Below are 144179 nucleotides of genomic sequence, written 5' to 3' on the forward strand. Positions count from 1 at the left end.
ACAAAATGTGCAGCTCTGACCGCCCTCCCTCGTGAGGCAAGGATTCACCGGGGGAGAAAAACCATTGACGTTTCGAGATGAGAAATGTTTGCAGCCGGGTGTTGGCTGGGGTCGAACATGTGGAGGCTGAGTTGTTGGGACGATTCAGAGCAGGCGTTGATTTGGAAGCGCACCAAAAGGTGCCAAAAGTGAGTTATGGGGGAAAGTACATTCGTGAAATGAATTGGGGAAACAGACTGGAGGGGCTGAGTGGCCGAATTTGGCGACCCTGTCTTGTGGTCTTGGCTGCTGCTGTCTGGAGTTTTTCCCTCTCCTATTTTATTTGATTCTATTTTAACCCTTTCAAATAAAGAAGCAAGAAATCTCATTTGAGCTGCTTGATAACAATTTTTAAATTTGGAAGCTGTAGTCCTCTCAATGCAGAATTTGCATTGGGTCATTTTACATGGAATTCAATGGGAAATGGCTTCACATGACATAAAACCATGATGCAGACTGTTTTCTAAGAATGGAATACAAGAGGAGGGTTGTCTAGGTCTCCAGCTGGATATAGATCACAAGATATAGGAGCAGAAGTTGGCCCGTCGAGTCTGTTCCACCATTCTTCCACTCACCCCCACTCCCCAGCTTTCTCCCCATAACCCTTGATTCCTTGCCTAATCAAGTACCTGTCAATCTCTGCCTTAAATACACCCAATGACCTCACGTGGGTTTCACGACGAACTGGCAAAATCAATTTTTCCACATTTGTTTTAAATTGACACCCTTTTATCCTGAAATTATGCTCTCCTGTCCTAGAATCCCCTACCATGGGAAACATCTTTGCCATATGTACTCTGTCCAAGCCTTCCAGCATTTGAAATGCCTCTGAGGTCCCCCTTATCCTTCTGTACTCCAACTAGTAGAGTCGAAGAGTCAACAATTATTCCTCATACCTTTCATTCCTGATATCATTCCAGTAAATCATCTCTGACCTTCTCCAACACCAACACATCTTTTCTCAAATACGGCACCCAAAACTCTAAACCTGATTGAATGGAAAGGGAATTGTCCAATGACACATACACAACAGTGAAATGATATGTCTTGTTGATATTTACAAAAATTATTGAAGAATCAATTAATAACTTTCAAAAGATGCCGGGACCCATTAATGGACTATTATCATAACCTAAAGAATGAGGGTTGTTCTGAAGCTTGGTGCTGTGTTACGAGACCAGAAGATCCCAAAGCACAGCAGCAATAGATAATCACCAAGACAAATGGTGACTTAAAGAAAGCTGATTTTAATTATCTTTCAACATGAACACAGATTTACACTTTAACTTTTCACTATTTTACTACTTTAACTTACTTTACCAAACTTACCCCCCCTTCTAATTCTAAGTATACGTGTGTGTGTACTGTTTGTGTAAGTTCAGAAAAGTTCTTTGGTTCACAGTCCAATCTCACTTCTCATTCCTTCAAGTTCACTGGTTGCAGGCCATTCTTATACTGTGCACAGAATTGAACATATATAAAGTTCACCAGGTTTGGTGCTAGAAAGGTAAATAATTACTATTCAGGAATGTTCTTATTTATTTTCAGAGAGAGGTGTGTTGTTCAGGGAAGCATTCGTGTTCTTTTGACTCAACGTACCAGCATCTGAAGTCTGTTATCTCTTCAGAAAAGCTCTGATAGCTTTAGCTTGGAGCAGAGCTGAACCAGGACTTTGCAGGTATTTAAGGGAGTGTGTCGGCAGGGTTTGTTCTGGACCAACAATCTCACCAAATGACTCTGCTTGAAATTAAGATTCAAACCATTTTGAGGAATACAACAGGAAATGTTCAACAAGAGCCTGGTGTTCCCAGAGGAGTTTTCTTTCAATAGAGGAAATGAATATTTTTTAAAGTCCATTCATCTTCCTGATACAGATCTTTGTATTTAACTTTCAGGTTGCTATCTGTTTTTAACTTGGAGGCCTTTAATGGGGTGACTGGGTAGAATCTTTGCTTTAACCAAGCAGTTCGCTTGCAATTTTCCAGCTGTAGGATGTGTTGCAGTTGCTTGCAAGTTTAGCAAGTGGGATTATGATGTGAAACTGCAAGTCACAGTGTGATTTTTGTGTTTGAAAATGCCAAGGTGAAAATTTTAACTTGTGTCTCCTTCATTTGTTTAAGTTTGCAGAGGAGACGTTGGGTCAAGCTGAGAGGACAGAGTTGGATGTCCAATTGGTGAATCGGCTGGGCAAAGCAGAAAGCACAAAATGAGGGTCTGAAAAAATAATGAAGCAGACTGAAGTGCCGTTGAACCAAACCCAGGTAAAGAAATTAATTTTGTGCTGTGTACTTAAAAGATCAAACAATTTGGGCTTTTAGTGGTGACCTATTTAAATGAACAAAATCTGATTAGAATTGAAGTTTATGGAATGTTTGAAAGTTTCCACAAAGAAATGGAGCATATAAATTAGATGTTGTAATTAATATAAATGAACAATACAATGAGCCTGGTGTCACAGTATCTGCCTCCCTCTACTGTACATCACTGTTAAACCTTCTCCCCAAAATGAACCTGATGTCAAAGTATCTGACACAGTTAACCGTACGTCATTGTTAAACCTTCTCATAAAATGTGAATCCTGTCTCATAGTTTCTGCCTTAGTCTATAGTACATTAATGTTAAACTTTCTCCCCCCCTGTGAACCTGGTGTAACAGTATCTGCCACAGTTTATTGTACATCACTGTTAAACCTTCTCACAAATGTGAATTCGGTGTTCCAGTATCTTCCACAGTTTAGTGTACACCACTGATAAACTTTCTCCCCATTGTGAATCCAGTGTCACAGTATCCTCCTCAGTCTTCTGTACATCACTGTTAAATATTCTCCCCACTGTGACCCTGGTGTCACAATATGTGTCACAATATCATACTTATCCTTCTCAGTGCTGTGCACCCAGTGTCACAGTATCTGTCTCAGTCTACCGTACTTCACCGTTAACCTTATCCCCACTGTGAACCTGGTGTCACAGTATCTTCCACAGTTTATTGTACATTACTGATAAACCTTCTCCCCATTGTGAACACGGTGTCACAGTATTTGCCTCAATCATCCATACATCACCATTAAACATCTCCCCAATGTGAACATGTTGTCACTTTATCTGCCACAGTTTATTTTACATCACCTTTAATCCTTATTCCCATTGTGAACCTGGTGCCACAGTATCTATCTCAATCTACCATCCATCACCATTAACCTTCTCCGCACTGTGAACCCGGTATCCGCCGCAGTTTATTGTACATCACTGTTATACCTTCTCCATACTCTGAAATCGGTGTCACACTATCTGCCTTAATCTACCGTACATCACTGTGTAACATTCTTCTCATTGTGAACTTGGTGTCACAGTATCTATCATAGTTTATCGTACATTACTATTAAAACTTCTCACTGTTGTGAAGCCATAATCTTAGTATCTGTCTCAGTCTCCCATACATAATTGTTAAACCTTCTCCCCCTGTTAACCTGGTGTCACTTTATCTACCACAGTTCATTTCACATCATCATTAAACCTTCTTCCTACCGTGGTGAACATGGTGTCACAGTATCTGACAAAGTCTAACGTACATTACTGTTAAACATTCTCACTGCTGTGAACTCAGTGTCACAGTATATGTCTCAGTATACCATACATCATCGTTAAAACTTCTTCCCCTGTGAACCTAGTGTCACAATATTTGTATCAGTCTACTGTACACCACCATTAAAACTTATCCCCACTGTGAACCTGGTGTCACAGTATCTGCCAAAGTTTACTGTACATCACCATAAAACCTTTTCCCCACTGTGAACTTGGTGAGAGAGAAGAGAAAGAGAGAGAGAGAGAGAGAGAGAGAGAAAGAGAGAGAGAGAGAGAGAGAGAGAGAGCACGGTCAGGACCTCGGCTTTATACCATGGGCCCTCTGGGCCCACCTGGTGGTCGGATGACATTAGGCCGGGTGCCTTGTATCTAGGCCACCTAATTGCTTTGTATCTAGGCCACCTAATTGCCAGCATATCATCTCACAGGTCACCACACTGTTCCTTTTGTGTTTCCCTTATTTGAAGTGAAACATTATCCAGCCAGACATCTCCTCTTGTGTGGACAACAAGGGCTTTGACCAGTCTGAAGTCAGGACTCCCAACCTATCTTCCAAATGGGGTTTTCCACAAGCTGCCACCTTGTCCTGTTCCAGTCCCAGCTGCTGCAGAACTGGAGAACTCATCTCTCTCTCTCTCTCTCTCTCTCTCTCTCTCACAATAACAGAGAAAACCACATGACCCTCTGGGAACAGCCAACTGCACTCAGACTGCGGCACCAGAGCTAATCCTCTGAGTTTGTCCATCTGCTGCTTTCCAAAACAATAATCCATCACTCCACAGCAGTTCGAATTAACCCGTACTTGTGAAATCCTTATAGCCATTCTTCAAAGCTTTTGCAAAGGCACCCAGAGCCTGGACTGTCTGCCTTGAGCAGAGCTCTGTCATTTTAAATGAGATCTGTTTTGAAGTGTTTGTATGTGACCTACACTAAAAAACCTGCCACAATTTATCTCATTTTAAAACATATCTATAACCAATATAAAATATAGCATAATCTCTCACAGTATAAACTTTTTGCAGACAGCACGTGATTTGAGCCCTGGGCCCAATCGCTGGCACTCAAAAGAGTTGTGATAACTGCTAAGCCAACCATGGCACCCAAAGAATATCTAGATCCATCGCCCTCTGGGTTGTGGGCCCAGCACGCTTCTGCTGCACTGTTCTGCTTACATCGACACAGAATTCTGAGCGATGTAGATGGAACATATGCAAGCAGGCTTTTTATCCACTGAGTTAAGGTGAGATTAGAACCAGAGGGCATGGGTCAAGAATGAAAGGTGAAATGTTGAAAGGGAACATTTGGGGGGAACTTCTTCACACAGAGAGTGGTGGGAGAATGGAACCAACTGCCAGGTGAAGTGGTGAATGCCGGCTTGATTTTAATAGTTAATAAAACTTTGGGCTTGTACCTTGATGAGAGGGCTATGTTCCAGGTGCAGGTCAGTTTGATCTGTATAAAATAATAGTTCAGCACAGACTAAAAGGGCCAAAAGGCCTGTTCTTCTGCTGGAGTTTTCTATGGAAGAGATTGTGCAGTCACTGATATCAGAGACTCATGGAATTGTAATCCACAGAGACCGACCCTTCAGACCAGCTCGACCCTGATACCCAAGTTGTCCTCTTCAACTGGTCCCATTCACCTGCATTTAGCCCGTATCCCTGTGAATCTGTACCTGGGTAAATGTCCTTAAAACATTACAATAGTCCCCGGCTTTACCACTTCCTCTGGCAGCTTGTTCCACTCGCCCCGCCGCCCTCTGGGTGAAAATGATGTCCCTCAGGTCCTTTTTAAATCTTTCCCCTCTCAACTTAAATCTATGTCCTCTGATTTTACCTGTTGGGAAAAAAGGCAAATTACCGTAAGATTTCAAGATCTCTGAGGTCCCCCTCAGCTTCCTACACTCGAAGGAGAACAGTCCCAGTCTATCCAACCTCTCCTTTAATTCAAAGCCCCCAGTCTCAGGAACATTCAGATTTCAGAATTATTGTCCAATTACATACATGACATCACATAAAATCCTCAGATCATTTTTGTTGTGGGTCAGGCAGAATTACCACTTATTGGTCATGCAAACACAACTGGACTCAATGTTCTCATGTAAAGAACTAAAGGTTGTAAAGAAAGCTTTGGCATCTTGGCCTTCATAAATCAAAGTATTGATCGAGGAGTTGGGAAGTTATGATAAGGTTGAATAAGATGTTGATGAGGCCAAATCTGGAGTATTGTGTGCAGTTCTGGGTCGTCTAACTACAGGAAGGATATCAGTAAGATTGAAAAAGGGCAGAGAAAATTTTCTAGGACGTTGCCAGGTCTTCAGGAGTTGAGTTATAGGGAAAGATTAAACAGGTTAGGACTTTATTCCTTGTAGCGTCGAAGAATGAGGAGAGATTTGATCGAGGTTTACAAAATTCTGGGGAATAGACAGTAAATGAGAGTCGGCTCTTTCCACAGATTAGGAGAAGACATGGCTTTAGGGTGAAAGGAGAAAGGAATTGTATTCTCAGGAAATTATTTAGCAAAACAGTTTCCTTGTTCTGTATTTGCAAAGGTTCTCGGCGCCTGCATGACTAACTCTCAACAAAGCTCTTGCATTTTAAATAATAACTGTTTTGTGAAGTGTTTGTGTTTGTTTGTGACCTACACGACTCCGATAATCCATCTCTTTCAAAATTATATCAATATACAATGTAAAATATATAATCTGTCACAGGACAGATGAAGCAGAGGAGTTGTGATAAAATCAATAGTGTCCTTGCAAACAAAAAGTGGGAAGAGGTATAATCCAGTTAGCTCTGGTGAGTGTAGTTTGTAATAGTTTGAAACTTGAACCTCTATCTCTATTTCAGGAGACAATTTACTGTCATGTAATTAAAAAGTGTAACATCACACAAAATTGCTTTTTTCCTACTGTAAGGCAGACAGATTCGCCATTGAAAGAAATTGCCTGAAATGCCTCTTGCGGTCAGAGAAAGACTGAGTGCTCCCCCACCCCTTTCACCCCGAACCCTGGGCCAAGTCACTGAGGGTCTGTGGATTCTCTTTCAGTGCTCACAGACCAATCAAAGTCATTGGCAATGCGAGCTCTAGTTTTTGAACTCTGACATGATAAGGAGCCATTCAGCACCCACTCGTATCCCAGATCTGATACCTGACACCCCGTTAGCCAGTTTTGAACCAGTCTCTAGCAGTCCACGGCCTGGTGTTAGTTTATTGACTGCTTTGTACAGAGGCCCACAGCCTGCGTGGGTTCCTCTCCTCAAGTAACCAACAGCCTGCCACCTATGTGGGTCCTTCAGCTGCAGAACCCCTCACTGGTCTGCTTCCTTGGTCACTGACCTGTGGATTGAATTCTCTGCTTCTCAGATGTTGGTGGGGTGTGGTCTTTCTGTTTTCTGCTGCCCCGCACTAGTCCTCCACTTTCCCAGCATTCGCGGTGGTGAAGAAATCTAACAAATCTAAATTACAAATTTTCAATGTAGAGGAGAATCTCACATGTCTAGAGGGATGGAAAGGGCATTATTACAAATTAAAGCTTAATATTTGAATATTCATGTGCCAAATTTTCAAAAGCATAGAGTATATATTTCTCAAGCTATATGCAATTTTTTCCAAAGGAACACAACTTTGAATTTTTGCATGTCATCTTGGCATCCCTAAAAATATATCTGATTTCCAAGTAAGTTCAAAACATTTCCTCATCACAGCTAATGTTAATTTAACAAATTTCAATTGATATAGTTTTAATTTGGGCCTTGTTCCTTCAATATTTCCTAATACAAATAAGGTCGGATTTTCCAGAAAAACATCCCCTGTAACATGTTCCAAAAGATTTGTAATTCTCCACAAAGAGATATCACATCTAAGATCTAAGATCTAAGATCTCAAGCTAAGTCGAATGCAAGAAAGGTGTGACATCTTCACCACACCGAAAACATTAATCTGATAATTCTGATTTTATTCTATTCAATTTCACTGGTGTAAGAAGTAACTGTAGAAGAAAAACCAGTTGTGAATTCCTTCCTCACTGCTGCAGTGTGGAACTCTGGTCAATAATTCCAGACTGCTGAGTTGAAGTGAATTTTTACAACTCCCCTGGATCACGTGATCTCTATTGGAAATCAACTTCCTGAGGAGCTTTTCAAATCCAACTGCCTGAGTCACCTGACTCCAGATGCAGCTCTCAGATAAAATCCTTCCTGAGATCTGCTACATGACTGATGTAAAAACAATTATACTGAACTAATTTATATCTTACATTGAGGTCCTTATAGAGATCTGCCAATATTTGCCAATCAATTACAATATTCAGAACCATTTCCCACATTTGTCCAGACATATGAACTCTTCATTTAAAAGTTCCTACTTGTAATCAAGAGGACATCATCGAAGTACATTTTTTAACAATTCCTCCTTATAAGGAATTTCTATTTCAGTACAACATGGTTGGTCCCAACTTATCCTTCAAATATGCTCTTAGTTGGAAGTAGCAAAAAAGATTGCTATGAATTATACGATATTTATTTCTCAGTTGCTCAAATTACATTAATTGACCCCTTTCATGACAATCTTCAACATTTATAATCCCCTTACGAAACCAGTAATCCAGAAATTGATGATCCTTTGAAAAATATTCGAGAATTTTGAATCAAAGCCATTCTGGGTAATGTACATCCACCTACACCAATTTCATCATTTATTTTATTTCATATATTAATCAAATGTTTCAACAATTGTGTATCTTTATCACCAACCATTAATTTCGATTCCCATAGATATAAATTATTCTGTTTTTCCCTCTCCTATTTTATTTGATTCTATTTTAACCCTTTCAAAAAAAGAAGCAAGATATCTAATTTGAGCTGCTCGATAACAATTTTTAAAATTTGGAAGCTGCAGTCCTCTCAATGCAGAATTTGCATTGGGTCACTTAACATGGAATTCAATCGGAAATGGGTTCACATGGCATAAACTCATGATGCAGACTGTTTTCTGAGAATGGAATACAAGAGGAGGGTTGACTAGGTCTCCAGCAGGATATAGATCACAAGATATAGGAGCATAAGTTGGCCCGTCGAGTCTGTTCCACCATTCTTCCACTCACCCCCACTCCCCAACTTTATCCCCATTACCCTTCATTCCTTGACGAATCAAATATCTGTCAATCTCTACCTTAAATACTCCCAATGACCTCAATTCCACAGTTCAATGACCCACTGACAAAATCAACATTTTCACATTTGTTTTAAATTGACACTCCTTTATCCTGAAATTATGCTCTCCTGTCTTAGAATCCCCTACCATGGGAAACATCTTTGCCATCTGTACTCTGACCAGGCCTTCCAGCATTTGAAATGCCTCTGAGGTCCCCCTTATCCTTCTGTACTCCAACTAGTACAGTCAAAGAGTCGACAATTGTTCCTCATACACTAACCCTTTCATTCCTGATATCATTCCAGTAAATCATCGCTGACCTTCTCCAACACCAGCACATCTTTTCTCAAATACGGCACCCAAAACTCTAATTCTGATTGAAAGGAAAGGGAATTCTCCAACGACACAGAGACAACAGAGAAATTATATTATGTCTTGTTGATATTTACAAAAATTATTGAAGAGTCAATTAATAATTTTGAAAAGATGCTGGGACCCTTTAATGGACTATTATCATAATCTAAAGAAGGAGGGTTGTTCTGAAGCTTGGTGCTGTGTTACAAGACCAGAGGATCCCAAAACACAGCAGCAATAGATATTCACCAAGACAAACGGTGACTTAAACAAAAGCTGATTTTAATTATCTTTCAACATGAACACGGATTTACACTTTAACTTATCACAATTTAACTACTTTAACTTACTTTACCAAACTTACCCCCCTTCTAATTCTAAGTGCACCTGTGTGTAATGTGTGTGTAAGTTCAGAAAAGTTCTTTGGTTCACAGTCCAATCTCATTTCTCATTCCTCCAAGTTCACTGGATGCAGATCATTCTTATACTGTGCATAGAATTGAACATATATAAAGTTCACCAGGTTTGGTGCTAGAAAGGTAAATAATTACTGTTGAGGAATGTTCTTGTTCATTTTCAGAGAGAGGTGCGTTGTTCAGGGAAGCATTTGTGTTTTTTTTACTCAATGTACAAGCATCTGAAGTCTGTTAACTCTTCAGAAAACCTCTGATAGCTTTAACATGGAGCAGAGCTGAATCTGGACTTTGCAGGTATTTAAGGGAATGTGTGGGCAGGGTTTATTCTGGACCAACAATCTCACCAAATGACTCTGCTTGAAATCAAGATTCAAACCATTTTGAGGAATACAACAGGAAATGTTGAACAAGAGCCTAGTGTTCCCAGAGGAGTTTTCTTTTAATAGTGGAAGTGATTTTTTTAAAAAGCCCATTAATCTTCCTGATACAGATCTTTGTATTTAACTTTCAGGTTGCTATCTGTTGTGAACTTTAATGGGGTGACTGGGTGGAATCTTTGCTTTAACCAAGCAGTTCGCTTGCAATTTTCCAGCTGTCGGATGTGTTGCAGTTGCTTGCAAGTTTAGCAAGTGGGATTATGATATGAAACTGCAAGTCACAGTGTAATTTTTGTGTTTGAAAATGCCAATGTGAAAATTTTAACTTATGTCTCCTTGGTTTGCTTAAGTTTACAGAGGAGACGTTGGGTCAAGCTGAGAAGACAGAGTTGGATATCCATTTGGCAAAACAGCTGGGCAAAGCAGAAAGCACAAAACGAGGGGGCTGAAAAAATAATGAGGCAGACTGAAGTGCCGTTGAACCAAACCCAGGTAAAAAATTTAATTTTGTGCTGCGTACTTAAGAGATCAAACAATTTGGGCTTTTAGTGGTGAACTATTTAAATGAACAAAATCTGATTAGAATTGAAGTTTATGGAATGTTTGGAAGTTACCACAAAAAAATGGAGCATATAAATTAGATTTAAGATAAATGAACAACACAATGAGCCTGGTGTCACAGTATTAGCCTCCCTCTACTATACATCACCATTAAACCTTCTCCCCAAAATGAACCTGATGTCAAAGTATCTGACACAGTTAATCGTACATCATTGTTAAACCTTCTCATAAAATGTGAATCCTGTCTCATAGTTTCTGCCTCAGTCTATAGTACATCAATGTTAAACTTTCTCCCCCCCTGTGAACCTGGTGTAATAGTATCTGCCACAGTTTATTGTACATCACTGTTAAACCTTTACACAAATGTAAATTCGGTGTCACAGTATCTTCCACAGTTTAGCATACACCACTGATAAACTTTCTCCCCATTGTGAATCCAGTGTCACAGTATCCTCCTCAGTCTTCCGTACATCACTGTTAAATATTCTCCCCACTGTGACCCTGGTGTCACAATATGTGTCACAATATCATACTTATCCTTCTCAGTGCTGTGCACCCAGTGTCACAGTATCTGTCTCAGTCTACCGTACTTCACCGTTAAACTTATCCCCACTGTGAACACGGTGTCACAGTATCTGCCTCAATCATCCATATATCTCAATTAAACATCTCCTCACTGTGAACATGTTGTCACTTTATCTGCCACAGTTTATTTTACATCACCTTTAATCCTTACTTCCATTGTGAACCCAGTGCCACAGTATCTATCTCAATCTACCATCCATCACTATTAACCTTCTCCCCACTGTGAACCCGGTATCTGCCGCAGTTTATTGTACATCACTGTTATACCTTCTCCATACTCTGAAATCGGTGTCACACTATCTGCCTTAATCTACCGTACATCACTGTTTAACATTCTTCTCATTGTGAACTTGGTGTCACACGATCTATCATAGTTTATCGTACATTACTGTTAAAACCTCTCACTGTTATGAAGCCATAATCTTAGTATCTGTCTCAGTCTCCCATACATAATTGTTAAACATTCTCCCCCTGTTAACCTGGTGTCACTTTATCTACCACAGTTAATTTCACATCATCGTTAAACCTTCTTCCTACCATGGTGAACATGGTGTCACAGTATCTGACAAAGTCTAACGTACATTACTGTTAAACATTCTCACTGCTGTGAACTCAGTGTCACAGTATATGTCTCAGTGTACCATATATCATCGTTAAACCTTCTCCCCCTGTGAACCTGGTGTCACAATATTTGTCTCAGTCTTCTGTACATCACCTGCCAGCTGATGTGTTGAATGCCGGCTTGATTTTGAGAGTTAATAAAACTTTGGACAGGTACCTGGATGAGAGGGCTAGGTCAGTGGAACTGGATAAAATAATAGGTCGGCACAGACTAAAAGGGCCGAAAGACCTGTTCTTCTGCTGGAGTTTTCTATGGAAGAGATTGTGCAGTCACTGATATCAGAGACTCATGGAATTGTAATCCACAGAGACCGACCCTTCAGACCAGCTCGACCCTGATACCCAAGTTGTCCTCTTCAACTGGTCCCATTCACCTGCATTTAGCCCGTATCCCTGTGAATCTGTACCTGGGTAAATGTCCTTAAAACATTACAATAGTCCCCAGCTTTACCACTTCCTCTGGCAGCTTGTTCCACTCGCCCAGCCTCCTTCTGGGTGAAAATGATGCCCCTCAGGTCCTTTTCAAATCTTTCCCCTCTCAACTTAAATCTATGTCCTCTGATTTTACATGTTGGGGAAAAAGGTGAATTACCTTAAGATTTCAAGATCTCTGAGGTCCCCCTCAACCTCCTACACTCGAAGGAGAACAGTCCCAGTCTATCCAACCTCTCCTTTAATTCAAAACCCCCAGTCTCAGGAACATTCAGATTTCAGAATTATTGACCGAGTCCATACATGACAATACAATCCTCAGATCATTTTTGTTGTGGGTCAGGCAGAATTACCACTTATTGGTCGTGCAAACACAACTGGACTCAATGTTCTCATGTAAAGAACTAAAGGTTGAAAAGAAAGTTTTGGCATCTTGGCCTTCATAAATCAAAGTATTGATCGAGGAGTTGGGAAGTTATGATGAGGTTGTATAATATGTTGGTGAAGCCAAATTTGGAGTACTGTGTGCAGTTCTGGGTCGTCTAACTACAGGAAGGATATCAGTAAGATTGAAAGAGGGCAGAGAAGATTTACTAGGACGCTGCCAGGTCTTCAGGAGTTGAGTTACAGGGAAAGATTAAACAGGTTAGGATCTTATTCCTTGGAGCATCAAAGAATGAGAAGGGATTTGATCGAGGTTTACAAAATTCTGGGGAATAGACAGTAAATGAGAGTCGGCTCTTTCCACAGATTAGGAGAAGACATGGCTTTAGGGTGAAAGGAGAAAGGATTTGGGGGAACATTAGGGGGATCTCAGAGAGTGGTGGGAGTGTGGAACGAACTGCCAACTGACATGGTGAATGCCTGCTCACTCTTGAATAAATTGAATAGATTCACAGATGGGAGAGGTCTGGAGGGTTATGGACTGGGTGCAGGTCAATGGGAGTAGCAGAATAATATTTTGGAACAGACTAGTAAACAAATAATAAATGTAAACAAACTGCAATACAGAGTGAATAAAATAAAAACTCAATAAAGTGCACAATTGAGAGACCTTAAATGCATCCCTGATTGAGTTTGTGGTTGAAGAGTCTGATGGTGGAGGGGGAGCGGCTGTTCCCTAACCTGGTGGTGCAGGGCTTGTGGCACCAATACCTCTTTCCTGATGGTAGCAGAGAGAACAGAGTGTGTGCTGGGTAGTGTGGATCCTTGATGATTGCTGCTGCTCTGTGACTTAGGACAGATTAAAGCAAATCTCGTGCCATATTACAAGAAAGGAATCTTGAATCTGAAATGGGGCAGGAGAACTGTTTAATGAGCAGGGGGATTGAGTGAGAGCAGCCACAAGTGTAAATGAAAGGACAGAGTGAAGAGTGACGTGGGCAGAGTTTGTGTTGTGACCCCATGTTGGGGTGTGAAGGGTTTGTACTTTCCCCCCATGACCTGTGTGGCTTTTTGCCGGGTTCTCCGGTTTCCTCCCACCCTCCGAAACATACAACGTTGGCAGGTTAATTGGGTGTGATTGGAGTAATTGAGTGGTTCGTGGGACACCACACTGTAACATTCATATTAATACATTACATTTATCTATGCTTGGCACATGGCTTTTCTCTTTTCTAAGCCTCTCTCAAGTCACCCCTCAGCCTCTGTCATTCCAGGGTGATCAGTTCCCGTCGACGCTGCCTCTCTGATGACACAGCCCCAGTCCAGTCTAGAAATGATTTCTATTGACTGAAATGCAGCAGGAACTTCACAGCCTCAAGGGTCACAAAATCTCTCTGAAAATCCAAACAGAACTCCAGAAGCTGGTAACTGCAGGCATTAAATCTTTTGGTCGAACCCTATCAAGGATATTCCCCAACTTCTACCCATCTCACTCCCATTTCCTTGCTGAAAATGACGCACTTACCTGCTGACATCCACAGACACAAGACATGGCAAGGGACCAAGTCCATAACAGGCCACAAGTCAACCTTGCAAGTTACAAATAATGATGCCTCCCTTCCAGACAGAATGAACATCTATGCAGGGTTGGATGAGAAGAACAGGATTGTCATTGAAGAAAGCTCTGTGTCCCCCTGATGAATAGGCCCCTTTCATAGCTGCAGGTGAGGTCAAATCAAATTTACTGTCATCTGATTGTACAAGTGCAACCCAACAAAATAGTGTAGTCTGGTCCTCAGTGTAAAACACACAGACACAGAACTGGACACTACACACATACCAACAAAACTGTGGTGAACCACTGCATTACATTCACTGTACTGGTTGACCCACCCCTGATATTGTAACTCCTCCCCCTTCAGGATTCTTAATAAAGACAGTATCGCCCAATCTACTCCCTCAGTTCTGCCTTGTAATTGGGACAACAGCATGCAAGATATGCCTGTAATTTTATAGTGATTAAAGCCTATTAATCTTGACTTTGGTTTGTCGTGTCTAATTGATAGCGCTACAATTTAATCACTCTGTCTGCATGCCCTGGACAAGGCTATTTCAACAGAGAAGCTGGACACTGACCTCAATTATCCAGAGGCCTCCATAAAATTTGGTCAGTGGCTGCCTGACCACCTTTCTGAGGTGACATGACATTTGGAAAAAGGTCGATAGGAGAGACCTGCTGTTTGCACAGGTCGGCCACCGCATCTTCCAGATGATTAGAGACTGAGATTTACTCAGCTGCTATGGGACTCCTGAAAATTCAGTCCTTAGCCTCAAAGAATGTAATCAACACCAGATCCCTCCTGGGCAGCCGCCGTCATGCACCTGATGAGTCCGTTGATGAATACAATCGAGCTTTGCGGGAGCTAAGGAGAGCTTGTGGCTCACCGATGTTATGGCAACTGTCTACCAGGAGGACTGATCAGCGACGCCTGTGTGGCCGGCCTCGAGTCTGATAGTATCAGACAAAGGCTTTTGGTGAATGTCCTGCAGGACATGGTCAATCTTGCCAAGACACTAACATGGCCCAACTGAATGCAGAAGCTTATTCCACTGACAGGGCAGCAGACACATGGGGAGTTCAGGCAACACCACCTTGGGACATAGAAACATAGAAGACAGGAGCAGGAGTAGGTCATTCGACCCTTCGAGGCTGCTCCGCCATTCAACGAGATCATGGCTTAAAGATCTTAAAGTTCAGTACCCCGTCCCCGCCTTCTCTCCGTAACCTTTAATATCCTTATACTGAAGAAATATATCTAATTCCCTCTGAAATATATTTAATGAACCTGCCTCTCCTGCCCTCTGTGGCAATGAATTTCACAGATTCACCACCCTCTGGGTAAAGAAATTCCTCCTCATCTCGGTCCTAAATGGTTTGCCTATTATCCTCAAACCATGGCCCCGGGTTCTGGATTTTCCCATCATTGGAAACATCCCATCTGCATCCATTCTGTCCAGTCCTGCCAGAATTTTATATGTCTCTATGAGATCCCCTCTCAATCTTCTCAACTCCAGCGAGTACAATCCCAATTTGCGCAATCTTTCCTCATAAGCCATTCCTGCCATTCCAGGTATCAGCCTGGTGAATCGCCTCTGCACTCCCTCCATTGCAAGAACATCCTTCCTTAGATAAGCTGACCAAAACTGCACACAATACTCCAGGTGTGGTCTCACCAAGGCTCTGTACAGCTGCAGTAAGGTATCCTTTTTCCTATACTCAAACCCTCTTGATATGAAGGCCAACATACCATTTGCATTTTTAACCGCCTGCTATACCTGCATGCTCGCCTTCAGAGACTGGTGTACAAGTACCCCTAGGTCTCTCTGCACTTCCCCATCTCTTAAACTATTGCCATTCAAATAGTAATCTGCCCTCCGGTTTGTATTACCAAAGTGGATAACCTCACATTTATCCACATTGTAGTGCATTTGCCATGTATGTGCCCAGTCCCTCAATTTATCCAAATCACACTGGAGCTTCCTGACCCCCTCTTCTGGGAGAAAGGGACCCCACGCAAGGGATAGACATTTTGGAAGTTGCCGACACACACATAGAATAGCAACTGAGACAGAGAACAAACTTACACTGGCATCCATCATTCTAGATCAGAGTAGCATACACCAATAAGAAAAGTCCACTATGAACATTGAGGTAAACGGCTGCATTTGCTAACTGCTTGTTCAACACAGGGAGCCCTGAATGTTGTGCCGACCCATATATTCTTTTTTTTCAAAAAAACCTAAACTCTTCCTATCCAATAACCCTCTATTTTTCTTCCATCCCTGTTCCTGTCTCAGAGCCTCTTAAAGCCCCTAATGTTTGACCCTCCACCACTATCCCTGGCAAAGCATTCCAGGCACCCACAACTCTCTGTGTAAAAATAACCTACCCCTGATGCTTCCCATAAACTTCCTTCTCTTCACTTTGTACACATGTCCTCTGGTCCTTGCTATTCCTGCCTTTGGAAACAGGTGCTGGCTCTCCACCTTATCTATGCCTCTCATAATCTTGTGGTCTGCTATTAAGTCTCCACTCATCTTTCTATGCCAAATCTTTCCTCCTCTCACCTTATTTAGAAGTCCTCTGGTATTCTCGCCCCAGGATAAATGTGCTGGCTGTCCACCCTATCTGTGCCTCTCATCATCTCATGGACCTCTATGAAGTCACCTCTCATCCTCCTTTGGTGTCCAGAGAAAAGCCCTACCACTGCTCACCTTGCCTTATAAGACTTATTTTCCAATTCAGGCCACATCCTGGTGAATCTCCTCTGCACCCTCCCCATAGCTTCCACCTCATTCCTAGAATGAGGTGACCAGGTGAAATATCCTCAGGAAAGGATATCCACTGCCCTTCAATATGAATTCACAACACTCAGCGAAGAAAATTAGTTTATTTATCATCCGATTGCACAAGTACAACCTGATGAAACAGTGTCCTCTGGTTCTTGATGCAAAAACATGCAAACACACATCAGACACAAGACACATACAGAACAACGACACATCGACACAGAACCTACTTAGCAAAATGCTGGAAAACAATTCTGTGAGACGTCTCTTTTTCTACATTCGATGTAAACCTGTTACACCTCAATGCATGTCTGAAATACATTTATTAAAAATAAATATTCTTCACAAATCATCGAGTCATGGGGAGTTGTTTCAGCAATTAATCCGTTGTTCAGCAGCTCTTCTCACTGCCTGTGGGAAGAAGCAGCTCCTCAGCCGGTGGGATCTGGCTGAAATCCTTCTGTATCTCTTCCCTGACAGGAGGAGCTTCATCACTTATCACTTAGTAATCATCTATATACTGCAAATCTCAAAAATAAATCTTCCTAAATGAGTCCAAAGTGAATGATTTCACCCCACCACCCCTCACATTAACAATAGGTCAGGAGACATAAATGGAGTATATATGAGACTTTTTTTTGGAACAATGCAGAATCTGGATCTGAATTTATTGTCATGAACATTTCACGGAATGTATTGTTCCGCAGCAGTATCACAGGTGGAAATATTGCTATAAATTACATTTTCAAAAGAAGAGAATATGAGATCGTGTCTATGGTTCGTTGAACATTCGGAAATCTGATAACAAGGTAAACGGACAGAAGCAGGTCACTAGGCCCATCGAGTCTGTTCCATGACTCTACACTCAGCTGAACCTTGTTCCAATTTCCAGCCTTTTCCCCAGGTCTCTTGATACCCTTACTAATGAGATACTTATCCATTTCCTATTTAAATTCTCCTCGTGATCTGACCTCCACTGCCTTGTGCGGCTGTGGGTTCCACAGATCCGCGACCCTCTGACTAAAGAAGTTCTTCCTCCTCTCTGATTGAATAATTTCTAATTTTAAGATTATGACCCTTGTCCTCGATTCACCTATCAAGGGAAATATCTAATCCGCATTCACTCTGTCAAAATCTTTCAACATTCAAAATATCTCTATGATATTCTCTTACACTCCAACGAATACAACCCATCAGGCACCAAATGTTCCCCATACGCCACCCCCTGCATTCCAGGAATAATCCTAGACAATCTTTGCACCCTCTCCAACAACATTACATCATTTCTGAGATAGTCTCATTAACATCTCTCTGTCTTCTGGTATTTGCTCCTCTCACCCCAGGAAAATCTACCCTACCAATGCCCTCATAATCTTGTAGACCTCTATTGTCACCTCCTTTCCTTCTTCACTCCAAAGAGAAAAGCCCTAGCTCTGTTAAGCTTGCCTCATTTTTCAGTTCAGGCAACCTCCTCATAAATCTTTTCTGCACCCTAATAGCCTGAATACTCCTGAGATTGTCTGATCTTGGAAGTGAAGCAGGCTCAGGACTTGGAGGGGAGACCGCCTAGGGCCACCCGGTGCTGCAGATTTCTGAGGGGCGCTGGAGAATGTGGCGACACTCTGTCCGCCTTCCGGTAGAAAAAAGTTAAAGAATTTAATGTTTGTTATATTCTCAATGTAGTATTTCATGTTGATAGTGGAACATTTACATTTACCCTCTCCAAAACTTCCAGTAATGAGGAAACCAGAACTGAGCACAATATTCTAATTGTGGTTTAACCAGAGTTTTCTCAAGCTGTAACTTGTCCTTTCATCTCTTGAGCTCAATCCCCAATTAATGAAGGCCAGAATACCATAAGCCTGAACGACCCTATCAACCTGCAAGGGCAACCTCGAGGGATCGGGAATTGATGGAACCACTCAGAAGTGGATGAAGTTGCATCCTGTAAAAATGTGTATCAGGAGTCGGCAAGACAGCCTGCAGGAACCAGAGGCTTTGAAATGATGCAGGCTTGCAATACTATCGCCTTCTTCATAGATGTTATCAGTTTATTGCCTTGTAACACAGAATAAAACACTTTGAATATGCCAGCCACTGAGGTGACAACTGACGAACCTCTTCAACAGTCAACTCTCCCTCATGCAGCATCTCTGTTTTGAGTAGAAGGCTGTTCTCACAAAAATAGCCATCACAGTCGGCACTTTGTTGCCCTTAGAATGCCTGGCACTGCTCCCAGCATGCACGGTGCTGCTCCCAGCATGCTCCAACCATGGCCGACCCCACGCCTGACAGCACTGGCAGAGCGAGGGTCACAAGGCCATGCCTCAAGGTTGCAGGTGGTCGTAGTTCACAAACCTTCTGCCTGACACCCCCTCCCCCCACCCCAAGCTTCAAGAACAGTGTTCATGAAACAGCTATTGGGCTCTTGTGGGCAGAGGGGAAGACACTGTCCTTGTGCTGTTGGGTGTTCATCAGGCTTCTGTACCTCCATCCCAATGGTAGCAGTGAGAAGATGGCATGGCCCAAGTGGTGGGTGTCCTTGAGGATAGTGGCTGGTTTCTTGAGACACCGCCTCTTGTAGATGTCCTCGATGGACAGGGGACTAATGCCCATGATGGCGCTGGTTTAGTTCACAACTCTATGTCGCCTTTTCCTGAACAGTGAACGGTTTCACATGTCTCTCCAACGAAGTGACCCGGGTGACCACCCTCCTGGAGATGTTGGCTAACGAGATGGCAGTGTCCCTGCACCATACACAGGACACCCTGACCTGGACAGCTGTGGAGTTGAAGGAGAGACGTATGGTGGAAATGCCAAATCGGATGGCCCTGGACTACCTGCTGGCAGCTGTGCAGTCAATGCCAGGAGTGCTGCACCTACATTCCCAAGGAATCCTCTAACATCACCCACCTGGCTGACCACATTAGGGACTCAATGGCCAAAATTCAAAAATCATGGGTCCAGATCCACCAGCATCATCACCTCATGGGGACCCTGGGGGCCATTTGGCTCCACGAGCGACATTTGGGTGACTATCATTCACTGGGGGATTGCATTTATTTTTGTTATCATTGCTATACTTATTCCATGATGTGATTGTCAATTTATATGCACCTTTGCATTGCCCCGTTAGACCTTCTTATTACCTGTCGCACTTTATTGGGAATGAATGTGTCTTCCGAAGGGGTGGATTGTCATGGAGAGGCAGTGTCCACCACCTGGTGGTGCTGCTGCGCTCCTGTTCGGTGGACACACTACCTGCCAATCAAGGTAAAAGACTCACTCCAAGCCATCAAGGTGACCCTTGTGATTGGCCCACCTAAATCCCCAGGAGCTGCGATCCAGGCAGCCCGCCCAGACTCAGCCCTGACATTCACCCAATTGACCCACCTAAATCCCCAGGAGCTGCAGTCCAGGCAGCCCGGCCAGACTCAGCCCTGACCTTCACCCAATTGGCCCAGGTGAATCACCTTGACTGACCCCTGCTGAACCCCTGCACTTAGCTTTGAGCATTGGCCACAACAGTCAACAGGGCCCAGCCTGCCCCAAGAGATTGGCTCTTCCAGCACTGCCCCCAGAACTATAAAGGATCATGTTCCCCTTTCTTCTGCCTCTTTCGACTCCTCATGGCAAGTAAGTAGCATCTTCCACACTGGGTTGGGGTGAGTCGCGAGGTAAGGCAGCAAGAGCCATGTCCATACCGGTCAAAGGGTGGGGACTCAGTATAACTTTGATCCTGAATTTTGAATGTGTAGGTTCATGTAATTTCCACCAGTCTCTGTCGGTTTCACCCTCCTCATTAGAAGTGTATATTTATTCCCTGCGTACTCTGTGTGTAGACGTTTGCCTAACATATCGACCCTGTTGTCCTGATTCCATCCCCGAAATAAATGTGTGCTTTGTACCTCCGCTTTGGTCTGGTTCTTAATCTGTGGGCCCCACACGAATGTGATAACAATGGAGGAGGGGACGCAAAGTATGTCAAAATGTGTTATTGCCTATGAACAGAGGCAATAGAATATTAAATTTATGTTATGACAGAGTATAAGATATTTTGAAGATGCTACATGGAAGAAATTCTTCAAACAATTAAACACAAATACGGAGAGGCAAGTGGGACCTTCTTCTGTTTTCTCCCGCTTAGATCGTTCTTAAGAGAAAGGTAGGGACCAACAGTGACTGCACCTAAAATTAGTGAAATGGAACAAAGAGTTGGATGGGAAATACACCCAAAGTTATCAATGAAATGTACGATGCTCTCCAGAGAGAAAATCCAAAACCAGGATAGCAGAGGTCAGGAGAAAGATGGAAGTCGGGCTTGGATGTGACGATTTCAGAAAGAAGCTGTTCAGAGTGGTGTGAAGATTGAAATATACAAATTCAAGAAGAAATAGGGTCAAGATTGTGTTAAGAGTGTTACAAATATGATTAATGCCAGATATAAAATACAATTCCCCACATCAATTCTGCTATACTCCATATAAATTAAATTGACTTATCTCCAATTATTCCGAGAAATGTTTTCAATGTAATCAGGTGATTGGGACTTTTTTTTCCATTCGGTTTGGACCTGTGTAAAAGTGGAACAATTTCAGTATATTATTAGTACAAATTATGAAGATAAAAATACAAAAGGATGTGAGAATATTTGTGCTTGGTTATATATATGAAGCAGATACAAAACTGAAGTTGGATAAATATCAAACAAACTTTCTGAGTTCAGCCAAAGCAGCAGTGAAGAAATGTGCAGCACGAACAAGGATAGCAGAGAGTTTTGTAACGAGAGATGGGACATTGAAATGAAAAACTGTGTCACCATGTAACCATATAACCATTTACAGAGCGGAAACAGGCCATGTTTGCCTCCACTAGCTCAATCCTCCTGATCTCCACCAATATCCCTCCAACCCTCTCACCTCCATGTACACATCCAACCTTCTCTTAAATGACAGAAGGGACCCTGCCGCAACTATCTCATTTGGAAGATCATTCCGTTCGGCCTCCACTCTCTGAGTGAAGAAGCCTCTAAAATTTCTCCAGAAGTTTTGCCTTCTTACCATTAACTCATGGCCTCTTGTTCCAACCTTCCCTTCCGTCACGGGAAAGTGTCTGTCTATGTCTCGTCTATCTATTCCTTTCATAATTTTATTCCCAATGAATAAACTCTCAGACTCCTTAATCTCTCCCTGTAATCCAGATGCTGTAAGACAGGCAACATTCTTGTCAATCTTCTCTGCACCTTCTCCACCTTATCTATATCTTTCCTATAATTGGAGACTAGAACTGAACACAATTCTCCAAACCTGGTCTCACCAATGCCTTAAACAGCTACACTCTAGTCTATGCTATGATTTATGAAGCCCAGCATGCCATATGCCTTCTTAAGTACATGGGAATCCACCTTCAGTGAACTCTGTACCATAACTCCAAGAATCCTCTGTTCCTCTTCATTCCTCGACCCCCTCCCCTCAACTGCATATGTTCTATTTATATTATTTTTTACGGAATGCAGCACCTCACACTTGTCAACATTAAATTCCATCTGCCATCTTTTCCAAACAAAGCAAATCCTGTAATCTAAGAAAATCTACCTCACTATCCACCACACCCCCTATTTTTGTATCATCTGCATATTTGTTTACCCAGTTCACCACACCCTCCTCTAAATCATTAATATTAAGGGACCCAGCATCGATCCCTGAGGCACTCCACTTGTCACAGGCTTCCAACATGACATACAGTTGTCCACCATGACTCTCTGCTGTCTATCTCCCAGCCACCTCTGAACCCATCTCAATATCTATTAATCCCTAGTGACTGAACCTTCCTAAATAACCTGACATGCAGAACCTTATCAAAAGCCTTACTAAAATTCAAATAGATCTCTTTTCTTGTCAACTCTTCAAAAAAATCAACAAGTATCGTCAAACATGACTTTCCCTTCACTAACCCATGCTGGGTGCCCCCGATCAATCCCTGCCTATCCAGATATTTGTACATAGTATCTTGAAGTATACCATCCATAAACTACTCCACTCGGAAGTCAAACATACTGGCCGATAATTACTTGGCCTACACCTACTGCCTTTTTTGACCAACAGAACTATATTTGCAACCCTCCAATCCCACGGCACCACACCCTCCTCCAGTGATCTTTGAAAAATCGCTGTCAGTGCCCCCGCTATTTGTTCCCTGACCTCCCTTAAAGTCCTGGGAAAAATCCCATCAGGACCAGGAGACTTATCCACTTGAATTGACCCAAGAAGCTCCAAACCTCTCACTTTACTAATCCTTATCCTTTCCATAACTAACCCCTTTGCCTCTCTTATCTTGTATAGCCCAATGTCTGTTTCCCTCGTGAATACAGACGAGAAAAAAATGTTCAATATTTCTCCCATCTCATACGGTTCCTGACATAGTTCACTGGTCCCATCATCCAGTCGACCTATTCTATGTTTAACCCTCCTTTTACTGTTCCCATACCTGAACAAACCCTGAGGATTCACCTTCGCCTTATTATCTATGGACACCTCATCCCTTCTTTTTGTCTTTCTAATTTCCCTCTTCAAGTTCTTAAGAGTATGTCAAAATGATCACTGGATCCGAAGTTCTCCCTAACGCTCACCTCTGTCACCTGCCCCACTGCATTCCCAAACAACAGATCGAACACTGCTCCCACTCTAGTTGACGTCTCAACATATTGCTGCAAAAAGCAATCCTGAACACAATGCATAAATACTAAGCCATCCTGCCCTTTTACTGACTGCGTTTCCCAATCGATGTTTGGAAAATTGAAATCCCCAACCAACACCAACCTATTTCACCTGCATATCCCACCTATTTCCTTGCACATTTGCTCTCCTCGTTCCCTTTCCCCATTTGGAGGCCTATAATATACCCCATAATAGTAACCTCACCCTTCTTATTTTTCAGCTCTACCCACACTGACTCTCTTGACGAGCCCTCCAGTCTATCTTGCCTCAGCATTGCTGTAATATCCTCCCTGACATTTAATGCCACACCTCCCCCTCTTAATCCACCAACTCTGTCACATCTAAAGCAGCGAAATCCTGGAACATTCAACTGCCAGTCACAACCTTTTTTCAACCATGTCTCGCTAATGGCCACACATCATAATGCCACATGTCAATCCACACCTTTAGCTCATCCAGCTTTCTTACTACGCTCCTTGCGTTAAAATAAATACAACTCAGGGATCTCCTACATCCTACCTTCTGCATATCCTCCTCTCTTCCATTCTCACAATTTTCACTGCAACATCTGTTTACTACTTCCTGCTTTTCCTCCCTCAAATTATTTAAACTTGTCTCTTTCCTTATCCTACTAACCCTCACCCTACTGTCCTGGCTGACCTGAAACTCTGTCCCCAACCATATCAGTTTAAATCCCTCCTGACAGCCCTAGCAAATGCCCCCACCAGGAGACTGGTCCCTCTGGGATTAAAATTTCACCCATCATTATGGTATAGGTCCCAGCTTTCCCAAAAAAGGTCCCAGTAGTCCAAGAACTTTCTCTCGAAATAAGTGGAACAGGAAGGAAAACTGTGCTAGCCTAAAAGGAAGAGGTTATTATCTGGAGAACCCTGATGGGCCAAGTTTTATCAGCGAAACATTGAGGTGACTAATGGTTGTAGCTCAGTTGTGGAAATTCTGGAACAACAAATCTCTCTCTGAAAAACCAACGGAACTTTCCTGAGTGGCAAAGCCTGATGAACTTTATACATGTTCAATTCTGTGCACAGTGTCAGAATTGCCTACAACCAGTGAATTTAGAAGAATGAGAAGTGAGATTGAACTGTGAACCAAATAACTTTTCTTAAATTTACAAACACATCATACACGTGCGCTTAGACTTAGAAGGGGATTAAGGTTAGTTAATAGAGATAAGTTAAAGTTTGATTTTCTTTTCATGTTTAAAGATAATTAAAAACAACTTATCTTTATATAACTACTTGTCCTGGTGAATGTCTATTGCTGCTGGGTTTTGGGATCCTTTGGGCTCATAACACCATAGTCTGGCAACGTACATGGACCTCCTTCCCACTCCATTCATTTTGGACCCCCACATGAAGAGGGAAACTTCTCTGGTAACTGCCAGGGCAGAGGTGTGTGGGATGGGCCACACCTGCATCTCATGCAGCAGTACCGAGAGCACCTTGCACCTGATGACCTTGTTCTTTCCCATTACGGAGAGGGAGTGTCATTCCCACAGACCCAATTTCTGGTGGACATTTACAATTGTCTCTGACCAATTCTTGTAGCATGCCTCAGCCCCTCCAAGCCAGTTTCCCGACACCTTCAGGTAGTCAGATCTGACTGTGAAGAGGACAGCGGATTGATTTACCAAAGTGCATTGCCTCGCTTTTGTTCCAGTTTACCCTGGAACATAGCATTGTATTCTTCCAGGCCCAGCCACTTCCAGACGTGTAAAACTCAGCCGTTCTCCCAAAGCTGGGGGTTTCTGTGCTGGTCCCTGTCTCCTGGAGTTGGAATTCTCTACACTGCTCCCTGTCTCCTGATATTGGTGCTTTGTTCTCCACCAGTCCCACAGCACAACACTGATCCCTGGATGGAATGTAGAGGTACAGAGGGATCAGTGAAAATATGGGTAATTTTGCCAGGGTCGGGTCCATCCAGGAGCCTGATAACAGCAGTGAACCTGTGGAAGGGAGTGATAGAGGACATTCGATGGTGCACCAGCAGGACACTGCTTAAGGTGCGGATTCCCTCGGGCTCTCGAGGGGAGAAGGCGCTGGTTATTCCAATATTTTAGGTGAGGCAGGGTCCAAATTAGAGCTGGCGCAGGTCATCAACGGTCGATATAACAGGTGCCTGGAACTGTCATGAAGATACTAAGGGCTGGTTGAGGTTGGTAAGGAGGGGGTAGTTGTGTTCCAATGAGGGATTGATGAGTGAGGGGCCACATGGATGGGACTTTGAGACAAGGAGCCACTGATTGTCCAGGGATAGGGCCTATAAATAGACCTGCAGATATCCAGCAGACAGCATCTTTGACCCACTACCATCAGGAAGGAGATATGGAGGAACAAAATCAAGCTGCGAGGCAGGGAAATAACTTCTTCCCACAGGCCCACAGATTGACAATGTAATGTGAGTTGAATGCGTCCGTGGAATGAAAAGGTTGAGAGGGATATGGACTGTTTGCAAGCAGCTTGGCCAGCAGAAAAGAAGGGCCGAAAGGACTGCTTCAGAGTTGTCTATCTAGACCAGTCATTTGAGTTGAATCTTTAAAAAATTCATGATAGGCTGGACTATCATTTTAGATGGAGATTTTACATTGACACATGCAGCCCGGGAACAGGCCCTTTTCAGCCTATGAGCCACAACCACTCAATTACACCAATGATCTACAAACCCCGGTACATTTTAAATGGTGGAAGGACCAAGAGCAACTGATGGAAAACCACGCAGACACGGGAAGAATGAACAACTTCCCACAGACTGTGTCAAATTTGAACCCGGCTCGCTGGCCCCTTAACAGCGTTGTTCTAACCGCGACGCTAATCTCGCCACTCTCAATGATTCCCAGGGTTCTTCCTCTGACTTTCCATGAACTGTGATTGCTTCCAATTCCAGTGTCCTTGTTTCCCTGAGGCTCTGACACCTGCCCAGTGACTCTGTCCCCAATGCCTCTCCCTGGCCGGATGATCATCGCTCTCTTTCTCGGCTCTCACCCAAACTTTCTTACCCCATTTCCACCACCTACAACCCCCCTGTCATGTCCCACCCACTCACCCACAGGGCCAAGGGTAATGAGGTGGGGGCAGGTCCAGGCTGTACTCACACAGCTTGTCGAAGGACAAGTGAGAGCAGGAGTCCTGGAGCAAGAGGTGAAGGGCAGAGTTTACTGTAGCAACCAGCTGAACTGGGCTACATTCTCCAGGGTGGGGGAAGAGAGAGGACTGGCTCAGATGGGACAGATATCCCTGTGCCAAGGGTCGGGAGATTTTCCAGCTTGGTGAAGGTATGGGACGCTGCCACTGGCAAGGAGACTGGACCACTGCCCTCCCCACATCTCCACCATCTGGGGGTTCCTGGAGCAGCAGGTTCCAAGGCCTGTCGGTGGGGGAAGGGGGAGGTTCAGTAACTGGGGTGGGGCAGTTCCAATGCATGATCGATTGGAGATGAGCCTAGTGAGAGGATCGGTCCAGTGGGAGGACAGACATGATGGGGAATGGGCCTTTGAGGCAGGCCCATTGGAGGGCTGGGGCTTCAAGATGGGTCTAGTGGGGAGGCAGGGGCTTTGGGCACCAGCCAGTGGGAGACAATGGCTTTGGGAATGGACTTGGTGGGTGTCAGGGGCTTTGGGGTGGGACCTGTGGGGAATTGCGTTTGTGGGAGGACCTATCGGGCAAAATAATTAGTGACAGGCCGAGTTGGGAACTGTATTGGGGACAGAATCGGTAGGAGTTGGGAGGACCCAGTGGGGATGCGATTGGGATTGGATCCAGTGGGGGATGGTATTGGGGTGTGATCTGGCGGGGGACGGTATTGGGGTTGGATGCAGTGGGGGAATGGATTGGGGATGGACGCAGCGGGGGATGGGATTGGGACAGATTCGTCTGGAGACGGGATTTTGGATGAAATCGGCAGGGACAGGATTGGGGACGGACCCGGCGGGGGGTGGGATTGGGGACGGACTCGTCGGGAGACAGGATTTTGGATGGAGCCGGTGGGAACAGGATTGGCGATGGACCCGGCGGGGTATGGTATTTGGGTTGGACCCAGTGGGGACGTGATTGGAGATGGACCCGGCGAGGGATAATATTGAGGATGGACCTGGCAGAGGAAAGTTTTGGAGATGGACCCAGTGGGGGATGGACCCAGCAGGGGACTGCCCACTGACTCTATCTTCAATGCCTCACACCATCTTTGCCGGATGATCACAGCCGGATGATCACCGCTCTCTTTCCCAGGACTCACCCGAACTTTCCTACCCCAATTCAACCACCTACTACCTCATCGTCATGTCCCACCCACTCACCCACAGGGTCATGAGGAGGGGGAAGCTCCTGGCTGTGGTCACATAGCTCATTGAAGGACAAGTGGGAGCAGGATTCCTGGGGCAAGAGGTGAAGGGCAGTGTCTACTGTAGCAGCCAGCTGAACTGGGCCACATTCTCCAGGGTGGGGGGAGAGAGAGGACTGGCTCAGATGGGACAGATATCCCTGTGCAAAGGGTCAAGGGATTCCCCAGCTTGGTGAAGGTATGGGATGCTGCCACCAGGAAGGAGATGGACCTCTCTGCCCTCCCCACATCTCCATTGTCTGGGGGTCCCAGGAACAGCTCAGATTCCAAGGCCTGTGGGTGGCAGAAGGGGGAGAACTGGGGTGGGGTAGTTGTGATGGGTGATCGATTGGAGAGGGTCCCAGTGAGGGAGGACAGTCCTGATGGGGGATGGGCCTTTGGGTACAGGCAAATAAGGGAGTGGGGTGGGGATGCGGACTTTGGGCTGGGCATGTTGGGGGACAGGGGCTGGGTGAAGGCCCTGGTGGAAGTCAGGAGCTCTGGGAACAGTCCAAGCAATGGGTGGAGCATTGGGGACGGGCCCATTGGGGGTCAGAGGCTTTGGAGATGGGACCGGTGGGGGATAGGTGCTTTGTTGACAGGCCCGGTGGTGAACAGGGTTTTAGGGATGATCTCAGCAGGGGGGAGGGGTATGGGGACGGGCCTGGTGGGAGATGGGGGCTTTGGGGATGGGTCTGGTGGGTGACAGGGGACAGTATTGGGGATGGACCCAGAGGACGGAGACAACCCCTGGAGCTCCGGTTCACCATAGGGTCACTCACCTTGGCCCACGGTCATGCATTGATCTGCGGGAATGTGAATTCAGAGCAGTTTCGGTTCATCTCCCGGATCTGCTCCCTGGTTGAGGTCCCCAACACCTGTTGGGACAGAAACCACCTTCACCACTGCCTCAGGGTGGGGCAGCAGGAGGGTGACAAGGGGAGGGGATGCAGTGTATGTGTACCAGGTCAGGGACATGGGACGAGCCCTAGAACTGGGGTGGTGGTGAAGGCTGAAACGTTAGGGGCCTTTAAGAGGCTCTGAGTCACGTGGATGAAAGAAAAATGGAGGGTTATGAGGGAGGAAGGGGTTAGTTATTTTTATTTTGGTAGGAATACATCGGTCGGCACAATATCGAGGGCCGAAGTGCTTGTACTGTGCTCTCGTGTTGTACGTTAAACCTGTCGGTCTTTCAGCAAGTGGAGATGTCAGGGCGGCAACACTGCCGACTGGCACATTCCATGCTGCAGGAGTACATGCTGAGGGATGGATGGAGGCTTGGCACAGCCAAAACGAAGGCACTATGGGGATGGATCATAACCCTCTCATTACCGGGCATTGAGAGGCTGAGACCAAAGGGAACTCCTCCAACAGCAGAGGGGGGCAGTAACCACAGGGTATCAAAGTGGTGGCAATGAAGGTAACCAGAGACGTATGCAGCAATGTGCAGTGAAGGGAATATCTGGATACAACAGGAGGAGGAGAAAAGACTTGGAACAGTCTTCCTCTTTGGAAATAATTTGTAAATAAAGTCAATTTTGCGGGGTTGGGGGGAGGGGAAGAGAAAAGCCCTACTCAGTCAACTTTGCTTCATGAGATACATTCTCCGATCCAGGAAATCTCTTCTGCACCCGCTCCAAAGTACAAGGACAAATTTATTACCATTGGATAGCACAAGTACGACCTGATAAAACAGCGTTCTTGGGGTAAACATATGTAAACACACAACCAAGCCCTCACACAACAGACAAATGATACATGTGGAGCACGTCCAGAAAAATAACTCCATATTGTTGAATAAATAGCAGAGTCGAGGAGTATTTGTATGAGCAGCTCATCAATCATTCCACGTTCTCTGTGCCTGGAGGAAGAGGCTGTTCCTGGGCCTGGTGGTACTGGCTCTGAAATTCCTGGATCTCTTTCCCGACGGGAATAGCTGGATGATGCTGTTGGCCGGGTGAAGGGGTCCTCGATAATTTAGTCAATGATCTTAGTGGATCACATTGATATATGGGGTGGTGGGGGGCAGGATGGTGTCCCCAGTGTTGCTCTTGGCCTCTTTAGGTCCCGTGGATTGATCTCTGATCATTTTAAAAATATATTAATTATAAATTAAATGCACAAAAATTAACACAATTAATAATAATACAAATGAAATACAAATATACGTGGCATTTATAAAAGAAAGAATAAAGAAATCCCCCCATAAACCACCTCATCCCCCCTCTATCTGGACATGAGCAAACTGGCCTCCACTCAGCCCCCACGACACAGATATAGGTGACCGAAAGCAGCGAACAGCACTCCAATCACTGGTTCTGGGGAGGTGGGGATCATGCTAACTCAGAATCTACCCTATGCACAAGATGGCTGACGAACGTGGTGACCATGCAGAGTCCATGGGGACCAACAACTTTCATCCCAGGGGACAACCCGTAAGGAAGGAATCAACAAGGACAGGAATACTGACCAATCGGAGGCCGGCACGGATATGACATCACTCCTGTCGACAGCAGCAGGGAGAGAATAGAAGTAGAGCTGTCAGTGCAATGAAGCATCTTTGACTTTGATTTCTTGGGCGTGTGTCCTTCTTTCCACCCTTCACAGCAGCGTGCACGCTCCAATTTCACATCGGGAGTCATGTGTCCATTTTCCTGATATGAAGAATGAGAAGTGCACACATATTGTCAAATTTGTTTCTGGGATGTTTTAACCGGGTGATAGAAGGAAAGTTTGAATATGGATCTCTTTGTCATTGGAAAAAAGGGAGATGACCTTACAACATTATGAGAGGACACAGCAGCAGGGATCGAGAGAGGATAATGCAAAGGAGCCGAACACCAAGTGTCACAATTTCCCAATAACCGATCGGCTGCTTAGACTTTAAGAAATGTCTTCAATGAAAATTAAATATCCTTGGAATTCTCTCCCGTATTGAAGGTTAATTTGAAATTAGGATCCATGGACTTATGATGAATTTATTGCTGTACACATTTCTAGTGGGATCATATGCATTTAACTTAGATGCAGATACTTTGAAAAAAGTAACAGACATTAAATTGGAAGCAGTAATAAATTTGAAGGAAAGATTGAGAATAAATAGTCTCCCTTGCAGTTGGGGTACTATGTATTTCTTGAGATCAGAGGAATCCTGGAGCCAGGACAAAGTGATCCTATGAAATCTAAGGATTTGATTGAGTTGTTGGGGTAGCTGGAAATGGAAGGGCTGAGGGTTCTCCTGTTCCTTCGACTGCCTGTCTTCTGTCTTGCGATGCTGATTGGGTGCGACTTTGTGTTCGCACGCTTGCTGATTGGTTGCTTCAGTTGTACGAGCCAATGGGCGGATTCGGTGAGGCCGCTATTGGATTGGACGCTGAAGTCGGGTTGGATTGATAGGCGGATTCGCGGGCTGATTGGCTCGTGCTGTGAGGAGGCGGGACGTTGGCGGGGGCCTCGCCTGCTCGGAGTCCGTCGCGTCGCCGCAAGCTCAAAATGGAAGAAGTTAGTGGCAGCGCTGTGACCTTCCTCAGCCGCACGGTCCGCGGGGTAACTCGCAGCTGGAGGGGGCGGGGGCAGGAGATTGGCAAGTCTGGTTGGCGCATGCGTGGTGAGTTCGCGCATATGTTGTAGATACGCATGTGCCGATTGTGGGCTACGAAGTGAAACATTTGCGCAAGTGCCAACTGACGACAGGCGCATGCGCACAGAAATTAAGATGGCTACCCCCAGCCAATGGACCCTTGGTCTTTTGTGCATTGTGTCTGTGTTCTCGTTTATCAAATCATTTGATTTTAAAAATAGGCTCTAAGACTTCAGGGCTCCTCGCACGAGGGCAAAACTCCGACTTGCGTCCATTATGGGATTTGACTCCATTACGGTCGCAAGTTGGGGAGGACCTGTCGGGGTCATTGGGTCGCTTAGGAAGGGAGGGAAAACCAATCCATTTTTCTTTGCTTCCCAATGCTCATAGAATGTGTCTGATTCCATCCGTTGTTCCTGTTGTAGCATCACATTCTTCATAAAGTTAGATGTTATTTTTTTAAAGTTGTGTCACTTGAACAATAATGCTCCAACCCTTCTGATCCTGACGTACCATGTGTCTAAAATGTAATGTTTCTCAGTTACTTGTCCAAATGCCTTGGGAAAAAAAGAGGGACTTTGGTGTTAACAATAGAGAGTAAAGATTTCACCAATCCTTTTGAATTTATGATCTCTGGGATTTCCGGTCATGTTTTCTATTTAGGTTGGTGTTTCTTGCAGACCTGTTTGGTTGCAGCAAGTAAGAAGTTATCGATTTGTAGCATCCACTGCAGCAGTGCTACCAAATAAAGAGACGTCCCCACAAGGTGAGTGTAAACAAAGACTGGCTTTACTGGTTTAAATTCCCCACGTGTGCTCACTGGCCCACCCACTTCTGGTGACGTGCCCCTGACTTCCAGCAGTGACGTCATTGCATTGTGGCATCACTCTCCAGCTGGCTGGTCGCTACGCGGAAGTGAAGGGCATCTCAGCCCGCACATGGTGCTAGGCCCAGGCTCCTTCTCAGTGGTAAAGGGGTCTCTGTGCCATCTTGGACTGTCCAAGTGTTGCAGTCATTTAGCCTTTTTTGCTTGCCTGGTCACTTGGTGCACTACAATCTCAGCGTTGATAAGGGGGAAATTCTTTCAATGCTTTATTCACTTTTATTACAGAATTCTTCCTTGATTATCTGTGTAACATTGAAAATTATGGGTTTTCATGAACAGGGATCATGATTTTACTCATAATTTGGTGAGCAAATGGATGGGACATTTTTGCTAATGTCCCATGGGAAGCAAAATAAAAATGAAGTGACAAAATTAGGAAGGTTTGTTGACCCTTCCTTTTAAGCAGGATGTCAGGATAACCTTCATGTTACTTGTTGAATTAAAATGTGATTTGACAGTTCTTAATGGCAGCTGCCATATTGGCATTGCAAGGAGAGATGGGAAATGGATCAGGTCCTTGGTGGTCCCAGTAATGCAACGTAGAAAGATGTCGCAGGGCTGAATGTGGTTTAGGGAGGGAGAGGGTATTAATTTTTAGGAAACGTATGTGGCCAGACACCTATCAATATTTTTTTGTCAAATAGAAACTCCTGCTGGTAGAAGCCATTTCCTACTTTGAACAGGCCCAATGTCATTATCCAAACAGATATTGTTAAGAGCCCAAAAGATCCCAAAACCCAGCAGCAAGAGACATTCACCAAGACAAGTGGTTTTTAAAACAGAAGTTATTTTTAATCAAATTTAATCATGAAAATAGAATTAAACTTTCACTTAACTCTATACTTAACAAACCCAAATTAACCCCCTTTCAATTCTAAGTGCACATGTTTGTAATGTGTTTAAATTTAAGAAAAGTTATTTGGTTCACAGATCAATCTTACTATTCCTTCTTCCAAGTTCTCTGGATGCAGGCAATTCTGCTGTGCACAGAATGGAATGTGTATAAATTTCACCAGGATTTGGTGCTCGAAAGGTAAATGTTTACCGCTCAGGATAGTTCTTGTAGGGTTTTTAGAGAGAGATTTGTTGTTCCAGGATTTCCACATCTGAGGTACCACCATTAGTCACCTCAATGTCTCACTGATGAACCTTGCCCCGTTAGGGTTTTCCAGATGGTAATTATTTCTGCAAGCTACTACAGAGTTCCATTCCTCTTATTCCAAACAACAGGAGTTCTTTCTTCTGCTCAAGCTGTTGTTAGATAAACAAAACCCAGGTGTGACTTTCCTCTAAGCACCCTGCAGAAAAGTACTTGTAGCCATCCTGGCTCCATTTCCAAACAATGGTCATTCATTTTATGACATCTCTTTGATTAACATCAACTTGTGAATGTGAATAACATTCTCCAGAGATCTTCAATATTTCTTCAGTCTTTCAAATAAGATATTTTATAATGTATGTGTGTGTATGTATGTACCCTACTCTAAATCTTACCAAAATCCCAAATATTACCAAATTCTCCAAATATATTTATCCATTACAATATCACGTAAGGAGCATTTAAGAGACTCTTAGACTGGCATACATGGGTGAAAGAAAAACAGGGTTGTAGCGGATGCACAGCGCGGTATTACAAACCACAATCATCAGTTCACAGACTTACCTGACACGTCGCGGGCTAACAGTGCTGGGTACCAAAGTACAGTGATTGGATCAGATGAAGCCCCTGCCTAAAGGCATGGGGCACTCATGGCTCGTAGCTTTAACCAGCTGGTCCTGTGGACCAGAAGGTGTTCACTAATATTCTCATTGACAGGCAGGGAATAAAAGGTCTGTGTATGTCTGCAATAAACCAGTCTTGAGATGACTACCTTTGTATGTGTTTGCCTTTATTGAGTAGCATCTACTGCAGTAGCTGCTACAGGGTATTTTTTTTTTTGTTAGAAATATCTAGAACAGCACAACATCGTGGGCCAAAGGGCTTGTACCGTGCTGTAATATTCTGTTATTTCTGTTATTGCTTGATTTTGAATATCTGTTGTAAGTACTGTGAGACTTCAATAATGTAGCAAATGTGCTCAGCAACATTGCAGTCGGGAGTTTGAATCTCCTGGTTGACTTGAGCTTTTCTCTTTTTTACACAATGCTTTATAGTTCTGGTCAGTAAGAAAAGAAATATTGTGCATGTTGAATATGTCATTATGTCTGAAAGTAACACTGGAAAAGAGTCAGTAACACCAAGGTAAATAGCACCCTGAAGTGGCTGGTGCAGTTTCCTGATGGGCACAAGTTATCCCTCAGTGGCGACAGTGATGTGAAAATGTGGGTAAATTATTTTGTATATGATTTATACATGGAAAAATTAGTTGTTGTTTCTTCCAATTTCAGGTCGGTGTGGTTGCAAAGTGGGTAAGGGTAGAAAATACTTGGGAATCAACAACTGGGGCTTGCATTTGATGGTGTGAAAGTTAAAATGGAAACTCACAATAGGCTCATCTGATTAAGCAAGCCACTGGCTCTCATACTTCCACCAGAAGTGAATCTAGAATTGAATTTTGAGTCATTTATGGTAGGTAACTTCAAAGTCTGTTGATTGTAAGTCTAAATTAAGAGCCCTTTTGCCCCTGGCTGTGCTGAAAGATTGTTTTGTTCATTAACTAAATCTTTCTGAGAGGGAGAATAGAGTGAAGCTGCTTTCCTACTCGTTGGTGATGAATCTTGCAGTAAGATCTTTCAAATAATTACATATTCCTAATTCCTCCCAGTCCTCGGGCATTTTCCCCTGCAATCTACATCAGTTACCACCATCCAGGAATTCTCATGCAGGGTAAAGTTTCAAATTCACTTCCTCCAACCATGTCCGTGCCCTTTGTGGCAGGAAACCCAATCAAGAGTAAATGACAGATTGACTGAGGACCTCCACTTGGATCACAATGGCCATCTTGGCTCATGGTCACAAGCTGTTTTAAGTTCCATTCCATTCCCACACTGATCTTTGTATTTCACCTCACCCAGACAATGGAGGAGGCAGAAGACAGAGGAACCATCTCTTATTGAATTTGTGAATTGATGGTATGAATATGGAATTTTCCAAGTTCATGTAACCTACGCACACCAAGTTTTTCTCTCTGTCCTGTTGATCCACCCAGTTCCCCTCATATTTTCCCTTCCAAACCAGATGACTTATAAATGTGGGCAGAGAAATGGCGGATGGAGTTTAATCTGGACAAGTGTCTTGCACTTGGAGAGGACTTGTAGTAGTATTGCAAGGAGGGATCTTGGGGTGCAAGCGCGAGCTCCTTGAAAGTGGCAACAAAAGTGTAGGGTGTTAAAGAAAGTATTCTTCATTGAGCAGGGCATTAAGTATAAATGTGGTTATACCACATTTTGAGTGTTTTCTGCAATTCTAGTTGCTGCATGACAAAAAGAGTTCATCAGGGGGTTGCTTGGGGTAGAGCATTGGCTCTGAGGAGAGGGTGGACAAATTTGGATAGTTTTCTCTGGAACATTGGAAGCTGAGTGATGACCTGGTTGAAATTTATCCAATTATTGTGGTCCTGGAGAAGGTAGATTTCTTCTTCCCCCGCCGCCGTGGGAGATGTAAAAATACTACGATGCCTATATTGAACATGAGAGGGGAAAAGGAGAGAAGTGAGGCAGGTTTTTGCACAGTGTGGTGGGGGTCTGGTTCACGCTGCCAGGATAGTGGTGAAATCACCACGATTTAAGAGGCATTTGGTTGGGCACATGAACAAGAGGGAATGGGTGATGTGTATGGACCATGTGCTGATAGATGGGATTAATTTAAATGAGCATCATGGTCACCACAGACATTGTTCACCAAATGGCCTATTCCTGGGCTGCTCTGCTGGGTGATGATTCATCTCTTTTCAAGGATTGTTGCCGATGGGCAGTAAAATTTTCACAGAGGTCTATCTCCAATGAATGTATTTAGAACATTTCCATGAGTTAATTCCCTGTAGAAACAGCAGTTTATCATTCAAGCTGTGTAGCCACAGCAATAATGCAAAGTTTGAAGGCCATCATTACTGAATCAATTTTAATCAGCCTTCTCCTTGTACAATGTTCAGTTGAGTCAACAAAATCAAAATGCAAATTTTATCCTCTAGGAAAGATGAGTAATCCTCTGTACCACAGAATTATTGCTGAAAAAATATATGGAAAATTTTGTGAATTCAACTTCCAAAGAGGTGATGAAGAGGAACCACAACGGGATTTAAAACAAAATTAAATCCAGAATATTTATTAGAAGATGTTTATCACAATAAACATATTCAGGTTCAGTAATGATCGATTCTGGAATGGCATGTGGCAGTAATAATAGGAATGCAGGATAGATATATCCCAAGGAAAAAGAAATTAAAGATTTGGATTGTGGTTTAAATGGTTTTGTGGCCAAATTTGCGGAGGTCACCAAGATAGGGGACAGAGTAGGAAGTGTAGAAAGCATAAAGTTGCAGAAGGATATAAACAGATTAGGAAACTGGGCAAAATGATGGCAGATGAGGTTTAAAACTGAGAAATGTACAGTTGTACAATTTGGCAGTGGAAATAAACAGGAAGCATACTATTTGGATGGGATGAAAATTCAGACCTTGGATGTGCAAAGGGACCTGGGTGTCCTTGTTCAAGGAAACCTAAAAGTTAATGACCAGGTGAAATTGGTAATGAAGAAAGCAAATGCTATGTTGGCATTCATATCAAGAGAAATAGTGTACAAGAGTAAAGAGGTGTTAATGAAGCTCTATGGGGCACTGGTGAGACCTCATTTCGAGCACTGGGTGCAGTTTTTGGCCCCCTATCTGAGAAAGGATGTGATGTTGTTGGAGAGGGTGCAGAGGAGAATGACGAGGATACCCAGAATGCAAAATATAATGTACGAGGAGTGTTTGACAGCTCTTGGGTTGTATTCATTGGGGTATCGGAAATTAAAGAAGAAAGCTCATGGAGACATTTTGTATTTTGAAAGGTTTAGATAGGGTGGATGCGGGTAAGATGGTTCCCTTGGTGGGTGAATCGAGGACAAAAAAATTAGAGGTTATCCATCCAAAACAGAGATTGGGAAGAACTTCTTTCACCAGAGAGTCATGGAGCTGTGGAACTTACTGCCTCATACAGCAGTGGAAGGCAGATCACTGGGAGTATTTAAAACAGAAATAGACAAGTATCTCATTAGTGAAGGCATGAAGGGATATGGGGAAAAGGCTGGAAATTGGAAGGAGTGTAGAGTAGCTCAGTGTGTATTTACGGAGCAGACTCAATGGGCCTGGTGGCCTGGTTCTGTTCTTTTGTCTTGGGATCTTGTTCTCATTTGAGAGAGATTATCGAAGGCAACTGAGAAAAATGGAAACAATTCGAGGCAATTGTTGGAGTAGGTTATTTGTTTGCCATCTCTATGTAAAACTCCAAAATTATCTGTCACTTTGGATCGGTGCTGGTCCCTCAAATCCCTGAGGAACATAGTCTTTCTAATATGTCATGTGTTCCTTCAGCTACAAATGATTCTCTTTTTCAAACATGGCCACAGGTTACTCGTGCTTCATTTCTGTCTTGCAATCTTTTTGGGTGGTTTTTCAGTTGTAAATGTGGCAAATTCCATTTTGGGAGTGGATTTCTTGTCACATTTTTCCGTGATGTATTTGAAAAAACGTTGTTGTGTGGACTGCAGCTCTTGAATGCAAGTGAGCTGCATTTGTTGTCCTTCCAATGCCATCTGCTGCCTGACAAGCCTTCAACCTGATTCCTGCCCTTTCCAAGCCTTGCTCGTGTTTTCCTCGCCTCGTGACCTCATCATAACGGTGTACAGACATGCAATAAGCCACCATATAAAGGCAGGGTCTGAGACGCAGACTCGTAATACCCCTGGATTATCTTAAAATCGCAAGATTGGATTGGCAAGAGTTGGGCGTAGTCCACAGATCTGACAGCTGCTGGGCTTCACGGTTGCATATGGTTCTGAAAAAAAACAAGTGATTGGCGGCCTTGCAGAGATGATAGTCCCCTGAACAATTCCACCGTGCCTGACTGATACAATATTCCAAATTTACAAGCCTTCTCAGCAAACCTACATGGCAAATATGCATTTGCTAAAATAGATCTAGAACGTGCTCACTATTAGATTCCATTTGAGTCTCTGGATGTCACGAAGACAGCTGTGCTGCTCCCGTTCGGCATGTTTGAGTTTCTGAGAATACCATTCGGTCTATGGAATGCAGCTCAGACATTCCAGTGGTTCATGGACCACAAACTCACTGGCCTTGGGTTTTTTTGGTGCTTGTGTTGATCGAGGAGATTCTGGTTGTAAGTGTGGATGAAGAGGAGCACAAGAGCCACCTTATCTCATTGTTTCCGAGGCTTGAGGAATGTGGCATCGTGATCAATCCCAGGAAAGTGTTTCGGGAGCTGCTGATCTTGTATTTTTGGGACGTAGAGTTATGCAACATGGTATTTTGCCAGATGAATGGGAAGTTCGTGAATTTTGAGAATTTCCTCCCCCCTTTAAGGTTGGCCAGTTGTGATGGTTTTTAGGTATGAGGAATTTTTATTGCTGTTCCCTGGTGAATGCCACAGCATCTCTATTACCTCTTACTGAATGACTCAAAGGATCTGATGTCTGTTTCAAAAAGACCTTAATTTTGAAAGACGATGCCGTGTGTGCTTTCCATGATGTGAACACTGTTCTTACAAATGCCACTAAAGTTGTACATCAAATGCCCAAGGCCTTGCTCTCTTACCACAGATGCATCGGTCAGTGCTGTGGGACCAGTGTTCGAACAACGAGTCTGTGGGCAATTGGAAACTTTGGCATTTTTTGTTCCAGCCAAGTGGTCACCAGCTCAGGACATTTGGCAATAACTCTTATCTATCTATCTCGCAGTGAAACATTTCAGTTTAAAAAAATATATTTATAGCTTTATATACAGTTCAATATAATAATAGAATCATATCCAAATGATACTTACAATGATCAAAATAGAATAAAAAAATAAATGTTGTACTGTACATAAAAGTGAGAAGAGAAAAAAGTATAAAAGATAACAAATGCAGATCTAGGTGCAAAGCTACTGTGATAACTATTCCCTCCCAAAAGGAAAGGCAGGATATTAATAAAATAGTAGAATTAAACCAACATGATAAGGTTCAACCATTAAGATTAAAGAAAAGTGGTGGTGGGGTGGAGAAGTGAATACATTAGATATCCCAACCCATATCTAAATCTGGTTTCCATATTTTGAAGTATGTATCATACCCAGTTCTAATATTATAAGTCACATTTGCGAAGGGAATACAATTTTGCATTTCCCCACAATCAATTTTAAGCTGGGATTCAGATCTAAAACATGAATTTGAAAAATTAGGAATAAATTAATTGATGTGGCATTAAATATAATTGATGAATAAGTTATAATTAACTAATCCATCAAAAACATTAATTACTGTGCCAATAAATGTCAGACCAGCAAAAAGGGTCAATTTCAGTTCCCAAATCCAATTCCCATCTTTCTTTTAATTTATTCAAGTCTGGGTTTGGAGATAACTGTTGAAGTAGAAGATATAATTTGGAAATGTTTCTTTGTAATTCCCTCATGAATCCCAATTTCCAATCCAATATTTCAGCTTTTTATTGGAAGGTCATCCTTTGACCATTTGTACAGACCACCAGCCTCTTATGCATACTGTATCTCTACTTGCCAAGGGAGATTTGGCACTTGCACTTCATCCTTCAATTTTCATCGGACACACATGACATCTGAGAGAAAGCGAATGCTGTGATTGGTGCCCAATCCAGGTGCGACATTACATACAACTACTGACATCAATTTCAATGCCATGGCTCATGCACGGTGCACTGATCTCGATTTCATCCGGTGTAACCAAATCTGGTCTCCATCTTCAAGATGTGACCCTGGATGAATCAGCAGAAAAGTTGGTCTGATTTTTTTTTTCCCCAACAGGAAGGACTAGGCTGTTTGTGTGGGCGGCTATGAGGCAGGAGATTTTCTCTTCACAATCTATCTCTTCCTGGTGGAAGAGCATCAATCAAACTGGTGAAGGAACATCTTACCTGGCTTCATGTTAAACAGAATGTTGGATTATGGGCAAGGACTTGCATGCTGGGTCAACGCCCTAAAGTCTCCAGGCACATGAAATTCAAGCTGGGGCATTTTGTTGTTTTGGATTCCTATTTCCAGCACGTGCACCTTGTGGCTTGGAAGGTCCACTTCCGCCATCTCGGCAATGTACTTCTCTGCTCACGGGTGAGGACAGGACTACCAGGTGGAAGGATGAAATTCCTATCATCGGCATCTCTGCAGAGGCAATTGCTAGGGCTTTTGTGGATCATTGGATTCCACCTTTTGGTGTTCTGGGCACTATTACAACAGATCGAGGGTCTCAGTTCGAGTCAGCATTGGTCCGAGCTCTCATTGATCCTCTGGGCACTACCTGAATTATGGCTAAGCATTTCAGGGCCAACAGCGTCTTTGAGCATTTTCATTGACAATCGAAAGCACCATTGACAGCAGGTGGCAAATCATCGACATGGAGCGAACGTTTGCCCATGGTTCTCCTTTGCGTGACTACAGCTCTTAGGGCAGATCATGGATGTTTAGTGGCTCTATGCTGACCTTGCCAGGTGAGTTTGTGAATCTGAGTCCAGACACAGTGCTCCATGAACAGGTCAGTTATCTTGACCGTCTTCGAGAAAATGATAAAACTCTGACGTTCTCCTATGTGGCAGCATCATCTCCAGTGGATGTGCCAAATGATTGACAACAGTGTTCTCGTGTGTTTCTTTGACATGATGTTGTTCGTAAACCACTTTAGCCCATTAACAATGGTTCTTTCCAGGTCTTATGGCACCATCCATAGTGTTTTGTTATTGACAGGAATGGAAAAGGTAACACTGTTTCCATCAACAGGTTGAAGCCAGTGTATTTCGAATGTCCACATTCTGCATCAGGGCCAGAGCGAAAGGACCAGTCATACCCCTGCATCGCCTGTCTTGCAGTATCATACGAGATCAGGCTGAACTGTCAACCTTCCAGACCGCTACACTGGGGACAGTTCCATTCAGTCGCCTCCTTGCATGGCTCGGAGGCTGGAGGTGGGGGTGGGGGTAGGGGGCTGTCACGGTGATGCATCTGCCTGCTTTGGGAATGGTGCCAGTTGCCGCTGATGATGTAATTGAAGCATCACGCTGGAGGATTAGCCCATGTGCGCAGGTGTGTTAAACATCAGTATATGGGTGATGGATCTCGGATGCAGGAGGAGTAGAGAGAGAGTGTCAGGATCACCATGTGGCACTGATCCAATGAGAGGTTTGGCTGGGTGGTGTTTGGGGAGTTGAAGAATGCAATGTTGTGTCTGAGGAGGATTGCCATCTGGAAGAAACGAGTGAGTGTATTCTTTAATTGTTTGTAAATGGTGGTGTATCAGTGCCGTTACAAATCTAACCCTTCCCTACCTCACACTCATTACCCTCTATTATTTTTCCATCCATGTATCTTAGAGTGTTTTGAATGTCCTTATTGTACCAGCCCCGATCTCCACCCCAGCAATGCATCCCAGACCCTCACTGCTCTGTAATTTTTTTTAAGCTTGTTTAGACGATCAAATCAAAAGATGAATGAAGTTCTACTGCAACATCTTGTGATCTCATCATCATTTCTTTGCAGATTATGGGCAAATTGAGAGAAAAAATGTTTGTCTTAAATAGACACTATGCAGGAGAGGGAGAAGGGTGGATCCCTTATTATATCTGCTGTGCAAATACTGCGAGCTGCATTGTTACACCTCTTAACAACACATGTAACACCTCATCATCAGATGTTGAAGAATACTGGGGAATATTAATGATCTAAAATGCCCAAAGTGGAGAAGCAGGTCGAGATGAATGCGTTGTATTCCCAAATCGGAATGCACTTTGGAAGGCATCATTGGGTTTTAGTGACTTGCTCGTGAACCGGAATTTCTCTCACATGGATTCGTGCTCCTGAGACCATTCTCTTGCTTCCATTTCAATAAAGTGGCTACTTTCCCTTCCTGGCTCCCATGCAAGCTCGCTGTGGCTTCTTTTGTATTGACTGTTATTATGTTGTTGCAAAGTACAGTCCATCCATATTTTCTAAAAATCTGGACTAATCCGTACCAATTCACAAAATATTGATGCTCTCCATTTATTGACTTTCTTGATTTGAGTTTCTTCCCATCCAACGTGGTTCGACAGTGGATGGCACAATCGCAACTCTGTTGTGCTGCCATTGATAGGGATGGGGTTCAAATCCTGCTCTCTCTGTGAGGAGTTTCTATGTTCTCCCTGTGTGTGCTTAGGTTTTCCCCGGGGTGGGGGAGGGGGGTCCAGATTTTTCCCAATGTTCATAATGTATGGGGGTGGTTGAAGGTGAATTGGGAGACACAGGTTTGTGGGCCTAAAGGGTCTGTTACTGTGCTGTAACTAATCTTAAAGTATCGCATTGACTCTGATATGTCACTAATGTAAATCTTGGTAGTAATGGTGTGTATGATTCTGCTTTGTCTTGATCTCTGCGGCTATTGGCCTCGTCTCTCAGGTGGAACCCTATAACTTGGGTGTTTTGGAATTACCTCGTTGTGAGGAGTATATCTGAATGAATAGCTTCACTAATTACTCACCATGTTCATGTTTAAAGTCCATCTATCCTTGTCTGCCAAGTCTGGACTGGAAAATTGTAAATGTTACTCCACTCTTTAAGAAGGAAGAGAGGCAAAAGACTGTAAATTTTAGACCACGTCTTCACATAAAAAATTATTATGAAAATTATGTTATCTTTTCCAAACAAATACAAGCTTTCATTTTGCCAACAATTCATATTTAAATCCACATCATTTTTCCACGTAATAACAATACATTCCCCAACCAATGCTAATGCGAACTGAATAAACTCAATTAGAGATTTATCCATTCTTAAACCCATTGTTAAAGTTGGAATATACCCCATTTAAAAAAAGCAGTAGATCTAACATTAAAGTAGTCTCTAATAAATCCACCTTAAACTGTTTCATTTTTATCCAAAAAGATTTACTTTATCACACAACCAGACAGAATTGAAAAAAAAAAGTACCAATTTGAGTCCCACAATGAATACATAAATCTGAATGACTAAATCCATATCTTTTTAACTTTTCTGGTGTTTAATTCAACTGATGTAGAAAATTGTAGTTCACCAAATTTAGTCACACTATCTTCACACATAGTAGTCCATCCTTCTTGGGACAATTCTAAGGATAAATCTTTCTCCCCTTTAAGCTTTGATTTATATCAATCCAGTTTAGCCATTTTCTCTTGCAACAAAGAATACATTTCTGAAATAAATCCCTTTTAAATTTAGTTAACTTAGGCATGTTCGATTCCCGCCCAAAACTCTTCACTACTGGAGCATGTACTTGAAAATATGCAAGCAAAGAATTTAACAGTACCTCAATTTTTTCCTGAAGCCTAACATAAGAAAAAAATATCCCATCTTCAAAACAATCTGCTAACACTTGAATTCATTTCATCTGGCAAATATTTAAATACTGAGATTATTCATCGAGAAGGAGATGTATTTATCCTGATATCATGCAATTTGTAATGAAACCTTATCTCCAGTTCCTATTGACAGATTTATTTTATACCAAGTATCACATAAATGTCATAATACTGGCACATTATAATAAAGCAAAAGACGAGGAGTCCATCTAAATATACATTGATGTATAATAGAATGAGAAATCTGTGCTAATAACATTTTAGCCCAGTGTGGAGGTTAATTAACATTGAACATCCTATTAATAAATTTTAACTGATAATAAACTAATAATTTAATGAATAATTCTGAAAATGAGGCCATTGTCGTCCCTAATGCATATAGCCATGTCGTCCCTAATGCATATTTCCATGTTAATGTTTTCAACAATACTCTAGCCAATGAACCTTTCTATAAAAATATTCTGATTGCTGCATAACTCTTTAAAAACTATGTTTGGAAGCGAACATGGAATTGATTGAAAAAGCTATTAAATATAAGGAAAATTATTCTTTTTAATACAATTCACATGTGCCATTCATGTCAAAGGAAGGTTTTTCCATTTAATTCAATCAGCTTTAATTTTATCAATAGAGAAACATAGTTAAACTTACACAAATGTTGATAATCCACATCAACCATTACCTCTAAATATTTAATTTTCATTTTTCATCTAAGCTGTGTAATCTGTTTACAAGCAGGATAATCTTCCTCTGTCATTGGTAATATGTTCCTCTTATCCCAATTAACCTTACAACCAGACATTTCTCCATATTGTACCAAACAGGTTTGCAGATGTCATAACGATTACTGAGGATTTGTTAAATATATTGGTACAAAGGAACCTTTTATTCTCTTCATTTGTTTTAATCCCACTAATTTTATCATTTTGTCTTATAGCTTGGGCTAGCGGTTCTATCACCAATGGTGACAAAGGACAACCTTGCCTAGTGGAGCGTGTTAAATTAAAGGTATCTGAAATTTGTCCATTCGTCACCATCCTTGCCAAAGGATTTTTATACAAGGCTTTAACTCAACCAGTTAAAAAAGGTCCACACTTAAATCTTCAAATACTTTAAATAAAAAGTACCTTTCAACTCGATCAAAGGCTTTTTCTGCATCTAATGCCACTATCATCGATTGATTCAAACAATGTCTTGACACATGAATCAACATCAACAGTCTAACAATATTTTCAGAAGAAAATCTATTCTTAATGAAACCTGCTTGATCAACATGTATTAAACATGGTAAATACTTCACAAGTCTATTAGCTACTAACTTATAATCTACATTTAATAAAGATATTGGTCGATATGAGGTAACATTCAATGGGGCTCTTCCTTTTTTGCAATAACTAATTCTAGCTCTAGAAAAGGATTCTGGAAATGCTTTTGCTCTTCTGTAGCTTGTTTAAGAACATCCATCAAAACAGGAGACAAGACTTCATAAAATTCTTTATAAAACCCTCCTGAAAACCCATCTTCTCCAGGTGATATTCAATATCGCTTCTTCAATTTCTAAATCACTTAAAGGAACTTCCAATTCTGTCCTATCTTTATCGTCCAAAACCGATAACTCTAAACTACCTAAAAAAGACTCAACACGTTCCTCATCCTGACTTACATCAAAAGGATATAAATTCTGGTAAAATGAGTGAAATTCATCATTCATTTCCTGAGGTTTAAAAGTAACTCCTGAATTATTTCTTATCGCATTTATTGTCCTTGATGCCTGTTCAGTCTTTAATTGCCGAGCGAAAACCTTATACACTCTTTCTCCTTACTCATAGTAACACAATTTGGATCATTGTATTAATTTTTCATATTAATATGTTTGCATTATATTATAACAGTTTCAACTGAATCAAAAAAGTCTTTTTATCCACAATCGAATTTCGTTGGAATTCCTTTTCTATCATTGTTATTTCCTTCTCCAAATTTTGCCTCTCTGCCAAATGCTGCGTCTTAATTCTTGTAGAATAATTGATTATCAGACATCTTAAATAAGTTTTTGAAGCATCCCACAAAACAAATTTACTTTGTACTGAATATGTATTAATTGGCAAATAAGACTGAATATGGTCTTTGATATAACTTAGAAATTTTGGTTGCTTCAATAACATCCCATTAAATCTTCAGCGATAAGGGGTGTCTACATTATGCAAACCAGAACATGTGCTGGTGCACAATCCTTTATCCAGAACCCTTGGCGGGGGGGGGGAGGGTGGTCACTGTGTTCTGAATTTCAGATTTTTGTGGATTTCGGAAAGCCAGATTTAAGCCCACCCGAATCATGCTGCTGTATCCACCCTCACTCCCTTCCAGTCACGCTGCCATTTTTCCCCCACCACTCTCCCGCCTTCCTCGCGCTGCCGTCTCTCTCCCCACTTTGGAACTTTCTGGATTTTGGATGTCCGGATAAAGGATTGTGTACTTCTACTTAACAATGAGGAATGATCAGACAATTCCTACTCTTATACACTGCATGTATAAATCTACCCTGTAATTGTACTAACATTAAGCAAAGTCAATTCTCAAAAAAGAATCATGTCTGGGTGAATAAAAAGAAAAGTCTTTTTCTGTCAGTATTAACTTCCTCTAGATTTCCAACAAATTCAAATCTTTCATTGAGTCTAACATCCATTTTGCCATTTTGGTTCTTTGTAAAGTTTTTGGAAATTTATCCAACACACAATTAAAATCCCCACCAACCAAAATATTTTCATTAGCTTGACCCAGATTCCAAAAAGTTTCAGAAATAGCGTCTTCATCATTTTCATTGGGTGGATAAACGTTCATCAAAGTCCACGCTTCAGCAACAAATTTACAATTCACCAACAGCTCTCGACCCAATGTGGCAGAGAATGATTCCAACTGAAACGGTATCTTCTTTTGAACCAAAGTAGCAACACCTCGAGCTTTCGAATTAAATGGAGATGAAAAACATGTCCGACCCAATCTCTTTTCAATTTCGTATGTTCTTTCTCAGACAAATGAGTTTCTTGCAAAAAAGCAACATCAACTGTCATTTTCTTTATATATGCCAATATTCCATTCCTTTTCATTGAATTATTAAGTCCTTTAACATTAAAGGTCACAAAATTTAAATGAGCCATAACTTAATTTCCTCCTGAGATTGACACTTCACACAGCAATTACAATAAGATATAATTTTTTTAAAAAACCCAAACCCCCCTTTCAAACAATAAGAAACCTCTGTAAAAAATGTAAAAACCTAAGAGCCTAGGACCCCCCTCTGTGGACCAGGTGCAGTCAATACCGCAAGTGGCAGATGGCTTTAGAAGTAGTAGAGTCAACCACCACGCCCCAACCGAACATTAAGACCCATCAGTCATCCCAGTGATAACACCCACATTGAGCTTGAGCTTCATCTTCAATATCACTCACCAATTCTGATTCCAACTTCTTTTTCCCGTTCCCTTCCCAATCTCATCCTCGGACATTTTCCCCATCGATTCCTTCAAATCTTGGAAGGAATTTGCAAAAGATAATGCACCGTAAGGACTCTCAAAACATTGAGACTGATCTCGCCCATAAATCACCTTAAATATCGTCGGATACCGAAAAGTAAACTTATACCCTTTCTTCCACAGAACTGCTTTGACCAGATTAAACTCTTTCCATCACTTAATAATCTCCTGACTTAAATTAGCATAAAATAAAACCCTATTGCCTTGATACATCGTAGGGCTTTGATCAAGGCGAGCTTTCTGATCCGCAATCCGCAATATAATTTCTCTATCCTGATATCACAAACATCTTAAAAGAACCGCTCTTGACATTTGACACAGAAAAGGTTTTCTTCTTCACGCCCTATGAGCCCTATCTAAAAAGACTCGACTCCCAACAACTCTGGAATCCATTTACAAAAATAATTTTACAGGATCTGAACCATCAATATCTTCCGGCAGAACAACTATCTTAATATTATTAGACAACTTTGATTTTCTCATGAATCAATGTTTTTTAACAAATCTCTCTTCTGTAAACAAATCCTCAATATAATCCATTCTCTCTGCATAATGTTCCACAAGGTCCTTACAGTCAATAAAAATGTCTTCTATCTTCTGCAATTGATCTTGTCCAGTATCCATTGCAGTTAAACTCTTATTAATATCAACTTGAATAAATGTAATTTCTTCACACATACCAGCCATTATTTCCTTTATACCAGCAAATTGATCATTTAAAGTTTCAAAATTTTAGGTCATAAAAGACATAATCTTTTCATTTGGTTGGATCAGTTCTGTAGACATGAAGTTGACTTCCATCCCTGTTGCAGGGGCCTTGAAGACTGGGGAAGGTGTCTGTGGTGAATCAACAGCTTTCATTGGAGAAGGAGATGTTCTTAAAGTCTTAGGCCACCCTTCAATGAGTCCAACTGCAGCAAGTAGTCATTCTTGTTCTTCTTCGCCTCGAACTTCTGAGTTGTTCTCCTTCACCTCATACCTGGCAGCCCTACTGTGGATCTGATCCAGAATTTCCTGCATGTGAGAACATCCATCCATACTGAGAAGCTCAGTAGCACGCAGGGGAGTATCTCCAGATGGGCCGCTGCATACTGTCAGTCACCTTCCTGCTAACTTGTGCTCGCATTTGGGCACCCACCCCCCACTCTCCTTAGTCAAGCCAGGCTCGGGTCAGATACCACGCTCGCACTCCTCCTGGCCTGCCGCCAGGCCAAAGATCTTGGCGACATCTTGCGTCTCTGGAGGCGCAGAGGATGCGGACGTTTCTTCCAGCTTCTCCCGAGTTCTAAGTTGAGGATTCGGATCTATATATAACTGTTGCTGAGGTTCCTTCTGGAAGGTCAGCCTTGCTTCTTCTGCACTTTTCACAGGTTGAAAACCTAGGTTTTTTCAAAGTTGCTTGTAATGAAATGTTGTATGTACTGACCAGTACAGGCACGGGCTGCACCCCCTCCCCCACCCCCGCCGCACCTGATGTCATCCTCTCCTGGACTCCTCCCCTGTGACCCAGGGCATAAAGATCGAGCCACCTCTTCCTTCCCTTCACTTCCCTCACTTGGACGCGGGCCTGCAGTCTTGTGTGTAATAAAGCCTATCGTTCCCCTCAGTCTTTGTCTCTGTGATTATTGGGGCAACTGGTCGTGCCCAACACTATTTTTTTCCCTTCTTCATTTCCAGAATCCTACAGTAGAAAATTATTGTTCAAAACATTGATAAAGTCAAAAAAGTCACTACAGTTCGAGTATTGAACAGTTCAGTCAGGGTGAGGTGTCTTCTCACGTCTTTTATTGATGCCATCTTTCCACGACACCCCCCCCCCCCACCTCCCCTCAGTTGACTCCTTGAACACCATCCAATCCATGGACTCGAGGCAGCCCTGCAGCTGTCTTCCCTCCTGTGACCACCTTCTGGTTGTCCTGATCTCATAAGTGTTATGAGCAATTTTAGGCCCCATTTCTAAGAGAGGATGTGATGGACCAGAGGTGGTTTACAAGAATGATCCTGGGGAAGAGCGGAATAATGCTTGAGGAAGATTTGATGGTTCTGGGCCTGTACTCGCCTGAGCTTAGAAGGATGAGGCAGGACCTCATTGAAATCTGATGAATAGTGAAAGGGCTGGATAGAGAGGATTTTGCCAGTACTGGGAGAGTTTAGGACCAGTGGGAACAACCTCAGAATAAAAGGATGTCTGCTTAACACGGAGATGGAGAAACCTTTTCATCAAGAACAATGATTTTCAAACTCCTCCTCTACACCCCCACCCCCACCCCCCGGATCATATTCCACTTAATCCCTTTGCCAGAAGTGCTCTGTTAATAAGGGATTACTTAAGGAGGAATGTAATTGAAAAGAAAAATTTCAAAAACCACTTTTTTAATCGTACCTCATTGACTTGTTCTGTGCGTGGTTTCATAACTCCCGAGGAAATGGGCCAATGACAATTTTTCTCAAGCAAAATTTTCCTTCACAATTGGGTCCACTGCAGTCTTTCTCAGACTTTCTTCCCATTCATATGCCACTTTAAGCAATCTCCTGCTCATTTTTCGACACTCCAAGGAATAAAGTCCCAACCTGTTCAACCTTTCCCTGTAGCTCAACTCCTGAAGACCTGGTAGCTTCTTAGTAAATCTTCTCTGCACTCTTTCAATCTTACTAATACCCTTCCTGTAGCTAGGTGACCAGAACTCCACACAATACTCCAAATTCAGCCTCACCATCATCTTATCCAACCTCACCATAACTTCCCAACTCCTATTTTCAATATGTTAATTAATGAAGACCAAGATGACAAAAGCTGTCTTTAGAACCCGGTCGTCCTGTGACACCACTTTCATGGAATGATGTAATTGTGTTTTATCTCTTGCTGCCGATTTGTATAACTTGGCTGTTCAATTTCATAATGTTGGCTTCTGGACTATTTTATTGTGTCCCTTGATCTAGAGAGTTCTGGCAGAGCAAAGCAAATTTGTTTTCTTTTGTCAGCTCAAATTTTGTCACATTGATCCAAAAACAAGTATTTTCACCATTCCTTCATTTCAGATTCTCTGCAGCTGTCGTATTGTACCTCACTATGACAGCATCATGTTTGTCTTGTTTATCCTTTACCCCTCCATCCAGACAGAGGTGCTGATCAACGAGTCGACTCCACTCATCCAGCACCACTGCCATTTCTGCTGCTCGGGCTTTTCATCCCATGTATTCAGTTTGTTATTTCCCCTCTTTTTCACAGCAAATAGAATCAGGTTTATTTGATCATCTTTCTGAATCCCAGTGAAAGGTTATTGACCTGATGGTTTTAACTCCGATTATTTTTCCAGTAGATGGTCTGCTGAGTATTTCCAGCATTGAGATTTTATTTTATTGCCTTGGTGTATTACTGAGTGCTTGAATGGGAGAAGAAATGTGGGTTGGGTTAAGTGGAGATGTTTCGATCATGGAGTGGATTTAGAAAAATAGACGTAAAAGGGGAGGGTGCATGGAAATAGTTAATTCATCATTTCAAATTGTTTTTTGAGCTATGATTGTTTTCTCCTCTTGCAATTTTGGTAGTTGAATTTTAGCGAGAAACTCATCTATTTTGTCTTCTTTCCCTTCAATCTCAGTTCGGTATAATTGGTCCTAGAATTCCTTAAAGTTTTCATTGATCTCTGTTGGGTTTTATGTAATTTGTTTGTCTTTTTTCCTTGATGCCAAAACCGTTCTTTTAGCTTGTTTTGTTTTAAGCTGCCCAGCTCGTATTTTGTGCGTTTTTTTTCTCCTCACTCGTAATACTTCTGCTTTATTTTCATTATGTTCTTCTCCACCTTATACATTTGTAGTGTTTCATATTTTTTTTTGTCTGCCAATTCTCTTCTTTTTGTTGTATCTTCCCTTGACGCTAGATCTTTTTCTGTACTTACTATTTCCCTTTCCAGCTGTTCTATTTCCCAATTGTAGTCCTTTTTCATCTTAGTTACATAACTTATTATCTGCCCTCTGATGAAGGCTTTCATTGCATCCCATAATATAAATTTGTCTTTCACTGATTCCATATTTATTTCAAAGTACATTTTAATTTGGCGCTCAATAAATTCTCTAAACCCCTGTCTTTTAAGTAGCATGGAGTTTAATCTCCATCTATATGTTGTTGTTGGGATGTCCTCCTCTTCTATTGCTAATAACAGGGGTGAGCGTTCAGATAACTATCTAGCTTTATGTTCCATTATCCTAAATCTCCCTTGAATATGGGCTGACAACAGGAACAGGTCAATCCTTGAGTATGTTTTATGTCTACTCGAATAATGTGAGTATTCCTTCTCCTTTGGGTGTTGCTTCCTCCATAGATCCAAAAGTTGCATTTCCTGCATTGATTTAACCATAAATTTGGCTACTTTGTACTTTCTGCTAGTCTTTTGTCCAGTTTTATCCATCTTTGAATCCAAATTAAGGTTAAAGTCCCCTCCTATCAATATATTCCCCTGTGTTTTTATAATCTTCAAAAAAATATTTTGCATAAACTTTTGATCCTCTTCATTAGGTGCATATATATTGACCAAATTCCAGAGTTCTGAATATATCTGACACTTTATCATTACACATCTCCCTGCTGGATCTATTATTTTGATTGGTACATTTTTATTGATTAATATAGCTACACCTCTGGCTTTTGAATTAATATGATGGTGCTGTTACCTGCCCTACCCACTCTCTCCTTAATCTCTTCTGTTCCACTTCAGTTAGATGTGTTTCCTGCACGAATGCTATATCTATTTTTTCAGTAAATTTAATATCCTCTTCCTTTTGATTTGGTTATGTATTCCATTAATATTTATTGTCATATAGTTCAACATAGCCATCTCATACTTTGTTTAAATCTCATTTCCGATTCCTCACCACCACCTTTCCCCTTTTCCCCATTTCCATTTCTCAGTTTTCTTTTTTTGAACGCACTGTATGACAACACTTCTAAAACATAAAATATTTCCACCATTCCCACATCTATAATCCCCTTAACCCCAACTGTCCCCCATCTCTGAGTCACCCCTTGTCCCTTGCTGGGCAACCACAACTTCCCTCTCCATTCAGACTGCGAACCCGTTCGCAAGTGTCAACTGATTTCGCAGTAACTGTTATTCTCTCCCACCCAACCCCCTCCAGAAAAGACTTTTATCTTCACATTATAACAAAGCTCCTACTCGTTTCTTCTCTTTTTCTTTTTATGTTTTATTTATTTATTTGTTAACTCCTCCTCTTTTCTTTCCCCCTACTCCCTGACTTCCCTTTTCTTCCCTCCTTTAGTTCTTATTTATAGATTATTTTTACATCTTCATATATAGTTTATCGTCATTCTTTGTTCTTGTTACATCTCTTCATCTCTCTGTCTGTCTTGCAGGTGTTCTGCAAATTCTCGTGCATTCTCCGGATCCGAGAACAGTCCATTTTGCTGCGCCGGGTAACTATTTTAAGCACCACTGGATATCTTAACATAAATTTAAATCCTTTCTACCATAGGATCGATTTTGCTGCATTAAACTCCTTCCTCTTCTTTAGGAGCTCCAAACTTAAGTCGGGGTAGAAAAAAAATTGACCTTTGTATTCCAGTGGTTTTTTCTCTTCTCTAATTTTATTCATTGCCTTCTCCAATATATTTTCTCTTGTCATGTGCTTCAGGAATTTTACTAAAACGGATCTTGTTTGTGGTTGTGACTGTGGTTTCGGGGCTAATGTTCTGTGTGTGCTTTCTATTTCCATTCTTTCCTGCTTTTCTGGCATTCCCAGGACCTTTGGGATCCATTCTTTTATAAATTCTTTCATATCTTTGCCTTCTTCATCTTCCTTAAGGCCCACTATCTTTATATTGTTTCACCTACTATAGTTTTCCATTATATCCAACTTCTGCGCTAACAACTCCTGTGTTTCTTTAATTTTTTTGTCACTTTCTTCCAATTTTCTTTTTAGGTTGTTCACTTCCATTTTTAACGCCATTACACATTCTTCCACATTTTCTGATCCTTTCCCTACATCTGTTATGACCAGCTCTATTTTACTCACTTTTTCTTCTGTACTTTTCATTTCACTAAATTCTAGTGTCAGCCATTCTTTTAATGCTTTCATTTGTTCTTGAAAGATAATTTTTCTTTATGTACTCTCCATTCATTTTACCTCCTATTCCTCTGTGCAGAGCTTGGTGTTCTCCTTCTTCTTCTTCTGTGTCTGCTCTTCGGTTTGTGTCTTCTATTTCTCTTCCTTGTATCTGTATCTCTTCGGACTTTCTGGTTGAGCTGCTTGTCTCAGTTTGTTGGGTTTTTTTTCCATGGTTTCTTGATGTTGGTCCTCTTCTTCTGGGCTGTTTATCTGTTGTGTCTCTTGCTTCCTTTTTTCTTTCTCATCCCTCCCTTTCCAGTTGCTTTCTTTATCTTCCAGCTGGGAGCCCTGCTGTCGGGCATCTCACAGCTGTTGGTGCTGTGGATTTTAACTCCACAGCTGGTCCCCCTCCCGTCAGTATTCTCCTTGTCATGCACATCGCGCATGCACGATTCTTCGCGCATCCGCAGTGGTGCACCCCTGTTTGGCTCCGTGAGCCATTTTTGCTGTCCCACAGTTGGTGGGTCGCGACCCTGCGGTGTCTCCACTCACCTCGGGGAGCGGGCTCCTCTTTCCACGGCGGGTCCCTGCTTTTTCGTGCAGGTAAGGCCTTCACTTTCTCTTCTGGTGTCTTTATTCTTTTCTTCCTGTTGTTTTGGCTTTTCTTTCTGAGGAGCCATTTCCTCCACACCTTTATTTTTTATTTGTTATGATTTGTGTGTCTGGGGCTGTAATGGAGGATTAAAACCATGTGCACAGATGCTTTTTGCTTATGTGGAACTGACGACATTGGGTCCACACGCAGGTCACCTTACTTTCAGAACTAGCAGATGTAATTAAACTCAGCCATGGGGATTTATCTGAAGATAGACTTTGAAATGGAATTCCACTGTGAGGCCCAGGGAAAGCAGTTGTCAAATGCAACACTCTGAAATTGACGAATTGGTCACAACCTGTCTTGCTCGAGAAGTTTTAATAAGTCTTTGTATCTACGAGATAAACCAGGAAATCATAACATCCTGGTTCCATAATAATTAATCTTCTAAATTGTAGAATATAATGTTCAGTTTTGATTTTGACTGACAAATGTTAGAAGGAGGAGGCGCATGATTAATTGTTTTTGGGGTATATAAGCCTGTGGTCCTGCTGCTTAAGTTTAGACTCTCCGAGGGGTGGGAACACCCCTTGTCAAGAAGGAAGAACAGCCAGAGTCCGAGCAACGTCCCGGTCGGGGGAGGTGGAGAAGCTGCTACCGGCGCCCTGACAACCTACTACAAGTGTGCAGTCGTTGCCTCGCTTCGGCAGTTGGGACCAGTCCAAGCGTTGATAAATATAGTTGGGAAGGGCTTGCATATTGTAGTGTGAAATCAGCTTTTGAATTTGTAATAAATATTTTATAAACTGAACTGCTCTCTGTGTGTGTGTGTCTATTTTCTTTCGGTAGCTCAAACACTGTGACCAATCTAAAATGAACAAAATGAGAGGTATAAGTTTACCCAAGACAGGGGCTTTGCTTTTTCTTCACTTATTTCCTTTTTTTCTGGAGAGGGCTGGTATTCTCCTACCGGCCACTACTCCATTACATGACTCTTCCAGTTTATCTTTCTTATTGAGGCGGATTCCACAATGTAACTTTGTTATTTGAATGAGTTCATCAGAATGAACATGTGATGTGATTTTTACCCGCCGTCTAACCTTGTAAGTGAGTGAGTCCCACTTTTTGACCTTGTTTTCTAATTGGAGTTCGACATTGAAAATGTTTTGTTAGTGAGTTCCACAGTGTAACCTTGTGATGTGAGTGAGTTCCAAAGAATAATCATGTTTTCTTTGTGAATCCCATATTGTAAACGTTATGTTAGTGAGTTCCACAGTGTAAACTTGGTATGTGGGAGATTTGCACAGTATAATCTTGTTTACTTTGTGAATCCCACATTGTAAATGTTATGTGAGTGAGTCCCACAGTGTAAACTTGGTATGTGGGAGATTTGCACAGTATAATCTTGTTTACTTAGTGAATCCCACATTGTAGATGTTATGTGAGTGAGTTCCACAGTGTAAACTTGGTATGTGAGAGATTTGCACAGTATAATCTTGTTTACTTTGTGAATCCCACATTGTAAATGTTATGTGAGTGAGTCCCACAGTGTAAACTTGTTATGTGAGAGATTTGCACGGTATAATCTTGTTTACTTAGTGAATCCCACATTGTAAATGTTATGTGAGTGAGTCCCACAGTGTAAACTTGTTATGTGAGAGATTTGCACAGTATTATCTTGTTTACTTAGTGAATCCCACATTGTACATGTTATGTGAGTGAGTCCCACAGAGTAAACTTGGGATGTGAGAGATTTGCACAGTATAATCTTGTTTACTTAGTGAATCCCACATTGTAGATGTTATGTGAGTGAGTCCCACAGAGTAAACTTGGGATGTGAGAGATTTGCACGGTATAATCTTGTTTACTTAGTGAATCCCACATTGTAAATGTTATGTGAGTGAGTCCCACAGTGTAAACTTGGTATGTGAGAGATTTGCACAGTATAATCTTGTTTACTTTGTGAATCCCACATTGAAAATGTTATGTGAGTGAGTCCCACAGTGTAAACTTGGTATGTGAATAATTTTCACAGTGTGACCTGGTGATGTGAGTGAGTTTCAAAGTGTGACATTTTTATGGAAGTGAACTCCACAGTATCAACCTGTAAAGTTCTTGAGTCTCAGAGTATAAAATTGGGATGTTAAAATGGAAAGGAACTACAAACACTAAAATAAATGGCATTTTGGGAAATGTTTAATCTTTGTTTTCACAAGCTATGAACTGTGTTGTGTATAAATTAACAGCAAATGTAAAACGATTTTTCTTCAAGAAAACAAAATGTACATCAGGAAATTCACATCTACATTTCAATTTTAAATATGTGCTAAAATGTAACTACAAACACTAAAATAAATGCTATTTTGGGAAAAGTTTTATCTTTGTTTTCACAAACTATGAACTGTGTTGTATATAAATTAATTTCAAATGTGAAACGTTCTCAGAGGTTGGAAAAAAATACTTTTCTACAAGAAACAAAATGTAGATCAGGAAATTCACATCCTCATTTCTATTTTAAAAAAACATAATACAAATGCTAAAATGAAACTACAAACATTAAAATAACTGCTTTTTTGGGAAATGATTAAACATTGTTTTGACATCTATGAACTGTAATGTTTAAATATTAATAGCACTTGTAAAACAGTTAAAGAAGTTGAAATATGTACTTTTCAACCAGAAACCAGAATGTAGTTAGGGAAATTTGCATTTAAGTTTCAATTTCATCAAGGATTCCACAGTGTCAATCTGTCAGGTTAGTGTGTCTCCGGCGGCTGGCGTCCCTGCGGAGACTATCGACGACTCAACGAGGCAACCATTCCTGACCGTTACCCCATCCCTCACATCCAGAACTTTACGGCCAACCTGCACGGTGCGAGGGCTTTCTCCAAGGTTGACCTGGTGTGCGGATATCACCAGATCCCGGTGCACCCTGAGGACAGACCCAAGATGGCCACATCACCCCCTTTGTCAATATATGCATCTGTATGAGTTAACCCTTGGATTACCAAATTAATCATCCTTTGGAATGTAGCAGGGGCATTTTTCATGCCAAAAGGTAACATGTTATACTCATATAAACCGGATGGAGTTACAAAAGCCGAAATATTCTTTCCTCTCCCAGTTAAAGACAGACACCAGTAACCTTTCAACAAATCCAACTTAGTAAGAAATTTAGCTTTGCCAATTTTATCAATACAGTCATCTGTTCTCGGAATAGGATAAGCATCTGTTTTAGTTACTGAATTAACCTTCCTGTAATCTGAACTGAACCTAATAATTCCATCTGGTTTCGGTACCAGAATACAAGAAAAAAAATCTTTCTGAGTTTGAAGGTCTAATAATGTCATTTCTCAACGTAAATTCCATCTCCTGATCCATGATTTTACTCCTTAATGTATATACTATATGGGTGTTTATTCATGGGACTTGCTTCTCCCACGTCTACATCATGATAAATCACTGATATGTTTATTTTGGCACATCAGGAACAAATCTGTAAATTTCAAAATTACTTCCTTCAATTGCATCTGTTTCTTGTGATTTAAGATGACCCAACTTTTCCTCCAAATTTTCCAAAATTGCTGAGTTCGACAGGCGCTCAGGAACCATGGTTTCTTTAAGGTTACCCTCACAAGATTTTGTTGCCATAATCTTATGATCGATAACTTCTTCAACCCTCTCAACAGCAAACACCTCTGAAACAGATGGTTCTCCACTCCCCTTATCCTCATCATAAGGTTTGGGGGTGGTGCACATCTCTGTGAATGAACCGGCCCTGTTTGTACCGCTGCGCTGGCGGGGCAGCTGAAGAAGATGGCGCTGTCAGGGCTTGCTTATTGCCTCGTGGCCTCAGTTTGTGTCCCGGGCCACTTCATGACGTCACCACTGCGTGGGGCAGAACAAACGTTGGCCTTAAATTGGGGCGCTCCAAATTCAATTAAACAATTGTCCTGGAAATTCCATCAAGTCCTGTGGTGTTTTCTGTGTGTAGCGACCATGACATTGGTGACCCTGCAGAGCCCAGATGACATCTGGTCTCAAATCATGGATTCCTCGGCGATCAGCACTCTCTCTGTGAAGCTCCCCCATTCTGGACCCACCGGCCCCGCACATGGATCAGGCAGGTGGAGGCGGAGCTTCAACTCCGGCAGATCACCATGTGTGTTCTACCACATGGTGAGTGTCCTCAACAAGGAAACAGCAGCCAGAGTTGATGATCTGATCCATGATCCCTCTGAGGAGGACAAGTACATCGCCCTCAAAACCCTCCTCCTCAGCATCTTTAGACTCTCCTTGGTCACCATTATCCCTATCCATGATAGGCCGAATTAAGATGATGATCTTACCTAAATTTTTATATATATTCCAAGCTATACCTATTTTTGTTCCTAAATCTTTTTTTGATAAGGTCGATTCTAAATTGTCCTCGTATATCTGGCAAAACAAGAATCCTAGATTGGGGAAAAAATATTTACAGAAATCCAAACTAGAGGGAGGGTTGGCATTACCCAACTTTAGAATTTATTACTGGGCAATTAATATTAGTTACTTAAGGTATTGGTTGAATTATTCAGAATTATCTCTAAATCCCCATTGGGTAAATTTAGAAATTAAACCGATACAAAATTTCTCAATTAGCTCTATTTTGGGAGCTGCTCTCCCTTTTCCTCTTACTAAATTATATAAACAAATTGATAATCCAATGGCTAAACATACACTACGTATATGGTTTCAATTCCGGAGATTTTTTGGCCTAAGTCATTTTATCTTGGAAACTCCTATTGTACTAAATTTCCTTTTTCATCCCTCTCTAATTGATCAAGCTTATTTACTCTGGAAAGTTAAAGGTATAACATGCTTTTCGGATTTATTCTTGGATAACTCTTTCATATCATTTGAACAATTATCCATGAAATATGATTTACCTCGATCTCATTTCTTTCGATATTTGCAGATTAGGAGTTTCTTAGTTTCGACTTTACCCTCTTTTCCCAATCGGGAGACTACGACTGTTTTAGAGGATATACTATATTCAAAATTCCCTCCAAAAGGTGTGATATCTAAATTATAATTACAAAAATAAATTCTGGGACTTTTGAAAAGTTTAAAAATGATTGGGAAAGAGAACTCAACCTTCATATTTCTAATGAAAATTGGAATAAAATTCTGCGACTGGTAAACTCTTCTTCTCTATGTGCAAAACATTCACTAATACAGTTTAAAGTTGTTCATAGAGCTCATATGTCTAAAGATAAACTCCATCGCTTTTATTCTCATATCGATCCTATATGTGATAAATGTCAATTGGAAATAGTTTCCCTTACACATATGTTTTGGTCCTGTCCCTCTTTACAGAATTATTGGAAGGAAATTTTTTCCATTATATCTACTGTTTTGAATATTGATTTACAACCACATCCCATTACTGCAATTTTTGGATTACCTATGATAGATTTGACTTATTTATCTCTTCCTGCGGATCGTATGATTGCTTTTCTTACACTAATGGCTAGAAGATCTATACTATTAAATTGGAAAGAGGTAAATCCTCCCACTGTTTTCCAATGGTTTACCCAAACCATACTATGTTTAAATTTAGAGAAAATTAGAAACTCTGTCTATGAATCCCCTTCTAAGTTTGAGTTAACCTGGCGACCATTTATTCAATATTTTCATTTGTGGTGAGTTGATCTGGCTCTGTTTTCTTTTTATGATTATGTATGATAATTGGGCTGTAAGATGAGATCGGAGTGATCGGCGTGGTTTAGCTATATCTGTAGGTTTTTTTTTAAAGTTTTTTTTTTAATTCAGATTTGTTTTTTCTTCTTTTTTGGGTTTTTTTTTCTCTTTTTTCATATATTGTTATTAATTATATCTTTTTTTTTAGAGATAGTTCACACCCTAAACTGATCAAATTTTTTTATGATATATTTTTATTCTGTAATATTATTGTTTAATATCTCTGTATTAATTCATTACTTACTATGTATTTTTTTTATATCTCTTTGAACTGTATGTGTTTATAAATTATAATAATAATAAAAAGATTGAAAAAGAAAAGAAAGACTCTCCTGTCGGCAGCACGCAGCCAGGCTGATGCACCTCAATGGCCTGGGGGTCAGACCTATATAGTATATACATTAAGGAGTAAAATCATGGATCAGGAGGTGGAATATATGTTGAGAAATTACATTATTAGACCTTCAAACTCAGAAGGTTTTTTTTCTTGTATTCTGGTACCGAAACCAGATGGAATTATTAGATTCTGTACAGATTACAGGAAGGTTAATTCAGTAACTAAAACAGATGGTTATATTATTCCTAGAACAGATGACTGTATTGATAAAATTGGCCTTGATGGACGAGATGCTTGCACTGATAGAAGGTCACAGACCCTGCCTGATGCTTGAGCAAGCCTACCTCGAACAAATGCCAGAGGACATCCCGTTCCTGCAAGCAGACGAGGACTTCTCAAATCCCAGGACAGTCGCAGCCCATGCCGATGTGTTTGGCGGACAATGAGAGAACGAGGCCACCATAAACCAGGTCACAAGCCCTGTGCCTGAATGACCACAGCCCAGACAGAAGACGGAGGAGCACCAGTCGACCTTGTGCTTCTACAGGGGCACAGTTCCTACTTCTTCAAAGCCGCCACCATCGTCCCTGGGCCGAAGAAGTCATCAGTTCTTGCCTCAGTGACGGCTGCCCTGCCCCACTTACATCTACCATCATGAAGTGCTTTGAGAGTCTCATCATGGGGCACGTAAACCTCCTGTTGCTCCCCTCACTGGACCCCCTGCCATTCGTATAATGATCAAACTGCTCTATGGATTATGCCATCACCACCTCCCTCCATTTAGCCTCACCCATCTGGAAGCAAACACAGGTCTGTTGGAATGTTGTTCATTGACTTCACTTCAGCCTTCAACCCAATCAGACCTCAGTACCTGATGGAGACGTTGAACCTGCTGGGCCTAAACACTTCCCTCTGCAGTTAGATTCTTGACATCCTGTGGGGGAGATCTCAAGCATTCTGGGTCACAATCAGGACTTCCCAGATCATCACCCCTCCCCACCTCACCCGGGCTGTGGGCTTGTCCATTGGTGTCTACTCTGCTGACCCATGGCTGTGGAACTAGACTCAGCTCAAACCATATCCTCAAGTCCATTGATGATGCGACCGTGGTGGGCCTTATCAGCAAGAATGATGAGTCAGTGTTGAGGTGCAGTTGCTAACAGACTAGTGCAGAGCCAACAGTCTATATCTGAATGTTAATAAAACCAAAGAGATGGTTGTCCACTTCAGGGAGGCCCGAAGGATCACTGTTCACTGACCACTGACGGCTCCACCATTGAGGTTGTGAAAAGGACCAGGTTTCTTGGTGTGCATTTGGTGGAGAATCTCCCCTGGTCCTCAACACCAGCTCCGTTATCGAGAAAGCCCAGTAGCATCTCTTCATCCTCTGAAGGCAGTGGAAAGTTCATCTCCCACCCTCCATCCACACGACATCCTACAGAGGATGTATTGAGAGGATTCGGAGCCATTGCATCACACTCTGGTTTGGAAACTGTACCACCTCAGACCTTAAAACCCTCCAGAGGATAGTGGAATCAGCAGAGAATATTATTGAGGTCTCTCTTCCTGCCATGATGGACATCTACAAGGCAAGATCCACGTGGAAGGCAAATAATATGGTGAAAGACTTCATACACCCTTCTTGGAAATGGTCTCCATTCTTCCATCTGGAAGGAGCGTTCGGGCCCACTCATCCAGATTGTGTAACAGCTTTTATCCGCAAGCCATCAGGCTCCTCTATTCCGAGAACATATGTGTACTCGTATATCATGGGTTTGTTTTCGTGGGTTTTTAAAAAAATTGTCTTATGACTTAATAGTTCATTCCGATTTATGTCAATATGCTCCTTGTTCCTGGAGAAACCCTCTCTCATCTTTCCTGTGATATTAATGGCAATGGTTTGAATGATAAATAAAGGTGACTTGACCACTTGGATTTCCTTCCCTTCAGACCCCAAAGAGTACGGATTGGTAAACTCATCTCCTCCACAATCAGGAGCGGAGAGTCACAGGGTGGCCAATTCCATCTCCTGCTCTATTCTCTTTGGACCTATGACTGATTCAGAAATTACATTTTCCAATCACTTATTAGCAAATGATACCACAGCAGTGCACTGTATAAAAAGGGTCAATGGGTCAGCACACAGGACGGAGACAGAAATCTTGGCTGAAGCAATATAACACCCACTGTCTGCGTCAAAGAGCTGATTGTGGACTTCAGCAATGTGTGACAGAGTATATAGATATGTTTTTGGGAGATCAATTGGGAAAGGTTTGTTAGAGCACTGTTCAGGTGTCCCAGCTATATTCATCCTTTATGAGTGACGAGCCACCTGCTGGTGAGGGGTAACAGGAAGTCCTCCCTATGGCGCTCCATTCCATCCAGTCGCTACTATGTACCATGACCAACACTACTCGTCACAAGCTCTTACTCAATTTGGAAAGTAGGTCGACATCGAGAACAACACTCCCAACCTGGATCACCACTCCGGGTCCAGTCCTTCTCAGGAAGCACGTGAGGAGAAGCAAGAACCGACCCCCTGGTGGAAAGGGCGAACCTGCTCCACACCAATCCCACGTATGCCTTTGTGGATACCCGGATGGGAGGGAGAACACGGTCTACATCAGGACCTGGCAACCACCAGATCAAAGGGTCTGTTGCCTCAGGTGCCCTGCAAGTCACGGAGCTCATTCTCACAGCCCCCAGTCAGGGCCTCGGGGGATCCAGTTCAGGAGGAAAGTGCATCCCCCTCCACCATTGAGCCAGAGGACCAGCCCAACTCTCCTCCCTCACAAGGGGACCAGGAGACCCAAGGAGCCTAAGGCCCCCCCCCCCCCAGTGCTAAGGTGCTCCACCAGGATCTCCAGGTCCCCGCATCGCTTAATTCTGTAAATTTGTAAATGTATATTTTTCAACTTTTCTTCTGAACCCATGATCTCTGTCTTCATTCACAGACCCTAAATTCTACAAGAAGGGGTGAATGCAGTGAATTGGGATTCACTGGTAGTGGGTCGGGAAATGTTTGTATTGGAATATATGGGTCAGCACAACATCAAGGGCCGAAGGGCCTGTGCTGTGTTTTGCAGGAAAGTGCACAGTGATTTTTTTTTCCAAAAGATAAGGTTGTATTTGACAAAATGTGTGGTGTTTTGGGGTCAAAAACCACAACTTTGCAGGGCCAAAATCTGGGCAGTTTTCATTTAAAAAGCCCAAACTGTGATTTACAAATTGTGTGTTTTAGTTTAAAAATCATGTCTGTACTTTGCAAAAGATGAGACAATGAGACCTAGGAGCAGGTCGGCCATTCAGCCCATCGAGTCCGCTCCACCATTTCATCATGAACTGATCCATTCTCCCACCGCCCCACTCCCCTGCTTCTCCACACAGCCTTGGTACCCTGACTGTTCAGAGAGCTGGGACTGGGAGAACATGGCAGCACTGGCAGAACTGCAGACCCATGGAGAGCGGAAACCCAGGGCTCCGTTGTGGGCTCCTACCATCCAGTCTGAATGCTGTTGGATCCGGACAGGCTTTAAAAACCTGTACATTGACCTGACGCTGGTTTTATTTGAAAAATACTGCAGCCGTGGGGGCCGCCTCCAGGATAGCAGGGCCTATGATTGGCAGCAGCCAGGAGAGGTGAGAGACTTCGGGGAAGCAGAGGACTGGCTCAGGGCACCAGGAAATGGGGAGCCCACCCCGGTTTAAGAAGGAGATGCAGAGGAGGTGACCCCTGGGACAGGATCACAGCGGCAGCCCAGAGAGGGGTTCTGTGGTTGAACCCACGGGCAGGGGGGCGGGGGCGATTCGAGGGAAGGAAACTCCTCAGGCTGTGAGCTGCTGACAAGTGCAGTTGAGGGATTCACGGGACTGCGGGAGACTGGCTCAAGACTGGCCGAAGGGGATCCAGGGATCTGAAGCAGGATGAGAGAGGGGGCCGAGGTCCCTGAAGGGTTCCTCATTGTGATTGGGGGCTCAGATCTGGAGCTCAAGCTGCTGATGGTTTGGACTAGATTCTGTGTGGTGACAGGGGCTATGGGAGGGTTGGAGGCAAATTGACGGACGCTCAGTGACTCTGGGAAGGTCTCATTTGCTTCTCTTTCTCTGACTGTAAAGAGGTGCTTCAAGCAATTTCTGCCAATGTCAAATCTGTCTGCCCTACAGCAGATGAAAAACAAATTTTGTGTAATGTTGCAATGTCTTTATTACATGGCAATAAATTGAATCTTAACTCTTGGAAATGTGAGAGAGATCTGACTCTTTCATTTGTCCACACAGAGAGTGGTGCTGCCTGCAATGTATTGGCGAGGGTGGTGATCGAGGCTGGGACAACCGGGACATTGAAGACTCTTTGACAGGCAGATGGATGTAAGGATAATAAAGGGTGACGGGTGTAAGGTAGGTTAGATTGTTATGGAGTAGGTTTACGTCGGTCAGCACAACATTGTGGACTGAACGGCCGGTCTGTGCTGGAATGTTCTGTGTTCAATGCTGTTGAGCAAATAAGGAGGGTTCCAACAGTCCCAGTCAGGATGGTGATAAAGATGGGGACAGATGTGGCTTTGGTGAGGGCCCCTGCTTCAGCTCCAACTCTTCCCAACAAAGCCTGTGCACCGTGTACATGGCTCAATGTCCGTGGGACCTTCTCTCGTGGTCTTGTATTTCCTTGTGACAGGAAAGGAGGGGACTTGAGCTCTGCTTCCCTGTTCTCTCCCAACAACTGATCCTAATTCTCCTCATATTTTTGCTGAATCATTACAATTAAACACAGTTTGAATTTCCAGACTTTACTGTGGCATTCCCTGAAAAAAATTATTTCCCGCCACTCAGATCTTTTCACAGAGTCATAAAGTTTCCCAGCTTAGAAACAGGCCCTTTGGGCCAACTACAGATTGACTGTCAGAGTTCAGTGCATGACGTCACATTCAACCCTGAGATTCTTGTTCCTGTAGGCGAGGCAGAGTTACCACTTCTTGGTCATGCCAAAATGAACCAACTCAACCTATGCAGGGAAACAAATAAAGAACAACTGGGAACAAATGGTGCCATATTGTTTCCGATTTATTGTCAAGTACACATAAAAACTCAGAGATTCATTTTTCCTCTGGACAGACACAAATACCACTTATTGGAGGTCTAAAAAACTGTACACAACATACACATGTAAACACATGAAGAACTGCAAACAAAGTGTACAATACATTTGAAAAAAATCGTTAAAGTCTAAACATAAGAATCCTTAAATGAGTCCCGTAAGCCAACTACCCAGAGCCGACGTAACCCCACTACCCACAGCTGCCTTAACCCCACTACCCAGAGCCGCCATAACACCGCCACCCAGAGCCGCCATAACCCTACCACCGAGAGGTGCCGTAACCCCACTACCCAGAGCCACCGTAACCCCACGACCCAGAGCCAACGTAACCCCACTACTCACAGCTGCCTTAACCCCATGACCCAGACCGCCATAACACCGCCACCCAGAGGTACCGTAACCCCACCACGCCATAACCCCACCATCCAGAGCCGCCGCAACCCCACCACCCTGAGCCACCATAACCCCACTACCCAGAGCTACCATAACCCCACTACACAGACCCACCATATCCAAACTACCCAGAATCACCTTAACCCCACTACCCAGAGCCAGCGTAACCCGACTACCCAGGCCACCATAACCCCACTAAACAGAGCCACCATAACCCCACTATCCAGAGCCATCGTAACCCCACTAACCAAAGCCACAGTAATCCCCACTACCCAGCGCCAACGTAACCCCACTACCCAGAGCCACCGTAACCCGACTACCCTAGCCACCGTAACACCACTACCCAGACCCACCATAACCCCACCACCCAGAGCAACCGTAAACCCACTCTCCAGAGCCACCGTAACCCCACTACCCGGAGCCACAATAACCCGACTGCCCAGAGTCATCGTGACCTGACTACCCAGATCCACCGTAACCAAACTACCCAGAGCCACCGTACCAACACTACCCAGAGCCACCGTAATCCAACTACCCAGAGCCACCGTAACTCCACGACCCAGAGCCGCCGTAACTCCACAATCCAGAGCCGCCGTAACCCCACTACCCAGAGCCACCGTAACCCCACGATCCAGAGCCACTGTAACCCCATGACCCAGAGCCACCGTAACCCCACTATCCAGAGGCACCGTAACCCCCACTACCAGAGCCACCGTAACCCCACTACCCAGGGTCACCGTAGCCCGACTACCCAGAGCCACCGTAACCCCACTACCCAGAGCCACCTTAATCCCCCTAACCAGAGCCACTGTAACCCTACAACCCAAAACCACAAAAATCCCACGACCCGGAGCCACCGTAACCCCCACGACACAGAGCCGCCGTAAACCCACTAACCAGAGCCGCCATAACCCTACCACCGAGAGGTGTCGTAACCCCACCACTCATAGCCGCCATAACCCCACAACCCAGAGACACTGTAACCCGACAACCCAGAGCCACCGTAAGCCCATGACCCAGAGCCACCGTAACCCCACTAACCAGAGCCACCGTAACCCTCACTACCCAGAGCAACCGTAACCCCACTACCCAGAGCCACCTTAATCACACTACACAGAGCCACCGAAACACCACGACCCAGAGCCACCGTAATCCCAGATCCCAGAGCCACCGGAACCCCCATGGCCCAGAGCCACCGTAACCCCACTACTGAGTGCCACTGTAACCCCACGACTCTGAGACACCATAACCCCACTACCCAGAGCAACCGTAACCCCACTCCCCAGAGCCGCCATAACCCCACTAACCTGAGCTGCCGTAACCCCACCACCCTGAGGCGCCGTAACTCCACCACCCAGTGGCGCCATCACCCCACGACCCAGAGCTGCCTTAACCCAATGACCCAGAGCCGCCGTAGCCCCATGACCCAGAGACGCCATAGCCCCACTACCCAGAGCTGCCGTAACCCATTACACAGAGCCGCCGTAACCCCACTACCCAGAAACGCCGTAACCCCATTACCCAGAGCCACCGTAACCCCAATACCCAGAGCCGCCGTAACCCCACAACCCAGAGCCGCCCTTACCCAACTACCCAGAGCCGCCGTAACCCCACTTCCCAGAGTCGCCGTAACCCCTCTACCCAGAGCCACTGTAACCCCACAACCCTGAGCTGCCATAACCCCATGACCCAGAGCCGCCGTAACCCCACGAGCCAGAGCCACCGTAACCCCACGACTGAGAACCGCCATAACCTCATGACCCAGAGCCACTGTGACCCCATGATCCAGAGCCGCCGTAACCCCACTACCCAGAGCCGCCGTAACCCCACGACCTAGAGCCGCCGTAACCCCACGACCTAGAGCCGCCGTAACCCCAATACCCAGAGCCGCCGTAACCCCACAACCCAGAGCCGCCCTTACCCAACTAACCAGAGCCTCCGTAACCCCACTACCCAGAGTCGCCGTAACCCCTCTACCCAGAAGCGCCGTAACCTCACAACCCTGAGCCGCCATAATCCCACGACCCTGAGCCGCCGTAACCCCATGACCCAGAGCCACCGTAACCCCATGACTGAGAGCCGCCATAACCTCATGACCCAGAGCCACAGTGACCCCACGATCCAGAGCCACCGTAACCCCACGACCCAGAGCCGCCGTAACCCCACGACCCAGAGCCGCCGTAACCCCACTAGCCAGAGCCGCCGTAACCCCACTAGCCAGAGCCGCCGTAACCCCACATCCCAGAGCCGCCGTAACCCCACGACCCAGAGCCGCCGTAACCCCACGACCCAGAGCCGCTGTAACCCCACGACCCAGAGCCGCCGTAACCCCACTAGCCAGAGCCGCCGTAACCCTACTACCCTGAGCCGCCGTAACCCCACTACCCAGAGCCGCCGTAACCCCACAACCCTGAGCCGCCATAATCCCACGACCCAGAGCCGCCGTAACCCCATGACCCAGAGCCACCGTAACCCCACGACTGAGAGCCGCCATAACCTCATGACCCAGAGCCACAGTGACCCCACGATCCAGAACCGCCGTAACCCCACGACCCAGAGCCGCCGTAACCCCACGACCCAGAGCCGCCGTAACCCCACTAGCCAGAGCCGCCGTAATCCCACTAGCCAGAGCCGCCTCAACCCGACTACCCAGAGCCGCCGTAACCCCACTACCCAGAGCCGCCGTAACCCCACTACCCAGAGCCGCCATATCCCCACTACAAAGAGCCGCCGTAACCCCACTACCCAGAGCCGCCGTAACCCCACTACCCAGAGCCGCCGTAACCCCACTACCCAGAGCCGCCGTAACCCCACTACCCAGAGCCGTCGTAACCCTACTACCCTGAGCCGCAGTAACCCCACTACCCAGAGCCACCGTAACCCCCACTACCCAGAGCCACTGTAACCCCACTACCCAGGGCCACTGTAACCCCACCCTGTGCAGTGGCATTTCTAGTTGGGACGTGCCTTTGTTTTTGATCATTTGAAAACAGCTTAAATGTACTTATAAATACCACTGATATTATTATTTTACATTCTAAAAAATTCCAAATTCTGAAAGTGTCTGGTCCACAGGATGTTGGATAAATGATTGAGCACCTGGAAACTGAAAGAAGAAAGAGTTAGAGAAGAGAAATCAAACTATTATATAAACACAATATCATAACAGTCAAATGACAACATGGTTGGAAATTACTTCAACAATTATAACATGGCGAATTGTAAAAAGTCACAAAATTATATAATACGACAAATTCTATCCTCTCACCTTCTGAACTTCTCGGGTAAGTACAAATCATTTCACTACCATTAAAGTAAAACACAAAATAATAAAGCAAGTTTCTAGTGATCTCATAAATTAGGAAAATATTGAATAAAATGAGCCCATAAGCAGAGATAGATTAAATGTGATCAAGGTAGAAGAACATCGGAGATTCCCCAAAGTATCTTTTCCTTTAGCAGGCCCTTTCCACATCCAGAAGGACTATTACACAGCTGACATCCGCCAGGAGGCGCAGTCCAAATCCGGCACCTGTCAGACAGACCATCCCACAACAGGCACCTGACCAATCCTCATCTGGCATCTGGGAGATGGACTATCCACACCTGGCACCTGGCAGGTGGACCATTCCACATCTAGCAGGCAGACCATTCCATATCTCGCAGGCAGACCATCCCACATCTGGCACCTGGCAGGCGGACCATTCCACATCTGGCAACTGGTAGGCGGACAATTCCACATCTGGCATCTGGCAGGAGGACCATCCCACATCTGGCATATGGCAGCAAAGCTATTCCACATCTGGCATCTAGCAGCAGGAACATTCCACGTTCGGCACCTGAAAGGTGGACTATTCCACATCTGGCAGGCCGACCATTCCACATTCGGCATCTTGCAGCAGAAACATTCCACATCCGGCATCTGGGATTTGGAGGATTCCACATCAAGCAGGAGGAAGAGACTACTGGGGAAATGACCAACTCACACATACCAGAAGCAACACCAAATAAAAAAAGAAGGCTGCAGATTTTCATGAATGTCAAATTCCTAAGCATTAAAATTCTGAGGATCCGTCATGGAGTCTCCATGGTGATGCATTCAAAAAAAGGGCTATTGGTTATACTGTGTGATATGCCTGAGGAGATTCATTATCGCAATGAAGACACACCTTAACCTCCACAGGTGTACTATGCAGATCATTCTGGTAGGTTGCATCACTGCCTGGTCTGGAGGTGCCATCTCTCAGGAAAATGATAATTTCGAGAGGGTATTTAACTCTCCCTGTAACATCACAGGCACCAGAATTCACTCCAGTCAGAATCTATACATGACATGCTGTCTTAAAATAAAAGTCTCTATCGTGGAAAACCTCCACCACCCAGACCATAACTTCCTCACTCTACTATCATTGGATAAGGTACTGGAGCCTGAGGAATAGAGGTCAATGCCACAATGTCAGTTTCTTCCCTGATGCCACCAGATCCTGTATAATCAATGAGCCAAAGACACAGCCTTGCTTATTTGTGCACTGTTAACTTTATTTTTAAGAGTAGTTCTGAACGATGGTTATAAGATGAATGTTTGCTCCATCCTGCTGCCCCAAATCACCAAATATTAGAACATGCTCTTGACAAAAAATCCTGATTCTGAACCTGACAAGATATGAAAGGTATCTTCACAAAAAGTGGAAATAGGTGCATGAGACCAAAAAATATGTAAACAATTACCTTCCCAGCAGGAGGCACACTGCACACCCGGCATCCAGATTGAGGCTCTTTCCACATCCGGCAGGAGGACTATTCCACATCCAGCATCCGGCAGGAGTCCCATTCCACATCCGGCAGGAGGCCCATTTCACATCCGGCATCCGGATGGAGGCCCATTCCACATCCGGCAGGAGGACTATACCACATCCGGCATCTGGCAGGAGGCCCATTCCACATCCGGCTGGTGGCCCCTTTCATATCCGGTACCCGGCAAGAGGCCCATTGCTTCAAAGGCATGAGGCTCTCTTTTAAAATATTTTCAGTGGCCTTTAAGAAACAAGAAACAAACAGAAGCCATTAATCAATGGTAATACATAAAAAGGAAGATTCAGATAAAATACAAATTATAAAAATAATTTATCATGTCTAACCATTATATCATAACAAACAGAAATAAAGTGATAAACATTTAAACAATTATAACATATGACTAATAGAACATGATTTAAAGAGTATACGATGCTCCAATTTCATTCCCCTTCCCTTCTGAAGTTCTTTAGTGAGTACATAATATTTCAATATCATTAATGAAACACAAACATATAAAGCAAGGTCCCAGTGATTAAATGTAAAAAAATGTTGAATTAAAGGTGCCCATGGACACAGAATGTTTAAATGTGAATCTGTGGAAGAACATCTGATTAATTCTAAGTAAGGCCTGCCACCATATTACAGCGTAATTGAGTGTTTTTAGGGGCAACAGCATCTTTCCAACTCATCAATATTGAACGTCGATCAACAAGGGAGGCAAAAGAGATGACATGTGGTTAATTCATAGTTCAATTCATTTAGGTTGTCTCTGTTGATCCAAAAGGAGCAATATTAGATTAGTTATCCACTTCAGGACATCCTTCAATACCATTGTTCCCTCAGTGCTGGTCAAAAAGCAACTAACTCTATCCCTCTGTACCTCATTCTGCAATTGGATCTTTGACATTCTCATTGGAAGACTACAGTCAGGACGAATTGGAAACAAGGTCTCTTCCCTTCTGATCATCAACACAGGCGCAGTCCAAGGATGTGTGCTTAGCCCCCTGCTCTACTCTCTGTAAACCCATGACTGTGTGTGGTGAGCCATAATTCCATTGCTATCAACATGTTGGCGGATGACACCACAATTGTCAGCAAACAATAAATGGCAATGATGAAGCGAAGAAGGAAGGACATAGATGAGCTGATTGAATGCTAACAAATCAAACTTTTCACTCAATGTCAACAAAACAATGGATAAGATTTTGGATTCTGCAGGAAGTCAAAAGAACACGACCCAGTCTTCATGGAGGTCTCAGGAGTGCAGATGTTCGCGAATGTCAAATTCCTAAGCATGAAAACTCTGAGGATCTGTCATGGAACCTCCATCGTGATGCTTTCACAAAAAAACCTCACCATTGGCTATACTGTGTGATGTGACTGAGGAGATTCATTATCGCAATGAAGACACTCCTTAACCTCCACAGGTGTACTATGCAGATCATTCTGGTAGGTGCATCACTACCTGGTCTGGAGCTGCCATATCTCAGGAAAATCATAATTTCGAGAGGGTTTTTATCTCTCCCTGTAACATCACAAGCACTAGAATTCACTCCAGTCAGAATCTATACATGACATGCTGTCTTAAAATAAAAGTCTCTATCATGGAAAACCTCCACCATCCAGACCATAACTTCCTCACTCTACTATCATTGGATAAGGTACTGGAGCCTGAGGAATAGAGGTCAATGCCACAATGTCAGTTTCTTCCCTGATGCCACCAGATCCTGTATAATCAATGAGCCGAAGACACAGCCTTGCTTTTTTGTGCACTGTTAACTTTATTTTTAAGAGTAGTTCTGAACGATGGTTATAAGATGAATGTTTGCTCCATCCTGCTGCCCCAAATCACCAAATATTAGGACATCTTCTTGACAATAAATCCTGATTCTGAACCTGATTAGATATGAAAGGTATCTTCACAAAAAGTGGAAATAGGTGCATGAGACCAAAAAATATGTAAACAATTACCTTCCCAGCAGGAGGCACACTGCACATCCGGCATCCGGATTGAGGCTCTTTCCACATCCGGCAGGAGGACTATTCCACATCCAGCATCCGGCAGGAGTCCCATTCCACATCCGGCAGGAGGCCCATTTCACATCCGGCATCCGGATGGAGGCCCATTCAACATCCGGCAGGAGGACTATACCACATCCGGCATCTGGCAGGAGGCCCATTCCACATCCGGCTGGTGGCCCCTTTCATATCCGGTACCCGGCAGGAGGCCCATTGCTTCAAAGGCATGAGGCTCTCTTTTAAAATATTTTCAGTGGCCTTTAAGAAACAGGAAACAAACAGAAGCCATTAATCAATGGTAATACATAAAAAGGAAGATTCAGATAAAATACAAATTATAAAAATAATTGATCATGTCTAACCATTATATCATAACAAACAGAAATAAAGTGATAAACATTTAAACAATTATAACATATGTCTAATAGAACATGATTTAAAGAGTATACGATACTCCAAATTCCTTCACCTTCCCTTCTGAAGTTCTTTTGTGAGTACATAAAATTTCACTACCATTAAAGAAATCAAACATATAAAGCAAGGTCCCAGTGATTAAATGTAAAAAAATGTTGAATTAAAGGTGCCCATGGACACAGAATGTTTAAATGTGAATCTGTGGAAGAACATCTGATTAATTCTAAGTAAGGCCTGCCACCATATTACAGCGTAATTGAGTGTTTTTAGGGGCAACAGCATCTTTCCAACTCATCAATATTGAACGTCGATCAACAAGGGAGGCAAAAGAGATGACATGTGGTTAATTCATAGTTCAATTCATTTAGGTTGTCTCTGTTGATCCAAAAGGAGCAATATTAGATTAGTTATCCACTTCAGGACATCCTTCAATACCATTGTTCCCTCAGTGCTGGTCAAAAAGCAACTAACTCTATCCCTCTGTACCTCATTCTGCAATTGGATCTTTGACATTCTCATTGGAAGACTACAGTCAGGACGAATTGGAAACAAGGTCTCTTCCCTTCTGATCATCAACACAGGCGCAGTCCAAGGATGTGTGCTTAGCCCCCTGCTCTACTCTCTGTAAACCCATGACTGTGTATGGTGAGCCATAATTCCATTGCTATCAACATGTTGGCGGATGACACCACAATTGTCAGCAAACAATAAATGGCAATGATGAAGCGAAGAAGGAAGGACATAGATGAGCTGATTGAATGCTAACAAATCAAACTTTTCACTCAATGTCAACAAAACAATGGATAAGATTTTGGATTCTGCAGGAAGTCAAAAGAACACGACCCAGTCTTCATGGAGGTCTCAGGAGTGCAGATGTTCGCGAATGTCAAATTCCTAAGCATGAAAACTCTGAGGATCTGTCATGGAACCTCCATCGTGATGCTTTCACAAAAAAACCTCACCATTGGCTATACTGTGTGATGTGCCTGAGGAGATTCATTATCGCAATGAAGACACTCCTTAACCTCCACAGGTGTACTATGCAGATCATTCTGGTAGGTGCATCACTACCTGGTCTGGAGCTGCCATATCTCAGGAAAATCATAATTTCGAGAGGGTTTTTATCTCTCCCTGTAACATCACAAGCACTAGAATTCACTCCAGTCAGAATCTATACATGACATGCTGTCTTAAAATAAAAGTCTCTATCATGGAAAACCTCCACCATCCAGACCATAACTTCCTCACTCTACTATCATTGGATAAGGTACTGGAGCCTGAGGAATAGAGGTCAATGCCACAATGTCAGTTTCTTCCCTGATGCCACCAGATCCTGTATAATCAATGAGCCGAAGACACAGCCTTGCTTTTTTGTGCACTGTTAACTTTATTTTTAAGAGTAGTTCTGAACGATGGTTATAAGATGAATGTTTTCTCCATCCTGCTGCCCCAAATCACCAAATATTAGGACATCTTCTTGACAATAAATCCTGATTCTGAACCTGATTAGATATGAAAGGTATCTTCACAAAAAGTGGAAATAGGTGCATGAGACCAAAAAATATGTAAACAATTACCTTCCCAGCAGGAGGCACACTGCACATCCGGCATCCGGATTGAGGCTCTTTCCACATCCGGCAGGAGGACTATTCCACATCCAGCATCCGGCAGGAGTCCCATTCCACATCCGGCAGGAGGCCCATTTCACATCCGGCATCCGGATGGAGGCCCATTCCACATCCGGCAGGAGGACTATACCACATCCGGCATCTGGCAGGAGGCCCATTCCACATCCGGCTGGTGGCCCCTTTCATATCCGGTACCCGGCAGGAGGCCCATTGCTTCAAAGGCATGAGGCTCTCTTTTAAAATATTTTCAGTGGCCTTTAAGAAACAGGAAACAAACAGAAGCCATTAATCAATGGTAATACATAAAAAGGAAGATTCAGATAAAATACAAATTATAAAAATAATTGATCATGTCTAACCATTATATCATAACAAACAGAAATAAAGTGATAAACATTTAAACAATTATAACATATGTCTAATAGAACATGATTTAAAGAGTATACGATACTCCAAATTCCTTCACCTTCCCTTCTGAAGTTCTTTTGTGAGTACATAAAATTTCACTACCATTAAAGAAATCAAACATATAAAGCAAGGTCCCAGTGATTAAATGTTACAAAAATGTTGAATTAAAGGTGCCCATGGACACAGAATGTTTAAATGTGAATCTGTGGAAGAACATCTGATTAATTCAAAGTTAGGCGTGCCACCATATCACAGAGGAATTGAGTGTTTTTAGGGGCAACAGCATCTTTCCAACTCATCAATATTGAACGTCGATCAACAAGGGAGGCAATAGAGTTGACATGTGGTTAATTCATAGTTCAATTCATTTAGGTTGTCTCTGTTGATCCAAAAGGAGCAATATTAGATTAGTTATCCACTTCAGGACATCCTTCAATACCATTGTTTCCTCAGTTCTGGTCAAAAATCAACTAACTCTATCCCTCTGTACCTTACTCTGCAATTGGATCTTTGACATTCTCATTGGAAGACCACAGTCAGGACGAATTGGAAACAAGGTCTCTTCCCCACTGATCATCAACACAGGCGCAGTCCAAGGATGTGTGCTTAGCCCCCTGCTCTACTCTCTGTAAACCCATGACTGTGTGTGGTGAGCCATAATTCCATTGCTATCGACATGTTGGCGGATGACACTACAATTGTCAGCAAACAATAAATGGCAATGATGAAGCGAAGAAGGAAGGACATAGATCAGCTGGTTGAATGCTAACAAATCAAACCATTCACTCAATGTCAACAAAACAAAGGACAAGATTTTGGATTCTGCAGGAAGTCAAAAGAACACGACCCAGTCTTCATGGAGGTCTCAGGAGTGCAGATGTTAACGAACGTCAAATTCCTAAGCATTAAAACTCTGAGGAACTGTCATGGAGCGTCCATGGTGATGCTTTCACAAAAAAGCCTCACAATTGGCTCTATTGTGTGATGTGCCTGAGGAGATTCATTATCGCAATGAAGACACACCTTAACCTCCACAGGTGTACTATGCAGATCATTCTGGTAGGTTGCATCACTGCCTGGCTTGGAGGTGCCATATCTCAGGAAAATCATAATTTCGAGAGGGTTTTTATCTCTCCCTGTAACATCACAGGCACTAGAATTCACTCCAGTCAGAATCTGTACATGACATGCTGTCTTAAAATAAAAGCCTCTATCATGGAAAACCTCCACCATCCAGACCATAACTTCCTCACTCTACTATGATTGGATAAGGTACAGGAGCCTGAGGAATAGAGGTCAATGCCACAATGTCAGTTTCTTCCCTGATGCCACCAGATTCTGTATAATCAATGAGCCAAAGACACAGCCTTGCTTTTTTGTGCACTGTTAACTTTATTTTTAAGAGTAGTTCTGAACGATGGTTATAAGATGAATGTTTGCTCCATCCTGCTGCCCCAAATCACCAAATATTAGGACATGTTCTTGACAATAAATCCTGATTCTGAACCTGACAAGATATGAAAGGTATCTTCACAAAAAGTGGAAATAGGTGCATGAGACCAAAAAATATGTAAACAATTACCTTCCCAGCAGGAGGCACACTGCACATCCGGCATCCGGATTGAGGTTCTTTCCACATCCGGCAGGAGGACTATTCCACATCCGGCATCCGGCAGGAGTCCCATTCCACATCCGGCAGGAGGCCCATTTCACATCCGGCATCCGGATGGAGGCCCATTCCACATCCGGCAGGAGGACTATACCACATCCGGCATCTGGCAGGAGGCCCATTCCACATCCGGCTGGTGGCCCCTTTCATATCCGGTACCCGGCAGGAGGCCCATTGCTTCAAAGGCATGAGGCTCTCTTTTAAAATATTTTCAGTGGCCTTTAAGAAACAGGAAACAAACAGAAGCCATTAATCAATGGTAATACATAAAAAGTAAGATTCAGATAAAATACAAATTATAAAAATAATTGATCATTTCTAACCATTATATCATAACAAACAGAAATAAAGTGATAAACATTTAAACAATTATAACATATGTCTAATAGAACATGATTTAAAGAGTATACGATACTCCAAATTCCTTCACCTTCCCTTCTGAAGTTCTTTTGTGAGGACATAAAATTTCACTACCATTAAAGAAAACAAACATATAAAGCAAGGTCCCAGTGATTAAATGTTACAAAAATGTTGAATTAAAGGTGCCCATGGACACAGAATGTTTAAATGTGAATCTGTGGAAGAACATCTGATTAATTCTAAGTAAGGCCTGGCACCATATTACAGCGTAATTGAGTGTTTTTAGGGGCAACAGCATCTTTCCAACTCTTCAATATTGAACGTCGATCAACAAGGGAGGCAAAAGAGATGACATGTGGTTAATTCATAGTTCAATTCATTTAGGTTGTCTCTGTTGATCCAAAAGGAGCAATATTAGATTAGTTATCCACTTCAGGACATCCTTCAATACCATTGTTCCCTCAGTGCTGGTCAAAAAGCAACTAACTCTATCCCTCTGTACCTCACTCTGCAATTGGATCTTTGACATTCTCATTGGAAGACTACAGTCAGGACGAATTGGAAACAAGGTCTCTTCCCCACTGATCATCAACACAGGCGCAGTCCAAGGATGTGTGCTTAGCCCCCTGCTCTACTCTCTTAAACCCATGACTGTGTGTGGTGAGCCATAATTCCATTGCTATCAACATGTTGGCGGATGACACGACAATTGTCAGCAAACAATAAATGGCAATGATGAAGCGAAGAAGGAAGGACATAGATGAGCTGATTGAATGCTAACAAATCAAACTTTTCACTCAATGTCAACAAAACAATGGATAAGATTTTGGATTCTGCATGAAGTCAAAAGAACACGACCCAGTCTTCATGGAGGTCTCAGGAGTGCAGATGTTCGCGAATGTCAAATTCCTAAGCATTAAAACTCTGAGGATCTGTCATGGAACCTCCATCGTGATGCTTTCACAAAAAAACCTCACCATTGGCTATACTGTGTGATGTTCCTGAGGAGATTCATTATCGCAATGAAGACACTCCTTAACTTCCACAGGTGTACTATGCAGATCATTCTGGTAGGTTGCATCACTGCCTGGTCTGGAGGTGCCATATCTCAGGAAAATCATAATTTCGAGAGGGTTTTTATCTCTCCCTGTAACATCACAGGCACTAGAATTCACTCCAGTCAGAATCTATACATGACATGCTGTCTTAAAATAAAAGTCTCTATCATGGAAAACCTCCACCATCCAGACCATAACTTCCTCACTCTACTATCATTGGATAAGGTACTGGAGCCTGAGGAATAGAGGTCAATGCCACAATGTCAGTTTCTTCCCTGATGCCACCAAATCCTGTATAATCAATGAGCCAAAGACACAGCCTTGCTTTTTTGTGCACTGTTAACTTTATTTTTAAGAGTAGTTCTGAACGATGGTTATAAGATGAATGTTTGCTCCATCCTGCTGCCCCAAATCACCAAATATTAGGACATGTTCTTGACAATAAATCCTGATTCTGAACCTGACAAGATATGAAAGGTATCTTCACAAAAAGTGGAAATAGGTGCATGAGACCAAAAAATATGTAAACAATTACCTTCCCAGCAGGAGGCACACTGCACATCCGGCATCCGGATTGAGGCTCTTTCCACATCCGGCAGGAGGACTATTCCACATCCAGCATCCGGCAGGAGTCCCATTCCACATCCGGCAGGAGGACTATACCACATCCGGCATCTGGCAGGAGGCCCATTCCACATCCGGCTGGTGGCCCCTTTCATATCCGGTACCCGGCAGGAGGCCCATTGCTTCAAAGGCATGAGGCTCTCTTTTAAAATATTTTCAGTGGCCTTTAAGAAACAGGAAACAAACAGAAGCCATTAATCAATGGTAATACATAAAAAGGAAGATTCAGATAAAATACAAATTATAAAAATAATTGATCATGTCTAACCATTATATCATAACAAACAGAAATAAAGTGATAAACATTTAAACAATTATAACATATGTCTAATAGAACATGATTTAAAGAGTATACGATACTCCAAATTCCTTCACCTTCCCTTCTGAAGTTCTTTTGTGAGGACATAAAATTTCACTACCATTAAAGAAAACAAACATATAAAGCAAGGTCCCAGTGATTAAATGTTACAAAAATGTTGAATTAAAGGTGCCCATGGACACAGAATGTTTAAATGTGAATCTGTGGAAGAACATCTGATTAATTCTAAGTAAGGCCTGCCACCATATTACAGCGTAATTGAGTGTTTTTAGGGGCAACAGCATCTTTCCAACTCTTCAATATTGAACGTCGATCAACAAGGGAGGCAAAAGAGATGACATGTGGTTAATTCATAGTTCAATTCATTTAGGTTGTCTCTGTTGATCCAAAAGGAGCAATATTAGATTAGTTATCCACTTCAGGACATCCTTCAATACCATTGTTCCCTCAGTGCTGGTCAAAAAGCAACTAACTCTATCCCTCTGTACCTCACTCTGCAATTGGATCTTTGACATTCTCATTGGAAGACTACAGTCAGGACGAATTGGAAACAAGGTCTCTTCCCCACTGATCATCAACACAGGCGCAGTCCAAGGATGTGTGCTTAGCCCCCTGCTCTACTCTCTTAAACCCATGACTGTGTGTGGTGAGCCATAATTCCATTGCTATCAACATGTTGGCGGATGACACTACAATTGTCAGCAAACAATAAATGGCAATGATGAAGCGAGGAAGGAAGGACATAGATCAGCTGGTTGAATGCTAACAAATCAAACTTTTCACTCAATGTCAAAAAAACAAAGGACAAGATTTTGGATTCTGCAGGAAGTCAAAAGAACACGACCCAGTCTTCATGGAGGTCTCAGGAGTGCAGATGTTCACGAATGTCAAATTCCTAAGCATTAAAACTCTGAGGATCTGTCATGGAACCTCCATCGTGATGCTTTCACAAAAAAGCCTCACCATTGGCTCTATTGTGTGAGGTGCCTGAGGAGATTCATTATCGCAATGAAGACACTCCTTTACCTCCACAGGTGTACTATGCAGATCTTTCTGGTAGCTTGCATCACTGCCTGGCTTGGAGGTGCCATATCTCAGGAAAATCATAATTTCGAGAGGGTTTTTATCTCTCCCTGTAACATCACAGGCACTAGAATTCACTCCAGTCAGAATCTATACATGACATGCTGTCTTAAAATAAAAGTCTCTATCATGGAAAACCTCCACCATACAGACCATAACTTCCTCACTCTACTATCATTGGATAAGGTACTGGAGCCTGAGGAATAGAGGTCAATGCCACAATGTCAGTTTCTTCCCTGATGCCACCAGATCCTGTATAATCAATGAGCCGAAGACACAGCCTTACTTTTTTGGGCACTGTTAACTTTATTTTTAAGAGTAGTTCTGAACGATGGTTATAAGATGAATGTTTGCTCCATCCTGCTGCCCCAAATCACCAAATATTAGGACATCTTCTTGACAATAAATCCTGATTCTGAACCTGACAAGATATGAAAGGTATCTTCACAAAAAGTGGAAATAGGTGCATGAGACTAAAAAATATGTAAACAATTACCTTCCCAGCAGGAGGAACACTGCACATCCGGCATCCAGATTGAGGCTCTTTCCACATCCGGCAGGAGGACTATTCCACATCCAGCATCCGGCAGGAGTCCCATTCCACATCCGGCAGGAGGCCCATTTCACATCCGGCATCCGGATGGAGGCCCATTCCACATCCGGCAGGAGGACTATACCACATCCGGCATCTGGCAGGAGGCCCATTCCACATCCGGCTGGTGGCCCCTTTCATATCCGGTACCCGGCAGGAGGCCCATTGCTTCAAAGGCATGAGGCTCTCTTTTAAAATATTTTCAGTGGCCTTTAAGAAACAGGAAACAAACAGAAGCCATTAATCAATGGTAATACATAAAAAGGAAGATTCAGATAAAATACAAATTATAAAAATAATTGATCATGTCTAACCATTATATCATAACAAACAGAAATAAAGTGATAAACATTTAAACAATTATAACATATGTCTAATAGAACATGATTTAAAGAGTATACGATACTCCAAATTCCTTCACCTTCCCTTCTGAAGTTCTTTTGTGAGTACATAAAATTTCTCTACCATTAAAGAAAACAAACATATAAAGCAAGGTCCCAGTGATTAAATGTTACAAAAATGTTGAATTAAAGGTGCCCATGGACACAGAATGTTTAAATGTGAATCTGTGGAAGAACATCTGATTAATTCAAAGTTAGGCGTGCCACCATATCACAGAGGAATTGAGTGTTTTTAGGGGCAACAGCATCTTTCCAACTCATCAATATTGAACGTCGAGCAACAAGGGAGGCAAAAGAGACGACATGTGGTTAATTCATAGTTCAATTCATTTAGGTTGTCTCTGTTGATCCAAAAGGAGCAATTTTGGATGAGTTATCAACAGCAGGACGTCCTTCAATACCATTGTTTCCTCAGTTCTGGTCAAAAATCAACTAACTCTATCCCTCTGTACTTTACTCTGCAATTGGATCTTTGACATTCTCATTGGAAGACCACAGTCAGGACGAATTGGAAACAAGGTCTCTTCCCCACTGATCATCAACACAGGTGCAGTCCAAGGATGTGTGCTTAGTCCCTGCTCTACTCTCTGTAAACCCATGACTGTGTGTGGTGAGCCATAATTCCATTGCTATCAACATGTTGGCGGATGACACCACAATTGTCAGCAAACTAAAATGGCAATGATGAAGCGAAGAAGGAAGGACATAGATCAGCTGGTTGAATGCTAACAAATCAAACTTTTCACTCAATGTCAACAAAACAAAGGACAAGATTTTGGATTCTGCAGGAAGTCAAAAAAACACGACCCAGTCTTCATGGAGGTCTCAGGAGTGCAGATGTTCACGAACGTCAAATTCCTAAGCATTAAAACTCTGAGGATCTGTCATGGAGCGTCCATGGTGATGCTTTCACAAAAAAGCCTCACAATTGGCTCTATTGTGTGATGTGCCTGAGGAGATTCATTATCGCAATGAAGACACACCTTAACCTCCACAGGTGTACTATGCAGATCAGTCTGGTAGGTTGCATCACTGCCTGGCTTGGAGGTGCCATATCTCAGGAAAATCATAATTTCGAGAGGGTTTTTAGCTCTCCCTGTAACATCACAGGCACTAGAATTCACTCCAGTCAGAATCTATACATGACATGCTGTCTTAAAATAAAAGTCTCTATCATGGAAAACCTCCACTATCCAGACCATAACTTCCTCACTCTACTATCATTGGATAAGGTACTGGAGCCTGAGGAATAGAGGTCAATGCCACAATGTCAGTTTCTTCCCTGATGCCACCAGATCCTGTAAAATCAATGAGCCAAAGACACAGCCTTGCTTTTTTGTGCACTGTTAACTTTATTTTTAAGAGTAGTTCTGAACGATGGTTATAAGATGAATGTTTGCTCCATCCTGCTGCCCCAAATCACCAAATATTAGGACATGTTCTTGACAATAAATCCTGATTCTGAACCTGACAAGATATGAAAGGTATCTTCACAAAAAGTGGAAATAGGTGCATGAGACCAAAAAATATGTAAACAATTACCTACCCAGCAGGAGGCACACTGCACATCCGGCATCCGGATTGAGGCTCTTTCCACATCCGGCAGGAGGACTATTCCACATCCAGCATCCGGCAGGAGTCCCATTCCACATCCGGCAGGAGGCCCATTTCACATCCGGCATCCGGATGGAGGCCCATTCCACATCCGGCAGGAGGACTAAGCCACATCCGGCATCTGGCAGGAGGCCCTTTCCACATCCGGCTGGTGGCCCATTTCATATCCGGTACCCGGCAGGAGGCCCATTGCTTCAAAGGCATGAGGCTCTCTTTTAAAATATTTCCAGTGGCCTTTAAGAAACAGGAAACAAACAGAAGCCATTAATCAATGGTAATACATAAAAAGGAAGATTCAGATAAAATACAAATTATAAAAATAATTGATCATTTCTAACCATTATATCATAACAAACAGAAATAAAGTGATAAACATTTAAACAATTATAACATATGTCTAATAGAACATGATTTAAAGAGTATACGATACTCCAAATTCCTTCACCTTCCCTTCTGAAGTTCTTTTGTGAGTACATAAAATTTCACTACCATTAAAGAAAACAAACATATAAAGCAAGGCCCAAGTGATTAATTGTTACCAAAATGTTGAATTAAAGGTGCCCATGGACATAGAATGTTTAAATGTGAATCTGTGGAAGAACATCTGATTAATTCAAAGTTAGGCCTGCCACCATATCACGGAGTAATTGAGTCTTTTTAGGGGCAACAGCATCTTTCCAATTCATTAATATTGAACGTCGAGCAACAAGGGAGGCAAAAGAGACGACATGTGGTTAATTCATAATTCAATTCATTTAGGTCGTCTTTGTTGATCCAAAAAGGGAAATCATAGGGCAAAGGAGTTAAGGGTTATGGGGATAAGGCTGGAAAGGGGTATTGATGGTAGTGATCAGCCAGGATTTGTAAAATGGTGGTGCTGGCTCGACGGGCCGAAGGGCCCACTCCAGCTCCTATTGTCTATTGTAAATATCAGATTGACCCTGAGAACTAAAGTGTGCTCTTCATTGACTACAGCTTGTCCTTCAAAACTGCTATCAACTCAGTGCTGGTCAAGAAGTAAAATCTCTCACCCCCCTGTACCTCCCTCTGCAATTGGATACTTAACTCTCTCAACCAAAGACAACAGCCAGTATGAATCGGAAACTATGTCTCCTCCCCACAGTTTCTCAGCACAGGCCCACTCTAAGAATTTGTGCTTTGCCCACATCGCTCTCATTATTGTTAACACGTGACCATGTGGCGAGGCACATTTCCATTGCTTTCTGCGTGTTTCCCGATGACAGGACAAATCTCGGCCAAATAACAAATGGAATGACAAAGTGTACAGGAGGGACATAGATCAGCTCGGCTACTGTGTAACAACGACATCCTTTCCCTCAATGACACCAAAACAGAGGAGATAATTATGGATATCAGGGTGAAGTCTGCAGACCACGATTCGATCTTCATGGAGGATTCAGCAGTGGAGATGATCAAGAATCTATTCAGAAAGAAGGCTCGCCAGTGGCTATACATTCTGAGGTGCATTAGGTGCTTTGGTATTTCATCCAAGACACCAGTTAACCTCCACAGGTGAACTTTGGAGAGCATTCTGGCTGGTTTCATCACTGCCTGGTATAGAGGCGCCAACTCTCAGGAAGTTCACCCTGCCACATCATCGGCGGCAGAATTCACTTCATCGACAACATCTACGTGAGGCGTTATATTAAAAAAGAATCCTGTATCAGCAAAGACCCCCACCACCCAGACCATAATGTCTTCACTCTGCTACCCTTCGGAGAAAGGTACTTGAGCCTAAGGACAAGCAGCGCATGCCACGAGGACAGCTTCTTCTCCGATGCCACCAAATTCTTGAATAATCAATGAGCCAAAGACACTGCCTTGTTTTTTTCCACTGTTAACTTCATTTTTTAAAGCAATGTTAAAAGATGGTTATAACATGAATGTTTGCACTATTCTGCTACCCCAAATCACTGAAATTCATTACTTGTTCTTGACAATAAATTCTGATTCTGAATCAGAAAACATATGTTAGACTTCTTCACTAAAAAGTTCAGAGAAGAGTGAGAGAAAAAAAAATGGAACAAAATCTTCTCTTTAAAATCATCTCTTCAGAATTTAGCTTAAATTATAATGGGCACCCCCTCCTCACACGCACGCACGCACGCACGCACGCACGCATGCACGCACGCACCCACCCACCCACCCACCCACCCACCCACCCACCCACCCACACATTCATTTGCACATTGTGGGGTTAAGTTACATTTATGTTTAGAGTTAAGGAACAAATGATAAACTATAAATAAATAAAACGATTGTTTGGAAGATATTGTTTTCTTTGTGAATTTCTATTGCTGCTGGTCTCGTATTTAACACATTCCCTGGCTTTCTTCCTATAAACCATGATTCCCTGACAAATCCTATACATCTCAATCTCTGCCTTAATTACTCCCAATGACCTCACTTCCACAATCGCCTTTAGCAACAAGCTTCACAGACTCGTGAGCCCCGGACTAAAGAAATATTTTGCATCTCTGTTTTAAATTGACACCCTTTTATCCTGACATTATGCCCTCTTATCCTACAATCCACTGTCATGGGAAACATCCTTGACACATCTACTCTGGCTCGGCCTTCCAGCATTTGAACTGCCTCAATAAATTTCCCCTCATCCTCTGTACTCTATCAAGAACAGCCAAAAAGCTTAAAACGATTCCTCAAATGCTAACCCTTTGAATCCTGGTATCATTCCAGTCAATCATCTCTTAACCCTCTCGTCTCCTAAATGCAATTCTACGATTAATGGTCCAATAGACAGTATGCCTTGTTAATCACAAAATCAACCTGAACAGCTTTTTGGAGCCCCCTATGGACTCAAACCACAAGATCCCTGTGATCCTCCACACTGCCAAGAGTCTTACCATTAAAACTAAATTCTGCCATCATATCTGACCTACCAAAATGAACCAGTTTGCATTTCTTTGGATTGAATTCCAACTGCCACTACTCAGCCGGGGTTTTGCTTCCAAACAATGTCCTGCTGTAACCTCTGACAGGCCTCCACACTATCCACAACACCCCAAATCACTGTGTCATCTGCAAACTGACTAACCCATCCCTCCACTTCCTCATCCAGGTCATTGATCCAAATCACAATGGTTCCCAGAACAGATCCCTGAGGAACACCACTGGGCACCTACCTCCATGCAGAATAGGACCCGTCCACAACCACTCTCTCCCATCTGTGGTCAAGCTCATTCTGCATCCACAATGCAATGCCCCTTTGGTTGCTTTGCCTCCATACCTTCTCAATAACACTTGCATAGGGAAACTTATCAAATGCCTTGCAGAAATTCATATACCCAACATCTCCTGCTCTTCCTTCATCAATGGGTTCAGTCACAGCCTCAAAGAAATTCAATCAGGCTCGTAAGGCTCAACCTGCCCTGGACAAAGTCACGTTGACTCTTCCTCATTGTATTCCACCTCTCCAAATGTTCATAAATCCTGCCTCTCATCATCTTCTCCATCAATTGACCAACCACTGCTCGATCATTTCCTGGGCTACCTCTACTCACTTTCCTGAATAAAGAATCAACATCCTCCGGAACCTCTCCCGTCCCATCGATGATTCGAAGATCGTTGCCAGAGGTTCAGCGATCTCCTCCCTCACCTCCTCCAGTCGCCTGGGATCCATCTCATCTGGTCCCAGCCACTTCTCCCACTTGATGCTTTCCAAAAGCTCCACCACATCCTCTCTCTTTTATCTCCAGGCTCAAGCTTTTCAGTTTGCTGCAGGTCATCACTTCAATCACCAAGATCCTGTTCCATCGTCAAGTCTTCATCAACCCCTCTGCTATTTCCTCACTTTCCCATTGTTACACTTGATAGGTCCTATTCTTTCACGTCTTATCCTCTTGCTCTTCACCCACTTGTAGAATGTCTTGATGATGTCGTGGTCTTACAGTTCAAAAATACACGCCACTTTTGAACAAATCTGCTCCTACACCCCCACTTATCTCCACCACTGTGTCAGCAGGATCAAGGCCTGTCCGACATGTCCTGTGCTGGGAAGGGAGCTGAATCTCATGCTCGGAATCAGAGATTGACAAGAATATGTGTCACAAATTTTGCTGAAACTGAATAACATTAATATTGACTTCTCTGGCTGTCGTTAAGCTCCCCACTTCAATTCTCCCCCATCACCTTCCCCAAGATCTGTCTCTCTCCCCATTCCCTTTCTCCTTTCCCACAGACATCATCAATGCTCACCTCTCTGTTGGATATGACACCATTACGTGTATGAAATGATTTATACTGAACATTTGGTAGTCATTTCTGTAGTATGTAATGAATAAAGCATTGAGTTAGTTGGCATTGACGATATGACTGTCATTATTTACAATGGGGGGCTCGAACATAACAGTGGCGACGAGGATTCAAGAACTCACTCAACCATGACACATTTATCATTTCTACTCCAGAAGACTGTGAGATGACGGCAGCAGTTCCTGCAGCTCCCTTAGACTAATCCAATGAAGATGAAGACACGTGGGAAGCTTATGTAGAAGGTTTTGATGATCATTGTATTGCACATGATATGACTGAAAATCCTACATCCAATAAAAACGGGCATTGTTTTTAACCCTAATGGGAGGAGGCACCTGAGCTCTTAAGATCGCTGACGAGCTCACATATGCCTTCAACAAAAACATCTGCTGAAATCTGTCAAGTGATCGCTCAGCACCTTAACTCCCCACCTCCAGAGATGACAGAAAGTCATAAATTTTACCGACATCAACAACAACACAGAGAGTCTGTCCCCAATTTCATGGCTGCATTATGTAAACTCTCTAGATACAATGCAGTTGGACAGATCAAAGACGTCAAGAGATCAATTCATAATGGGTTTAGCTGAACAAACGACCCGAGGAAAACAAATTGCAACACAAAATCTGACACCTGAACTGGAGTTAGACATTGCGACTGCCGCCGAGACAGTGGGAAGCAATGCAGATGTCTGTCCGAGAGACTTGGCTATCAATAAATCTTGGCGCCAAGATTCTTCCCGCCAGGAACCTGCCCGCCAAAAATGTTTTCGCTGTGGGAAGACGAATCAAAGTCCCAATATTTGCTATTTCAAAAAGCCAAATGCCACAAATGCAATGTGAAGGGGCACATCAAAGCAAGATGCCCATTGATTAAACTGAGGAAAGATTACCAGCCAGCCTCCTGAAAAGTACATTTTGACCAAGAGACGGGAAAAGCCAGACACTGAAATCCAGATACCAATGAATCAGAAGTGGAACCAAACCAAAGTGAACATGTTATCCATCCGTGGGCCACAAAGAGCCAAATTTTTACATCCATGTCCACATGAACAACAAAATGATATGGATGGAACTCAATACAGAAAGAGCGGTTTCCCTCAGGCCCAGAACAATGAAGGAGGGCCAGCTACCACACACAGATGCTCCATCTTAAAAACAGTTATAGGGGAGGAAATACAAGTTCTTGCCAAGTGCCATTTACACGTTAAGTACAAGGATTAATCGAATTAGTTGCCCCTCTATATCACCGAGAGGCCAGAATTGCTCGGTCCTCATGGTTAACAACTTTCAGCTGGATTGGCAAGAAATAGGGAACATAATCAGTCAAAAGAACAAAGAAAAGTGGGATGAACACCTGCAGCAAACCACACACCTCAAACTGGCTCCAATTTTAAAATGTGATGGTAAGGAGATCAAAGCAATCCTGGTGTCTCACCAAGGTTTAGATAATTAAAATAAGAAAATATCGCTCCTGTCCAGGTGAATGCAAGACTATGGAGCAGAAATAGTCTATTCAGCCCCACTACCTGGCCTTCTCCCCTTGATGCTCTGACTAATCAAGAATCTCTGCCGATGACCTGGCTCCATAACTGCCTGTGGCAACAAATTCCACAGATTCACCACCCTCTGGCTACAGAAATTCCTCCACATTTCTGCTCTAAGTGGAATTCCTTCAATCCTGAAGTTGTTCCTTCTCTTCAACTCTTCCACCATTGGAAACAACTGTTCTACATCCACTCTGACTATGCCTGTCAACATTCAAAATGTTTCAATGAGGACCTTCCCCCTCAAACATTCTCCTAAATTCTAACGAATCCAGGCCAAGAGCCAGCAAACGTTCCTCATGCCATGTATCCCACACACTTGTTGCACCAGGCTGTTAGTTTTCCCACAGCTTCCAAGTCCTGCACCATTCCTACTTGGAAATATATTGCTGGTCCTTCATCATCCTTGGATTTTAATCCTGGAAGACCCCCCTCCCCCACCCTCCTGCCTAAAAGCAGCTTCACCAGAAAGATGGCTGCAGTTCAAGAAGGCAGTTCAGCCCCACACTCCCCAAAGCTGAGTGGTAAATACTTGCTTTCGGATCAGATTAGATACGATTTATTGTCATGTCATCAAACAGAAATGTAATATTACACATCATGAACAATATTACAGCAGCTATCATCAAGGATCCACACCACACAGCACATGTTCTGTTCTCACTGGATAGGGTGTAGGGGCCACAAGACTCACACCACTAGGTTCAGGAACAGCCGCTCCCCCTCCACCATCAGACTCTTCAACAACAAACTCAATCAGGGCTTCATTTAAGGACTTTACTTTGCCACTTTATTGATTTTTCCTACTTCTCTTTATTGCACAGTTTGTTTCCATTTCTTTATTTGTTTCCGCAGTGTCCAGTTTTTTCTTGCAATTCCAAGAAGTCGTCATTTGGCCTGGCCCACAAGATAACAAATCTCAGGGTTGTATGTGCGATCATTCATGTACCTTGACTATAAATCTGAATCTGAAATCATTGCCCTCAGTCTGACAATAATGCAGACAAAGATTCACTGTGAGCCTGAACATTGACTGGCTCCCCTTACAGTCAGGCAAAGAGAGGTCAAAGAGAGTCCCTTCACAGTCATTGGGTGACCGTGGATTTGTCTCCGATGCTCCCGCAGCCTCTGCCAGACTCCTGTTCAGTTCAAATCGTGGCCCGTTCCAAACCTACAGCACAGTGAGGAAGTCTTCAAAGCCCAAGGCATACAAAACGTGGATGTTAAACTGATTGGAATCCAGCATCTCAGACAGCAACTCATTTGTACATGAGAAATGACATCTATTCGAGTTGACTTGTTCATGTGAAGTCTTGTTTGACGTCTATCATTTCCATTTCTTAAGAAAGTGCATCCAGAAATGTGAAAAGCTGAGACATGAAACAATGTACCTCAAACAAGTTTAAAGGGATGTCCATCAAATTTGTATTCAAGAATATGCCTTAAATATTGTACCTCCCCATGGTAAAATTCCAATGAGATTCTTGTATTAGCCAGGTGACACTGTCCACCTGACATTAATACTACTTATTCCCGCTGGTGTGACTCGAATTAAAGCCGTGTCTTGTACTTTGTGGTTGTGCTGGGATTTTTGAACCTCACAGGAGGCACAATGATACAAGGGTAGTTCTATTGCGTCTCTTTCTTCATGGGACTTCGTGTAACCCTTGCTTGGGTTTTTTAAATCATTGGGGAAGAAAAACGTCCTGAAATTTCCATGCAAGAGTGGAAAATCAGTCATATGAAGAAACAATTCTTTGGAAGCAACTTGACAAGAAATTTGTGAGTTTTGAGGTCTGATGCCTCACGCTTCCTCCATAATTGCTTTTGAACAGCAGTAAAGACTATTTTCAACACAAAAATTTCTGAGACTGAACATTAAAATCATCTCTTCAGAATTAAGCTTATAATTTAATAGTTTAGGTTTTTCCCCATGCGCGCATGCACACACATTTGCACATCATGTGGATAAGTTAGATTTAAGTTTCAAATGAAGTAAGAGATTATTAATAAATAAATGATTGTTGTGAAGATACCCTTGCCTTTGTGAATTTCTATTGCTGCTGGTCGAATATTGAACACATTCCCTGGCTTCTTCCCTTAAACCAAGATTCCCAGACTAATACAAAGCATAGCAATCTCTGCCTTAAATACTCCCAAAGACCTCGCTTCCACAGCCGCCTGTGGGATCAAGCTCCACAGATCATGAACCTCTGGCGAAAGAAATTTTTCTGAATCTCTCTTTTAAATTGGCATCTTTTCTCCAGAAATTATACCCTCGTCCTAAAATCCAGGCCATGGGAAACATCCTTTCCCCATTTACTCTGGCCAGGCCTTTAGCATTTGAACTGCCTCGATATGTTTCCCCTCATCCTCTGTAATCCAGCTGAAAACCATTCCTCATAATGTTAACCCTTTCAATCCTGGTCACATTCCAGTAAATCTTCTCTCAACCCTCTCCGAAGCCAGCACTTTGTTTCTCAAATAAGGCACCAAAACTGTCCCCAATACTCCAAGAGAGGCCTTACCTGAGCTTGATGGAGTCTCAACATCACACCCCTGCTCTTGCCTGCTGTCTCTCTGGAAATGAATCCCAACATCGCATTCACCCTGTTTATAACAGAATGGAATGTTCTAGAACTCATCAGGATGACCAATGGCCTTCATCGCAATCCGTCAATAATGGTGATTTCAGATGGGATTGTGATGAATAAATTAGAACTTCCCTGGACATTCCATGTTGTCTTTTGAATGTCCCTCTTGTTCCAGCCTCCATCACCACCCTTGGCAATGCATTCCAGGCACCCACCACACTCTGTGGAAAATAACATCTGGCCTCTGTTATCACCACTAAACTTTCCTCTGAAACTACATTTTCATAAAATTGAATTATTCCCAATCAACTCACATGATCCTATATATGACAATATACCATTTAAGATTGTTTTTTTTAAATTTTTTATTTTTCACACCATAAACCACATTGACCAAGATACATACATTTTCCTTTTCAAATATATAGTGTCATTTTCTACCCCACCCCTCCCTCCTCCCATCCCACCCTCCCTACCTCCCCCCCATTCATTTAAAGTACAGAATCTAAGATACATTAAACCAGTCAAACAATGTTGTCATTCAATAAAAATAAACAAGAAATTCCACTGAGTAAATTCTTTTCATTTCCTTCTCCTTTCGTTAATTTAGGTGGTAGATGTCCCCGGTAGGTTTTCTCAATTATGTTTCATGTATGGCTCCCATATTTGTTCAAATATTTCAATATTATTTCTTGATTATATGTTATTTTTTCTAATGGAATACATTTATTCATTTCTATATACCATTGTTTTATTCTCAAATTATCTTCTAATTTCCAGGTTGACATAAAACATTTTTTTGCAATGGCTAGAGCTATCTTAACAAATCTTTTTTGTGCATCCTCCAAATCAATTCCAAATTCTTTGTTTTTTATGTTACTTAGGAGGAAGATCTCTGGGTTTGTTGGTATATTGTTTTCTGTAATTTTATTTAATATCTGGTTTAGATCTTCCCCAAATTTTTCAACTTTCTCACATGTCCAGATTGCATGAATTGTTGTTCCCATTTCTTTTTAACAACGAAAACATCTGTCAGATACTGTTGGGTCCCATTTATTTAACTTTTGAGGTGTAATGTGTATCCAGTGTAATGTGTATCCAGTTATATTGTATCATACATAACCTCGTGTTTATTGTATTTCTCATAGTTCCAGAGCATAAATTTTCCCATGTTTCCTTCTTTATCTTTATGTTTAAATCTTGTTCCCATTTTTGTTTAGTTTTACCATTTGTTTCCTCATTCTCCTTTTCTTGCAGTTTAATATACATATTTGTTATACATTTTTTGATTATCATTCTATCTGTAATCACATATTCAAAATTACTTCCCTCTGGTAACCTCAGACTGCTTCCCAATTTGTCCTTCAAGTAGGATCTCAGTTGGTAGTATGCCAACACTGTATCTTGAGTTATGTAATATTTATCCTTCATTTGTTCAAAGGATAGTAATTTATTTCCTGAAAAACAATTTTCTAATCTTTTGATTCCTTTTTTCTCCCATTCTTTCAAGGAAAGGTTATCTATTGTAAAAGGGATTAACTGATTTTGCATCAGTATTAGTTTTGGTAATTGGAAATTTGTTTTATTCCTTTCTACATGAATCTTCTTCCAAATATTGAGCAGATGATGTAATACTGGAGAACTCCTACATTGTACCAATTTTTCATCCCATTTATATATGTTCAGGTATCTTCTCCCCTATTTTATCTAGTTCTAATCTAGTCCAATCTGGCTTTTCCCTTGTTTGATAAAAATCTGATAGGTATCTTAATTGTGCGGCTCTATAATAATATTTAAAGTTTGGCAGTTGTAAGCCCCCTTGTTTATACCATTCTGTTAATTTATCTAGTACTATCCTCGGTTTCCCACCTTTCCATAAAAATTTCCTTATTATTTTCTTTAACTCCTTGAAGAATTTCTCTGTCAAGTATATTGGCAATGCCTGAAATAGGTATTGTATCCTTGGGAAAATGTTCATTTTAATAAAGTTTATCCTTCCTATTAGTGTTAGTGGTAAATCTTTCCAATGCTCTAAATCGTTCTGTAATTTTTTCATTAGTGGATAATAATTGAGTTTATATAGATGGCCGAGGTTTTTATTTATTTGTATATCTAGGTATCTTATTGCTTGCATTTGCCATCTGAATGGTGATTCCTTCTTAAATTTTGAGAAATCCGCATTATTCATTGGCATTGCTTCACTTTTATTTGCGTTAATCTTGTAACCCAACACTTCTCAATATTCCTTCAATTTCTTATGTAATTCTTTTATTGACAATTCTCGTTCTGTTAAGTATACTATAACATCATCTGCAAATAAACTGATTTTATATTCCTTGTCTTTTATCTTTATCCCTTTTATTTTATTTTCTGTTCTTATCAATTCTGCTAGTAGTTCTACAGCTAACGCGAACAATAAGGGTGATAGTGGGCATCTCTGCCTTGTTGATCTGCTTAAATTAAATTACTTTGATATATATTCATTTACTGTCACTTTCGCCAATGGCCCCTTATATAATGCTTTAATCCAATTAATATATTTCTCTGGTAAACTGAATTTTTGCAATGCTTTGAATAAATAATTCCATTCTACTCTGTCAAAGGCCTTCTCTGCGTCTAAAGCAACTGCTACTGTTGGCGCTATACTCCCTTCTACTGCATGAATTAAGTTAATAAATTTACAAATATTGTCTGTTGTGCGTCTTTTTTTAATAAATCCAGTTTGGTCTAGATTTACCATTTTAGGTACATAATTGGCTAATCTGTTTGCTAATAGTTTAGCTATTATCTTATTATCTGTGTTAAGTAATGATATTGGTCTATATGATGCTGGTGCGAGTGGATCTTTCCCTATCTTTGGTATTACTGTAATTATTGCTGTTTTGCATGAATCTGGTAAGCTTTGTGTTTTGTCAGTCTGGTTGATTACTTCCAGGAGGGGAGGAATTAATAAATCTTTAAATGTTTTATAGAATTTTATTGGGAATCCGTCCTCTCCTGGTGTTTTATTATTTGGTAGTTTTTTAATTATCTCTTGTATTTCTACTATTTCAAATGGTTCTGTTAATTTATTTTTTTCCTCTATTTGTAATTTTGGTAGTTCAATTTTAGTTAAAAATTCATCTATTTTCCCTTCTTTCCCTTCGTTTTCAGTTTGGTATAATTGTTCATAGAATTCTCTGAAGTTTTCATTAATCTCCGTTGGATTTTATGTGATTTGTTTGTCTTTTTTCCTTGATGCCAATACCATTATCTTAGTTTTTTCTGTCTTAAGCTGCCATGCTAGAATTTTGTGCGTTGTTTCTCCTAGTACATAATATTTCTGTTTTGTCTTCATTATGTTCTTCTCCATCTTATATGTTTGTAGTGTTTCATATTTTATTTTTTTTATCTGCCAATTCTTTTCTTTTAGTTTTGTCTTCCTTCATTGTTAATTCTTTTTCTATATTTACTATTTCTCTTTCCAACTGCTCTGTTTCCTGATTGTAGTCCTTCTTCATCTTGGTTACATAACTTATTATTTGCCCTCTGATGAATGCTTTCCTTGCGTCCCATAGTATAAACTTATCTTTCACTGATTCCGTATTTATTTCAAAGTACATTTTAATTTGTCTTTCAATGAATTCTCTAAAATCCTGCCTTTTAAGTAGCATGGAGTTTAATCTCCATCTATACATTCTTGGATATTGTCAATATCAAAGGTGAATAGTCCGATAATATTCTAGCTTTATATTCTGTTTTTCTTACTCTGTCTTCCATACGAGCTGAGTATGTTTTATGTCTACCTGAATAATATGAATATTCCTTTTCCTTTGGGTGTTGTTTCCTCCATATATCCAAAAGTTGCATTTCTTGCATCGATTTAATTATAAATTTGGTTACTTTGTTCTTTCTGTTAATTTTTTTCCCAGTTTTATCCATATTTGAATCCAAATTAAAGTTGAAATCCCCTCCTATTAATATGTTTCCTTGCGTGTCTGCTATCTTCAAAAAAATATCTTGCATAAATTTTTGATCTTCTTCGTTATGTGAATACACATTGAGTAAATTCCAAAACTCCGAGTATATCTGACATTTTATCATTACATATCTCCCTGCTGGATCTATTATTTCCTCTTCTATTAAAATTGGTACATTTTTACTGATTAATATAGCTACTCCTCTAGCTTTTGAATTATATGACGCTGATGTTACATGTCCTACCCAATCTCTCATTAATTTCTTATGCTCCATTTCAGTTAAATGTGTTTCTTGCACGAATGCTATATCAATTTTTTCTTTTTTCAGTAAATTTAGCAGTTTCTTCCTTTTGATTTGGTAATGTATTCCGTTAATATTTAAAGTCATATAGTTCAACGTAGCCATTTCATACTTTGTTTATCTTCCCTTTCCGTTTCCTCATCATCACCTTTCCTTCTTATCCATTTCTGCTTTCTTGTTTTGAACACTTTATAAGACAACATTTCTAAAACATCAAACATTTCCCTTATTCTCCTATCTAAAATTTCTTTAACCCCTCTATCACCTCCCCTTCCTGAGTTGCCCTTTACCCCTTTTCGGGCAACCACATCTCCCCTCTCCATTTGGATTTGCGAATTCATTCGCAAGCATCAACTGATTTCGCAATGACTGTAACTCCTCCCCACCCAGCCCCCCCGGAAAAGTTTTCAATTTTCATATATAACAAAGGTCACTCTTTTAATTCCCTCCTTATTTCCTCTGTTCCCTTTCATTCCCTTATTAATTCTTATCTATACTCTATATATTTTCCTCTAAATACGGATACACTCATGGACACACATATATACATACACATCTATATATATATATATTACCCATATACACACATACATATAGTTCGTGGTCATTTTTACTCTTATTACATGTCTTCATCTCTCTGCTTGTTTTGTAGTTGTTCTGCAAATTTTCGTGCTTCCTCCGGACCCAAGAATAGTCTGTTTTGTTGCCCTGGAATAACTATTTTAAGTACCGCTGGGTACTTTAATATAAATTTATATCCTTTTTTCCATAGGATCGTTTTTGCTGTATTGAATTCCTTCCTCTTCTTCAGGAGTTCAAAACTTATGTCTGGATAGAAAAAAAAATTTTGACCTTTGTATTCCAGTGGCTTTTTGTCTTCTCTTATTTTCTTCATTGCTTTCTCCAATATATTTTCTCTTGTTGTATATCTTAAGAATTTTACTAAAATGGATCTTGGTTTTTGCTGCGGTTGTGGTTTCGGGGCTAGTGTTCTATGTGCCCTCTCTATTTCCATTTCTTCCTGTAATTCTGGTCTTCCTAGGACCCTGGGGATCCAATCTTTTATAAATTCTCTCATATTCTTGCCTTCTTCATCTTCCTTAAGGCCCACTATCTTTATATTATTTCTTCTATTTTAGTTTTCCATTATATCTATCTTCTGAACTAACAGCTCATGTGACTCTAACTTTTTTATTAGATTCTTCTAATTTATCTTTTAAGTCCTCTACTTCCATTTCTACGATTATTTCTCGTTCTTCCACATTGTCCACTCTTTTTCCTATCTCTGATATGACCATTTCTATTTTATTCATTTTTTCTTCTTCACTCTTAATTCTTCTTTTTATTTCATTAAATTCTTGTAATAGACATTCTTTTACTGATTCCATATATTCTTTAATAAAAATGTATCCATTGTCCTGCCTTTCCCTTCTTCTTCCATTTCTCTATGTTCTTCTTCTTCTTCCTCTGGGTTGGCCATCTGTTGTTTCCTTGTTTTCTTTTTACCCACTTCTTTCTTGTTCTCGTTGTTTTCTGTGTTCTCTTCCTGTTGCTGTGTTGCAGCTGTCACTCTCAGCTGTGGAGATCGACTCCTCAGCTGTTCCCCCCTCCCGTCAGTGTGTTTTTTTTCATGCGCATACGCGGTTGCGCACTTTTACTCGGCTCCGCGAGCCATTTTTGTAGTCCTGAGCTTGGGACTTCCACCGACCTTAGGGAGCGGGCTTCTCTCTCCGCGGCAGGTCTCCTCGGACAGGTAAGGCCTTCACCTTCTTCTTCCGACGTTCTTTCTTCTTCTCATCTTCCCGTTGCTTTCGACTTTTCTCTCTTCGCTGCCATTTTCTTCTCACCTTTACTTTTACTTTGTTTTAATTTTTATTCTTGTACCTTTGTGTTTTGTGTGTTTTTTTTCAACTTTTCCAGAGAGGGCTGGAATTCCCTGACCGGCCACTACTCCATCACGTGACTCCTCCACCATTTAAGATTGTTAAAGAGCATTTTATTTATTTAGGTGTTAAAATCACCAGGAATTTTAAAGATTTGGTTAAATTAAATTTTGCTCCTTTATTTGTTTTTGTGAAGCAATCTTTTACTAGATGGGCCCTGTAGACTTTGTCTTTGGTTGGCCGTATTAATGCTGTTAAAATGATAACATTATTTAAAGTTTGAAATCTATTTCAAGCTGTCCAAATTTTAATTGCGAAATCTTAATTTGATGATATTGATTTGAAGATTTAATCTTTGATGCATCATCAATAATCACATAAGACTGAAGTGAAACTGATGGGCTTTTATTAACTATAGACTGGAACAGCCGTCACCCTCATTGACTGATCGAGACAGAGTGGATTGGGGAGCAAACAAAGAATTATGGGTAGGATCGGTCTTGGGAGGCATTTCCTGTCAGCAGCACCCAATCACAGCACGACATCGGTTTACCACACCATTATATTTGGAATGGTGAAGGCATCAGATTGGGCTTCACTTCCAGAAACCTAAGAAGGATGGTGGTCTGATTTTACTATTGGGCACTTAATATTTCTTGTCTGATTTTTTTTGGATTTATTACTTGGATAAATTTGATCGTCCACACTGGGTAGATTTGGAATTGAAATCTGTCTAGAATGATTCCTTCACTTCTTTGTAGGGTCAGCATGACCTTTTAGATGACCTCAGATCAGTAAGTAGATTTCCAAACCCGTGTCCTATTGTTGCAACCACTTCAATCCAGAGATAAAGCCTCTGACTATCCAACAATCAATGCCTCTCATTATCTTAAACACCTCTATCAGGCGCCTCTCATCCTCCTTCAGTCCAAGGAGAAAAGGCTGAGTTCACTCACCTGCTTTCACAAGGCACATTCCCTAAACCAGGCAACATCCTTGTAAACCTACTCTGCACCACATCCTTCCAGTAGTGAGGTGACCAGAATTGAGCACAGTACTCCAACTGGAGTCTGACCACGGTCCTATAGACAAAGGACCACCCTTGGCAATGCATTCCAGGCACCCACCACACTCTGTGGAAAATAACATCTGGCCTTTCTCATCTCCACTTAACTTACCTCCACTTGCCTTCAACAGGTGCCCTCTGATTTTTGCTGTTGCTGCCCCAGGGAAGAGGTGTTGGTTCTCCATCCTATCTAAGCCCATCGTCATCTTATGTACTTCTATTAAGTCTCCTCTCTTCCTTCGAGAGGTTCTGTGGTGAGGAGCCAGGAGATGGGTGATCAGCCGTTGTTCTTGGTACAGAGTAACAAGATGGTCAGCGAGGCAAGAGAAAAGTGGGGAATGTCTGGAATGAATCATTCAGGAAGTGATAGCAGGCCATCTAACGTGATGGTGGGATGAGACAGAGGCGATGGAAATGGTGTTGGATTCAGCTATCCAGTCCTTTTGAGGATGTCATTGTCAGATTAGATGAGTGGGAGCCAGATTGGGTGTTGATCCATTTTAAGGCATTTGGAAAGGTGCTTCACGAGAGACGATGAAACAAAATAGGAGAATGGGTGATTGTGATTGAGGACTATATACTGACATGGAGTGTGGGTTAGTTCATGGACAGAATATGGACAGTATGGCTGTTCACCAGTCTTTTGCAAACTGGTGAAGGGCAGCTGGTATCATCCCAACTGTTCATAATTCATGTCAGTGATGTGGTAAAGAGGTCCAAATGGAGGGAGGTAGCATTCGAACCTTTGATGACATGGTGGGAGACAGGGTGGTTGGGAGAGATGTGGCCAATGCTGTGCCACAGGAATCAGTGTTGGTCACTGAGGCATGGCTTTAAGATGGGAATGAACATTTGCAGTGCCTGAGGAACAATTTGTTACTGAGAGGGCGATCCATATCTGGAACAAGCTGCTAGAGGAAATTGTGGGGGCAAGTACAATTATGATTTTAATAGATATTTAGACAGATATATGGATGGGAAGAGCTTGGAAGAATCTGGGCCAAATGCAGGAAATGGGACAAGCCCTTAATCCTAAGTTGGTCGAGGGGAACATATTAGATGGAAGGACCTGTTCCATGCCGTAGTTCGCCAGGATTAAGTCAAGTCCAGTTTTTTGGCATCTGACTGTACGAGCACAAGCCGACGAAACGGCATTCTCTGGTCCTCGGTGCAAACATTCCGACACAAAACCAGACATATCACACATAAAAACAAACAATACATATGCAGAAGTATTTTTCTCTGAAGGAAATACTATTTTGTCCAAATTAGAGCCTTGGATGTTAGTGTGAGCAGATCCTTTGGTCATTCACCATTCTCACCACCTGTGGGAAGGAACTGTTCCTCAGCCTTTTATGACCATATAACAATTACAGGATGAAAACAGGCCACATGGGCCATTCTAGGCCGCACTGATTTAAGTGAACTCCACTAGTTCCACCTACCTGCTCACTGCCAAAAACCCTCATATCCATGTACTCATCCTTTGGCTTGGCTTCGCGGACGAAGATTTATGGAGGGGGTAAAAAGTCCACGTCAGCTGCAGGCTCGTTTGTGGCTGACAAGTCCGATGCGGGACAGGCAGACACGATTGCAGCGGTTGCAATGGAAAATTGGTTGGTTGGGGTTGGGTGTTGGGTTTTTCCTCCTTTGCCTTTTGTCAGTGAGGTGGGCTCTGCGGTCTTCTTCAAAGGAGGTTGCTGCCCGCCAAACTGTGAGGCGCCAAGATGCACGGTTTGAGGCGTTATCAGCCCACTGGCAGTGGTCAATGTGGCAGGCACCAAGAGATTTCTTTAGGCAGTCCTTGTACCTTTTCTTTGGTGCACCTCTGTCACGGTGGCCAGTGGAGAGCTCGCCATATAATACGATCTTGGGAAGGCGATGGTCCTCCATTCTGGAGACGTGACCCATCCAGCGCAGCTGGATCTTCAGCAGCGTGGACTCGATGCTGTCGACCTCTGCCATCTCGAGTACTTCGACGTTTGGGGTGTAAGCGCTCCAATGGATGTTGAGGATGGAGCGGAGACAACGCTGGTGGAAGCGTTCTAGGAGCCGTAGGTGGTGCCGGTAGAGGACCCATGATTCGGAGCCGAACAGGAGTGTGGGTATGACAACGGCTCTGTATACGCTTATCTTTGTGAGGTTTTTCAGTTGGTTGTTTTTCCAGACTCTTTTGTGTAGTCTTCCAAAGGCGATATTTGCCTTGGCGAGTCTGTTGTCTATCTCATTGTCGATCCTTGCATCTGATGAAATGGTGCAGCCGAGATAGGTAAACTGGTTGACCGTTTTGAGTTTTGTGTGCCCGATGGAGATGTGGGGGGGCTGGTAGTCATGGTGGGGAGCTGGCTGATGGAGGACCTCAGTTTTCTTCAGGCTGACTCCTGTTAAATGACAACCTCCTGTTAAATGACAAAATTGACCCTACTGTAACGACCTCTTCCGAAAGGTCATCCCACTCAGCCAACACTCTCTGAGTGAAGAAGCTTCTTCTTGTGTTACTTCTAACATTTTGCCATCTAACCCTTAACTTATGACCCCTCGTTCCAATCTCTCTTACCCTCAAGGAGAAGAGACTATCTGAAATAGGTATATGACAAAGTAATGTTATCATTTTAACAGCATTAATACGGCCAACCAAAGACAGTCAACAGGGCCCATCGAGTAAAAGATTGCTTCACAAAAACAAATAAAGGAGCAAAATTTAATTTAACCAAATCTTTAAAATTTCTGGTGATTTTAACACCTAAATAAATAAAATGCTCTTTAACAACCTTAAATGGTGGAGGAGTCACGTGATGGAGTAGTGGCCGGTCAGGGAATTCCAGCCCTCTCCGGAAAAGTTAAAAAAAAAACACACAAAACACAAAGGTACAAGATTAAAATTTACAATAAAGTAAAAATAAAGGTGAGAAGAAAATGGCAGCGAAGAGAGAAAAGTCGAAAACAACGGGAAGAAAAGAGGAAGAAAGAATGTCGGAAGAATAAGGTGAAGGCCTTACCTGTCCGAAGAGGCCCGCCGCAGAGAGAGAGACCCACTCCCTCAGGTCAGTGGAGGTCCCGTGCTCGGGACTACAAAAATGGCTTGCAGAGCCGAGTAAAAGTGCGCAACCCCGCATGCGCGAGGAGTCACGCATGCGCAATGCGCATGAAAAGAAACACACTGACGAGAGGGGGGACCAGCTGCGGAGTCGATCTCCACAGCTGAGAGAGACACCTGCAACACAGCAGCAGGTGCAGAACACGGACAATAACGACAACAAGAAAGAAGAGTGTAAAAAGAAAACAAGGAAACAACAGATGGTCAACCCAGAGGAAGAAGAAGAAGAAGAACAGGAAGAAGTGGAAGAAGAAGAGAAAAGCAGGACAATGGATGAATCTTTTTTTAAAGAATATATGGAATCAGTGAAAGAATGGCAATTACAAGAATTTGATGAGATAAAAAGAAGAATAAAAACGCAGAAGAAAGAATGAATAAAATGGAAGTGGCCATATCAGAATTGGCAAAAAGAGTGGAAAATATGGAAAAATGTGAAACATTTGTAGACATGGAAGTAAAAGACTTAAAAGAGAAATTAGAAGAATCTAATAAAAAAGCTAAAGAAGCACAGGAGCTGTTAGCTCAGAAGATAGATATGATAGAAAACTATAATAGAGAAATAATATAAAGATAGTGGGCCTTAAGGAAGATGAAGAAGGCAAGAATATGAGAGAATTTATAAAAGATTGGATCCCCAGGGTCCTAGGACGACCAGAATTACAGGAAGAAATGGAAATAGAGAGGGCACATAGAACATTAGCCCCGAAACCACAACCGCAGCAAAAACCAAGATCCATTTTAGTAAAATTCTTAAGATATACAACAAGAGAAAATATATTGGAGAAAGCAATGAAGAAAGTAACAGAAGACAAAAAGCCACTGGAATATAAAGGTCAAAATTTTTTTTTCTATCCAGACATAAGTTTTGAACTCCTGAAGAAGAGGAAGGAGTTCAATACAGCAAAAACGATCTTATGGAAAAAAGGATATAAATTTATGTTAAAGTACCCAGCGGTACTTAAAATAGTTATTCCAGGGCAACAAAACAGACAATTCTCGGATCCAGAGGAAGCAAGGAAATTTGCAGAACAACTACAAAACAAGCAGAGAGATGAAGACATGTAATAAGAGTAAAAATGACCACGATCTATATGTATGTGTGTAAAGGCGTATATGTGTGTATATATATAGTGTGCATACATGAATGTATCCGTATTTAGAAGAAAATATATAGAGTATAGACAAGAATTAATAAGGGAGGGAAATGGAATAGAGAGAATAAGGAGGGAATTAAAAGAGTGACCTTTGTTACATATGAAAATTGAAATCTTTTCTGGGGGGGGCTGGGTGGGGAGGAGTTACGGGTCACTGCAAAATCAGCTGACGTTTGCGAGTGAATTCGCAAATCCAAATGGAGAGGGGAGATGTGGTTGTCCGACAAGGGATAAAGGACAACTCAGGAGGGGGAGGGGAGAATGGGGTTAAAGAAGTTTTAAATAGGAGAATAATGAAAATGTTTGATGTTTTAGAAATGTTGTCTTATAAAGTGTTCAAAACAAGAAAGCAGAAATGGATAAGAAGGAAAGGTGATGATGGAGAAACGGAAAGGGAAGATAAACAAAGTATAAAATGGCAACGCTGAACTATATGACTTTAAATATTAACGGAATACATAACCAAATTAAAAGGAAGAAACTGCTAAATTTACTGAAAAAAGAAAAAATTGATATTGCATTTCTGCAAGAAACACATTTAACTGAATTGGAGCACAAGAAATTAAAGAGAGATTGGGTAGGACATGTAACAGCAGCGTCATATAATTCAAACGCAAGAGGAGTAGCTATATTAATTAGTAAAAATGTGCCAATTAAAATAGAAGAGGAAATAATAGATCCAGCAGGGAGATATGTAATGATAAAATGTCAGATATATTCGGAGTTTTGGAATCTACTCAATGTATATTCACCTAACGAAGAAGATCAAAAGTTTATGCAAGATATTTTTTTGAAGATAGCAGATACGCAAGGGAACATATTAATAGGAGGGGATTTCAACCTGAATTTGGATTCAAACATGGACAAAACTGGGAAAAAAATTAACAGAAAGAACAAAGTAACCAAATTTATAATTAAATCGATGCAAGAAATGCAACTTTTGGATATATGGAGGAAACAACACCCAAATGAAAAGGAATATTCATGTTACTCGGCTAGACATAAAACATACTCAAGAATAGACCTATTTTTGTTATCAGCTCGTATGCAAGATAGAGTAAGAAAAACAGAATATAAAGCTAGAATATTATCGGACCATTCACCCTTGATATTGACAATAGAGTTAGAGGACATCCCTCCAAGAATGTACAGATGGAGATTAAACTCCATGCTACTTAAAAGGCAGGATTTTAGAGAATTCATTGAAAGACAAATTAAAATGTATTTTGAAATAAATACGAAATCAGTGAAAGATAAGTTTATACTATGGGACGCAATGAAAGCATTCATCAGAAGGCAAATAATAAGTTATGTAACCAAGATGAAGAAGGACTATAATCAGTAAACAGAGCAGTTGGAAAGGGAAATAGTAAATATAGAAAAAGAATTAGCAATGAAGGAAGATACAACTAAAAGAAGATAAGTGGCAGATAAAAAAAATAAAATATGAAACACTACAAACGTATAAGGTGGAGAAGAACATAATGAAGACAAAACAGAAATATTATGAACTAGGGGAAAAAACGCACAAAATTCTAGCATGGCAGCTTAAGACAGAACAACCTAAGAAAATGGTATTGGCATCAAGGAAAAAAGACAAACAAATCACATATAATCCAACGGAGATCAAGGAAAACTTCAGAGAATTCTATGAACAATTATACCAAACTGAAAAGGAAGGGAAAGAAGGGAAAACAGATGAATTTTTAACTAAAATTGAACTACCAAAATTACAAATAGAGGAACAAAATAAATTAACAGAACCATTTGAAATAGTAGAAATACAAGAGATAATAAAAAAATTACCAAATAATAAAACACCAGGAGAGGATGGATTCCCAATAGAATTCTATAAAACATTTAAAGATTTATTAATTCCTCCCCTCCTGGAAGTAATCAACATGATTGATAAAACACAAAGCTTACCAGATTCATGTAAAACAGCAATAATTACAGTAATACTAAAGCAAGGGAAAGATCCACTCGCACCAGCATCATATAGACCAATATCATTACTTAACACAGATTATAAGATAATAGCTAAACTATTGGGAAACAGATTGGCAGAGTATGTACCTAAAATGGTAAATCTAGACCAAACTGGATTTATTAAAAAAAGACGCACAACAGACAATATTTGTAAATTTATTAACTTAATTCATGCAGTAGAAGGGAGTAAAGCGCCAACAGTAGCAGTTGCTTTAGACGCAGAGAAGGCCTTTGACAGAGTAGAATGGAATGATTTACTTAAAGTATTGGAAAAATTCAGATTACCGGAGAAGTATATTAATTGGATTAAAGCATTATATAAGGGACCGTTAGCGAAAATGACAGTAAATGGACATGTATCAAAGCAATTTAACTTAAGCAGGTCAACACGACAGGGATGCCCACTATCACCTTTATTGTTTGCGTTAGCTATAGAACCACTAGCAGAATTGATAAGAACAGAAAATAATATAAAAGGGATAAAAATAAAAGACAAGGAATATAAAATCAGTCTATTTGCGGATGATGTTATAGTGTACTTAACAGAACCAGAACTATCAATAAAAGAATTATATAAGAAATTGAAGGAATATGGAGAAGTGTCGGGTTACAAGATCAACGTAAATAAAAGTGAAGCAATGCCTATGAATGATGTGGATTTCTCAAAATTTAAGAAAGAATCACCATTTAGGTGGCAAATGCAAGCAATAAGATACCTAGGTGTACAAATAAACAAAAATCTCGGCCAACTATATAAACTCAATTATTATCCAATAATGAAAAAATTACAGGATGATTTAGAGCATTGGAAAGATTTACCATTAACACTAATAGGAAGGATAAACTGTATTAAAATGAACATTTTTCCAAGGATATTATACCTATTTCAGGCATTGCCAATACAACTGACAGAGAAATTCTTCAAGGAGTTAAAGAAAATAATAAGGAAATTTTTATGGAAAGGGGGGAAACCGAGGATAGCACTAGATAAATTAATGTAATGGTATAAACAAGGAGGCTTACAACTGTCAAACTTTAAAAATTATTATAGAGCCGCACAATTAAGATACCTATCAGATTTTTATCAAACAATGGAAAAGCCAGATTGGACTAGATTAGAATTAGATAAAATAGGGGAAAAGACACCTGAACACATATTTATAAATGGGATGAAAAATTGGTACAACATAGAAGTTCTCCAGTATTACATCATCTACTCAATATTTGGAAGAAGATTCATGTAGAAAGAAATAAAACAAATTATCAATTACCAAAACTAATATTGACGCAAAACAAGTTACTCCTTTTTACAATAGATAACCTTTCCTTTAGAGAATGGGAGAAAAAAGGGATTAAAAGAATAGAAAATTGTTTTTCAGGAAATAGATTATTATCCTTTGAACAAATGAAAGATAAATACAATATAACTCAAGATACAGCACTGGCATATTACCAATTGAGATCCTACTTGAAGGATAAATTAGGAAGCAGTTTGAGTTTGCCAGAGGGAAGTAACTTTGAATATGTGATTACAGCTACAATGATAATCAAAAGATTTATAACAAATATGTATATTAAACTGCAAGAAAAGGGGAATGAAGAAACAAATGGTAAAACTAAACAAAAATGGGAACAGGATTTAAATATTAAGATAAAAAAGGAAACATGGGAGAAGTTATGCTCTGGAACGATGAGAAATACAATAAATATGAGGTTACGTATGATACAATATAACTGGATACACAGGCTATACATTACACCTCAAAAGTTAAATAAATGGGACCCAACAGTATCTGATAGATGTTTTCGATGTATAAAAGAAATGGGAACAACAATTCATGCAATCTGGACATGTGAAAAAGTAGAAAAATTTTGGGAAGATCTCAATCAGATATTAAATAAAATAACAGAAAACAATATGCCAAAGAATCCAGAGATCTTTCTCCTAAGTAACATAAAAAACAAAGAATTTGGAATTGATTTGGAGGATGCACAAAAAAGATTTGTTAAGATAGCTCTAGACCGTAGCAAAAAAATGTATTATGTCAACCTGGAAATTGGAAGATAATTTGAAAATACAACAATGGTATATAGAAATGAATAAATGTATTCCATTAGAAAAAATAACATATAGTTTAAGAAATAATATTGAAATATTCGAACAAATATGGGAGCCTTATATTAAACACAATAGCGAAAACCTACTGGGGACAATCACTACCTAAGTTAACGGAAGGAAAAGGAAATGAAAAGAATGGACTCAGTGGAATTTGTGGTGTATTTTTATTGAATGACAACATTGTCTGACTGGTTTAATCTATCCTAGATTTTATACCTTAAATGGACGGGAGGGGGGAGGTGGGGAGGGTGGGAGGGGAGCAGGGAGGGGGGGGGAGAAAATGACATTGTATATGCGTGAAAAGGAAAAAATGTGTATCATGGTTAATGTGATTTATGGTGTGAAAAATAAAAAATTATATTAAAAAAATGCTCTTAGTTGGAAATAGCAAAAAAGATTGCGATGAGTTATATGATATTTATTTCTCAGTTGCTCAAATGACATTAATTGACCCCTTTCATAACAATCTTCAACATTTATAATCCCCTTACGAAACCAGCTATCCAGCAATTGATGATCCTGAAGATACGAGGATACGAGGATTTTGAATCAAAGCCATTCTGGGTGATGTACATCCACTTACACCAATTACATCATTTATTTTATTCCATATATTAATCAAATGTTTCAACAATTGTGTATCTTTATCACCAACCATTAATTTTGATTCCCACTTGTACATAAATTCTTCTGCTTCTCCCTCTCCTATTTTATTTGATTCTATTTTATCCCTTTCAAAAAAAGAAGCCTCATTTGAGCTGCTCCATAACAATTTTTAAAATGAGGAAGCTGCAGTCCTCTCAATGCAGAATTTGCATTGGGTTACTTGTAACATGGGATTCAATCGGAAATGGGTTCACGTGACATAAAACCACGATGCAGAATGTTTTCTAAGAATGGAACACAAGAGGAGGGTTGTCTAGGTCTCCAGCAGGATATAGATCACAAGATATAGGAGCAGAAGTAGACCCGTCGAGTCTGTTCCACCATTCTTCCACTCAGCCCCACTGCCCAGCTCTCTCCCCATTACCCTTAATTCCTTGACGTATTAAATACCTGTTAATCTCTGCCTTAAATACACCCAATGACCTCACGTGGGTTTTACGACGCACTGACAAAATAATTTTTTCCACATTTGTTTTAAATTGACACCCTTTTATCCTGAAATTATGCTCTCCTGTCCTAGAATCTCCTACCAATGGAAACATCTTTGCCATATGTACTCTGTCCAAGCCTTCCAGCATTTGAAATGCCTCTGAGGTCCCCCTTATCCTTCTGTACTCCAACTAGTACAGTCGAAGAGTCGACAATTGTTCCTCATACACTAACCCTTTCATTCCTGATATCATTCCAGTAAATCATCTCTGACCTTCTCCAACACCAGCACATCTTTTCTCAAATACAGCACCCAAAACTCTAATTCTGATTGAATGGAAAGGGAATTCTCCAACGACACAAACACAACAGTGAAATGATATTATGTCTTGTTGATATTTACCACTCGGGAAGGTTCTTGTTGTGTTGTTCAGGGAAGCATTAGTGTTTTTGTGACTCAATGTACCAGCATCTGAAGTTTGTTATCTCTTCAGAAAAGCTTGATAGCTTTAGCATGGAGCAGAGCTGAACCAGGTCTTTGCAGGTATTTAAAGGAGTGTGTTGGCAGGGTTTGTTCTGGACCAACAATCTCACCAAATGACTCTGCTTGAAATCAAGATTCAAACCATTTTGAGCAATACAACAGGAATTGTTCAACAAGAGCCTGATGTTCCCTGAGGAGTTTTCTTTCAATAGTGGAAGTGATTTTTTTTTAAAAGCCTGTTAATATTCCTGATACAGATGTTTGTATTTAACTTTCAGGTTGCTATCTGTTGTAAACTTGGAGGCCTTTAATGGGGTGAGTGGGTGGAGTCTTTGCTTTAACCAAGCAGTTCTCTTGCAATTTTCCAGCTGTTGGATGCGATTCAGTTGCTTGCAAGTTTAGCAAGTGGGATTTTGATGTGAAATTGCAACTCACAGTGTCATTTTTGTGTTTGAAAATGCCAATGTGAAAATTTTAACTTTAGTCTTCTTGGTTTGCTCAAGTTTACAGAGGAAACGTTGGGTGAAGCTGAGAAGACAGAGTTGGATGCCCATTTGGCGTATCGGCTGGGCAAAGCAGAAAGCACAAAATGAGGAGCTGAAAAAATAATGAAGCAGACTGAAGTGCCGTTGAACCAAACCCAGGTAAAGAATTTAATTTTGTGCAGCGTACTTAAGAGACCAAACGATTTAGGCTTTTCGTGGTGACCTATTTAAATGAACAAAATCTGATTAGAATAGAAGTTTATGGAATGTTTGGAAGTTGCCGCAAAAAAATGGAGCATATAAATTAGATGTTGTAGTTAAGATAAATGAACAATTCAATGAGCCTGGTGTCACAGTATCTGCCTCCCTCTACTGTACATCACCGTTAAACCTTCTCCCCAATATGAACCTGATGTCAAAGTATCTGACACTGTTAATCGTACATCAATGTTAAACCTTCTCACGAATGTGAATCCTGTCTCAAAGTTTCTGCCTCAGTCTATCGTACATCAACATTAAACTTTCTCCCCCCTGTGAACCTTGTGTAATAGAATCTGCCTCAGTGTACCGTCCATCACCGTTAAACCTTCTCCCCACTGTGAACCTGGTGTCACGGTATATATCTCAATTTACAGTATAACACCGTTAAAACTTCTCCCCAATGTGAACCTGGCATCACAGTATCTGCCTCAGTCTACCGTACATCACCGTTAAACCTTCTCACTACTGTGAACTTGGTGTCACAGTATTGATCTCAGTCTATCGTATATCACTGATAAACCTCCTCCCCACTGTGCACCCGGTGTCACGGTATCCATCTCAATTTACCGTACATCACTGTTAAACATTCTCCCCAATGTGAACATGGTGTCACAGTATCTGACACAGTTTATAGTAAATCACTGTTAAACCTTCTTAGTACTGTGGAATCCATCTCACATTTTCTGCCTCAGTCTACCGTTCATAAACATTAAGCCTTTTCCTCCTGTGAACCTAGTTAAAGTATCTGCCTCAGTTTAACGCACATCACCATTAAGCCTTCTTACTGCCCTGAACTCAGTGTCACAGAATATGCCAAAGTCTACTGTACTTTACCGTTAAAACGTCTCCCCACTCTGAACCTGGTGTCGCAGTATCTCATACAGTTCATTGTACATGACTGTTAAACCTTGTTAATGTTGTGAACCCATTGTCTCAGTATCTCTCATCAGTCTACCATACATCATCGTTAAACATTTACACATCTGTGAACGGGTGTCACTGTATCTGACACAGTTTATCGTACATTGCTGTTAAACCTTCTCCCCACTGTGAACCTGGTGTCACTGTATCTGACACAGTTTATCGTACATTACTGTTAAACCTTTTCACTGCTGTGAACCCAACGTCACAGTAACTGTCTCAGTCTACCGGACATCATCGTTGAACCTTATCCCCACTGTGCACCTGGTGTCACATTATCTACCTCAACATACGGTATATCACCATTAAACCTCCTCCCCACTGTGAACCTGGTGTCACAGTATCTGCCTCAGTCTACAGTACATCACCATTAAACCTGATCCCCACTTTACTCCTGGTGTCAAATTATCTACCTCAACATACCCTACATCACTGTTAAACGTTCTCCCCCTGTGAACCTGGTGCCACAGTATCTGCTACAGTTTATTGTACATCATGTTAAACATTCTCCCTACTGTGAACCTGGTGTCACAGTATCTGATACAGTTTATCATACATTACTGTTAAACCTTCACCCCACTATGAACCTGGTGTCACAGTATCTGACACAGTTTATTGTACATCATGTTAAACATTCTCCCTACTGTGAACCTGGTGTCACAGTATCTGACACAGTTTATTGTACATTACTGTTAAACATTCTCCCCACTGTGAACCTGGTCTCACAGTATCTGACGCAGTTCATAGTATATCACTGTTAAACCTTCTCACAAATGTGAATCCTACTATAAAATAATGCTCCCCTTCTAAGTCTCACAGTATTCTAATCCCCACCTATTTAAAAAATTCCAAAAAAGAGATAAAAATCAATCCCAAAACAAGCTACTCAAAAGTAGTAGCCCCCTAAAACTTTGGGTGTGGTAAAGTCCACAAGTGGCATGTGACTAAAGGACTCAGTGTCACCCACCCCCAGTCAGACTTTCACAAAGTACTGAAACAAAAACATTCAACCCAGTGATTCCAGTCCCACTGATTGTTCCGGATCTTCAATATCGAGAAGACTTTGTGTCAATTCAACTTTTTTCCCATTCTTTCCATATTTTCCAATCTTCCCATTTCCATTCCCATTGACCTTTCCCTTCGGTGACAATGGTGACGATCGCCCACTTCCTCATACATCTGGCAATGAATTAGCAAATATTAAAGCATCGTGGTCATTCTCAAAAAACTGAGATTGAAAATTCCCATAAAAATCTTTCAATACTGCCGCATAACGAAAAGCAAATTTATATCCCTTTCGCCACAATACTTCTTAGGCTGAATTAAATTCTCGGTCTCTTCTGATAATTTCTTGACTCAGATCTGCATTAAAAAAAACCCTATTATTTTGAACCATCAGTGGATCCTGATTTTGCCGTGTTTCTGCACCACCAATCGGAGGATCATCTCTCTGTCTTGATATTTAAAAGAGCGAATCAAAACTGCTCGTGGTAATTCGCCTGGAAACGGTTTCTTCCTTAACGCTCTGTTTGCTCGATCTAATTCCAGTCCATCTGGAATAAATTACCTGCCCTACACTTCTGGGATCCATTTCTTCAAAACCTACATCGGATCCGAACCTTGCATATCTTCCGGAAGACCTACTATCTTAACATTATTTCTACGACATTGGTTTTCTAATGAGCCAAACTTCTTCAATAATTCCTTCTTCTGAATCCCCCAATCTACAAAAGGATCTTCCACTATTTCCATTTTTTCTCTATTACGCTCCACTTGACTCTTGCATTCAAGAAAGCCTCCTCAATCTTTTTAAAATGATCTTGCACAGTATCCACTGATCGTGTCCATCTCGTAACATCACTCTTAACTACATTAATATCTTGCTTCATAAAAGTTATTTCTTCACACACAGTGTTCATTTTAGTTTTCATTTCTGAAAATCCTTGAGTCATCTGATGAGTCATCTGCATTGATATATTTGCCATATCTTCCATGAGCTGAGCAATCCCTTCCCGAATTGGAAACACAGAATCCAGTCCAGGATCCATCACCTCCATTTGAGGCTGACCTTCTTTTGCCGCAGTCCCCAGTTCTTGAAATTCTAATGAAATTGAGCATCTTCTTCCTCCATAGCAATAGGTCCTCTTCCGGTGCTGCTGTGGGTCTGGACACCCGACAACAGTGTGCCGACCTCGTCAGTTCACCGTCGATCAGGCTCCCCCACAGCCCACACCTTCTCCAAAGGTTTGTGGACCCTCGACACACTGTGCATGCCCAGTAGGGCCACCGACTACGCAGTGCGTCTTCTGATGCTACACTGTACCTCTCCTGACCACCAGGCAATGCTGCACGCTTATGTGCCAGTCCTCGCTCAGCTGGCCCGCCCTCACGCCTGTGTTCGTGAGTGCACGAGTCAAAACCGCTGAACTCATCGCTGAGCTGGTGCCATCTTGCGATAGCGCAAGTGGTGCCGACGAAATACTTCGCCGGGCAGGAATCCTCTGAGGCTTGGAGACGCCAGTCAACGACTCCGTTGCTTCAAGTTGAACTCGGCCATAATTCTTCAACACTTTTGTAAGGTAATTTCTTCTGGAACTGAGTTTTCGATTTTTTTCACATTTGTAGCTATTTTGATCCTCCACAATTCCAAAGTCTATAAACAGTATTTTTAATCACTTTTACAACTTTTAAAATCGAGCATTTAATAGTCTAACTGGGGAAGGGTGGAACCACACGTCTACCCTCTGCACCATCTTGTCACAGTATCTGACACAGTTTATAGTAAATCACTGTTAAACCTTCACATTACTGTGAATGCTGTCTCTCAGTTTCTGCCTCAATCTACCGTTCATCAACATTAAACCTTCTCCTCCTGTTAACTTCGTGTTAAAGTATCAGCCTAAGTTTACCACACATCATCATTAAACCTTCTCCCCATTGGGAGACCGGTTTTACTGTATCTGCCACAGTTTATCGTACATCACTATTATACCTTCTCACTACTGTGAACTCGGTGTTACAGAGCCTGCCACTCTACCGCACATCACCAGTAAACCTTCTCCTCAATGTGAGCCTGGTGGTACTGTATCTGCCACAGTTTAGTGTACATCATCATTAAAAATTCTCCCCAATATGAAGCTGGTGTCACTGTATTTGCCAAAGGTTATCGTACAACTCTGTTCAACATTTTCCCCACTATGAACCCGGTGTCACAGTAACTGCCTCAGTTTCCCATACAACACCAATAAAGCTTTTTTTCCCCACTCTGAGCCCAGTATCAATGTATCTACGTAGTCTCCTGTACATCACCATTAACCTCCACCCACAGTGAACCAGATTTCACAGTATCTGCCTCAGTTTATTATACATCATTTTAAAACCTTCTTACTACTGTAAACCTGGAGTCACAGATTCTGCCTTATTCTACCATACTTCTCTGTTAAACCTTCTCAGTACTGTGAACACAGTGTCTCAGTATCTGCCAAGGTCGTCGACTGTACATCTCCGTTAAATATTCTCCCAACTGTGAACCTGGGGTCATAGTGTCTGATACAATTTATCGTACATTACTGTTAAACCCGCCAGATAAGCTCCAGATAACGAAAGAGGAGTTCTCGCATCTGCAGGAACTGGGGATCATTCGTCGCTCTGACAGCCCTGGGGCTCACCGCTCCACCTGGTCCCAAAAGCCTCCGATCGCTGGCACCCCTGCGGAGATTATCGACGGCTTAATGATATGACAGTATATGACCGTTACCCCATCCCTCACATTCAGGACTTTATGGCCAATCTGCATGATATGAGAGTATTCTCCAAGGTCAATCTGGTGTGCGTGTATCATCAAATCCCATTGCACCCCGACGACATCCCCAAAACGGCCATCATCACACCCTTCGGTTTGTTCGAATTTTTATGCATGCCTTTCAGGCTCAAGAACACCGCCCAGACCTTCCAGCAGCTCATGGATACAGTGCGCAGGGATTTGAATTTTGTGTTCATTTATCTGGATGACATTCTTGTCGCCAGCAGAGACTGGGCACAACACAAGTCTCACCTGCACACCCTCTTCTCCCGACTGGCTGAATTCAGCCTAATGATCAGCCCGGCCAAATACCAGTTTTGTGCAGAAGAAAATTTGGATGGGATGAAACTAATCCAGAATCCATTGCACAAGATTGGAAAAATTAGATTGAGCGTCTTCAAATACTTGGAAGTTTTGAAGTCAACAGACTTTGGAGTGGCCACATTTGCTCAGTTACACCATTTTTCTGATGTAAGTGAAGGTGGTTTTGATCCTGTCAGTTACTGAGTCCTGTGAAATAACCAAGTGTGAGTAGATGGTGGATTTGTAATGGGAAAAGACAGAGTGGCTCCATTAAAGTCAGTCACCAGACCTTGAATGGAATTGACTGCTGCTATTATGGCGAGCAAAATGGACGCTATGTTAAGAAGACAATTACAGATGGAGTTAGCAGATCCTGTGTTTTGGACTGATAGAACATCAGTGCTTAAATATATTAATAATGAAATCATGAGGTTTCATCTCTTTGTGAATAACAGAGAGAATGAAAACCTGGACAACAACAAATGGCAGATTTACCACAGGACAGAGTTTCACCTGATGAATTCCCATTTACATCCGTGGAAGTTGATTATTTTGGTCCTTTGCAAGTAAAGTGAGGACGAAGTGTTGAAAAACGATATGGAGTTATTTTCACTTGTTTGACTATGAGAGCAATTCATATTGAAGTAGCGTCATTGCTTGATACAGACTCTTTTATTAATGTTCTTTGGCGTTTTATTCCTAGACGTGGTCAAGTCAAAAAATTATGTTCTGATAATGGATCTAACTTTACAGGAGCTCAACTAGAATTATGAAAAGTTATTCAAAATTGGAATCAACATCAAATTCCTGATACATTACTTCAGAAAGAAGTTAATTGGATATTTAATCCACCCATAGTTATGGGTGTGGTACGGGTAAGGGTTAGTTGGTTGTGGAGAATGTTTACAAAGGTCTGAACTGGGCAGTACTGGGCAGCAATGCTTAATGTTGTAATGGATGCGGAAGCTCTGGGAAGGGGTAAGGGAGAGACTGGCCAGGAAGTCTGCAGATGCTGGGGCCGAGGGCAATGCACAAACATGCTGGGGAAACTCATGGATAGTTTTGTGAGGAGCAGGTCCTGCTTCACGAGTCAAATTGAGTATTTCGAGGAGGTGTCAAAGGAAATAGATGAAGGTAAAGGTCTGTATGTGCTGCACGTGGATTTTAGTAAGGTGCTTGACAAGGTCGTCACGGTAGCCTCATTCAGAACGTCGGGAGGCATGGGATCCATGGAGCCTTGGCTGTGTGGATTCAGAATTCGCTTGTCTGCAGTAAACAGAGGGTAGTAGTAGATGGAACAATGACTAGTGGCTCTCCAAAGGGATCTGCTCTGGGACCCCTGCTCTTTGTGATTTTTATGAATGATGATGGGAGTGGAAGGGTGGGTACGTCAGGGGATCACACAGAGGTAGAGATGTTGTAGACAGTGTAGAAGGTTGTCAGAGGTCATCCAGTTTGCAGAGAAGTGACAGATGGAGTTCAATCCTGTAAATACAGATGTACTTAAACAAGCAACTGGTACAGGTTTATTTCCAGAGTCATTTTCAAGGGCATGAATAACAGTTTTTCCAAAGAAGGTTGGAGACCCATTAAAAGAAGCTTCATATAGACCAATATCTTTATTGAATGCGGATTACAAGATCATGAGCGCAGAGCACTTGGTTAATGGCAGGATTAAGAACAGTGTGCAGGACAGAGAAATATTTAGATCCTGCTCCATAAATCGCTCAAGGTTGCTGTGCAAATTGAGAGGGAGTTTAAGATGCTGTATTGTGTGCTAGCCTTCAGGAGTCAGGGATTGAGTTCAAGAACTGAGAGGTAACGTTGCAGATGTATAAAATTCTAGTCAAACCACACTTGGAATATTGTGTGCATTCCTGGGGCGAGAATACCAGTGGACGTCTAAATAAGGTGAGATGAGGGAACTTTAGACAAGATGTGAGGGGGATATTTTATTCACACAGAATGTAGTGGGTGGCTGGAATGCATTGCCAGGGGTAGTAGTGGAGGCTCGTCCAAAAAAGTCATGAAAAAGATTTTAATTTCGGGACAGGAATAAAAGAAAAACAGAAGGTACTGGTGGAGGGAGGGAAGAGTAATATTGCTATGGGGTAGGTTCAGATGGGTCAGCTGAAGGGACTCGACTGATCCATCCATGATTTGTCCAGCATCTTGCTGCCATGTCGTGGTGAACCAGGGTGTTGCCTGATGGAGACACGGTACTCTGAGATCTGCAGATATAGATTGTGGTTTTCTCCATAACACACTTCCTCAGGTAAAGCAGAGGAAGGGAAAGGCCCTAGTGTGCAGAGGTAGGGAGGGGGTTGATGGGGGAAGAGTTGGGGCCCTCCAAAGTCTTCGTGATCAGGCCTCGGAGACGGCATCTCTATCACTCGTATTTCTCTTCCCAGGAGAAGGAGCGATCTCAGAGACAAGACACGAGTCCAGAAGAACATTGCATCCCAGCTGAACAGAGGACGGACAACATCATGATGGCCAGAACCCCTCCCCTTCTCCCTCTGGCCCTGCCAACTCCATTCCCCACTTTTTCCATATACCTTCACCCATTTCCCCCACCCATTTCTCCCCTACCTCTCCTCCATTCCAACCCCCTCCCACTCACCTTCCCTTTCACCTACCCTCACACCTATGCCCTAAACTCAGCCCTCCTCCCTTCACCTCCCCTTTCCCTCTCCTTTGCCCCTCCCCTTCACCTCCTACCCTTCCCCTCCTCCCCTTCCCCTCCTTCCCTTCCCCTCCCCTTCCTACCCCTAACTTAGGGGAAGGAAGGATAGGGGAAGGGGGTAGGAGAAAGGAGGTAGTGAGAGGGTAGGGGTAGGTAATGGGGTAGTGGAAGGGGTTGCAGGTATGGGGTAGGATTAGGGGAAGGGGGTAGGTGTAGAGGATAGGGGTAGGGTTTAGGTTAGGGTTGGGGAAGGTGGGTAGAATTAAGATATGGGTCATGGACGGGTAGAGGTACAGTTAGGTTTAGGGTTAGGAGATGTGGGCTCGGGTTAGGTCGAGGTTTAGGGTTAGGTTTAGAGTTTGGGGAAGTGGGCTTGTTTTAGGTTTAGGGGAAGGGGGTAGGAGTAGGAGGTAGAGGTGGGGTGTGAGTTAGGGTTTGGGGAAGGTGGGTAGGATTAGGGTTGGGTTTAGGGGACAGCGTAGGGATAGGGTTAGGGGACAGAGTGGAAATAAGAGTTAGGGTTGGGGACGTGGTGTAGTGTTTAAAGGTATCGGTAGTTTTAACGTTAAGGATAGAGTTTGTTAGGGGTTAGGGTTAGGTTGGGGAGGGGAGCGGGGGAGGCGAGCAGGGCACGGGAAATGGGGAAGTGATGGGGGAGGGGAATGGGCATGGGAATGAGGAGGGGTACGGTGTAGAGGAAATGGGAGGTGAATGGAGGAAGGCATCGCTACCCCCTCCCCTCCCCACGCCTACCCCCACATTATCCCTGCCTCCTCTCCTCCTTCCAGAGGAAGCCGGGCCTCATACCAGCCAGAACCTCCCTGTAATTTCAGAGCCTCCGTTTCAGGAAGTGCCTTCGACGCTTGCCGCTGGACAGACATCTTGTATCTTGATTCATTCTATACCGTTGATATTAAATTTAAAAATGGTTTGGTCTTTTAAAGCTTGAACTCAAAAGGCTCGTCCAGATAGACAACACAGAAACAGGCCCTTCGGCCCCACTCTCCTGCTGCCTGTGCTGTTGTAATCAGTCCATATTCCTCTCCACCTTTTCATTCTTAGCTCCCATCCAGCTCATGTTGCCTTGTCAATCTCACGGTCTGTGGGAAGAAGCTATTTCCCTCCCTGGCTTCTCTGCTTTTATTCCTCCATATCTCCTTCCTGATGGCAGGGGGACAAAGATGCTCTTTGCTGGATATCTGGGAGTCTATTTACAGAGCCCATTCCTGCAAAAAATTCAGGGGTCCCTTGCCTTGAGGTTCCACCCATGTTGCCTCTCCCTCAGCACTCTCTCGTCAGAACACAACTGCCCCTTCCTTCCCCTCCTCTCCCAGGTCTCAGTATCCCCCTGACAATTCCAGTCAGCTGCCATGTCTACACCCTGCCCCATCTGCTATCGAATGCCCTGCATCCTCCTTCCCCGTTGGTTTCCTCCTGTTATCAGGCATCAGAATGGACCCCACCCTGTTGAAACTACCCATATTCTCACTGATCTCTCTGCACCACTGCCCTCCATCCAGGGGTCTTGGTTGTCTTGTGGTGATGGTGGAGAACAAAGTACCAACTCAAGGAGATGGGGAGCAGTAAAGAGACCCCCAGTTCCAGGAGACATGGAGAACCACAGAGATGCCCAACTCTATCAATCCGGTAGAACTTTGTCATCAGGTGCAAGGAGCTCTCGGGTACTGCTGCACGTGAGGCAGGTGTGGCCCATCCCCACACCTCCACCCTGTCAATTCCCAAAACACATTTCCTATTCATGTGGGGGTCCAAAATGTATAGAGTCTGGAGGACCATGTACGTCGTCAATCAATGGCGGCATAACCCTAACCAGCATGGCTATTGTGTTTGGCTGTGCTTGGAAACAAAGTGCAAGGGCACCAAAAGCCGCTATGTGCTGAAGTTCTACCTGGCTCAGGTGTTGCGAAAGATTGGTCTGGCCCTGATGCCACACAATGTCCTAGTCAGCAGGACTTTGCCCCATCACCTTCATGGGAATGGTTGCATAGACAAACACTATTGACCACAGGGCCATCAGGCAGTGGTCAGCATGGAATTCCTGCTGACACAGAGACTAGTACTTTATGAGATACTGCGGGGTGGTACCCTGAGCAGAGCATCGAGAGACAGACATCCAGAACTGCTGGAAGACCAGAAACTCAGTGAAAGATGCCCTTTGGTCTGCCTGAAATCCAGATAAGAGAAGCAAACACTAGAAGCCCAAAGCAAAGGGAGGAAGGTTTAGGGGCAATATCAGGGGTACTTGTTTTTACACAGAGTTGTGGGTGCAAGGAATGTCTTGCCAGGAGTGGTGATGAAGGCTAAAATATTAGCGGCATTTAAGGGCTTCCTGGACACATGAATGAAGGAAACATAGAAGATAGGAGCAGGAGTAGGTCATTCGATCCTTTGAGCCTGCTCCGCCATTCAACAAGATCATGGCTGATCTTAAAGTTCAGTACCCCGTCCCCACCTTCTCTCCATAACCTTTAATACCATAATACTGAAGAAATATATCTAATTCCCTCTTAAACATATTTAATGAACCTGCCTCTACTGCCCTCTGTGGCAATGAATTCTACAGATTCACCACTCTCTAGGTAAAGAAATTCCTCCTCATCTTGGTCCTAAATGGTTTGCTTATTATCCTCAAACCATGGCCCTGGGTTCTGGATTTTCCCACCATTGGAAACATCCCATCTCCATCCATTCTGTCCAGCCCTGCCAGAATTTTATATGTCTCTATGAGATTCCCTCTCAATCTTCTAAACTCCAGTGAGAACAATCCCAATTTGTGCAATCTTTCCTCATAAGTCATTCCTGCCATTCCAGGTATCACCCTGGTGAATTGCCTCTGCACTCCCTCCATTGCAAGAATGGAGGGTTATGAAGGAGGAAGGGTCTAGTTTTTATTTTGCTTGGAATTGATAGGTCAGCACAACATCGAGGTCCAAAGGGCATAACTGTTAGACGTTAACCTGCTGGTCTTTTAGCACATGGAGATGTGGGTGAGGGAACGCTGCCCACCGGCCTATTCCAGGTTGCTGAGAGATGCACTGAGGCTTGGCGCAGCCAACACGAGGGCGCTGTGGGGAAGGACTCTAATCCTCCGGGTCTTGAGGGGCGGAGACTAAGGGGAACCCCTTCAACCACAGAGTGCAGGGAGTAACCACAAGGTGTCAAAGTGGTGGAATGATGCTAAACAGAGAACGTGTGCAGTGAAGAGAATATAGGTATGCAACACGAGGATGAGAAAAGACATGGAACAGTTGTCCTCTTGGTCAATAATTTTAGAATAAAGTTAATTTTGGGGTGAAAAAGAGAAAAGCCCGAACTCAGTCAACTTTGTTTCATGAGATACATTCTCCAATCCAGGAAAGCTCCTCTGTACCCGTTCAAATTGAACCCGAGGAAACTGTGTTCATGGTGGAAACCTCTGCAAACACACAACCGGACCTATGCACAGAGAGACAAATGATACACGTGCAGTCCCTCCCAAAAAAGAAATAAATTCTGTTGAATCAATAGCAGAGTCTTGGAGTCTTTGTCTGAGCCGGTCATCCATCATTCTCCATTCTCACTGCTCGCAGGAAGAATCTGTTTCTGGGCCTGGTGCTACTGGCTCCGATATTCCTCGACCCCTTTCCCGACGAGAAGAGCTGCCAAATGCTGTGGGCAGTTGGAAGGGATCCTCGACGACGTTGACAATGAACCCGGTTTATCCCATTGATATTTGGGGTGGGTGGGTTGGAGGAAGAGAGTACCCATGATCCTATCTGCCACTCGTGGTCCTGCCGATAATTTAAAAAAAATATTTATATACTTAAAACCACAACAAATTCACACAATTAATAATAATGCTCATCTAATGTGTGGCATCTATAAAAGAAAGAATAAAGAAACCACCTCCCACCTTCATCCCCAATATCCTAACCTCTCCCCTTCTCGCCTCAACAGAAGTGTCTGTTACTTTAAAGTTTCATTGAATAAACGGAGGCCTTCAGGTGAAAGGGAGTGTCAGGGTTTCATGTAAATATCCACACCCACCCTTGGTAAATATGGGCTCCATATTCTTCTGACATATTGAGTTGGAGTGGCCTGTTAACCGAGACACGAGTCACTACACTAGAGAGCCGACAAACACGCTGACAGCGCAGACCCCGTTGGGGCCAATGCCCTTCATCCCAGGGGATTCCCACATCGTGGGAATCAATGAGCAACGGGAGGATCGCCTTCCAACCGGAGGCTGGAGCTGCCTGTTCAAGCAACTTATCTTCCACTTCCACTTCTTGGGTGCATGTCATTCTTTCCAGACTTCGCGGGAGCGCGCCTGCTACAGTGGTGACCTCAGCAGGACCCAGCCCTTCAATTGGATGTGAAGATCACGGTCCAGGCGGCGCTTCAGATGGTTTGGTTGAAGCTGTCAACGTTCTGGATGTCGCAGCCACACGTGGGGTTCAAACAGGCCAAGGACCAGTTCCACCTCCAAGAGATCACCGCTGATGACATCCATTACTCCTCCATGATGTTCTTGCTCATCAGGACATGGCAGCAAGGCTCATCGACTTCTGACATCAGCCTCCCGAGCAAGGCAAATAGGATGCCCTCAAGGAGCTCTTAACCCGCACCTTCAGGCCACGCCTTCATCCTCCACCTCATTCTGTTCCTGCCCTCACTGTCGCATGGCCCAGACAGTCATCCCAACATGACTCCCTTCATGCTATTTCTTTTCAGCTCTCACCAACCGCCCTGGACCCACTTTTCAGGAACTCTTCCCTCTTCCTCCCTATGTCATTGGTATCTCCATGTACCGCAACCTCTGGCCCACTTTAGGATGTCTTGGACACCAGCAGCAACACCCCAGACACTGGCACCAGGGAGGCACCACCTGGAAAAGGTCCAGGGTCCTAGTCCAACAGTCTTTTTCCTGAGCATCCAGGCAGCAGAGAAATATCAATGGTTGCTCAAAGCAAAATCCTCATTGCGGTGCCCACCAACAAGTTGAGGCACAAAGGTTTGTGGGTCTTTTGGGTTACTGGTGCCAACATATTCCCCATCTCACCCTGCCCCTCCATCTACTGTACAATGTTGCCCAGAAAAAAAAACTCTCCGCTTCATTGATGACCTAAACAACAAATGGCTTCTTTAATGGCAAAACACGCTGTTGAACGCCACTGCCACTGACCACAAGTATCCCCAACCCCTCAAAACTGGAAGACACTTTGAATGACCTGTCTCTGCCATGAAGACAATGGCCTATTGGAGCGTCAAGCAAAAGAGGCAAGGTCACCGAGTCCCACACAGCTTCTTGTTCAATTCCCTCCTGGAAGGTGCCTCCCGCGACTCCCCATCTGAGTGTCAGATGCTCGCCTGCTCACCACAGAGAACCAGATGGCAGCAGAGACAGTCACACTCCAGCCACACCCCCCCAACATGTGATGGGTTAAATCTGCGGATGCCACTCACAGCGGACCGAAGAAGTGGTACATGGCAGACCGCACAGAGGCCGGGATCGAAGGGCTGAGCCACTTGCAAGAACAAATCATGTCCTGCCCGAAAGTGACAGCCTCCCACCTGAATGACCCCGAGAAGAGCTTGGCACCATGGCCTGGGGCAAACCGTTCAACACCCTCGATGCTGAACAGCAGGGAAAAAGCTTGGTTTACTGATGGCTCCGGCTGATGGAGGTGCGAAAAACAGTGGTGTAAGGTGGGAGCGCTCCAGCCCACCACAGAAAAGTACTGACACAAGAGGGTGAGGTGGAGGGGAGAGCCAACTGTCCAAGCTGGCAGCTGTGGCACTGATCCGAAAAGGGACAACCAGGCGGGCCCAGGAGCCTCTTTTCCAATTAGTGCAACAGGATTTCTGGGCTGTGCCAAACAGCACGTCAGTGTGGATGGGTCGGCGGCAGGAGACAGGGAGGCAGATCCATGGCTGTCTGCTCTGAGGACAACAGCACTGGCAGATCTTCTGAGAGGTGGAACAACAAAAGAATAGTCAGGGTCCACCATGTGGATGGACACACCTCCAGGAAAACCGCTGAAGCTGACGCAATGCCACTGTGGACTGAGCTGCTCAAATATGCTCTGCCACTATTTTCCCCAAGCAGAAAGACCTTGGAGCCTTGGCAGCATTGGTGCATCATAAATGTGGGCATATGGGGGCACTATGATGGACAGAGGATCTGGGGGTCTCATGATGTTGCAAGAACTGTGATGGCCAAATGCCCTATTTGTCAGCAATTAAAACCAAGGGCCGCATTCGCTGGGGTTCGGGAGCTGGCCAAGTCTGATAAATTGACCATATCAGGCCTCTCCCCTGCCAAAATAAAAAGTGATATGTTCTCACGATGGTCAGCACATACTCAGATGTCCTGCCAGCGGGCCGACCAAGCACCATTTTAGCGTGCTCCATATGTGGAATACCCTATCGGATAACGTCCGACCAGCAATGGGTGGTGATGCCAAGTATTTGGGGCCACCTGCATATCCCCTACCACCCACAGGCATCCAAGATCAATGAGTGAATGAATGACCTGTTCAAGGTATCATATGTGACAAGTTGATTGTCAAGTCTTCTATCCACGAGTGGTTGCAAGTGTATCGATTAATCCGGCGAGTTTGTGTCTGTGTGTGTCTTTTACTCCTCATGCGACTTCACTACATGTGTCAATAAAAGACAACTGTGTTCAAATTCGCCACCCTTGGGAACCCTCGAATCAGTTTCACACACATAATAATTGGTGCAGTGAGCAGGGTCCTTCGAGTTCCGACTGAACACAGCTGCAGTGGAGATACTTTGGAATTGGGGCAGGAAATCGAGTGCAGGCAGGGAGAACAAGATCTGCGGGTGGACTGACGAGAGTGCAGGGTTCGGGAGCTTGGCAAGCATGCTGGCGGACCACGGCAAACTGGTAGACTGGTCCAAGCTCCTGGATCCACATCTTGAGAAAATAGGTCACCACGTGTGGTCCCACTTCAAGAAGTCGGGGTTCCCAAAATCTAAGGGGAATCAGAGGGTGCCTTTTGGCTGCCAGTGTTTCTCCTGAGAAACCAATGTGAGATCATAGAAAGGAAAGATTTGGAGAGGGCCCAGGAAAATAAGGAGATAAAGGTGGTCCAGCAGCGCTGCTGTGCACTGCAGGAGGCAGCACAGACTCCCCCAACCTGAGCCACTGATGTCGAGATGAGAGGGACAGAGGTAGCCAACAGGCATGCCAATCAAGGTCTGACTCCTCCCCCACACTCCCAGTGAGTGAGTTTGTACTGGCCATGGAGCGATTAGCTGAGGCCATTTGCCAGGATTCAGGCATTAAAGGTTTCAGAACAGGCCAGGAAGAGCATGAAATCAATTTATTTGCAGAAGTTGTTCTGATATATCTGACAGACCGGATACACTCATTGCCCAAGTTGTGCTCCACCCTGGAGGACTATGGGGACATCTCTGGGTATAAGTTCTTTTGGGATATGTGCAAAATCATGTCACTTAGGAAGGGGGATTAGAGCCAATGTCAAGAAAATAGTCAACAAATGTGGCGGCAAAATGGGATCAAACATCTAGGAGTTAGAATAGATAACAACGAGTAATTTAGACCAGCTGAATTATTCTCCCCTTCTTGGGGAAATTGAGAAGGATTTAAATGGTTGGATGTCCCTGCCCATTACACTAGTGGTGTCACAGAGAGGGGAGGTGTCACAGAGGGGGGAGATGATGACACAGAGGGGGTGATGATGTCACTGCATGGGGCAGCCATAGCTGAGTCGTGCCATGGCACAGCAACAAAAGAAAGATGTCTCTCCTGGAAGGGGATTCTGGCCCCCATGTCGGAGTAGGACGCAGTCTCATCCCAGGGACCCTCTGATCAACAGGGTTGTGTTTGGAAGCACCCTGCACCCATGGGTGAGATAAAGAGCCTGTTACAGGCTCCCCTACTGGGACAGAGCTTCCTCTGGCACCATCCTTCACCCAGTGTGGGCGGAGAGAATGGAGGCTGCATTTAATCCCCTCTCCCCATCCTGAGTGCAGGACACTTTATGAGGCAGCTGGAGGGGACTGGGGAGGGGAGAACAATGGCATGTGAGGGGATACAGGGATGGGGTCTGGGGGAGTGGAGGGGAGAGCGAAGGAATGCGGTTGCACCACAGGCTAATGTCAAGGGAGATTGGATCAGAGGTAGGGGACATAGGGTTGAGCTGGGGGGATGGGGTGCTAGGGGACGGAAGGCACTGGGGAAACCATGGGGGTGGTGTTGGGTGGGGGATGAGAGTGTGGTAGAGGATTCGGGGCAGGGGAGAGTGTGAGGTGTCTGAGGGAGAAGAGAAGTTGCGAGGGGGATGGAAGGCAGACCTTTCAACAGAAATGGGACAGAGCTCCCCCTCCACCTGGAATGGGATCTGTCCACTGAGAGACAGGACCGCTCCTCCACCCGCCACCCCCCACCCCCCCGTGGTTACAAGATCCCTTCCACCCTTGCATACACCCCCACACACCCCCAACCGGAATAGGATTCTTTCCCCCAGTGGACCTGGATCAAGGTGCTAGAAAGTGTTTCTGCTGCGGCGGACCCAACAGAGTTGAGCGGCGAAGAGTGGGGCTCTCTCCGCACCACCTGCTCCCTCAGGCGACGAGGTCTCGCTTGCATCATGGAAGATCACGATGTTGCTGAGCTTCTGGGAATGTGGAGGGCTTCTGCTAAACCTGTGGTGGGGTTCAGAGTGGTTCATCTCCCCGGGACGTGCTGAAGTTCAGGATGACCCGATCCTCTCATGGAGGGAGGGTTGTAGACAAAGTGAACGGCTGCAGAACTGGCCTCAGTCTGAGGAGAGTGATCATAGAAGGACCTGGGGTGGCAATATTTCTACTGAGAGAAGCTGGAACGAACCACCAGAGGATCAATTCTGACATTTAGGTGACACTTGGAAGGGAGTTAGAGGGAGGGGTAGAGACTAACTTGGACAGCAAGGCTGGGTTGGGATAAATGACCTGTTGTGTACCCTCTGGGTGTGTAAATGCTGCTGCTTCTGCCCCAGAGGACATGGCAATAAGGTCACAACAGAGGTGGCCACACCGTGTCATGGACCCAACGTCCCCAAGGTGGAGTCCTGCACAGATGTTAAAATCATCGACAATGGATCTTTCGGTGTGGTGTACCAGGCAAGGCTGGTGGACTCCGGAGAGCTGATTGCCATCAAGAAGATCTTGCAAGACAAGAGATTCAAGGTGAGGGGGAGGAGCAGTTGTGTGGAAATGAAAAACCCTGATATTTAAATTTAGGGCCTACAGCACGTTCACAGGCCCTTGCGACACATGAGCCCGTTTCACACAATTACACCCAATTGACAAACACCCCAAACACATTTTTGAAGGGTGGGTGGAAAGAGGAGCATCTGACAGAGACCAAAGCAGCCATGGGGTTTGGAAACAGAGAAAATCACACAAGCCCACAACAGCAGCCCCCCTCCCCACACACAACCCCCCATCCCACACACACACACACACACACTCACACACACACACACACACACACACACACACACAAACACACACACACACACACACACACACACACACACACACACACACACACACACACACACACTCACCTGGCAAATATCAAAGATTTTCTGCAAATTCATTGTTTTGTAGAAGCTGGGAAAACAATCATAAAAACTGAAATGATACTTCATTGAACCCCCTGACGAGTCCCCACTCCAGCGACACGAAAAGTCCCCCCCACTGACTCTCGAAAAGTCCCCCACTTCGGCCTCCCTTGGAGTTCCCCACCTCTGACCTCTTGACAAATCTCCTCCCCGCCTCCCCCCTCAACTTGGACAAGTTGCCCCTCAGGGCCCCGACCCATCGCCCAGCCTTGCTGATGTTCTTCTCTCGCCATAGAACCGCAAACTGCAGATCGTGCGAAAGTTGGATCACACCATCATTGTCCCTCTTCTCAACTTCTCCTCTGTAGTCAAGGTAAGATCCACCTGCACCCACCCCACCCTCACTCTGATGCATATCATTTGCTGCTACCTTCCCCATTCCTTCAATCGATCTGTCTCGCTGCAGCCTCTCTGTTGCCTCCATCCTGCCCCTCTGACCAGTGCTGACTCTTTGACGTTGGCTGCCCTGCTCCTCACCCATTAACTCATGACCTCTTGCCATTTCAACTCCAGACAGCAGCAGCCAAGACCACAAGACAAGGTCGCCAAATTCGGCCACTCAGCCCCTCCAGTCTGTTTCCCCAATTCATTTCACGAATGTACTTTCCCCCATAACTCACTTTTGGCACCTTTTGGTGCGCTTCCAAATCAACGCCTGCTCTGAATCGTCCCAACAACTCAGCCTCCACATGTTCGACCCCAGCCAACACCCGGCTGCAAGCATTTCTCATCTCGAAACGTCAATGGTTTTTCTCCCCCGGTGAATCCTTGCCTCACGAGGGAGGGCGGTCAGAGCTGCACATTTTGTGCAGTCTCACCAGAAGCCGAATGATGGGGCAGCGGACGGGTCCACTACGGCCTGTTGACGCTCTGCTCGCTGAGCCGTTGGATTCATGCCATGTTGTGTTGAGCAGTGGGGGCATCAGGCCTACAGAGAGCAGGAGGGGCTGGCACTCCTGTTGGGAGAGGCACGGGGTTTTGGAGGGTAAATCCAGCTGACATGTTTGTATTGTGTCCAAGAGGAAGAGCAGGTTTATTTGAATCTGGGTCTGGACTATGTTCCCGAGACGGTTCACTGCATGGTCCAGCACTTCAACAAGGCCAAGCAGCCCATTCCCATGATCTACATCAAGGTGGTTGTGGGTCTGGGTGGTCAAGTTGTCCACTGGGGCAAGCTTGGATGGTGGGGTTGGAGGATATGAAGGAGTTTACTGGCTGAGTCTCGCTGGGGACTGGATATCGATGAAGGGTGCATGAGGGTCTCAATGGGTACTGGTGAGGAGAGAAAGGGTAGTGAGGGGAGAGGGGTGGAGAGGATGATGAGGATGGATGTTGATTGGCAGGGAGGGGCCCTTCACCCACCTCCCCTTACCCTCAAGATATAGACCCGGCCAGTGTGGAGGCAGAGTGGGTCATGTTATATCGTTGTGTTGCCAGATGTTCATGTACCAGCTGTAGCAGAGCATGGCCTACTTCCATCCTCAGGGGGTTTTCCATTGAGACATCAAGCCGCAGAAGATGCTGGTAGATCCCGAGATGGCCTTCTTATTGCTCCTTTATTTCGGCAGGTAGATCCACCCATGTCTGTCCGTTCACCACCTCAACGCGGTCCTGATCCCTCTCCACAACACGGCCTTGTCCCCTCCCCACCAGCTCTCACCCCTCCCCCACCAGCTCTCTCCCCTCCTCCCTCTCCCAACTTGCCCCTTCCACAGCTTAATAACTTATTCTAAATAAGATTGTGGGGGGCTTAGATGGAATGAACAGCCAGAAACCTTTCCTAAAGTGTCAGGTGCAAATCTCAGAGAGCATCCGCTTCAGGTGAGGGGAGATTTTTTTTATGCAGAGAGTTGTGAGAGATTTGAATGCGTCACCGGAGAAAGTGGTAGCGGTTGGTAGAATAGGTACATATAAAAGTCTCTGAGACGAGCATGTGGATGTAAGGGAACAGAATTTTTACATGATAGAGGAATTTGTGGATATGGCGAGAAGGCAGGGTAGGTCGAGTTTGGTCATAAATTAGATCAGCCATGATCGTATTGAATGGCGGAGCAGGCTCGATAGGCCATTTTTGTCCTATTCCTGTTCCCACTTCCTATGTTCCTATGGGTGTGGTACAGGTAAAGGTTGTGGAGAACATTTACAAAGGTCAGTGCAGCCTTTATGGGCCAAAGGGACTGTACTGGGCAGCAATGCTTGATGTTCTAATGGATGCGGAAGCTCTGGGAAGGGGTAAGGGAGGGACTGGCCAGTAAGTCTGCAGATTCTGGGGCCGAGGGCAATGCCCAAACACGCTGGGGAAACTCATGGATAGTTTTGTGAGGAGCAGGTCCTGCTTCACGAGTCAAATTGAGTTTTTCGAGGAGGTGTCAAAGGAGATAGATGAAGGTCAAGGTCTGTATGTGCTGCACGAGGATTTTAGTAAGGTGCTTGACAAGATCCCCACGGAGGCCTCATTCAGAATGTCTGGAGGCATGGGATCCATGGAGCCTTGGCTGTGTGGATTCAGAATTGGCTTGTCTGCAGAAAACAGAGGGTAGTAGTAGATGGAACAATGACTAGTGGCGCTCCAAAGGGATCTGCTCTGGGACCCCTGCTCTTTGTGATTTTTATGAATGATGATGGGAGTGGAAGGGTGGGTACGTCAGGGGATCACACAGAGGTAGAGATGTTGTAGACAGTGTAGAAGGTTGTCATAGGTCATCCAGTTTGCAGAGAAGTGACAGATGGAGTTCAATCCTGTAAATCAGATATACTTAAATAAGCAACTGGTCCAGGTTTATTTCCAGAGTAATTTTCAAGGGCACGAATAACAGTTATTCCAAAGAAGGTTGGAGCCCCATTAAAAGTAGCTTCATATAGACCAATATCTTCATTGAATGCGGATTACAAGAATGTGTGGGCAGAGCACTTGGTTAATGGCAGGATTATGAACAGTGTGCAGGACAGAGAAATATTTAGATCCTGCTCCATATATCACTCAAGGTTGCTGTGCAAATTGAGAGGGAGTTTAAGATGGTGTATTGTGTGCTGGCCTTCAGGAGTCAGGGGATTGAGTTCAAAAACCGAGAGGTATCGTTGCAGATGTATAAAATTCTCGTCAGACCACACTTGGAATATTGTGTGCATTCCTGGGGCGAGAATACCAGAGGACGTCTAAATAAGGTGAGCTGAGGGAAATTTAGGCAAGACGTGAGGGGTACATTTTATTCACACAGAATGTAGTGGGTGGCTGGAATGCATTGTCGGGGTAGTAGCGGAGGCTTGACCAAAAAAGGCATGAAAAGGATTTTAATATGGACAGGAATTCAAGAAAAATGGTGAGTACTGGTGTGAGGGAGGGGAGGGTTCAGGGGTAGGGGGGATGATGGGGGAAGTGTTGGGACCCTCCAAAGTCATTATGTTCAGGCCTCAGAGACAGTATCTCTATCACTCGTATTTCTCTTCCCAGGAGAAGGAGCGATCTCAGAGACAAGACACGAGTCAAGAAGAACCTCGCATCCCAGCTGAACAGAGGACGGACAACATCATGATGGCCTGAACCCCTCCCCGTCATATCCCTCTGGCCCTGCCAACCCCATTCCCTGCCTCTTCCATGTCCCTTCACCCACTTCCCCTCTTCTCCTCTACCCCTCCTCCATCCCAACCCCCTCCCGCTCATCTTCCCCTTCCCCTGCCCTCACACCTATGCCTTAACCCCAGCCCTCTACTCTTCACCTCCCTCTTCCCCTCCGCCCTTCCCTTCCCCTTTCCCCCTCCCCTTCCCCTCCCCCATCCCCTCCCCTAACCCACCCCCTTCCCCTCCCTTTCTCCTCCTCCCCTTCCCCTCCCCATTCCCTTTCCCCTTCCTACCCCTAACCTAGGGGAAGGAGGGGGAGGGGAAGGGGGTAGGAGAAAGGGGGTAGTGGAAGGGGGTAAGGGTAGGGGTTGTGGTAAGGGGTAGGGTAGGGGGTAGTGGTAGGGGGTGCGGGGATGGGGAAGGGGTAGGAGGTAGGGTTAGGGGAAGTGGGTAGGTTGTAAGGGATAGGGTAGGGATAGTGGTAGGGGGTGCGGGTATGGGGAAGGGGTAGGGTTAGGGGAAGGGGGTAGGTTGTAAGGGATAGGGTAGGGGGTAGTTGTAGGGGGTGTGGGTATGGGGAAGGTGTAGGAGGTATGGTTAGGGGAAGGGGATAGTTGTAGGGGGTGCGGGTATGGGGAAGGGGTAGGAGGTAGGGTTAGGGGAAGGAGGTAGGTTGTAAGGGATAGGGATAGGGTTTAGTTTAGGGTTGGGAAAGTTGGGTAGAGTTAGGGTTAGTGTTAGGAGACATGGGGTAGGGCTATATCTTGGTTTATGGTTAGGTCTATAGTTCGGGGAAGTGGGCTTGTGTTAGGTATAGGGGAAGGGGGTAGGAGCAGGGGGGTAGAGGAAGAGTGAGGTTTGGGGTTAGGGGATGGTGGGTAGCATTAGGGTTGGGGTTAGGGGGTGGCATAGGCGTAGGAATAAAGTTAGGGTTAGTGGATGGGGTGGGGGTAGAGTTAGGGGACGTGGAGTGGTGGTAGGGGGTATCAGTAGTGTTAAGGTTAGGTTTAGGATTTTGTTAGGGGTTAGGGTTAGGAGTAGGAGGAAGGGAAGGGGGAGGGGAATGGGGGAGGCGAGCGGGGGACGGGAACTGGGGACTGGAAGGGGGAGGGGATGTGGGAGGGGAACGGGCAGTGGAAAGGGGAGGGGAACGGGGTAGAGGAAATGGGGAGGTGAACGGTGGACGGCATCCCTAGCCCCTCCCCTCCCCTTCCCTTCCCCCGCATTTCCCCTGCCTCTCCTCTCCTCCTTCCAGAAGAAGCTGGGCCTCTTTCCGTCCAGAACCTCCCTGTGGTTTCAGAGCCTCCGTTTCAGGAAGTGCCTTCGACGCTTGCTGCTGGACAGACATCTTGTCTTTTGATTCATTCTGTACCGTTGATATTAAATTTAAAAATGATTGGATTTTTAAAGCTTGAACTCAAAAGCTGGTCCAGATAGACAAAACAGAAACAGGCCCTTCAGCCCCTCTCTCCTGCTAGCTGAGCTGTTGTAATCAGTCCATATTCCTCTCACCCTTTTCATTCTTAGCTCCCATCCAGCTCATGTTGCCTTGTCAATCGCACGGCCTGTGGGAAGAAGCTATTTCCCTCCCTGGCTGCTCTGCTTTTATTCCTCCATATCTCCTTCCTGATGGCAGGGCGACAAAGATGCTCTGTGCTGGATATCTATGAGTTTATTTACAGAGCCCATCCCTGCAATCAATCAGGGGACCGTTGCCTTGAGGTGGCACCCATGTTGCCTCTCCCTCAGCACTCTCAGAACACTACTGCACCCTCCTTCCCCTCCTTTCCCAGGTCTCAGTAACCCGCTGACAATTCCAGTCAGCTGCCATGTCTATACCCTGCCCCACCTAAACCGATGGATCGACCAGCGCCTTCTCCCCTGAAGAGTTTGAGGAATCCACTCTCTTGCAATGTCCTGCTATCGAATGCCCTGCATCCTCCTTCCCACTTGGTTCCTCCTGTTATCAGGCGCCTGGATGGACCCCACCCTGTTGAAACTACCCGTGTTCTCACTGTTCTCTCTGCGCCTCTGCCCTCCATCCAGGGGTCTTGGATTTCTTGTGGGGGTGGTGGAGAACAAAGCACCAACTTAAGGAGATGGGGAGCAGTACAAAGACCCCCAGGTCCAGGAGACAGGGAGAACCACACAGATACCCATCTCTGTCATTCGGGTAAAACCTGATTATCAGGTGCAATGTGCAAGGAACTTTCGGTCCTGCTGCACGTGGGCCAGGTTTGGCCCATCCCCACACCACCACCCTGTCAATTCCCAAAACAAATTTCCTTTTCATGTGGGGGTCCAAAATGGATAGAGTCTGGAGAAGGACCGTGTACATCATCAATCAATGGGGACAAGGGTGTAACCAGCATGACCATAATTGTGTGTGGCTGTGCTTGTAACCAAAGTGCAAGGGCACCAAATGCTGCTCTGTGCTGAGGTTCTACCTGGCTCAGGTGTTGCGAAAGATTGGCCTGGCCCTGGTGCTGCACAATGTTCCAGTCAGCAGGACTTTGCCCCTTTACCTTCCTGGGAACGGTTTCATAGACAAACACATTTGACCACAAAGCCATCAGGCAGTGGTCAGCAGAGCATTGCTGACACAGAGACTCCAGGACTAGATGGGATACTGCGGGGTGGTCCACGGAGCAGAGCATCCAGAGATAGACATCCAGAACTGCTGGAAAACCAGAAACTCAGTGAAAGATGCCCTTCAGTTTGCCTGAAACCCAGATGGGAGTAGCAAACACTAGAAGACATCTGTCTAAAGCAAAGGGAGGAAGATTTAGGGGAGATATCAGGGGTATTTTCTTTTACCCAGAGTTGTGGGTGTCAAGAATGCCTTGCCAGGAGTAGTGATGAAGGCCAAAACATTAGGGACATTTTAGGGGTTCTTAGTTACATTGAGGGGCTGAGATCAAGGAGGATATTCTCCAACAGCAGAGGGTGGCAGTAACCACAAGATGTCAAAGTGGTGGCAATGAAGCTAAACAATGACCGTCTAATGTGATTGTGCGCCTGGCTGCGGGAATTTGGACTTACGATATAAACCTTTCTAAGTGCTAGTTCAGGTTGGAAACGTTCGACTTCCTTGGGGGTCAAATCAACAGGCACGGAACTAAACCCTGCTTGAAAAGGTAGAGTTTGTTAAGTGCTTCCTCAAACCCCACATAATGAAGGGGCTGCAAGAATTCACTGGTACGATTAATTTTTATCACTGATTCATACCGGTTGTGGCCGACATCATTTTTTTGTTTTTAAACTTTATTTAAGATTTTATAACATGAATAACATATAGAATTACATTTAAAAATTAAGAACAAAATAATAAAATTACAATACAGTATCAGTAATCTAAATAAACTATACCCTCCCCAATAATTATTACACATTAATAACCCAACTCAAATTAGTACAACCCCCACTTCCCCCCCAAAATAAAGAGTGAAGAATTAATAAAGTTAATAATATATGTGAGAAAAAAACCCACTTACAAAAAAAACAAAAACATAACCAATTAAAATACTAACAAAAAGAAAAGTAATTAATACTAAGATATCAGACTTAAAAAACATATTTAAATCAAACTTAAAGGCACATATTTAACAGAGTTAAGATGAAACATATAATTAACAAACTTAATATAAAAAATTAGTAAAATCAGTAACATTGTCTATCAAAAATTCTGAAACAATAATCAATTCTTTAAAAAAAATTGTAGCATGAGAAAAAAAAGATGAAAAATAAAACTTTCTCAATAGAGATAAACCTTCACCAAATATCAACTAACTTCACATCTATCATCATATTAGTCACATAAACTGCCATCTTAAAACAAAATTCCAACCTCATTAAACATTGTACAATTCAAATTTGGTACTCTTCCACCATTTTTCCCTTTTAACCTTGAATAATTACCCAATAAAAGCTCCAAAACCACATTTAAATATCCCCAATCATTACGTTAAAATTCAGATATCCAAATATAAAAATACATCTGCAACGAAATCTATATCTTCAACAAATGGAGCATAAGCCACAAACAAAATTCAAGCCTCATTAAGATTTGTACAATTCAATTTATAACTTTCACCATTATTCCCTTCATTCTATAACTAAAATAGCAAAATAATATACACCAGAATTACCACTCCTTTCACCTTAAAGTTAAAGAAAAAATATTTAAAAAAAACTTATCCATCCCATTCACATTTAAATTTCAAATATTCCTTATCTACTGAATAAACTTTACAAAAAAAACCACATGAATTTTTAGTTTTTTAAACAATCAAATACTTTCTTATGCTTTTTTTTATAAACACAAAAGAAAACCCTTAACTCTTTAATCTAATAATACAAAAAAAGGAAAAAAAAACAGGTAGGAGGTTAAAAATACCCCCTCCCGTCTTAACCGCGCAATGCGGTAACTCCCAAAAAAATGGGTGTGAGATAACTCACACGTAGCAGATGACTTTCAGGAAATAGTGCCCATCCAGTTCTCTCCCCCATCTCTCACTTCATCTTAAACTAACATCATCATTATTTAATATTTAAAAAAAAAATTAAAAAAAAGAACAACTCTTCTTTTAATCAGCTCCAACTGCCGAGTCACCATTACAACCATTCCTTCTTGGAGCACGGCTCTTTTCTTCCATCTCTTGTCTCCTTAGAGATCGCGGCGGACTACGTCTCAGTTGAAACCGAGTAATTGGCAGCTCTTGAGCAAATGCTATAGCTTCCTTTGGAGAATCAAAGAACTTTGGTTGGCAACCATCTTTAAAAACCTTCAAAACAGCTGGATATCTAAAGGTTGCCTTATAACCTTTCTTCCACAACAACTCTTTAGCAGAATTGAATTCCCGTCATTGGAACATAACTTCTTGACTCAAATCCGCATAGAAGAAAACTCGATTATTTTGAATCATCAAGGGTGATTTTCTCTGTTGTGCATTTCTAATAGCCACTCGTAAAATTATTTCTTGTCGTAATAATTCAAGCAACGAACCAAAACAGGTCTTGGACTTTGACCTGAAATAGGTCTTCTACGCAAGCCTCTGTGAGCACGTTCCAGTATTATACCTTCCAGGAAATGTTCTTGACCCAGCACCTGCGGAATCCATTCAGTAAAAAATTTTCTTGGGTCTGGTCCCTCCATTCCTTCCGGCAAACCAATAATCTTTATATTGTTCTGTCTGGATTGGTTTTCCAAATAATCAATCTTTTTCACCAAATCTTTATTTTGAGTTTGTAAGTCTTTGACCATTTTGGTCACATCTGAAACATGATCTCGTATTTCGTCTATATCTTCTTCACACGAATTAAATTTATCTCTCACTTCAAGCTTAAAAGCTCCAAACTCAGCCATCTGTTGAGAATGTATTTTCACCACAGAGTATTAAACCTAGTACCAAGTTCAGTCATAATCTATGATAATCCCTGCATTGTATAAGATCATTTAGATTCAAGATTCACAAGAATCTTTTCAATTGGAAGAGATTCTGGCTCAACAGATTCCTGCTTCTTCTGCATAACCAAAGGGTCTTCTTTTGCTTCCTTCATTCTGGTTGCCTTCCTTGTAGTATAGCTGCGTGTGGAAACCCCAGCCACAGCCTCTCCAGCAATGACTGGAGGACGCTGGCCGGGGTTTTCCCCAGTCCATCAAGTTGTATAGGTTCTTTTATCTCAAAAGGTGCAGTTTGCAGTGCCACCGCTACAGTTGACAAATGCCTTTCCCCAGCCGGCACTTCAACTGATGTTACTACAAGTGGTTCATTCATAACATTGCCGTCAGATGGTACTGCACATGTGCGAACCTGAGTAACTCTTTGTTCTAAAGGCTGTTTGGCGCCCACTTTAGAGGGCTCTACCGATGTAATATTGAACTCTACATCCGAAAGCTGTACCTTTCTCCTGGGATCCATTTCAGGCTGAGTCTCGATGTCTTTCCTGTAGGTAGGCTCCAAAACTTGAACTTTTGGAAAATGTAGTTTTTTGATAATCTGTTGTCGTTTTTTTTTGCTCTTTTCCACCAATTTTACCATCATAAGTTAAATTAACAGCACTGAAGTTATCTAAACTTTTAAAGAATTTTAACGGGCATTTCTAGACAAAACATTAAGATAGATTCAGGAGAGGACTGGAAGGCACGTCTGATCCTTACACCATCTTGCCACGCCCCCCCGTGGCCCACATCATGCGGAGAAAGGTAAAGACATTACCTGGGACAAAAGGATTTGGAGGCGTTCTAGAAGGCCAAGGACGCACTGGCCAACACAACCCTTGTGGTACACGCCAGGTCAGAGACACCCACCACTCTCACAGTAGATGCTTCCTGCACAGCAGTAGGGGGTGCACTGGAGCAATTCATCAAAGGGGAATGGCAGCCCCTGTCCTTCTTTAGCAGACATCTCTGGCCACCTGAACTCAAATACAGCGTCTTTGACTGAGAGCAATTGGTGCTGTACCTGGCAGTCAGGCACTTAAGGTATTTTTGGAAGGTAGACAATTCAGTGTCTTCATGGACCAGAAGCCATTAACTTTTGCCTTCCATAAAGTGTTGGACCTGTGGTCGGCCAAGCAGCAGCGACTCCTCTCATATGAGTCTGAGTTCACTACCGACATTCAACACATCATGGGTGACGCACTGCCCCATCCCCGCAATCAAGTCTATCCAGGCCCTGTCCCAGTGAATAGACTACTTAGCCCTCGGCAGGGGACAGCAGGATGACCCTGAGATCCTTGCAAGCAAGAGAGCAGTGTCCAGGCTCAGGCTGGAGGATGTTAACAACGATCCTGGTAAGTAGACGCTCCTCTGCGACATTCCAATGGCAAACCCCACCTCATCGTGCCGACAGCATTGAGATGGCAGTTTTATGATGAGGTGCACAATCTGACGCACCCGGCCATCAGTACTGTCAAAATGGTGGTCAATCGGTTGGTCTTGCTGAGCCTTCAAAAACAGGTTGTCAGTGGGCCAAAGCCTGCACACTCTGCCAGATGACCAAAATACAGACATACGTGAAGGCACCATGCCAGACATTCGAGCCAGCACCACATAGGTTCAGCCACATCTACAATGACATTGTAGGGTCACTACCGGCCTCCCGCGGGATGAGTTACCTTCTCACCAAGATTGCCTGTTCCATGAGGTTCCCCAAGGCGGTCCAGCTGGCTGACACAACCACTTGTGTCCTCCATTAAATTGGAAGCGATAATAAATATAAAGGAAAGTTTGATAATAAATAGTCTCCCTTGCAGTTGGGGTACAATGTATTTCTTGAGATCAGAGGAATCCTGGAGCCAAGACAAAGTGATCCTGTGTTTCCCAAGGATTAGATTGAGTTGTTGGGGTAGTTGAAAGTGGAAGGGCCGAAAGGTCTCCTGCTCCTTCCACTGCCTTTGATTTCTGTCTTGCGATGCTGATTGGGTTCACCTGTGTGTTCGCTCGCTCGCTGATTGGTTGCTTCAGTTGCGCGAGCCAATGGGTTGATTGGGTGAGGCCGCTATGGGATTGGACGCTAAAGTCGGGTTGGATCGATGGGCGGTTTCACGGGCTGATTGGCTCTTGCTGTGAGGAGGCGGGACGTTGGTGGCGGCGTCGTCTGCTCGGGGTCCGTCGCGTCGCCGCGGGCGCGAATGGGATGAAGTTGGCGGCAGCGCCGGGACCTTCCTCAGCCGCGCAAGCGGGTGACCCGCAGCCCGACGGGCCCCACCCAGGAGTGGCCGGTACCAGCGGGGTGTTTGGGTGGAGCCGATGGGTCGGTGCAGGGGGCGGGGAGGGGATGGGGATGAGGGAGAGGGAGGGGGATGGGAGGGGCGGGAGCCCGGAGGGGGAGGGGCAGGTGAATGAGGGGAGGGGGCGGGGGCGGTGAATGAGGGGAGGGGGCGGGGCCAGGCAGGGGTAAGGGGGAGGGTGAAGGGGGAGTTGTAGGGTGAGGGGGAGGCTGGGCTTCCAGAGAACTTGGAAGAAGGAGAAGTGAGATTGAACCTTGAACCAAAGAACTTTTCTTAAATTTATACACATTACAAACATGTGCGCTTAGAATTAGTAGGGGGTTCATTTGGATTAGTTAAGTATAGAGTTAATTTAAAGTTTCATTCTAATTTCATGTTTAAATTTGATTAAAAATAACTTCTGTTTTAAAAACCACTTGTCTTGGTGAATGTCTCTTGCTGCTGGGTTTTGGGATCCTTTGGGCTCTTAACAATATGTGCTTGGATATTGACATTGGGCCTGTTCAAAGTAGGAAATGGCTTCTACCAGCAGCAGTTTCTGTTTGACAAAAAATATTAATAGGTGGCTGGCCACATACGTTTCCTAAAAATTAATACCCTCACCCTCCCTAAACCACATTCAGCCCCGTGACATCTTTCTACGTTGCATTACTGGGACCACCAAGGACCTGACCCATTTCCCATCTCTCCTTGCAATGCCAATATGGCAGTTGCCATTAAGAACTGACAAATCACATTTTAATTCAGCAAGATGAAAATCATCCTGACATCCCGCTTAAAAAGAAGGGGAAACAAACCTTCCTAATCTTGTCCCTTCATTTTTATTTCGATTCCCACGGAGCATTAGCAAAAAATGTCCCATCCATTTGCTCACCAAATTATGAGTAAAATCATGATCCCTGTTCAAGAAAACCCATAACATTCAATGTTAGACAGATAATCTAGGAAGAATTCTGTAATAAAGGTGAATGAAACATTGAAAGAATTTCCCCCTTATAAACGCTGAGGCCAAATCGCTGCAACACTTGGATAGTCCAAGATGGCATGAACTCCCCTTCACTGCCGAGAAGGAGCCCACTCCTAGCACCATGTATGGGCTGAGGAACCCTACACTTCCGCATAGCGGCAGCCAGCTGGAGAGTGACACCACGACACAATGACGTAAAGCTGGAAGTCGGGGAGTACGTCACCAGAAGTGGGTGGGCCAGCGAGCACACATGGGGAATTTAAAACAGTATGTGGTAGCGCTGCCACAGCGGATGCTACAAGGCGATAACTTCTTACTTGCTGCAACCAAACAGGTCTGCAAGATACACCAACCTAAATAGAAAACATGACGAGAAATCCCAGAGATCATCAATTCAAAAGGATTAGTGAAATCTTTACTCTGTATTATTAACACCAAAGTCCCTATATTTTTAAGGCATTCGGACAAGTAACTGAGAAACATTGCATTTTAAACACATGGTACGTCAGGATCAGAAGGATTGGAGCATTATTGTTCAAGTGACACAACTTTAAAAAATAACATCTAACTTTATGAAGAATGTGATACAACAGGAAAAACTGATAGAATCAGACTCATTCTATAAGCATTGGGAAGCAAAGAAAAATGGATTTGTGAGAAGTGGCTTCACGTTCACAAAATCTGCTCGAGACAAAAGTTGAGAACAAAGAACATTTATTTACATTTACAACATTGCAAGGTTGGACACTCTCCCCCTACCTCGGGAAAGTACACCGAGGGCGGGAAGCTTCTTTGTTTTTATACATTTTTCAATTCACCTCCCCTTACATTGTTCCTACATTTATCCTTCTTGGATTGGTTTGACACTTTTCTCTATGCGCCTGACTCTTGACTGAGTCCGACTTTCTCCTATCCCGTACTCACACCTCCTTTCCCCACCCCCTATTAAACAAGCTCTTTGTGTGTGTACGTGCATATTTCTTAAATTCCTTTGTTATCTTGTTTACTCTGTTCTGCTGTTTTTCATGCGCCATTTTACACAAATAACATTTTAGCTTTTTTCTTGCTTTTTCTTTCTACCTTCTATAACTGTTTCAGAACTCCTAACATTAAAATAATAACTGTTTCTAAACTCCTGCAATTAAAATAATAACTATTTCTAAACTCCTTCAGATTTGTTTTCCATCCCTTCCTAAGCGACCCAATGACCCCCGACAGGTCCTCCCCGACTTGCGACCGTAATGAAACCCGAAAGGTCCCACAATGGACGCAAGTCAGAGATTTGCCCCTGTGCGAGGAGCCCTGAAGTCTTAGAGACTATTTTTAAAATCAAACGAGAACAGAGACACAGGGCACGTACGACCCAAAATGTGCAGATTGATTTTGTGACTCAGTTTCTCAGGGTCCATCGGCTGGGGGCAGACATCTTAATTTCAGTGCGCATGCGCGACTTGTTAGTTGGCGCTTCCACAAAGACTTTGCTGAGTGGCACATGCGCGAACCCAACTTCAAGTCACAAATCCACAGCGCATGCGCCAACCAGACTTCCAAAACTTCACCAGTATGGAGGAACATAATCAGGTTGCCAGGCAGGGAAATAACTTATTCCCACAGGCCCACAGGTTGACAATGTAATGTCAGTTGAATGGGTCCGTCGAATGAAAAAGTTGAGAGGGATATGGTTTGTTTGCAAGCAGCTTGGCCAGCAGAAAAGAAGGAGCGAAAGGACTGTTTCAGAGTTGTCTATTTGGACCAGTCATTTGAGTTGAATCTTTAAAAAATTCATGACAGGCTGGACTATCATTTTAGATGGAGATTTTAGATTGACACCTGCAGCCCGGGAACAGGCCCTTTCAGTCTATGAGCCACAACCACTCAATTACACCAATGACCTACAACCCCCGGTACGTTTTAAATGGTGGAAGGACCAGGAGCAACTGGTGGAAACCCACGCAGACATGGGAAAAACGTACAACTCCCCAGAGACAGTGTCAAATTTGAACCCGGCTCGCTGGCCCCTTAAAAGCGTTGTTCTAACCGCGACGCTAACCTCGCCACTCTCAATTGTTCCCAGGGTTCTTCCTCCTACTTTCCATGAGCTGTGATTGCTTCAAATTCCAGTGCCCTTGTTTCCCTGAGGCTCTGACCCCTGCCCAGTGACTCTGTCCCCAATGCTTCTCCCTGGCCAGATGATCATCGCTCTCTTTCCCGGCTCTCACCCAAACTTTCTTACCCCATTTCCACCACCTACATCCCCCCTGTCATGTCCCACCCACTCACCCACAGGGCCAAGGGTAATGAGGTGGGGGAAGGTCCAGGCTGTAGTCACACAGCTTGTCGAAGGACAAGTGAGAGCAGGAGTCCTGGGGCAAATGGTGAAGGGTAGGGTGTACTGTAGCAGCCAGCTACAGGGGCACAGCCTCCAGTGTGGGGGTGGGGGGGGAAGAGGACTGGCTCAGATGGGACAGATGTCCCGGTGCCAGGGGTCAGGGAATTCCCCAGCTCAGTGAAGGTCTGGGATGCTGCCACCGGCAAGTAGACTGGACCACTGCTCTCCCCACATCTCCACCGTCTGGGGGTCCCTGGAGCAACAGGTTCCAAGTCCTGTCAGTGGGGGAAGGGGGAGGTTCAGTAACTGGGGTGGGGCAGTTCCGGTGCGTGATCGATTGGAGATGGGCCTAGTGAGAGGATCGGTCCAGAGGGAGGTCAGACGTGATGGGGAATGGGCCTTTGGGGCAGGCCCAGTGGAGGGCTGGGGCTTCAGGATGGGTCTAGTGGGGAGGCGGGGGCTTTGGACACCAGCCAGTGGGGGACAATGGCTTTGGGAATGGACCTGGTGGGGGTCAGGGGCTTTGGGGAGGGTCCAGTGGGGAATTGTGTTTGTGGGAGGACCTGTCAGGCAAAATAATTAGTGACAGGCCAAGTTGGGAACTGTACTGGGGACGGAATCGGTTGGAGTTGGGAGGTCCCGGTGGGGATGCGATTGGGAATGGATCCAGTGGGGGATGGTATTGGGGTCTGATCTGGTGGGGGACGGTATTGGGGTTGGATGCAGTGGGAGAATGGATTGGAGATGGACGCAGCGGAGGACGGGATTAGGGACGGACTCATCGGGAGACGGGATTTTGGATGGAACCGGCGGGGACAGGATTGGGGATGGACCCGGCGGGGGGTGGGATTGGGGATGGACTCGTCGGGAGACAGGATTTTGGATGGAACCGGCGGAGACAGGATTGGGGATGGAACCAGCGGGGGACGGTATTCGGGTTGGACCCAGTGGGGATGTGATTGGTGGTGGACCCGGTGAGGGATAATATTGAGGATGGACCTGGTGGAGGAGAATTTTGGAGATGGACCCGGTGGGGGATGGACCCAGCAGGGGACTGCCCATTAACTCACTCTTCAATGCCTCACACCATCTTTGCCGAATGATCACAGCCAGATGATCACAGCTCTCTTTCCCAGGTCTCACCCAAACTTTCCTACCCCAATTCCACCACCTACAACCCCGTCGTCATGTCCCACCCATTCACCCACAGGGTAATGAGGATGGGGCAGCTCCTGGCTGTGGTCACATAGCTCATTGAAGGACAAGTGGGAGCAGGAGTCCTGGGGCAAGAGGTGAAGGGCAGCGTGTACTGTAGCAGCCAGATGAACTGGGCCACATTCTCCAAAGTGGAGGGAGAGAAAGGACTGGCTCAGATGGGACAGATATCCCTGTGCAAAGGGTCAGGGAATTCCCCAGCTTGGTGAAGGTATGGGACGCTTCCACCGGGAAGGAGATGGACCACTACCCTCCCCACATCTCCATTGTCTGGAGGTCCCAGGAACAGCTCATATTCCAAGGCCTGTGGGTGGCAGAAGGGGGAGATTCAAGAACTGGGGTGGGCAAGTTGTGATGGGTGATTGATTGGAGAGGGTTGCAGTGAGGGAACGGGTCTGGTGGGTGGACAGACCTGATGGGGATGGGCTTTTGGGTACAGGCAAATAGGTGAGGGGGAATGGGATGGGGACTTTTGGCTGGGCATGTTGGGGGACAGGGGCTGGGTGAAGGCCCTGGTGGGAGTCAGGAGCTCTGGGAACAGTCCAAGCAATGGGTGGAGCATTGGGGACGGGCCCAGTGGGGGACAGAGGCCTTGGGGACGATCTCAGCAGGGGGATGGGTTTGGGGATGGGCCTGGTGGGAGATGGGGGCTTTGGGGATGGGCCTGGTGGGTGACAGGGGACAGTATTGGGGATGGAGCCAGAGGAAGGAGACCACCCCTGGAGCTCCAGTTCACCATTGGGTCACTCACCTTGGCCCATGGACGTACTTTGATCTGCGGGAACTTGAATTCGGTGCACTTGGGGTTCATCTCTCGGATCTGCTCCCTGGTTGAGGCCCCCAACACCTATTGGAATAGAAACCACCTTCACTACTGGCTCAAGGTGAGGGGAGCAGGAGGGTGACAAGGGGAGGGGATGCAGTGTATGCGTACCAGGTCAGGGACATGGGATGAGCCCAAGAACTGGGGTGGTGGTGAAGGCTGAAATCTTAGGGGCATTTAAGAGGCTCTGAGTCACATGGATGTAAGAAGAATGGAGGGTTATGAGGGAGGAAGGGGTTAGTTATTTTTATTTTGGTAGGAATACATCAGTCGGCACAACATCGAGGGCTGAACTGCTTGTACTGTGCTCTCGTGTTCTATGTTAAAACCTGTCAGTCTTTCAGTGAGCGGAGATGTTGTGGAGGGAACGCTGCTGACTGGGACATTCCAGGCTGCAGGAGTACATGATGAGGAATGGGTGGAGACTTGGCGCTGCCAACACGAAGGCACTATAGGAATCGATCATAACCCTCCCATTACTGGGCACTGAGAGGCTGAGACCAAGGGGAACTTCTCCAACAGCAGAGGGGGGCAGTAACCACATGGTATCAAAATGGTGGCAATGAAGATAAACAGAGACGTATACAGCAATGTGCAGTGAAGGGAATATCTGGATTCAACAGGAGGAGGAGAAAGGACTTGCAACGGTCTTCCTCTTTGGAAATATTTTCTGAATAATGTCAATTTTGTGGGGTGCGGGGGTTAGGGAAGAGAAAAGCCCTACTCAGTCAACTTTGCTTCATGAGATACATTCCCCGATCCAGGAAATCTCTTCTGCACCTGCTCCAAAGTACAAGGTCAAATTTATTACCATTGGATAACACAAGTACGACCTGATGAAACAGCGTTCTTGGGGTAAACACATGTAAACACACAACCAAGCCCTCACACTAACAGACAAATGATACATGTGCAGCACGTCCAGTAAAATAACTCCATATTGTTGAATAAATAGCAGAGTTGAGTATTTGTATGAGCAGCACATGAATCGTTCCACATTCTGCCTGCTTGGAAGAAGCAGCTGTTCCTGGGCGTGGTGGTACCGGCTCTGAAATTCCTGGATCTCTTTCCCGACGGGAATAGCTGGATGATGCTGTTGGCCGGGTGAAGGGGTCCTCGATGATTTTGTCAATGATCGTAGTGGTTCACATTGATATTTGGGGTGGTGGGGGGCAGGAGGGTGTCCCCAGTTACTCTAGGCCTCTTCAGGTCC

General features: G+C 43.4%; 2 long non-coding RNA genes across 2 annotated transcripts; both read left to right on the forward strand.

The window, feature by feature from the left end:
• The first annotated feature begins 33362 nt into the window (after window positions 1–33362).
• On the forward strand, window positions 33363–116836 carry LOC138745283 (uncharacterized). Its single transcript, XR_011346135.1, has 4 exons — window positions 33363–33404; window positions 107143–107207; window positions 108726–108866; window positions 116406–116836. It is a non-coding gene; the product is annotated as an uncharacterized lncRNA (long non-coding RNA).
• Window positions 116837–125250: 8414 nt separating this feature from the next.
• On the forward strand, window positions 125251–130305 carry LOC138745284 (uncharacterized). The gene is made up of 3 exons (XR_011346136.1): window positions 125251–125899; window positions 126575–126652; window positions 129791–130305. It is a non-coding gene; the product is annotated as an uncharacterized lncRNA (long non-coding RNA).
• Window positions 130306–144179: the final 13874 nt, after the last annotated feature.

The sequence above is a fragment of the Narcine bancroftii genome, chromosome 11, assembly GCF_036971445.1.
Source record: "Narcine bancroftii isolate sNarBan1 chromosome 11, sNarBan1.hap1, whole genome shotgun sequence".
Classification (NCBI taxonomy): domain Eukaryota; kingdom Metazoa; phylum Chordata; class Chondrichthyes; order Torpediniformes; family Narcinidae; genus Narcine; species Narcine bancroftii.